At 42.6% G+C, this 144,179-nt stretch overlaps 6 protein-coding genes and 2 long non-coding RNA genes across 18 annotated transcripts in view; 3 read left to right on the top strand and 5 right to left on the bottom strand.

Annotated features, from left to right (window-relative positions):
- Window positions 1-18,030, bottom strand: part of LOC126999986 (RNA-binding protein 24-like) — a 101,942-nt gene extending 83,912 nt beyond the window's left edge. Inside the window, exon 1 of one of the 2 annotated variants that reach the window (XM_050863335.1) lies at window positions 17,610-18,030. In XM_050863335.1, coding sequence (XP_050719292.1) covers window positions 17,610-17,858 — 249 coding nt within the window. In that variant the 5' untranslated portion in view covers window positions 17,859-18,030. The remainder of the gene's footprint in view (window positions 1-17,609) is intronic. The other variant, XM_050863336.1, reaches the window with a different exon arrangement.
- LOC126999987 (uncharacterized) lies at window positions 1,798-5,990 on the bottom strand. Its single transcript, XR_007753682.1, has 2 exons — window positions 2,868-5,990; window positions 1,798-2,757 (listed from the first exon to the last, which is right to left on the bottom strand). It is a non-coding gene; the product is annotated as an uncharacterized LOC126999987 (long non-coding RNA).
- Window positions 18,031-34,726: 16,696 nt separating the features above from the next.
- Window positions 34,727-53,645, top strand: LOC126999982 (ero1-like protein). 2 transcript variants are annotated; one of them, XM_050863322.1, is made up of 13 exons: window positions 34,727-35,045; window positions 36,641-36,760; window positions 37,480-37,563; window positions 42,396-42,523; window positions 43,478-43,672; window positions 45,298-45,344; window positions 45,656-45,673; window positions 49,332-49,424; window positions 49,875-50,012; window positions 50,435-50,552; window positions 50,959-51,112; window positions 51,689-51,837; window positions 52,715-53,645. In XM_050863322.1, exons 1-13 carry the CDS (start codon window positions 34,899-34,901, stop codon window positions 52,767-52,769), a joined length of 1,446 nt encoding a protein of 481 aa, XP_050719279.1. In that variant the 5' UTR covers window positions 34,727-34,898; the 3' UTR covers window positions 52,770-53,645. The 2 variants fall into 2 exon arrangements, with proteins under 2 accessions (XP_050719279.1, XP_050719280.1); XM_050863323.1 differs by lacking the exon at window positions 45,656-45,673.
- LOC126999984 (WD repeat-containing protein 89-like) lies at window positions 49,339-66,750 on the bottom strand. 4 transcript variants are annotated; one of them, XR_007753681.1, is made up of 3 exons: window positions 66,328-66,750; window positions 49,848-50,061; window positions 49,339-49,460 (listed from the first exon to the last, which is right to left on the bottom strand). XR_007753681.1 is itself a non-coding variant. In XM_050863330.1 (2 exons), the coding sequence occupies exon 2, from the start codon at window positions 59,100-59,102 to the stop codon at window positions 57,999-58,001; it is 1,104 nt and encodes a 367-aa protein (XP_050719287.1). In that variant the 5' UTR covers window positions 59,103-59,153; window positions 66,328-66,489; the 3' UTR covers window positions 57,131-57,998. The 4 variants fall into 4 exon arrangements, 3 of the variants coding, with proteins under 3 accessions (XP_050719287.1, XP_050719289.1, XP_050719288.1); XM_050863330.1 differs by lacking the exons at window positions 49,339-49,460; window positions 49,848-50,061 and adding an exon at window positions 57,131-59,153 and having other exon boundaries at window positions 66,328-66,489; XM_050863332.1 differs by lacking the exons at window positions 49,339-49,460; window positions 49,848-50,061; window positions 66,328-66,750 and adding exons at window positions 57,131-59,153; window positions 66,147-66,168.
- A 15-nt stretch (window positions 66,751-66,765) lies between these two features.
- LOC126999985 (zinc finger protein 468-like) lies at window positions 66,766-69,661 on the top strand. Of its 2 annotated transcripts, none has more exons than XM_050863333.1 (2): window positions 66,766-66,853; window positions 67,718-69,661. In XM_050863333.1, the coding sequence occupies exon 2, from the start codon at window positions 67,828-67,830 to the stop codon at window positions 68,833-68,835; it is 1,008 nt and encodes a 335-aa protein (XP_050719290.1). In that variant the 5' UTR covers window positions 66,766-66,853; window positions 67,718-67,827; the 3' UTR covers window positions 68,836-69,661. The 2 variants fall into 2 exon arrangements, with proteins under 2 accessions (XP_050719290.1, XP_050719291.1); XM_050863334.1 differs by having other exon boundaries at window positions 66,767-66,828.
- A 5,303-nt stretch (window positions 69,662-74,964) lies between these two features.
- Window positions 74,965-76,087, bottom strand: LOC126999988 (uncharacterized). The gene is made up of 2 exons (XR_007753683.1): window positions 76,029-76,087; window positions 74,965-75,523 (listed from the first exon to the last, which is right to left on the bottom strand). It is a non-coding gene; the product is annotated as an uncharacterized LOC126999988 (long non-coding RNA).
- A 6,093-nt stretch (window positions 76,088-82,180) lies between these two features.
- Window positions 82,181-93,789, top strand: LOC126999983 (transcription initiation factor TFIID subunit 7-like). Of its 5 annotated transcripts, XM_050863327.1 has the most exons (12): window positions 82,187-82,405; window positions 85,528-85,684; window positions 85,969-86,127; window positions 86,594-86,674; window positions 86,832-86,996; window positions 87,420-87,567; window positions 88,981-89,105; window positions 89,898-90,048; window positions 91,775-91,870; window positions 92,269-92,438; window positions 92,621-92,668; window positions 93,060-93,789. In XM_050863327.1, exons 2-11 carry the CDS (start codon window positions 85,595-85,597, stop codon window positions 92,651-92,653), a joined length of 1,218 nt encoding a protein of 405 aa, XP_050719284.1. In that variant the 5' UTR covers window positions 82,187-82,405; window positions 85,528-85,594; the 3' UTR covers window positions 92,654-92,668; window positions 93,060-93,789. The 5 variants fall into 5 exon arrangements, with proteins under 5 accessions (XP_050719285.1, XP_050719284.1, XP_050719281.1 ...); XM_050863328.1 differs by having other exon boundaries at window positions 82,181-82,405; window positions 85,981-86,127; window positions 92,621-93,789; XM_050863324.1 differs by having other exon boundaries at window positions 82,188-82,405; window positions 92,621-93,789.
- Window positions 93,790-98,019: 4,230 nt separating this feature from the next.
- LOC126999981 (nuclear receptor subfamily 4 group A member 1-like) lies at window positions 98,020-143,657 on the bottom strand. The gene is made up of 4 exons (XM_050863321.1): window positions 143,410-143,657; window positions 107,822-107,904; window positions 102,017-102,822; window positions 98,020-100,875 (listed from the first exon to the last, which is right to left on the bottom strand). Exons 3-4 carry the CDS (start codon window positions 102,808-102,810, stop codon window positions 99,432-99,434), a joined length of 2,238 nt encoding a protein of 745 aa, XP_050719278.1. The 5' UTR covers window positions 102,811-102,822; window positions 107,822-107,904; window positions 143,410-143,657; the 3' UTR covers window positions 98,020-99,431.
- Between the last annotated feature and the right edge of the window lie 522 nt (window positions 143,658-144,179).

The raw sequence follows: 144,179 nt of genomic DNA, 5'->3' as shown, positions 1-144,179 counted from the left end.
CTCCTAAATATACCCCGCGCCGCCTCCTCGCTGGGCTAACGAGGGACACTTTGGTCTCCCCGCAACAAAATGGCGACTAAGCAAACATGGCGACCGGCGCGCACACACACACACGTCACCTCTCTCTCTCTCTCTCTTCAATGAGCTGCGTGTTGACGGAGGAGAGAGAGAGAGAGAATCGTTTGGGGATGTTGAAAATCATTTGGATGGAAGGGGAAAGGAAGAGGGGGAAGAAGAATGAATAAAGGAGGAAGAGAGAAAAATATGATAAAAGTGGAAAAGAGAAGAGTTGATGTTGGAGAGAAGAGGAGGAAAACACTGAGGGGAGGAAAGCGATGGGAGGAAACGGATTAGAAAAGGACAAAAGGGGTGAAATAGATAAAAAGGGGGAGGCAGGAATAAGATGATGACAGAGGGAGAGAAATAGACAAGGCAGAAGAGATAAAAAGAAAAGGGATGCTGAAGAGAGGGAGAGAAAACAAGAATGATAAGACAAACGCAGATAATGTAATGTTTGGGTGAAGAAAATGAGAATGTTTGAAGGAAGAGGAGAGAAGGGAATGAATGTTTGAGAGACGAGAAAAGAAATGATTTAAGGAGGAGAGAAAAGAGATGAGGAAAGGGAAAGAAGGGAAAAAACAATGATGTGGAAACGAAAAAAGAAATGGAAGGGATGAGATAAGAGACTGGGGAGAGAGAGACGGGGAAGAGAAGGTGAGGAGAGATGAGAGAGAGAAGAAAAAAAAGTGGTGAGGAAAAAAAAAATAAAAACGAAAAATAAACGAAAACAAAGAAAAGGGTGAGGAAGCAAGGGAAGGAAAACGATAATGAAGAAGATAAAGATGAATCAGAGAGAGAGAGAGAGAGAGAGAGAGAGAGAGAGAGAGAGAGAGAGGAAACAGATCGACCAGACCGTTTTGGGCCTGCGTCAGGAGGAAAGGGGCGGGGACACGACGGGAAAGAGAGAGAGAGAGAGAGAGAGAGAGAGAGAGAGAGAGAGAGAGAGAGAGGGGGGGGGGAGGATATACAGTAGGGAGGACGCGGAGGAAAATGGAGGAAACAGGACTGGAGGAGGAGTAGATAGATGAGGAGGAGGAGGAGGAGGAGGAGGAGATGAATATGGTGAGGATGATGTCGGAAGGGATGGAGAGGAAAAAAAAAAAAAAGAGGGAAAAACATAGCCATGATAATAAGATAAAGAGAAGGGTGAAGGGAGGGAAGGAGGGATGCACAGGAAATCAAGAAAAGGAAAATAAGAAAGTAAAGAAAGTAGAAAACCAGGAAATAAAGAAGGGAAGGATAAGAGAGAGGGAAAGAGGCCGGAGGTGAGTTGAAGTTGCTGTGTGTGTGTGTATGTGTGTGTGTGTGTGTCCCAAGCACCCGCATGGCGTGATAAGATAAATACACAAACAGTATGTAGTGAGGTCTCTCTCTCTCTCTCTCTCTCTCTCTCTCTCTCTCTCTCTCCCACCTCCCTCCCTCACACCCACCCACACACACACACACACACACACACACACCCACACACACACACACACACACACACAGATATGCATACAGGAGGCAGGGTTTGTGTACTTAGCGTTCTGGTCAATTACAGGTGGGCGTGTATGGCCCTCCAGAACACGCAGGTGACCTCTGGGGATTAGAATGGGACGAATAGGCCTTAGTGTGTGTCTTTACTTTCGGCCTCTGCTTGTATCGGGAACTGGAGGTATGTGGGACCGTCTGACTCACTCGTTATATATGTGACTAAACTGATTGACTGAATGAATGGACTGTTGATTGGATGAACTGTTACATCGATCTTGTTTGTTTACTTCGATTTTTTTTTTTTTCAGATAGTTCAAGGGCGTGAAAAAAAAATTAATGAAAATGCGTCTGTTTGAGTCTTCGGATGTGTATGGCTCATGAAAGTTTGACTCATTCATTCTCTAACTGACTATCTGAATGAATAAGTGAATGACTGTATGAATGATGATTTGAGTCGTGATTTGTTTACTCTGTGGTGTTGATTGTTTTGGAGACTGGGTATATGTCTGATTCACTTCGTCTTCTTCTTCTTCTCTTCATGATCTACCAAACCTAACTCATTCCCTACTCTTTCCTTCTACTTCTCCTCTTCTTCTTTTCATCCTCTACCAAACCTAACTCCTTCCCTACTCTTTCCTTCTCTTCTGCTTCTATTCATCTTCTACGAAACCTCCTTACTTCCCTAGTCTTTCCTTCTCTTCTGCTTCTATTCATCCTCTACCAAACCTCCTTAATTCCCTACTCTTTCCTTCTACTTCTCTTCTTCTATTCATCTTCTACCAAACCTCCTTACTTCCAAACTCTTTCCTTCGCTTCTGCTTCTATTCATCCTCTACCAAACCTCCTTACTTCCCTACTTTCCTTCTACTTCTCCTCTTCTTCTTTTCATCCTCTACCAAACCTAACTCCTTCCCTACTCTTTCCTTCTCTTCTGCTTCTATCCATCCTCTACCAAACCTCCTTAATTCCCTACTCTTTCCTTCTACTTCTCTTCTTCTTTTCATCCTCTACCAAACCTACTTACTTCCCTACTTTTTCCTTCTATTTCTCTTATTTTTTCATCCTCTACCAAACCTAACCCCTTCCATCCTTACTCTTTCCTTCTACTTCTTCTTCTTTTCATCCTCTACCAAACCTACTTACTTCCCTACTTTTTCCTTCTATTTCTCTTATTTTTTCATCCTCTACCAAACCTAACCCCTTCCATCCTTACTCTTTCCTTCTCTTCTTCTTCTTTTCATCTTCTACGAAACCTAGGTCCTTCCCTACTCTTTCCTTCGTCTTCTTCTTTTCATCCTCTACCAAACCTCCTTCCTTATACTTTTTCCTTCTACTTTTCTTCTTCTTTTCATCCTCTACCAAGCCTCCTTCCTTATACTCTTTCCTTCTCTTCTTCTTCTTTTCATCTTCTACGAAACCTAAGTCCTTCCCTATACTCTTTCCTGCGTCTTCGTCTTCTTTTCTTCTTCTCTTCATCCTCTACCAAACCTCCCTCCTACCCTACACTTTCCTCCTTCTTCTTCTCATCTTCATAATCTACCCTTCGTTTTTTTCTTCCCATCTTCTCTTCATTATCTACCGAACCTTCCTTCTTCCCTACTCTCCCTTTACTGCTTCCCATCTTCTCTTTATGATTCTCTAACAGGGCCACTAATTAGGTAAGTCAATAAATGGTATAGTAACCCTCTTTGATGCTCGTTCATTAGTCCAGTGGCTGCTTAACGAGTTCTCTAAATAAGTAACTTCCACGCCACCAAGGAGTAAGAGTTGGATTAATACTGCACACGATAGACGATTGACTCCCCGACCCTGTATGAGTGCTTTATGTAAATGGTGTGTCTCTCTTATGTAAGAGTTGTGGTATTGGTTTTCTCTCTCTCTCTCTCTCTCTCTCTCTCTCCCCCACCACCACGTAAACTTGACTATTCCTCTCTTTTTATGTTGTTATGTGAGAAAAGAACATCCTCCTCCTCCTCCTCCTCCTCTTCTTTCATTTCCTCCTACCTTTCTTGTCCTCCTCCTCCTCCTCTTCCTTTCACTTTCCAAACACATACTTCTTATACTTCTCCGTTTTCTTCCCTTCACACACACACACACACACACACACACACACACACACACACACACGGGAAATTCCATTGTACTACACATCCTCTTATCTTACAAGCCTTGACCCTTTCCTTCCTGCGTTACTGGAGGCAAGAATTATATAAACACACACACACACACACACACACACACACACACACACACACACACACACACACACCTATACATATCATTATACCCAGCAACAGTCATACTAAGAGGTAAGTTCTCTCTCTCTCTCTCTCTCTCTCTCTCTCTCTCTTCCATATCGGCACATTTTTAACTCCGTCCAGCCTAACTAAAGAGAATTAAAGAGAAAGAGTAAAAGAGAAGGAAAAAAGATAATCTACCACTATACAAATAATAAAAAAAAGGTGTGTGGAGTAGTATACGTTAAGCTAACATCATTTTCTGTTATTCTTTGCTTTGAACTGTATCGTTTGGTATTATGTTAGCTTTATAATAGTCTCCTCTGTATTAGTATGTTTTCTTCGTTTTCGAGTTGGAGTTGGTTGTAATTTTGTTAAGTAATAGAGAACGCACTTTTTATTCCGATTATTACTGTCATTTTTTTCTAGATCTTCATCGGTAAATGCTTACGTTATTTTAAGCATGCATTTTTTTTATTAATCGCGTTTATCTATACTCTCTCTCTCTCTCTCTCTCTCTCTCTCTCTCTCTCTCTTACTTACGAGGTGAATGCTTCAATTAGGTCCGTATTCTCAGACGCTTCCGCCTCTCAAATCAACTATTTCCAAGGCCGGGAGAGAAATTAATCAGGTTTTCTTGAGCGCTTATTTAGGTGCATGGTACAGAAGAAGGGTCAAACTACCACCAGGGCCATAAGAGTACCCATGGAAATACCCAAAATCCCCATGAAAGCCTTGTCTAGTGCGTGTGCTTGGGAGTCGAAAAGAAAAAGAAAGAAATGTTGAAGAAAATGAGGCAATGTTTTCCTCCCCTTCCTGCCCGACTGCCTCCTGCCTGCCTGCCATGCTTGACTTCACTGTTTTTACGTCCCCGCCACGCCCCGCTTCCTCCCCGCTACCTGCGTCGCCAAGGAAGGTATATTCTGTGGTTCTTAATTATGGTGAATTTTCTGTCGCTGGCGGAGGGGGTACATTCACGTGTCTCTCAAGTGGCAGGCTATACGTATATGCGTCGCTAACAGGGTACATTTATGGGTGTCTTAAATAGATATGTTTTGCGTGTAACTGGGTACGTGTGTGTGTGTCTTAAGTGGCTATATGTTGTGTCTGTATCAGGGTGTACGAGTGTGTCTTCGAAGTAGCTGTAGTTAACGTGTCTAAGTGGGAACGTTTGTGTGTCTTAAGTGGCTATATGTTGTGTCTGTATCAGGATGTACGAGTGTGTCTTCGAAGTAGTTGTAGTTAACGTGTCTAAGTGGGAACGTTTGTGTGTCTTAAGTGGCTATATGTTGTGTCTGTATCAGGATGTAGTACGTGTGTGTCTTCGAAGTACCAATAGTTAACGTGTCTAAAAGTGGACGTTTGTGTGTCTTAAGTGGCTATATTTGCTAAAAGGGTACATTTATGGGTGTCTTGAATGGATATGCTTTGCTTATAACTGTGTACGTATGTGTGTGTGTGTGTGTTATGAAGCTACATATTTGTTTTGTGTCTTCGAAGTAGCTATAGTTAACGTGCCTAAAAGAGGACGTCAGTGTGTCTAAAGTGGCTATATTCGCGTCGCTAACAGGGTACATTCGTGTCTTCAGAGTGGCTGTCTTCCGCGGATCCAATGGAGGTAACTACTGGTGGTTCTTTAGGGAGCGTAACTTGGTCGACTCTGTTTCATTTACTTGCTAACAAGGGCCATATTTTAACGCTTCTTCAGGGGTGCATCTTCTGTCTAAAAAGGATACATGTGCTGTTTTCTACGGTACAAGTGAGTCTTATAGAGGGTACAATATGCGCCGGATTAAGGGGATTATACTAACTGTCCAACGAGGGTTACATTTTGCGTCTGTTGGTCGTATATTCTATTTTTCTTGTCTACATCTCGGTGACATCCAAGGCGGTGCACCATCAAAGCACTTCGGGATTTATAGATGCACGTAGACTAAACATTTTTACTTCCCATTTTTCATGTCTTTTTCCATCCTCCTCCTCAGATCATCATCTTTCTCCTCCTCTTCCTCTTACTAATCATTTGCTTTCTTCTCTTCCTCGTAATCATCATCGCCTTTCTCTCATCTTCCTCTTCCTAATCATTATCTTCTTTTTCCTCTTACTCCTCTTCCTAATCATCTTTCTCCTTCTCTTCCTCCTCCTCCTCCTCCTTCCTTATCGCCTTTTTACAATAGCTACAAGTATCTTTTCAATCATTAGGCCTTGACAAGAGAGAGAGAGAGAGAGAGAGAGAGAGAGAGAGAGAGAGAGAGAGAGAGAGAGAGAGAGAGAGAGAGAGAGAGAGAGAGAGAGAGAGAGAGAGAGAGAGAGAGAGAGAGAGAGAGAGAGAGAGAGAGTTTTTTTCTTTCTACACAGGCCATTTGTCAAGTAGATAAGGCGGCCGATGTGATTTGTTGATGTGTTAATTGAATGTTTTGGAGCTGAGGCCTCGTGTGTGTGTGTGTGTGTGTGTGTGTGTGTTCAATGGTTAGTGTTAAGCGAACAAAAGACTCTAATAATACTTTTCATTATGTTGAGAGAGAGAGAGAGAGAGAGAGAGAGAGAGAGAGAGAGAGAGAGAGAGAGAGAGAGAGAGAGAGAGAGAGAGCACGCCCATGAAAGTGACGACATAAAGAAGTAAACATAGAAGAGGAACCTTAAGGGACAGTCTGGGGAGGGGGAGGGGCAGGAGGAGGAGGAGGAAGATAATGGAAGGTTCATGTCCAGCAGCAACATTGATGTCCTACAATACTCTCTCTCTCTCTATCTCTCTCTCTCTCTCCCTAATAAGTAAAGGTAGTGAAAGGTGTAGAATTTGCACCTGGATATTCTGGGCACGCTGGGAGAGAGAGAGAGAGAGAGAGAGAGAGAGAGAGAGAGAGAGAGAGAGAGAGAGAGAGAGAGAGAGAGAGAGAGAGAGAGAGAGAAAGGAGACATTGATATCACGAGACAGACAGAGACAAACAGACAGACAGACAAACACAAACACACACATGAACAAGCAGAGATAGAGAAACAGATAAACACCAAACAGACAGACAGACAGATATACCTAACCTAACCTATACAGAGCGAGACAAAGGGACAGATAGACAGGCCGACAAAGAAACAGACATACAAAGGATACTCAGAAAACACAGAACGAACTAAAGAATGAAGATTATGAAGAGAAGGGAGAGTAAGAACAAAGAGAGGGAGGAGGAGAAGGAAAGGGAGGAGGAGAAGGAGAGGGAGGGAGAGGACAGAAAGAGGGAGTGAGATAAAGGATGATATGGGAAGGGAAGACTGTGGGAGAGGAAGAGATGGGAAGAAATGGATAAGAAGGGAAGAATGAGAATCAGAACGAAGAGAAAATATAGAATGAATTATACTAAGAAGAAGGAAGAGAAGAGATGATGAAGACAAGGAAGAGAAAAGGTGAAGAAATCAGGAGACAAAAACAGAGATGAAGAGGAGAAAGCAAACAAGAGGGGGAGGATAAGGAAATGAAATAAAGGAGAAAGAAGAGGAAATGAAAATGAGAAATAAAAAGTAGGTGGTGAAGAGTCAAAAGAGGAAAATAAGGGAGAAAGAAAGTAAGACGAAGAGGAAAAGGAGAAAGAAAGAAAGAAGGGAAGAATGAAGAGAAAAAAAGGGAAACGAGATGAAGAAGAGAAGAAGAAAGAGAAGAAACGAGAAAGAAGAGCAAGACGCGAAACAAAGGAAGAGATGGGAAAAAAAAGAGATGATGAGAAAGAGAAGGAAGAGAAGAAGAGACGAGAGAGGAGGAGATGCGAGATAAAAAAAGAATGAAGCAAGGTGATGGAGGGAAGGTGAGTGCTGAGGGACAGGTGAGAGGCCAGGTGAGGTAAGAGGGGAGAAGGGGGGAGAGGGGGGAGGGGGAGGGGCAGGTGTTCGGCAACCAACACGTGGAGGCAGGTGTGGGGAGGCAAGGCAAACCCCGTTACCTGGACCTCTCTCTCTCTCTCTCTCTCTCTCCTTCTGTATTTTTCTAATTTGTTTTCCCTGAGATTATATCGAATGAAATCTCTCTCTCTCTCTCTCTCTCTCTCTCTCTCTCTCTCTCTCTCTCTCTCTCTCTCTCTAAAGGACACACCTAGATGAGTTATGTGCTTTGCTCTGTCCCCATTTGGAGGTGTCGTCTCTCTCTCTCTCTCTCTCTCTCTCTCTCTCTCTCTCTCTCTCTCAGCGGAAGCAATTATATAGTAGCCATAACCTACTATTACTACTACTACTACTACTGCTAATAATAATAATAATAATAATAATAATAATAATAATAATAATAATAATAATAATAATAATAATAATAAGCCCTTTAAACCCTCACCTTTTTCCCTTCACCCGCGCCACCGGAAGTTAGGCTGTCACAGAGGGGAGAGGGGAGAGGAGGGGAGGAGACACGGAAGGAGGAAGAGACAGAAGGAGGAAGGAGGAGGAGGGAGAGAGAGGACAGGATGCAGCAAGAGGGGAAAGGAATGGTCTTGGTAAGGAGGGGAAAAAAAGGAGAATGAAAGTAAGAGAAAAAAAAAGTATAGAGGAAAAAAATGTGTATAAGAAGATGGGAATGGACGGAAAGAAGTCTAACTAAAAAAAAAAAAAGGAAGGGGGATAAGTAGTACAAGAAAAAGCAAATCTCAAAGAAAAAAATATATAAAGAAGGAAAATTATAAAGCAATGCATGAAGGAGAAAAAGACGGGAAAAGGGAAAACAATGCAGGAAAACAGGGAAAATTAAGGGAAAGGAAAGGGAGAGAGGAGGAAGCAAAGGAAAAAGGAAGGAAAAACGATGTGTGAAGGGAAAAGGGGGGAAAATGAGGAAATATAAAAAAAGGGAAAAAAAGGCAGAGTAAGGTAAGGAGGAAAGTAACATGTACGAGACGGTGAAGAAATGGAACAAAAAAAGGGAGGAGAGAGAGAGAGAGAGCATGGATGAAGTAAGGTATAAGAAAAAGGAGAACAAGGTACGGAAAGATGAGGTATGAAGAAGAAAACCAATAAAATAGTTAAGAAAAATAAATAAAAAAAGAGGGTGAGGTTGTGAAGATGAGGGATGCTGTATGTGAGAGATGGAAGATGAAGAACTGAAATACTGGAGATGATAGTGAATAAAGACAGACAGACAGACAGAGAGACAGAAAGAAAGACGAAGAAGAGACTAGACAGGAAGAGAGAGGGAGAGAGAAGATAGGTTTGAATATAGTAATGTTGCAAGGCGAAGAAATAATAAGTAAGAGAAGAAGAAGAGAATATCCACAATAAATAACAACACGGTAACAGAGAGAAAAAAAAGAGGAAGAGAGAAAAAGAAGAAGAGGAGGAGATGAATGATGCTGAAAGATGAAAGAAAAAAAAATACCGTGGAAGAGAGAATGTAAGAGGAAAAAAACTACACATCAACTGGCAACACACACACACACACACACACACACACACACACACACACACACACACACACACACGTTATCGCTTATCTGTCCCTCGGTGTACACGTCATTTCCGCACATCCTTGCTCTCACCACACTACCGAGAGAGAGAGAGAGAGAGAGAGAGAGAGAGAGAGAGAGAGAGAGAGAGAGAGAGAGAGAGAGAGAGAGAGATTGCATGCGTCTAGTATGTGAAATGAGGTCATATGAGGAAAGTAGGGGACACACACACACACACACACACACACACACACACACACACACACACACACACACACATAGTCCCTCATGTAAGTACGGTCACCCTGGAGAGAGAGAGAGAGAGAGAGAGAGAGAGAGAGAGAGAGAGAGAGAGAGAGAGAGAGAGAGAGACAGGCCTATCCCTCTCCCTCCCTCTTTCTCTTCGTCACTCCCCTCCCTCCCTCCTTCCGGCTATATATATCTTCCCTCCTCCTTCCTCTCCTTCCTACTTCCTTCACCCTTCCTATACGGTCCTTCACATCATCCTTCTTCCCTTCCTTCCTTCCTTTCCACTTCCTCTTTATTTTATTCCTTCAGTCCTTATTTCCTTCATTCCTCAGATTCCACATTTTACACTCTCTCTCTCTCTCTCTCTCTCTTATACAGCGGGGGTAATAGAACAATAACGTTATATAACAATGCTGCTGCTCTCTCTCTCTCTCTCTCTCTGATATGGATGAAAACAATGACTGGGATATCTATGACCAACAAACAAACAAACAAACGTAAGTCTGCGGAAACAATAACAAAAACAAAATATAAACTACTAAACGTTGACATTTGTAGTTTCTTATACATTATTCTTTTTTATCTTATTTATATTATTTTGTTTTGTTTTTATAAGTTTAAAAGCAGTCCCCCGTATGTGTGTGTGTGTGTGTGTGTGTGTGTGTGTGTGTGTGTGTGTGTGTGTGTGTGTGTTCCTAGGATTAAAGAAATCAGGGCAGGACGCAGGAAGAGGAAGAGGAAGAGGAGGAGGAGGAGGAGGAGGAGGAGGAGGCTTGTTTGCTGTTCTTAATGTGTTTCTAAAAGCGTCTTCTGAAAAAAAATCTTGAAAGTATCTCCTTAAAATGTGTCCTTAAAAAAAATGTGCTTAAAAATGTGTTCTAAATATTATGTTCTTAAAGGGTTCTTAAAGTGTATTGATAAGTGTCTTCTAAAGGGTGGTCTTCAAAGCTGTTTTCTACATTCTCTTTTACAACTAAACATGGTCATAACTATTTCCTCCTCTTTCATATTTTCCTCCTCTTCTCATTTTCCCCAACACTGACTATCACCTGTCTGTCTGGGGTCGTACAACACTTACACATAAAGCTGACGTGTAAATAAATATATGGACGAGATAAGTGGGGGAGGACGAGACAAATGAGAGGGGAAAAAAAGAGGTGGAGGGGTAACACTAGCTAAATAATTGGTTCTTTTTTAATGTCAATGTAAACAGCTCAAGAGTCATGAATAAAACAGAAAAAACAAAAGCCTGCACCAGCCAAAGGAGTAAAGAAAGAGGCCAAAAGAGAGATCAGTGAATTAGGCTGAGGTGGCGTCTTGATGCTGTATATATCTGAGTTTTCCTGAGACACTTCCTTCATCTCCTTTTCCTACGCTTCCCCCTTTCCTACCTTTTTTCCCTCTCCCTTCCACCTTCTTTTATTTTCCTCTGTTATGTCTGAGTTTTCCTGAGACATTTACTTCATCTCCTTTTCCTACGCTTTCCCCTTTCCTACCTTTTTTCCCTCTCCCTTCCACCTTCTTTTATTTTCCTCTGTTATGTCTGAGTTTTCCTGAGACACTTCATCTCCTTTTACTACGCTTCCCCCATTCCTACCTTTTTTCCCTCTCCCTTCCACCTTCTTTTGTTTTCCTCTGTTATGTCAGAGTTTTCCTGAGACACTTCCTTCATCCCCTTTTACTACGCTTCCTCATTTTCTTACTCCCTACCTTTCTTCCCATTCCCTTCCACCTTCTTTCTTCTTTTATTTTCCTCTGTTATGTCTGAGTTTTCCTGAGACACTTCCTTCATCTCCTTTTACTACGCTTCCCCATTCTTCCATATATACTCATTTTCTTATTCCCTACCTTTCTTCCCTCTCCCTTCCACCTTCTTTCTTTTATTTTCCTCTGTTATGTCTAAGTTTTCCTGAGACACTTCCTCTCCTTTTCCTACGCTTCCTCATTCCTACATACTCATTTTCTTTTATATTCCTTAACTTTCTTCCCTCTCCCTTCTACCTCCTTTTAATTTCCTCTACCTCCGCTTTTCCCTCCACCACATGTTTTTTTTTCCTCATTATTATTTGGTCATGTGGAAGAGCTGATGAAAATGAGGAGTCGATGGAGAAAAGGAAAAAAAATAAGAGATGAGGAGGAAGAGAGATTTAAATGGTGTTGACAAAGGAAAACGTCTCTCTCTCTCTCTCTCTCTCTCTCTCTCTGCCATCACACCCCGTACATAAATAAACAAAACAATGGTACACACATAGCGTCACACACCCCGCCCCCCTCCCCCATAACCCTCCACCCCATACCCCCTCCCATGCAACCCCCAACCTCTCCTCCCTTTCCCTCCCTCTCCTTTCACCTTCTCCACTTTACCTCCCTTCCTTCACCGCCCCCCCCCCCCACCACACACAAGTTTCTTTACACCGACCCTTAACTCTATTTGTCTTTACTATTCCCCTTTTCCTCCTTTTTTTCCCTTTCCCTTCTATTTTCCTCTCTTCCCTTGCTTCCTTCTTTTATCTTCCATCTCTATACACCGTCCCTTATCTTGTGCTCCTCTTCGCCTCCCCTCTTTCTTTCTTTTTTCCTCTTCCTCTTTCTTTCTTCCCTTTACTTCCTCTTCCCTTAATCTTTCCTCTCTTACCTTCCTTCACCTCAACATCCTCTTATCCCTCCCCTAATCTCTATTTCCTCCTTTCCTCTTTACCTCCCTTCTTTCCTTCTTCCCTCTTCTTTCTTCCCTCTATCTTTATCTCCTCCCTTACCTTCTTAACACCCCAAAAAACTGTCCTTACCTCCCCATGCTCCTGTTTATCTCCCCTCTTCCTTCCTCCCTTCTCCCCTCGACCTCTTCCTCCTCCCTAACACTCCCCTCTTACCTATATCCCTTAATTCCCTTTATCTTCTCCCTTACCCTTTTCTTTGTACCTCCCCTTCTCCTGCACTTCACTCCCCCCCCCCCCCCCACATTCCCGTACCTTGAAATACCTTACCCTTCCACTCTCCCCCTCTCCCCGTTTCCCCCCTCACCTGTATCCCTCCTCCTCCTCCCTTGTGTTCTTCCCCCTGCACCTTACACCTGGCGGATTGTCCCCTCCCCTACCTTCCTCCCCTCTCCCCACCCCTCTCACCCCCCTCCCCCTCCCCTCCCCTGATGTTGCATATGTCTCTGCAACACCGCCACCACCACCATCACCATCACTACCTGTCATAAACACCCATGCAGGATATTGTCGAGATCACCACCACCATTACTACACATCACCGCCACCCACTTATTCTTTTAATCTCCAGAAACACTTGTGTCTAACCTCCCCTACCCTCTCTCTCTCTCTCTCTCTCTCTCTCTCTCTCTCTCTCTCTCTCATGAAGAAAACAGAGGAAAAGGAGGAAGAAAGAATGGAACGGGAATGGAAGGGAGAATGTTCGAGGGGAAGGGGGGGAGGGGGAGAGAGGGGGGGAGATAAGGAATGAGAGAAAGGAATAGTGAGAAAGGGTGAGAGGAAGATAACGAGAACGAGAAAGAGGAGAAATAGAAAAGGGAAATAGAAGAAATAAAGGAAAAGGTAAGGGCAGAAGGAATACGGAAGAGAAACAAAGAAAAGCAGAATTAATAAAGCAGATCAATGAAGAAGAAAACGAGAAGAAAGAATTATATAAAAGATAGATGAAGAAGCAAGGAGGGGTAGGGATGAAGGAGGAGGAGGAGGGGGAGGTGGGATGAAGGAGGAGGAGGGGGAGGGGAAGGAGGAGGAGGAGGAGGAGGAATGGAAAAAGAAAGCAAAAGGATAGGAACTACGAATCAAACAAAGGAACAACAAGAGAAAGGAGGAAGGAGAAGGAAGGAGGAGGAAGGGAAGTAAGGGGAAATGAAGTAGTGAGGAAGGAAAAGCGGAGATAGAAGAAAATAAAAGAAGAAAATGGGAGGGAGAGGGAAGAAAGGTAGGGAGTAAGAAAATGAGTATGCACGGAGAAGGAGAAGGGGGAATAGGTGTCAAACGAAAGAATAAAGAAGAGCGAGAGCAAAGGAGAGAAATGAAAGGAGGGAAGGAAGACGGGAACAAGAGGGAGAGGGAGGGAAGGAAGGAGGCAGGGAGAGGGAGGGAAGGAAGGAGGGAGGGAGAGGGCCAAATAAAATAAAATAAAAGGTAAGGAAAAGACGAAAAAGAGGCGTAAGAGAAAAGGGCGGAACAGGTGAGGGGAGTAAGAGGAAACGAAGGAGAAGTAGAGGACAAATGGAGGAAGAGACGGAACAAAGACGAAGAAGGAAGAAGAGGAGGAAGAGGAGTAAAAAGCAAGGGAAGGAGTAGGTATGAGAGGGAGAAGGAAGAAGGGGAGAGGAGGAGGTTAAAGCATTAGAGGGGAGGGAGGAAGAGAAGGGAGGGAGGAGAGAAGGTAGGAAGCAAGAGTAAATGAAGGAAGTAGGGAAGAGGAGGAGGAGAAATACGAAGCAAGGGAAGCAGAAGGAAGAGAGGAGGAAGAGGAGGAGGAGGCAAGGGAGGAAGGAAGAGAGGAAATGAAAGAGGGAAGAGAAGGAGGTGGAGGACGTAGTTTGAAGGGAAGGAAAGAGGAAAGAAGAAGAAAGCAAGGGAAGAAGGGAGGAAAGGAAGACGTAAAAAATAATAAAAAAAAAAGAAAAAGAAAGAACTGAGGCAAAGCATAGGAGGGTAAGGGAAGGAGTAGGTATGAAGGAAGGAGAGAGGAAGAGGGAGAGGGAGGAAGAAAGCAAGGGAGAAGGGAGAGAAGGAAGAAGAGACGTAAGAAAGAAAAAACTGAGAAGGGGCATAGGAGGGGGACGGAAAGGAAGGAAGTAGTAGGTATGAAGGAAGAATGGAGGAAGCGGCAGCGGGAGGAAGAAAACAAGGGAGAAGGGAGAGAAGGAGGAAAAAAAGACGTAAGAGAGATAGAAAGAACTGAGAAGAAGCAGCATGGGAGGGGGATGGAAGGGAGGGAAGGAGTAGGTATGAAGGAAGGAGAGGAAGAAAGCAAGGGAGAAGGGAGAGAAGGAAGAAGACGTAGAGAAGCAATAAAGCAGAGAAGGAAAGAACGGAGACGAAGTAGGGGGGGGGTGGGAGAAGGTGGAAGGGAAGGAGGTATGAAGGAGGAAGGAGTGCAAGGAAGAGATAGAGGAAGGAAGAAAGCAAGGGAGAAGGGAGAGAAAGAAGACGAAGGAAGAAGGAAAGAACTGAGAAGCATAGGAGAGGGAGGGAAGGAAAGGAGGTAGGTATGAAGGAAGGCCAGAGGAAGAGGTAGAGGGAGGTTGAGGGAGGTAAAGGGAGGTAGGGAGGCAGGGAGGGCATGAGGGCGACAGGGTGCTTTGCCTCGGAGCACCAGCGGGACAAAAATAGTGGTATTAGTCCCAACGTGGCTCACTGCCATCTGAACGCCCCCCCCCCCCCTCCACCCCACCCCCAATGCTCCTCCTTCTCCTCTTCTTCCTACTCCTCCTTCTTCATTCGTCGCTGATTCACTTCTTTCTTTCAATTCTTGCTTTCGTATTTCTGCTTCTCCTTCTCCTCCTCCTTCTTTTCTTGCTTATTTTCTTATTCCTATCTTTCACTTATTTTCAAGCTGATTTTCCTTCTGCTCCTTCTAATCCTCCTGTTATTACTTCCATTTCGTTTTCTCTCCTTTTATTCCTATTGCCCTTCGCTTGTTTCTTCAACCTCCTCCTCCTCCTTCCTCCCCTTCACTTCTTCCTACCTCCGTTCCCCTGCTCTCTCTCTCTCTCTCTCTCTCCTACTTCCTTCATTCTATCTTCTTTAATCTTCTTCCACTTCTCCCTTATTACCTCTTCCTCTTGCCCTATATCCTCTTTCTCTTTCACAAAACCGCAACTCACCCAAATCACCCATCCCTCTTCCTTCTCTCCTCCTCTTCCTCCTCCTCATCTCCAAGAAACACTTCCCGAAAAAAAAAAAACATTAAAAACGGCAGACTTATAAAAAAGAAGGTATTTCCATCTTCCTCCTCCTCCTCCTCTTCATGCTTCTCCTCCTCCGCCTACCCACACAACATTTCCCTTCCTAACCTCTCTCCTTCCTCCTCCCTTCCTCTCGTCTTCTTCCTATTTCTTCCTATTCCACCAGTCACTCCTCTGTCCTTTCTTTCCTCTTCTTTTTTTTTCTTCCCTTGCTTATTTTTTTCTCGCTTCTTCCTCCTTTCCTCCACTTCTTCGTTCCTTCATTCCCAATCTTAATTTATTTTCCCTTCTAATCTCCACCTTAACATTATTTTTCTAACTCCTTCCTCCACTTTTTTTTTTTTTTGCATATTCCATCATTCCCTTCCCGTTCCTTCTTCACTATTATCAGTCTCTTCTCCGTCTTCCCTTCCTTTCATTAACCTTGTCTAAGTCCTCCCTTCCTTTCTTTACGTTCTCCCCCTTCCTTCCCTTCACCCAGCTTTCCTTCCCAACTTTTTTCTTTCACTTCACCTTGCATTCGCTTCTCCCTTCCACCTCTTTTCATTATGGTCTCCCTTTTTACCCTACCTGCAGCCTTCGTAATCATTATCAACACCATACACCTGAGATATTGTGAGGGGGGGGGGGGGAAATGGATGGGTGTGTGTGGGGGGTGGGGGGGGGGGAAATGGATGTGTGTGTGTGTGTGTGTGTGTGTGTGTGTGTGTGTGTGTGTGTGTGTGTGTGTGTGTGTGTGTGTGTGTCGAAAACTGCAAGATAGACGTGTGACTAAATGACACACTAACAAATAATGAGTGTAGTGAGTGAGTGCGTTTGAGTGAGTGTGCGTGCTTGAGTGCGTGAATAAGTAAATGAGTAACGAGAACAGTGAGTGTAAAGGAGGGAGGAGGGAAAAAAAAGTGCGTGACAAAAGTGCGCGAGAGTGAATGTAAATAAGTAAATGAAAGAATGCAAAACGAGGTGAGTGTTAAGGTGTGTGTGAATGAGTGAGTGAGGGACTGTGAGTGCGTGGGTGAGTAAATGAGCGATGAAAATTAGTTCCAGTGAGTGTGAGTGATATAGATGACGAGAATGTGAGAAAGTGAGTGTGGCTACTTCAGAGAGAGAGAGAGAGAGAGATGAGAATGTGAGAAAGCGAGTGTGGCTACTTCAGAGAGAGAGAGAGAGAGAGAGAGAGAGAGAGAGAGAGAGAAGGTGAGTGAATGATAGTATACAAGACATGAACGTGAGAAACAGAGTGAGTGAGTGAACATGACAAGACGTGACGTGACCAGCGTGCGTGAGGCCAATGCATGAGTGAGTGATTGACGGAGGGGAAAAAGTTGTGACGAGGGAAGGTAAATGAGAAAAAACAACGAAAAAAAAAAACAACTTCGTATGTGAGCAAGTGTTCGGCGCGTGATCCCCACTACCTCAGCTGCTCCATCCCCCCCCCCCCCTCTCTCTCTCTCACGCCGTCCCTCCTCCCCTTCTCACTCTTTCTCCCATTTCTTATTCCTTCTCCTCCTCCTCCTCCTCCCTTTCTCCCTCTTCCCTCTTCGCCCTCCGTAAGAAAAAGTCTACACACACACACACACACACACACACACGAGGCAATGTAAAATTCATCTTCTACTTTTGTTTGACTACGGAGAGAGAGAGAGAGAGAGAGAGAGAGAGAGAGAGAGAGAGAGTGTGTGTGTGTGTGTGTGTGTGTGTGTTGGGAGGGAGCACAGACAGATTGATATCACCCTTTCCCTCCCTCTAAAACAATTCACACCTTATCATCAATATCCTACAACACGCAGAGAGAGAGAGAGAGAGAGAGAGAGAGAGAGAGAGAGAGAGAGAGCGGCACACGCTGGTCTGAGGGAGCATACACACAACAGCGGGATGGATGAGTTTGTGATAACTGGTGGAGTCGAGATAGCGAGTCCCGGCGAGGCGACACGCTCAGAGAGAGAGAGAGAGAGACTTGGACCACCAGACCAAAATAAAACGTGGTGTCGCGATCTGCAACACGTCCAGCGCAGCTCAAACAATAATATAACGTGACACATGCCTGCCTCAGCTATCACTCCTGTCGCTTTACGAACATTGATTGCCTTACAACCTCAACCGCCGAAGAGTGGAGCTAAACTAACATTACTAATATTTCAAAATCCCTACGGTGGAGGCAGAGGAGGAGAAGTAATAGGAAAGTATGCTGCAGTAATCATTATGTAAATACCGGTAGTATCCACTGAATAAGCTACAGTGACGAGTGCGTGTGTAAGGTATACTTACAAACCCGTAGCCTCGACTCTTGCCGGTCTGTCTGTCCGTGATGACCACCGCCTCCTCGATCTCGCCGTACACTTCGAAGTGCTCGCGGAGAGACTTGTCGGTGGTGTGGTAGGGCAGGCCGCCGACGAAGATCTTGGTGAAGGTGGTGTCCTTCTGGTTTATGCCTTGCGCCTCTAACGCTTGGTGGTGCATAGATTGCGTGGTGATGCCAGAAGGCATGGAAGCGGGTAGCGCGCCGGGCATGAGCATGATGGCGATGGTTGTGGTGGGGATGATGGTGGAGGTGGTAGTGGTGGTGAGCGAGTGTGTGAGGAAGAGAAGGAACAGAGACGAGGACGGAGGCAGCGGCTATCAACGCTCACGACCACGGTTCACGGTAGACTGACTGACCTGCTGGTGGTGGTGGTGGTGCGGCTGGCCGCTCACGCACCCCATCCCCCCGCCCCCGCCCCTCACCCATCCTCCTCGCCCTCCCTCCCATTTGGCACTCTGAGTTGCCAAGGCGAACACTTCCCTACCTTATTTAACTTTAATATATCAATGCCTGAAGGACTAACATCGCACCCACAGCACACCAAGAAACAGCCACATCGAATACCACCTGTAATACCCGTAACAGATTGTAAAACTTGTATAAGGTAAAGAGACGAATCGGCATCGCTGCAACAGGCACGCGCTAGGGTTGGGACGCATGCGCGTTGGGTAACATTAGCCACGTGGGTCGCCAGCAGCAGCAGCAGCAGCAATAGGGGGGGGAACAGGAGGGATGAATTTAGGGAAGTCTTCGTGGTGGGGAGGGGGGAGAGGTAGGGGATGCTTCCCTGCCGAAAGCACATGCAAAAACACAAATATCCACTCAGAACAGCTGCAACTTTTTTTTTTCATATCCTACACACACACACACACACACCATGTCGCTCCTCTACGTCAACATACACGTGTCACCCTCGCCAAACACAACCACAATTTTCAACAAACACAGGAGAGAGAGAGAGAGAGAGAGAGAGAGAGAGAGAGAGAGAGAGAGATGCAGCATGCACAACGTTTCCTTCAAGGTGACTTTTCCCTCAAGGAGTCTAGAATCCTTGGCTTCTTCCCTCTTCCCATACTCTACCGATGCACACGAGCGGAACGCATTTCTTACTTCATCTAAACAATACTTATAATCCAACACTAATATACTCCTGGAGATAACGGAGATGCTTGGTGGAGATAAGAGAAGATAACGGCTGTGGTGTTGATGGTGTGTGACTGTATCAAGTGGTAATAGGAGGAGTTCTTGGTAATGGTGATTGTGTGAGGTAGCAACAGGTTTGGCAATGCCCGAAGTAGTAGTTAGTGATTAGTAAGGTCAGGTAACGAGGACAGTAATAGGGGGATTGTTAGAGGAGCAGAAGTGTGCTTAGTATTAGCGATGACAAAAGTGGTGATAGTTGTAACGATAGTAGTAGTAATAGTAGTAGTAGTAGTAGTAATGATAACAAGAGTGGTAATATGGATGATGGTGAAGGAGGCAGTAGTAGTAGTAGGTGGTGGTGATGGCAGTGGTGGTGGTGGTGGTGGTGGTAGCATGTTACATACGTGGTAAGTGGAGGTACAGGTGTAAGCCTCACCTGCCACCCTCCTGCCGCCGCTGCTCTCCTCACCTCACCTGCCCAGCCACCACCACCACCACCACCGCCTCCACTTCCATCGCCACCACCTGCCGCCGCCGCTGCCGCCACTACCACCACCACTGCTTGTCCTTGGTGCCGACAATATGAAATGCAAGAAAGAAACCTTAAGGAGACGCTGTCCGTGCTGATAATATCTTCTGTACCCTTACTATTGCTATTGTTATTGTTATTGTTGTTGTTGGTGGTGGTGGTGATCGTGGTGGTGGAAGTGACTGTGGTGTTGGTTGCGGTGGTGGCATTATCTTTGATGTTGTTGTTGCTATTGGCATCATTATTTGTTTTATCATTATTATCTCTATAACCATAGTCAGCATTGTTTCATTCCTCTTTCTTACCTCATGAGGAAAAGGAAAAGGCAAGAGCATTAGCAAAGATACGCGTTGCTTTGTTGCTCATCTCCGTCTCATTGCCCCTTGAGCCTGCGGTGGGTAAGAAACCAATCACACACACACTGCAGGGCCAATGTAATTTCCGGGTTGACACAGGTATAGCTACCCATTAACTGACCATGGCACAAAAGGGAGGATGAATAGCTGTGGGCTGGGCGATGACTCCTCCGGTTCGGGATCAAACCCGGACCCATATGCTAACAACTGCATTACGAAGACGGACTTTAAAATCTTCAAATATATAAAACCAACAACCAAGGGAGACAAGACTGACTACACAGCATCCACGTTCCCCTCATTTCCACACTGTATTCATTGTTTGTTCAGCGGTTGAGGGAGAATGGCCATCAGTCAGCGTGCCTCGCCAACACTCGCTGGTGGACTGGATCGGAGACATGCAGGTGGGAGCTGCGGCTACTACACGGCGGAGGCTACTTCCTCGCAGGTGTCGGGGATCCAGTTTTCGTCGGCGGCTGCATGGCGTGACAAATGACAGCCGTGGCGCATGATACCTAGGCCGGGGCTTGCCTGGACTGAAGACCCGCCCGAACCAAGACATCTCAGCCACCCAAGCCAGGATAGCAGTTTTTATAGAATGCTTGTGGCTAATTAATGAGTTTGCACCTTTTGTTCTAGTTATTGCTAGTTTTTTACCGACTCATCGTTGTTGTTGTTGTTGTTGTTGTTGTTGTTGTTGCTACTACTACTCTACTGTCGTTGTTTCTGGTTTCGTTATTATCGTGGTTGTTATAATTATCATTATTATCATGATCATTATTTTTTATCATTATCATCACTACCTTATCATTATTACTACCATAATATAATAATAATAATAATAATAATAATAATAATAATAATAATAATAATAATAATAATAATAATAATAATAATAATAATGATGATGATAATAGTAGTCGTGAAAATAATAATATTAATAATAACAATGATAATAATAATAATAATAATAATAATAATAATAATAATAATAATAATAATAATAATAATAATAATAATAATAATAATAATAATAATAATAATAATAATAATAATAATAACAGCAAAGTAAAAGAAGAAGAAAGAAGAAGAAGAAGAGGAGGAAGAAGAAGAAGAAGAAGAAGAAGAAGAAAAGGCAAAAGATGATGAAATGAAAAGAAGAAGAAGAAGATGACGATGATGAGGATGATGATAATGATGATGATGATGATGAAGAGGAGGAGTAGGAACAACAACAACAACAGTCAGACAGCACGAGTATTTCCGCACGGTGGCCAGCCATGTGACTTGGAAGCACGGAGGCAGGGATGGGCACGAGGGAGGGAGTGGGTGAGGAGAGAGTGACTGTCCGCCCCCGCCTCTTCTTCTTCCTCCTCCTCCTCCTCCTCCTTCTGCGAATCTTGAGTAAACCCAAACAAGAATCACCCAGCGTTGTTACCTCGCCATCTCACCAAAATAGTATAGACACGAGAAAAAAATTACTGGTGCCTCGTGCAGGACGCACACATAACTTACAACCAGATCTCTCAGTGCCAGTGGTAGCAATAAGTCGCCCAGGGCATTGAGTGTGTCACCAGATAGCATTGGTCTAGTATAGAATCGAATTTTCCGAAGGACACTTCCTCTCTTCAGTTTCACACATCTCAGTATAGGGATGTAAAATGCAATAAGAGATGTGAAGCCTATATAAAAGGTATGCTTCAGCCTCACTCGCATCATACGCTCATCAACTTGAGTAACCTCCTGTATATATAATTGGGTAGAAATGCTACTCCCCAGTGACAGGTGCTACCATTGTTCATGCCAGAGTATAGGTGTTGTTCCCGTATACTACTATAATAGCACCACTGTCAGACCTTCTTATATTTCAGAGAGCCCCATGGCACTAAATACATATTCAGTCTTTTGTGTTTATTCAGTAATCCTCCAAGAGGCGCAGGATGTTCCAGGTACCCACACACCGAGCCCTCCGAAGGTTTACTCACAGGTCTGGTTCCACGGGTCCCACGTCTGCAACCCCTCGGCCGCTTCCCTAAACAAATAGAGGGGCTAATGGATCCATCTCTATTTAGGATGCAAGAGTCGCGGAGGTTTTGCCCTGCATCCGTCAGAGGCGTCAGGCTCTCCCGATGAGAATGTACTAACGAGGGAGCCCGCCGCGTGGTCAGTCCCAGGATCAAAGGACACTTTGATCCTAGTCAGTCCCTTCAACAAAGCCGGGTTGAGGTCGTGACAAGAGCCTCGACCCTGGCGTCTACCATGAATTTTGTGTAGTGCGGGGTTAATGTTTGAGGAGAGGGGTTGCAGTCTCCACCCCAACCAATCCAAATCGAGGATTGAGCTGACTGCTATATAGCTGTAGGCGGGGACACAATCCATGCATGAGAGAACAGAATCCCCGGGCTCCCTAAACCCGAGATCATGACCTTCGATAATGGCAGTCATCGTGACTTTTGATAGCGACAGATACCGTAACATTCGACAGTGGCAGAGGCACCTGACTTTAGACAGTAGCTGAGGTAAATAAATAAGTAAATAAATAAATCAACGGTAGCAGATATCATGACTTTTGAGAGTGATATAAAACGTAGCTTCGGGCAACTTCGGCCATTCTGACTTTTCGACAAAAACCGAACATAGCTTTCCTCCTTTTTTATACTACATTTATATACTTTATCCCTTTGACTAGTTATTGCGTTATATAAAAAAAAATAGAAAAAATATACATACAAAATTTTATATATAACGATTTTTGCAGAGTAAATGAAGATAGACAGGAGATAATGGCCATCGCAAAGAATACAAATTCTCAAAGGCCATTCTATTCAGACAAGGCAAATAACAGCGAGCGTGCTAAGGATAGGCATTAACACCTCGGCCTCAGGAGGGTTGTGACACGAGTTCGGTGGAGGAGGCGGAGGAGGAGGGAGGCGAGGGAGGAGGTAATAATAGCTTTATGACTTAGTGGTTAATGAAGCCTAAAAGAAGAAGAGGAGGAGGAGGAGGAGGAGGAAAAAGAAGAAGAAGAAGAAGAAGAAGAACAACAACAACAACAACAACAACAACAACAACAACAACAACAACAACAACAACAACAACAACAACAACAACAACAACAACAACAACAACAACAACAACAACAACAACAACAACAACAACAACAACAACAACAACAACAACAACAACAAGAGCTAAAGAAGAAGAAATGAAGAATAAGAAGAAAGAAAAAGAAGATGATCAAGAAAGCAAAAGAACAAGAAAAACAAAACAAAATACTAAACCATTAACAACAACAAACAATTCACAACCACCAGCACCACCACCACCACCAACAACAACAACAAAAGCAAAGCAGCACAAGACAAGAAAAAAAAAAAAAAGGCGGGGACTCCGGTAAAAGGGATCAGCTGTCAAGAAAGGAGGATGAGGAGGAGTACTGACAGGGTAGGAGGTGGATGGGCGGGCGCCTCCAAGGTGAGCAGCCACGCAGGTGTGACACGCTCCGCTTACCACCACCTGAGAGAGGGAGAGAGAGGGGGTGGGGGGCAAAGGATGTATTTACAGTTTTGTCTTTGTATAGGCGGAGGAATTTAATGAGGTGATATGATTACAAGGATATTCGAACTGCCCTGTGTGGTTGGTGGTTGAGGAAAGAGATGACGAAGAGGAAGAGGGAATGGAAAGAAGAAGAAGAAGAAGAAGAAGAAGAAGAAGAAGAGAGAAAGAGAGAGAGAGAGAGAGAGGACGAAAAATTGTGATTGAAGAACAGAAATAATAATAATAATAATAATAATAATAATAATAATAATAATAATAATAATAATAATAATAATAATAATAATAATAATAATAATAATAATAATAACAACAACAACAACAACAACAACAACAACAACAACAACAACAACAACAACAACAACAACAACAACAACAACAACAACAACAACAACAACAACAACAACAACAACAACAACAACAACAACAACAACAACAACAACAACAACAACAATAATAATAATAATAATAATAATAATAATAATAATAATAATAATAATAATAATAATAATAATAATAATAATAATAATAATAATAATAATAATAATAATAATAATAATAATAATAATAATAATAATAATAATAATAATAATAATAATAATAATAATAATAATAATAATAATAATAATAATAATAATAATAATAATGATAATATAATATTCGTCTCATCAGCTCTCCTCCTCTTACTGACAGCCTTCCACCTCTTAAATTCCGCCGCCATGTTGCTTCTCTTTTTATCTTCTATCGATATTTTCACGCTGACTGCTCTTCTAAACTTGCTAACTGCATGCCTCCCCCCTCCCGCGGCGCCGCTGCACACAACTTTCTAATCATGCTCATCCCTATACTGTTCAAACCCCTTATGCAAGAGTTAACCAGCATCTCCATTATTTCATCCCCTTCACTGGTAAACTCTGGAACAATCTTCCTTCGTCTGTATTTCCTCCTGCCTATGACTTGACCTCTTTCAAGAAGAGTGTATCAAGACACCTCTCCACCCGAAATTGACCTCTCATTTGGCTACTCTTTACTTTTTACTTTTGTGGGAGCGGCGAGTAGCGGGCTTTTTTTTTATCATTTTGTTGCCCTTGAGCCGCATCCTTTGATGTAAAAAAATATAAAAATAAAATAAAAATAACAACAATCTATCGTCGACTGTGAAACCAACACACACACACACGCACACACGTTCAGCCTTCCAATTTTTCATCTGTTTATTGAGAGGAGGGAGACAAAGGCGACACATGCGGCGGACCAACACTCGAGTACTCAGCGGTGACTCCTAAACACGCCCTTGCACCTGTCCGCATACCTCCCCGCATCATAACAAACGCTCTCTCTCTCTCTCTCTCTCTCTGACAACCATTTCCATCACTAATCACTATAGTTCCCTTCCCCTTCCGTGGCCCTTACGTAGACTATCACATCCTCACTCACACACTCATTCTATTGCTTTTTCTCGCATCCTCACTCACACTCTCATCCTACCTTTTTTTTCTAGAACTTTACGAGAGAAACTGCAAACAGACAACATAAAGCGTCTCAAAATATCTCAAAATAACTAGTTTCGTCCCTGCAGATGCTGACAGCGAGGAATGGCAAAGTGGCACTCTTATGAAGGGCGGGAGGACAGGGGGGAGGAGGTGATGTGAGCCAAGGATAATATTATGTAGCTAACCACCCAAATATGACAAGGCTTTCGTAAGATTTCTGAGCATTTTCATTGACACTTTTATGATCCTGGTGGTAGTTTAACCCTTCTTCTGTACCCTGAACCTAAAAATACACTCATTAGAATCCGATTTATCTCCTTTTCAGCCCTTGGAAATAGTTTATGTGAGAGGCGGAAGCGTCTGAAAATACCGGCCACTCCTCGGTGTGAGCAGCGTCCGGGGACTACAGAGGTGACGCCTGACAGCCGCGCCAAAACAATATCGTACATTCGGTAAATCACAGTATATATTCACCTGTCCTTTACTGACCTTGGCACGCTCTCTCGTACGGGAGAGATTCATCCATTCGACTCCCTACTCCCCACGTAAATGTAATTATATCTAACATTCCTACTGGGTCTCTAACTCCCCCCCTCGACCATACCATATGAAGTATTTCGGTTTTCTTGGTGATTTTCGTCCATAAATAGAGCTTCAAGACAATATCTGTTAGACCACGAAATCCATTAGTGGTTTAAAATACCAGAACCTCGGCTCACTCTCTGGCGTCCCTCTCTCCGAAAAGCATACGTATATCGTCTCAAATAATCAAATAAACTAGCTTGACTTCATCTAAGCCAATTTAACCAGCCGATAACCAAAATAAACCAAAGAGTTAGTACCCCATCATCCCAAAATGGTATCCCGACCTCAGCCCAGCCCCCAATCCGCTCTCCAATACGCACAAGGCAGTATTGTCATCATGGTGGGTCTTAAGGTAGCCCTGCCACGTGTGACATGTCATCATAAGGTCATTGTAACTTGTTTAAATTTGAATGTGATAAGGGTGGTTTACAGACGTCACAAAATGTTGATGAGCAAACATAGTAAACGTCAAAATATTCGAGTTCTGTGGATCACCCTTGACGAATTATATTTTATGTAATTTTATTTTCAATTTATTATCAATAGGTATACCTACATGTAATACGCATGCGAGTCCTCTCTTATTATTTTAGTTAGCCTCAATAACTTTATTTTCTACAAACTCATGTCTGAAGAAAATACTACTGTGGGTAACTTAGGTAATACTGAATACACCACTGTTGAGACCTTGGTTCGAAGTTGACTTGAATGGTTTGAATTGGAAAAAGAAACACAACTAATGACCGTGTGCTGGGTGAGGAGACGCGTCTCCGACAAGCCCTGCGGAGCGCAGCGGAGCGGGGTCTGAAACCTCATCAACGGTAACGGTAACAACGGTAACGGTATTTCGCTGCCCATAAAGTCACGCCGTTCCGAACTCCACCACGTCCCCATCCTCGGCACGGCCGCACCACGTCACGCACTCCACCAGGCTACGCCAAAATTCAGACACGCCAGTCCTCGCCGACAGACTGACCAACACCCTCTTTCCCACACAGGCCCATGGTCCCTCGGAAATGCCAGAATTTTTCTCTTTTATTCACTCCCACACGACCACCGCGTGTAACGAAACACACGAGAAATTAATCCAGACAAGGAAAGGTTTGCCGGCGCCGGGGATCGAACCCGCGACCAGCGTAACGGGAGAGCAACTCCTTTACCAGTCGGTCAAAGAAGTACCCCACTGGGTAACGGGAGGCTCGCCCATCAGGCAAGTCAGCATTACACATTTCCCATTCCCATTTCGATTAATTTCTGTGTTGAGTTTCCATTTTCTATGAACTTCGGAGAGCATGGGCCATCACTCTACCTGTTACCCTCTCGGGGTGACACAACAGAACCACAGGAGAGGATGCCCACCGCTTTTGCCACCAGTGAAATGCCCGAATTGTTTCTCTTTACAACATTCCCACACGGCCTCTGCGTGTAACGAAACACACTGAGAAATTAATCCAGACAAGGAAAGGTTTGCCGGCGCCGGGGATCGAACCCGCGACCAGCGTAACGGGAGAGCCACTCTTTCACCAGTCGGCCAAAGAGGTACCTCACTGGCAACTGGGTTATGGGAGGCTGGGCCATCAGGCAAGTCAGCATTACACCTCCGCGGAGGGGCAAAATCTTTAAACAACAGCAGGCTACGCCCTCTGCATCACTCCCCTTCAGGTTCACGGGAAGGACAAGTGAATTATGCACGGATTAGCAGAGCAGACGAGACATTAGGAGGTATCAGCAATGGGGGACCTCTCCAAGGTGAATTTTGGATAGGGACAGCACTGTATAACTACGGTCCTCAGCGTGAAGGGGAAGGAAATGTAATATATATATATATATATATATATATATATATATATATATATATATATATATATATATATATATATATATATATATATATATATATATATATATATACTTATACCTTCCCTTCACTTTAACTTCTTTTCTGAACATTTCCTTTAATTGGCAGCATTTTTCTCCGTAATTCATTTTACTTACCCATTTTCTCTCTCTCTCTCTCTCTCTCTCTCTCTCTCTCTCTCTCTCTCTCTCTCTCTCTCTCTCTCTCTCTCTCTCTCTCTCTCTCTTTCCTAATCCATATCCACCATGTTCAGTATCCTTCCTTCTCACCATTAAATTTTATCTTTACGGCAATACCTCCTTTCCTCCCTATACTCTACGTGACATATCTTGAGTTTCTACCTTTTCTGTATACTAAGCAAATCCTCCAACGTCATCATTCCATATATATACCTAAACACCTGTGTCTCGGCCCTTCTGACAGGTGTGCCGATTGAGGGGGGAGGGAGGCGGAAGGGTATTCATGTAAAGCCCAGATCGGGGTGTGCCGAGGTGTATGGGTTGGAAGGAGGAGTGATTGGAAGGAGTAGGTGTAAAGAAGATTTCAGATTCACATTTCATTTACTCCAGAAAAGGTGGGGGAGCTACAAAGAAAGGGGTAGGGGCAAGATGCAGACACGGAAATATAAAATAAAAAAAGTATTAGAAGAAAAGGAACGGCGTGAGAGGGAGGGTTGGATATGGGGAATGGATCGGGGAGTTATGTATGAGAGAGAGAGAGAGAGAGAGAGAGAGAGAGAGAGAGAGAGAGAGAGAGAGAGAGAGAGAGAGAGAGAGAGTAATCTATTTATCTCCTTTTTCTCAGCCTTAGTATACTACCATGAGATCCAATACACCTGGGTGTACTGCCAGCATGGGAGGAGGAAGAGGAGGAGGAGGAAGAACAACAACAACAACAACAAGGACAAGAACAAGAATAAAGCAAAAACAGGAACAAGAACAAGAAAAGGAAGAAAGTAGAGAAAAAAAAAGAGAAAAAAATACAAAAAAACGAAAAAGGAGAAAAAAGCGAAAGGGCAGCAACAAAAATAAGAACATGACTAAGAACAAGAACAAAAACAAGGAAAACAAAAAAAATAAGAGGAGAACACAAAACTAAGTGATTTGAGGATAATAGAAAAAAAAAACATCCTCGAAGTGATACAAGCGAGGCGATCTCTCTCTCTCTCTCTCTCTCTCTCTCTCTCTCTCTCTCTCTCATCGTAAAAGAGGCAGAGGCGGACAACCGTGCGTAAGGGGAGAAAGAGGAAGACGAGGCAGTTTCTCTCTCTCTCTCTCTCTCTCTCTCTCTCTCTCTCTCTCTCTCTCTCAAAGCGAGGTATTCGTCTAAGGAACAATCTTCCTTCAGAAGTAATAAGTGTGGAAACCATTATCTTTAAAAATCGCAAGAACCGTGTTTTGTTGCGTCAGGAGTGAACTAAACATACGCACCAAGGTAGGCTACTTTGATATCCTCTGCAAGTATTGAAGTGCCCGAGCGGGTAGACTCGTAATGAGCCAATAGGTTTGCTGTTATCCGTCTTTCCATGTTTCTATGTTTTCCTCCTCCCTACACCTCCCTCCCTTCAGCACATCCATGAGACCTTCACCACCTGTGTGTAAGGTTTAGGAAGAGGCCCAGAAGGAAAAGGAAGAAAAAAAAAAAGAAAAAAAAAAGGAAGGGACGAACAGGAGGAAGAAATTAATGAGTGATATAATTAATGAAGGTGTGTGTTGGGGGGGGGGGGAGTAAGTATATGTGTGTGCGTTTGTAACTAGTAATTGTAGTATATATAGCTTGAGCTGGCACCAGGTGGAAGTGCCTAATGAGCTGGGCGGGCAGGTGTGGGGCGTGAGGTGCGGGCCGGCAGGTGTTGACGGCAAGTGAGGGATATAATGAGTCAGGACGACGCACCTGTAGGCTACCAAACTTACGTGTGCACCAGTTACCTGTAATCTATTTCTTTAGGGCAACGGAGACGCATAACAAGAATAAGAGACTAAGAATATGAGACTGAATAAGAGAAAGGTCCCTTGAACTATTTCTCCGGTAGAGGGAATCGAGGGAGATTTAAAAAAAAAAAAAGGATCATTAATTTATTCTTCAAATATGTTTTAGTTCTTTCGTGCATGTGTTTATAATGTTACTGAATAACTAATCATGAATGTATGTTAAACTTTACTACTACTACTACTACTACCGTTCTCCCCAAAGTCATGTGTGAGTGTGTTAGCGTCACTACTACAACTACTACTACTACTACAACAGAACCCACTAAAATCATCACCCTTATCACCCCCACCACTTTCCCTCATCACCAATGCCATATCGCCAGTGTCACACACACACACACACACACACACACACACAGCTGTTAAGGACGTACAACCTTTTTTGTTTTGTTAGTGTGTTGTGTGTGTGTGTTTGTGTGTTATCTCTTATCGGATAAAGAAATGCAGTGTTAAGGGAATCATTTTTCTGTCTAGTGTATAAAGTCACTTTCATTTGAGCCTTTGTCTACCTGAAGGGGCGGGAGAGAGAGAGAGAGAGAGAGAGAGAGAGAGAGAGAGAGAGAGAGAGAGAGAGAGAGAGAGAGAGAGAGAGAGAGAGAGAGAGAGAGAGAGAGAGAGAGAGAGAGAGAGAGAGAGAGCGGTAAATATATAATATATTTTAAAGAGAGAGAGAGAGAGAGAGAGAGAGAGAGAGAGAGAGAGAGAGAGAGAGAGAGAGAGAGAGAGAGAGAGAGAGCAGGAAAAATGTAATATAGTTGCATTCCATCTGAGTCAATCTTCCTTAATTCCGGCACGTCTCTGCCTCACCCCAGTATACTGTAACACTGAGGAGAGAGAGGAGAGAGAGGGTATTAGTATGGCCAAGGGTATTAAACCTCGACTTGTTTATCAACCCTTCCAGAAACCCGAGACATCCAATTCGAGTTACTTCCTTCTTCATTTTTTGTATATGTTGTTATTCACCATCCTACTTTCCTTTTTCTTTCTTTCTTCTTCTTCTTCTTTTTCTTCTCCTTCTTCTTCTTCTTCTTCTTTTTCTTCTTCTGTTTCTTTCTTCTTTCTCCTCCTCATTACTCCTCTTCTTTTCTTTTATTCTTCTTGTTTACCTGCAACAATAAACTATCCATCCATCCATCTTGTTTGCTTCTTCTTCTTATTATTATTATTATTATTATTATTATTATTATTATTATTCATTTTCTGTGTGTGTGTGTGTGTGTGTGTGTGTGTGTGTGAGCTATGGTGAGTTCCTCCAAGGTCATAACTCACAAGTTCTCCTAGTGTTTGAAAGCTTTGTCTATGCTTTTTATTCATTTAGGAAAGTTACCTGCGAGAGAGTGAGAGAGAGAGTATTGGCACACTTGTGGAAGAGATAAGAGATGCAGTTTTTCGCATTATTAACCAGATGCTTCCAATTAGAGATATGCACTCAAAGGTAGTACGATGATATGTGTGTGTGTGTGTGTGTGTGTGTGTGTGTGTTAGGGTTACAAGCACACGTGACATTTAACACATCACTTTTCACTTTCCATATAACAGTCAACGTATGATCTCTCTCTCTCTCTCTCTCTCTCTCTCTCTCTCTCTCTCTCATACTGTCTTCTATTTAATAATCTTCACTACGACAATCCCGCCAGCTTTCACACAGTCATGTCTCCCCAACCCCTTCACGCCCTCCCTTCTTTGTTGTTAAGCCGAGGCGAGTCTTTCTATTATCAGTTATGCGTTATCAGTGTTTCCTGTCTGCTTCGTTATTACTGTGGTGTCTGGGTATATGTGACGGTTGAGAGTGAGAAAGCCAGAGAGAGAGAGAGAGAGAGAGAGAGAGAGAGAGAGAGAGAGAGAGAGAGAGAGAGAGAGAGAGTTGGTGGTGGTGGGCTGTGTTGGGATGTTTATTTTTTTATGAGGCAAAAAAGGAAGAAAAAGAGACTGTTGGTATGGAAACAGTGTACTGCCAAACGCTGTGAAGTTTTCTATAATATATATATATATATATATATATATATATATATATATATATATATATATATATATATATATATATATACATATATATATATATATATATATATATATATATATATATATATATATATATATATATATATATATATATATATATATATATATATATATATATATATATATATATATATATATATATATATATATATATATATATATATATATATATATATATATATATTTTTTTTTTTTTTTTAGTATCGAGTCGTCTGTGGAATCGAACTGAATCATTCTTTTTTGCCATCGTCTGTTTTTTTTTTTATATATATATAGGAACAGGATATTGAGGGCAGTTCTTATATGTATTTTATAAACTTTTGGGTCTTATAAGGTAGCACGTCTCCTGTAAAATGAAATAAAGAATATTAATGATACCACTAATAATAATAATAATAATAATAATAATAATAATAATAATAATAATAATAATAATAATAACAACAATAATAATAACTATTTACGGTAATGTACGCCCGTTCCTTCACTATCCTTTCCTTCTTTTCATTACCCAACAACCAAACGTAAATAGGTATGTGTAAAGTTTCATCAAGCGTCCTTTTATTATCTACCGGAAGACTGCACTTGACAATGACATGAGAGTACTTATTATAACATCGTATTAAAGAGAAGAGACCAGTTTCCGAGCGCTCTTATGAATATGAGTAAAGTTTCATATAGAATGTCAACACGTTTTTCATCAGTAGTGAGACGGGGATGAGCAACAGGGCCACGCGCAGCCATAACGTATGCCTCCGACTGCACCTTTATCATCAGAGTGGCCATGGCTTAAGTATTTCGGCGAACCGGGAGAGGGTGACGTGTGTTGTTTGTTGGTTTTACTAAAGATGATTTTTTTTTACAGGAAAGTAAGCAGCTCAAAGGCATACAAAACAGTGTAGATAAAAAAAAAGCCCGCTAAACGCTGCTCCTAAAAAAGATAAAAATAAAGACTGGCCAAAAGAGAGGTCAGGTGGAGAGGTGTCTTGATACTCTCCTCTGGCCGATCGCTGGTGATGACGGAACAGGATGGAACACACTTTAAACATCAAACAGGAAATGTGGAGAAAGTAGGGAGAGGCCTTTGTTCTGCAGTGGACAGGTAATAACTAATGATGATGATGATATAATGGCGTTCGGAGTGATGGCTGTACGTGGTGGTGTGGATGAGAGATGATGATGACTATAGAATGGGGTAGAGGAAGAGAATAAGGTCAATATATCGTGAAGAGAAGATCGAGAGGAGAGCAAAGAAGCATGAAGGGGTAAGAGATGATGATGACTATAGAAAGGGGTGGAATAAGAGAATAAGGTCAATATATAGTAAAGAGAAGATCGACGGGAGAGCAAAGAAGCATGAAATCACTAAATGCGTTGTTGAGGAGTTAAAGGACAAGAGGGGGAAGCAGCGGATGTCCTTGGTTTTAAACTTTCCCACTTGTATACAGTCCTACTCTCTCTCTCTCTCTCTCTCTCTCTCTCTCTCCATATTTATCTATATATGTAGGCCTACACATTCATCTACCTGCCTCTTCATCTCCTCTTGCTATTTGTCTTGCTATTTTATGTTATGTTATTTATGTTTGACCTCAATCCTATCAAGTTTCAATCAAGTAAAACACACACAAGTATACAACATGGTCTCCAGGTATGCACGCAGTAAACAGACATACAGATACACAAATGCATACATACGTACAGACAGACAGACACAAACAGACAGAGACAAACAGACAAAGACAGACACTCAGGCATGCTAACAAACACCTCTTTCCATTGTTTACCTTCCCTCTTACGACGCGTATTTTTTGTGTTTTTTTAATTTTTTTTAATCTCTGCTCCTAAGCCTTTCAGCTGCCTCTTTTATCTCGTAGACCGACAAACAGACAGACAGGCATACAGACAGACAGACAAACAGACAATTATAAATATAAAAAAGGATGGACTTCCCTTCTTCTTCTTCGATTTACCCCCTAGAAAGGGGGAGCCATGCGGATGTAGGTATTCACCACCATATTTCCAGTGGACGTGACACACACACACACACACACACACACGCGCACACACACACACCGTTACCAGGTACTTTCCACCATATAAAAGATCATATTCAACGTCATGGTGGAAACAATACCGCCTGTTTCCCCGCGAGTTTGTGTATACGTGTGTCGTGCGGCCGCCGCCCAGTGTGGCTACGTGCACGGGAGCATGTTGGCACGCTCCCAACCACCTCGCTGGAAGCACACACACACACACACACATACACACACACACACACTCAACCACACATTCGTTTTCGTATCTCGAAATAAGCCGACCTGTGTAGGGGATATATTTTATCTGATTTCGCGCTGAAACTTTACATTTCAAAAACAAACACGCACACATGCGGGGTTATTATTCCATTCGCAGAATGAGTTATATATATATATATATATATATATATATATATATATATATATATATCTATATATATATATATATATATATATATATATATATATATTATATTCTCTTTATCTAGCTCTCAAAGCGGATTCAGATGTTTATTCTGTACTATTAGGATTTGTTACCATATGTTCTGTGTTATACTCATTGTCATCGCTCAACAGGTTACAGCATCACGCCTCAACGTACCATTACACTTAATTTTCGTAAACTCAGATCAATATGTAATATTCTAAATACTTCACTGAGTGGAGGAAACAGATACAACTACCGTACAAGTAATTTCACATTATGGAAAACCAGATTAGGGGATTATTGAGGAGAGGATAACCTACTAATTTCGAGACACTGACTGCTTATTTCTGGACAAAAATTAATATGTTTTTTTTATTTATTTATTCTATTATGGAGATAGTATTTTGTCCGCGTACTGGACCACCCCCTTCGCCGCCCTGTTCCGTCCCGCGCTGCGCATTTCCGCTGCCCCACACCGCATGCTGAATAAAACCTAACCTAGCTTGACCTAACGTAACCTACCTAACAGGTGGGGGGGGGGGCTTCGCCCCCCTCTACCCCCTTAATGGGGGGCCTCGCCCCCACGACCCCCCTAAAGAGAGGACTCCCACACGATCCCCTAACGGGAAAGCTTTGCCCCCCTCGACCCCCCTTTTATTTTCCGGGTAATTTCACTGCACTGTATTCAGGGACCTAAAACCAGTCCATATAATATATTGTAAGTATTAACTTCTTAAAAAGATGGCTACCTTCTCATCAACATTATCCCCAGATTATACTAACATGTAAAAAATACTCAAAGCAATTACTCACCCTCAGCATGAAGTGTTAAATGACGATGATGCAATTGAAATTGGCGGGGGCGTGCGGCAGCCATGCTAAAGACACGTCAGGATAACACTGGTCGGCGTGTGATCCTCCGCCGGCTATATAACACACCCCAGTCGACACACATAGCCTATTTTACACCATATCAAACCATAATAGCTGATACAGTCCAAGTTTTGTCGTTGTTGCATTAGATGACATGTAAATGGGAATAATGGATGAAGAGTAACTACTTTATTTTTCGTAGTGGTGTTTACAATGGGCGGTGCCGCGGCCCAGCTGACGCAAGACACCCGTCAGGCAGCCGCTCGCCCGGCACACACAGTGACACACCTCGCCGGGCAACACTGGCGTCCACACCACTCACATCGTCGTCCTCTCTGGGGCTTCACGTCACTAGCAAGGTCCACGAGTCCACGTAACGCCACAAAGATGACCAGGAGTGCCTCAGCCGGGGTGTCCGTGGTGGTGGCGGTGGCGGTGGGCGTGTTACTGTTACAGCCGTGCCGGGCATTCTTCGGTAGCACGACGCCCCAGCCCATGACGGACCCTGCAGCCGGGGAGAGGTGTTTTTGCCAGGTGGGTGCACACGTCCGGCTCGCGATGGTGCTGACATAACCTCACCCTCATAATCAAGCTGTCATTTTTTGGTGATTTCCAGATTTTTCGCTTCGCCAGTTTTTCATTGTGATTCACTTTTCTGGTATATTTGCCTTTCATTCATGGTGTGTGTGTGTGTGTGTGTGTGTTCTAAAACTGCTTTGACATTTCGGATAATATTCACGAAAGCATAGCCTCATCTGGCGGCAGTCCAGCCGGTGTTGCGATAAATACCTCCTCGCAGAAATAAGTCGCATATACATGGGGTGGGGGGGGGTATGTAAAGTTCAGTTGGAGTAGTTTGAATATGCTCCCCCACCCAAAACCCTCGATTTCCCACAGGTGTCCAAGTTGAACCTCTGCGACCTATTTTGCGGCTGCGGCGGAGGGTCTACAAAAGGCATTGAAAAGTCAATCATTTAGTGATTTTCGGAGAAAAATACAATCTCCATGATAAACAGCATCATATTTTGTCCAGAAATAAGCAGTCAGTATCTCAAATTTGTAGGCTACACTTTCGTGAATATTCCCCGACATTTCTGCCTATATCATTTCCAAAAAGAAGAAAAGTGACACTGGCAGTTTGTTTATGAAGGTGACATAATGTAACACTGTGATGGTGTTCCTCCAGGCTTCTCTTGTACTTGGTAGAGTGACAGGCAATGTGAAAAACAGCTGCAGCAGAAACATAGCTTGCAGAGAGAAATTCAAGCTGTCTACATTTTTTTCTTATACTCCACTTTATTGTTTACTTGGTCAGTTTTGACCCCAACAAATGACAGACATCAGATAAACAGTTTCACCCAATGAAGACAATTCACAGGCCGTCAACTGGCCAAGCCTTACAGGACAGTAAGTTGGGTTATCTCACCTCACGGGCTTCCCCACCCTTGATTCCATGAGGTGCAGGCAGCTTGAAGCCACACTCTACTCATGCACCAGCCTTAAAATTTACCTAAGTAATCACATAACTGGAAGTTGCATTATATTCAGCATGTCAGGGAATACAATTTTATGTGTAGTTAATTTTCAAATTTGTGCAGCTTGCCCTAAAGGCAGTCACTCATTTTTCTTCTTTTTTTGCCACCAGATTTTATACTTTCATCTGGATAATTTACATGATTCATATTTTACACACTGAGTATTTTTTTCTTACACTAATTTAAATACATCAGCAGTTTTGTAGGTGTATACCTAGTTATGGAAATGAGAGAAAGCCTGTTATATTACCAGAATAAAGTGCAAATTATTTTCTCTATTTCCACAATAATAGAAATTTACGATAACCAGGCTGCAGGTAATCATTAATATTTATCTAAACTGTTTATTGAATAATTTATCTGTGTCATGATCATAATTCATCGTGAGTATTGCATCCACAGATCATGTGTATATTTAGCTAAATATGGGTACAGTGAGGGACAAAAGTTGTGCCATAGGGATCACAGGATTGCCCCACTAAGGTCAGACAGATTGTATATAGCTTTTTTAAAAAAAATATGGGATTGTATGTTTCACCGTAAAAAGTCTATTTTCCTAGTGTATTAAGGTTAATACAGTTATTTTACCCTCAGCTTAAAGGTGCCGTAGATGATTGCCCTTGCTCTGTGGAGACCATTGACAGTTTCAACAACTTCAAGATTTACCCACGACTTAACAGCCTCCTGGAGCAAAATTTCTTCAGGTACTGGAAGGTGAGTTACATGAGCTGGTCATTTACTGCAGTACAGTGAATGAATGACATTTTTCTCAGTAAATATAAGACTTCCCACATTTTTGCAAGTTTCATAACTAAATAGGCCTAATGCATTTCTCACAGAATCTGTGGTGGTTGAATTTTCACTGTGATTGTAAACCCTGAAGTTTTATGACGGTGGTGTATTATTAGAGGTTTAGTGGTTCTTTTTTAATGTATTAGGATAAAGAGAACTGGTATATTTTTCTGATTGGTAATTCTCTCACCTTTGCAACAATGTTATCCTTCCTTATGATTGGTAATTCTCTCACCTTTGCAACAATATTATCCTTCCTTATGATTGGTAATTCTCTCACCTTTGCAACAATGTTATCCTTCCTTATGATTGGTAATTCTCTCACCTTTGCAACAATATTATCCTTCCTTATGATTGGTAATTCTCTCACCTTTGCAACAATGTTATCCTTCCTTATGATTGGTAATTCTCTCACCTTTGCAACAACGTAATCCTTCCCTATGACTTAACCATAGCTGAGAAGCCTATGGTCACCCCTTTCTAAGGATATAAACCTGCCATATGGGTCTTCCTTGATTTTCCCTTAAAAATATATATGCCGTGTGCATCTTCTCAACTGGTCTCTTTTGCACCCTGTGCTAAAGATTTCCCATCTGAAACTTCTACTATAATTTAATATTTTTTATCATCTACACCTACAGGTGAACCTGCTGAAGAAGTGTCCATTCTGGGAGGATGACAGCAAGTGTGCCATCCGTTATTGCAGTGTTCAGCCTTGCACGGATGTGAGTATCCTTCTTGGTCATTGGTTAAAATTGTCCATTCTTGCTTCCTTAAGGTTTTAAGTGTGTTTCTTTGTGGTATCAGTATGTCTGTGTTTTCAATTCAGCAAGTGTGAAATAGTTAATGTGTGGGAAGAGCTAAATGATTATATTCAGGTTTAAAATAGAATATTAAGGGTAGGTATAATTGTAGTGGTAGAAAAGTTGGGTGTGAATGGAGTTAATATACATTATACTTAATGGATGTGTGTTGATGTTCCATTCCAACATCTATTTTTGGTGTAAAATTACCCACAGGTACACATGTAGGATAGTTGCAAGGAAAAAGCAAGGAAGTATGATAGATTATATAGCAGAAAATTGAAGAATTAGAAAAAAGTGTTAGCAATGCAAAAGGTGCAAAGGTAGTGTTCCAGGTCTGATCATTATAACATTTCAGCAAATATTGAGTCAGGAAGTATACAGGAGTTTTATGGGTTGGCGGTATGGCTGGAGGAGAGTGCTGAGCTAAGTGTGAGGCTTCAGAGAAAGGATTATGGGGACAAATATGAAAGGAAGGTTAGTGAAGCAGTGAGGGGAGTTAGGGGCACACTGAAGGAAGATGTAGGACCAAAAAATAATGTGGTTTTAGGTATTTAAGGAAATATGGCCGTATATATAGTAACATGAGATGTTGGGTATAAATGAAGTCCTAATAAGAATAGAGGAAGTGCATGATGGATGCAGTGAATAATTAAAGAAGACAATGCAAGAAATTGATCCAGACAAATGTACTGAAAGGAAGAGAAAAAGAAAAGTGAAAGGGAATTATAAGATGAATACCAGACAAGTTAAGAAGTTGTATTAATTTTTGGTCTGAAACTGAGTAGGACAAGAAAACAAGTTGGTTTTGTGAATCGGTGAAATAAGAAAATTTAGAAATAACAGGAAATGGGAGTGCAGTAAGGAGTGATTGCATGCACATATGAGTGAAAATACAAGGGGAAGATGGAGAAAGTATTTTGAGCAGCTAATGAATGGACAAGAGTTGGGGAAACCGTTTTGACATCTTTGGAAATGGAAGTAGGTAGGAGCCATACACAAAGACAGGGTATAAAGAGAGAAAAGATAAGGTGAGCAGTAGAGAGCCTGAAATGGTATGTGTCCCCCTATTGTCATTCAGTTGCTGCCTAACCCTGACAGAACTTCCTGCTCTGTTTTTGTTTAGTACTGTATGTATATTGGAAAAAATGCTTGCTGAACATCTTTCCATCTTTTTAGCTTATGTGGTTTTCCTCTTAAATAAATAAAGGGAAGTTGGTAAATTTATTATTTTAACATAACTTTTGTTTTTCTGATTTTCACATAGTACATAGAGTCGTACTATGTTTCTTGTTTAAAACTGGGTTTTCACTTTGTTTCTCGTTGTATGTGTGTGGTCTTTCAGTAACTTCAATAATAATTGTGTTTTAGTCGTAGTTACTTAAATATGTAAACCTTGTGTTTAATTTATTTGTGGTATTGTTTTCCTTTCAGTTATTTTTTATTTATCTTAATCATGATTAATTTACACATTATTACTGCATTTGTCTTTTATAGCAAGAAGAATTTTCATCATCCAAGAACAGTGCAATCCCTCACACGTTGGCCTATACCTTCTCAAGATTGATAGAAAGCTTTGTTGAAGGTGCAAAGTCATGTGAGAAGGTTATACTGTGCTGAGTGCTGCAGCCTCCTATTTTATTGTATTTAATTTTGTGTTGTCACTCAGTCATCATTTAGATTCTGCATGAGTTAGGTGCTGTCATGTGAGTGTAGGTGTGTGTTGTGTGTGTGTGTCTGAGACAGATATGATGTGTTGGCCAGCAGTTTGTAGTCCATCTGAATTCAAAATTAAATTGCATTCTGGTTAGAAGTAATGTTTTGGTCACTGAGCTCTTGATAATTAACTGATGGAAATGTTATTGAGAATGGTGATGTTTGGGTCACTAATTTAATATTTGTGTCAACAAAATTTGTTATTGGAAGTGTCATAAGTCTGAGACACATTTAAAAAGTTCCTTCACTTTCATATTACAGCACCTTTGCTACTCATGCTAGAATCTATGAAGTTTGTAGGCACTCAAAAGACAATTATGCTTAATCACAAATTGTTCAGGAAGCACCTTTTGTTTTGTCATCACAACCCTGCATGTGAAGTGGTGCTTTTGTGTTTGTCTCTGCATATGATTCTGCGTTTCATTTATCTTTTTTGCGTGATTTGTTCTTCCTGCACCATTTTATTTGTTTATGCTTTGGTGAGAAGACTGCAGCTGTGCTCTAAAAGCTATTGTCTTCCATTTAGTACATGATTAATTAAAACCAGTATCTAGAGCAGCACAGACAACTTATTAGGATGAATCATAATACCTGATCAATTCCAAGGCACTCAAATACCACTGATTTTGTTGTGATGATTGGAATGAAATTGGTGAGACTAATCGAACATGGCTTTCATCCTCTTTCACTGACCAACCTGGTGAACAAGCCTACAACTTTGCTCTCCTCAATGATCTAGAGCAGTTGGTCCAGCACCCTACACGTATTCCCGACCGTCTTGGAGACAGGCTCAACATACTAGACCTCTTCCTTACCTCTAACCCTTCTGCTTACTCTGTCAAACTGTTTTCTCCGTTGGGCTCTTCCAATCACAACCTTATTTCTGTATCCTGTCCTATCACTCCTGTACATCCTCTGAACCCACTGAAAAGGCGATGCTTCTGGCATTTTGCTTCAGCTTGGTGGGACGACCTGAGGATGTACTTTTCAGATTTCCCGTGGAATGATTACTGCTTCCAGGAGAGAGACCCCTCTGTGTGTGCCCAGCACATCACAGGTGATTGTCTCTGGAATGGAGGCACACATTCCACGGACTTTCTCTACTCCTCATGCTAAAAAAGCCTGGGTTTAATCACGCTTGTTCTCGTGCTATCAAAGATAGAGAGGCAGCTCACAAAAGGTACCAGAGCCTTCGCACTCCTGCTAACCATGATCTTTATATTTCTGCCCGGAATCATCCCAAATCTATTCTTCGGCTTACCAAAACCTCTTTCAATAATAGAAAATGTCAAAACCTTGCTTTTCCTAATTCTTCCCATGTCTTCTGGCACCTAGCCAAAAACATTTCCAATTTCACTTCTTCCTCTTTCCCTCCTCTCCTTAACCCTGACGGCAGCTCCGCCGTCTCATCTATCTCTGAGGCTGAACTCTTCTCTCAAACTTTCTTCAAAAACTCCACTCTGGACGATTCTGGGCATGTTCCTCCTTCACATCTCCCCTCTGACTGCTTTATGCCTGTTATTAAGATTCTTAAAAACGATGTTTTCTATGCCTTCTCTGGCCTCAACTCACAGAAGGCTTATGGACCTGATGGAGTGCCTCCTATTGTTCTTAAAAACTATGCTTCCGTGCTGACACCCTGCATGGTCAAACTCTTTCGTCTCTGCCTATCAACATCTAACTTTCCTTCCTGCTGGAAGTACGCCTTCATACAGCCTGTGCCTAAGAAGGGTGACCGTTCCAATCCCTCAAACTACTGCCCTATAGCTTTACTTTCCTGTCTATCTAAAGCTTTTGAATCATTCCTTAACTGGAAGATTCAAAAGCATCTTTCCACTTCTGACCTTCTATCTGATCACCAGTATGGGTTCCGAAAGGGGCGTTCTACTGGCGATCTTCTTGCTCTCTTAACTGACTCTTGGTCATCCTCTCTTAGCCGTTTTGGTAAAACTTTCTCAGTTGTGCTAGACATATCGAAAGCTTTCGATAAAGTCTAGCACAAGTCTTTGCTTTCTAAACTCCCCTCTTTCGGATTCTATCCTTCTCTCTGTTCCTTTATCTCCAGTTTCCTTTCCGGCCGTTCTATCTCTGCAGTGGTAGACGGTCACTGTTCTTCCCCTAAACCTATTAACAGTGGTGTTCCACAGGGCTCTTTTCTATCACCCACTCTCTTCCTGTTATTCATCAGTGATATTCTTTCTGTAACAAACTGTCGTATCCACTCATATGCTGATGACTCCACTCTGCATTATTCAAGTTCTTTCAACAGAAGAACCTTTCAACAGGAATTACAAGACTCCAGATTGGAGGCTGCAGAACACTTAATATCAGACCATGCTATCATTTCCGATTGGGGTAAAAGGAACCTTGTATCCTTCAATGCCTTAAAAACCCAATTTCTCCATCTATCAATTCGACACAATCTTCCAAACACCTATCCCCTATTCTTCGACAAAACTCAGCTGTCACCTTCAACACTAAATATCCTCGGTCTATCCTTAGCTCAAAATCTCAACTGGAAACCACATCTCTCTTACTAAATCAGCTTCCTCGAGTTTGGGCATTCTGTATTGTCTCTGCCAGTTCTTCTCTCCCGCGGCCCCGCTACACACGACTTTCTACTCATGCTCATCCCTATACTGTCCAAACCCCTTATGCAAGAGTTAACCAGCATCTTCACTCTTTCATCCCCTTCACTGGTAAACTCTGGAACAGTCTTCCTTTGTCTGTATTTCCCTCTGCCTTTGACGACATTTTTCAAGAAGAGTGTATCAAGACACTTCTCCATCCGAAATTGACCCCTCTTTTGGCCACTCATTACTTATCACTATATGAGAGCAACAGTTAGCAGATTTTTTTTTTTTTTTTTTTTTTTTTTTTTTTTTTTTTACATCATCTTTTTGTTGCCCTTGAGTTGCTCTCTGTGCTGTAAAAAAAAAAAATGTTTAGCTGGAGCCAATCTCAGGTAGTTTCATTCCTCTAAACCTTGTTGAATATCTTTTCACTTGTATTTACCCAAACTTGCCATAATGTGACAGGTACCTGAGGGCCTAAAGGGAAGAGCTGCAGACCCTAATATCAACAAAGCCAAGAAGTTGAAGGAATCTCTTGGCAGTGGAGGTTGTGATGAGGAGAATGACCTTGGCTTCCTCAACACCACCCTCAGGTAAGAAGGAACAGATACAAAATCTGTAATATGCATGAATCCATGGTGTCAACTTCCCACTATTATGGTTGTCCTACCATATATAAATATTAGTTTTTCGTAACACTTTGGCACAGTACATGAGGAGCCAACAATAGAAAAGTCTGTATATTTGTAATGGCCCTAAGATGTTCATAAAGACTCCAAAAGACCTTAAGCCACAGGGATCCCTTTGGCCCGACATTAGAGCGATGGTCGCAGGTTCACTCCTTGGCATCAGAAATTTATTTCCCCCTTTTTGAACTAGATCAATTTCTCATGGTTTCAAGTCAGTAAGATAATGTGTTATTTAGTGAGATTTAAGATGGGAAGTGTCCCTCATCACATTGGTGGCTAGCAGTGGATCCATTCCTGTGATGTATTTCCCATTGAAAGGGCAGGAAATCAGATAGCACACATCTTGAGGATTCTGGTCTCACTACCATAGAAAATGTAATGATTTGAAGAGTGACTAGAAAAATTGAAGCACAAAAAAATTGATCTAAGCAAGAGAAGGGAAGCCATGTCAGGAATGCCCTTGAGATATTGATAAATACTCCAAACAGCCTTAAGCTATGAGGCATTCCTTTGACTCGATGCTAGAGTGTACTGTTAAAAGATTCGGATCTCTAAATTCTATTATATTATGAGAGGTAATAAGAAATAACATGTGTGACACAGTATAGGAGGTTAAGATTAGTATGGTCCTATGGCCTTTTTTGGAATATTGGGATACTGATAGTGATGATGCAAGTTTATTATAATTTTTGCAGTAAGAGTCTTAGCCATTTATCAGTACTATTTACTTGTTTAATAAAATGTCCAAAATGCTGAGTTATGATTTGGGAAAATAAAGATTGCTGCTCATTCTTTTTTTTATTGAATACTAAAAAAAATGTATTCTGTCACTCATCTAGATATATTTTCTGATCACAGCAAAGAGTCCCTGGATGGCTTTCAGAAGTGGGCCATCCATGACAGTGCTCAGGACAGCTTTTGCTACTTAGATGATGACAAGCCTGAGAACAGTGAGTACGTGGATCTGCTGCTAAACCCAGAACGCTACACAGGCTATGCTGGACCCTCGGCACACCGCATCTGGAGGTCAATATATCAGGAGAACTGTTTCAAGTGAGTGACGAAAAGGAAGGTAGCGCATTTTCTTCCTCTATCCTTTTGTCTCTCGAGATCCATAGTAAGAATATAAGGGAATTTTACTAAAAAAAAAACGTTTCCAGTGATTGACAGTTAGAAACGTTTTAAGCTGAATGTCTCTTCCCTCCTTTTTTATGAAATGGGGTATGCAGATATTTTTCTTCCATCTGTATTTTTTCTGCTTTAGCGACTGGAGCTCCACCCTCCAGCATGACTGTTCCAAGTGAGTTGGTGAGTGTGTAATGAACCAGAATGGGGGTCAAGTAAGTTAGTGTGTGCTTTAAACTAAAACAAAATGAGTGCGTATTTTTATCTAAATGGAGAAATTCTTTTATGAGTGCATTTTTTCCAATATTGGTGAATACTCCCTGCATGGATGAGGGTGTGTATTAAACATGATTATAACTTTCAGTGTTCAGTGTGTGATAACATTTTTTCAGATCAGAAAGTAGGTGCATTTTCCCCCTAAATGGCAGATGTTTTAAGACACTCTGTAAGTTAGGGACTTGGTTTAGTTTTCATTTAAAATGCTAAAACTGAGTTCATTGGTATATAAATTACAAAATATAAGTTTAATTTTGACCAAACGGCAGATAAGTTTTGAGTATATATTTGAATTATTTGTCTGTATCTGTCTATAGTTGCTGTGGAGTGTTCCATTTAAAATGAGTGTCCTTTGTAGTAGTCTCCATCTCTCCTAGTCTGTGTACTTCATCCTTACAAGACCCATTTCCCTCTCTCTCTCTTTCCTCATGCATTCCTTAACTCTTATCAGTTCATCCAACACACTGTAATACCTGACAATCAAGCAGCTTCTTAACATTTTTTTCTCACTCTTGAATCACCTCTACATCACCTCAGCACTTAACACCATGTGCTCGTTCCACACTGCAATACCTATTTACAATCTAACTTGTATTTTCCTTCAGTTTTCAACCAAAGTCCTCTGCTACTCACAATTCTTTTGTCATGTAATTTTAAACTGTTACTTTGTCTCTCATCTTTCTTCTCCTTTATCTTGTTCCTCTTGAATTAGTCTTTCATGCAACTTTCTCATTCTTTACATCATTCTTGATGTCATTTACTGTGCTGTTCACACTTCATAGGTAGGATCCAGTCCTGCTGTCACAGTCATCAAGACTTTTCAGTAATTATTGTGGGTGTGTGCTTTCTGTCTGTCTGTCTCTCTCTCCCTCTTACCCAAATTAAATTGGATATAATGTTCACAATAACTTCATTAAATGTTGTGTTGAATACCTTTACATGGTGAAAAAAATAGTGTTTAAAAATGCATAAATGTATATGCATAAGGCACTTATTTTCATTTCAATTTGAAACTGCTTCTCATTGACAACTACGTTTTCAGCATGCAAAGTGTTGGGCATAGCAGATAACTCTGAGAGAGCACTGTAAATTATCACCTTGGGATAAATAAGTGCTGTTAAGGAGGGACATAGTACTTTTAAATTCTTCCCTCTCATGAGGCAAAATATATTCATGAATGGAAATACAGTACATAGTTAGCAAAAAATATGTTGGATGACGGCAGACCACCGGCATGCAAATAATCAACACTGATATATATTTCAACCCATTTGCAGGCCATCCAGGACACTGGGGCCGTATGTCGACTTCAGCAACATTGGAGGTGAGTAACTGTTTTGGGCTTGTGATTAGGGTCTGAGGCATGTCATTTGATAATTCAAAGCTAATATTCAGATCAGTTTCTGTACTCTTAAATTCTAACGTGTTGTTATGAAAAAGGCTGCCATTTCAATGCTGCGATAATGCTCCTTGGGTGTTATATACCTTAACTTCAATTTTACAATACATGGCTGGCTTTTACCTTTTTTTAGTGAGTTAGCAGTGTTGCTTCCTAATTCTAAGTATGCAGCTTGTGCTTTGTAAGATTTTTTACTCACCCATGATTTTCCTTCCTCCCCTTTTTCATAAGCACAGCTGATGAGTTCGTAAAGGGTAAGTCTGTTTACAGTAGGTGGTGGTGTGCTTTGGTGGAGGAATCCTAGGCTGCAAATGATATGCTCCTGTAGTGATAGTTCTGTATGAAAATTTCTTTTTATTCCTGCTAAATTTGATTCATTCATGCCTGAAATAAATCTACAATAAATGTGAAATTTGTTGCATGGTGTAAATTTACAAAATATGTAGCCTATTATTAAATCAAAGTGATAAAAAAATTCCTCTGCCAAGATCTAGGTCTTGCATGATTCATCTGCCACTTATCAAATCATCCGTTTTATTCTTTCATTATTTGTCGCATGAGCCACCATGAAGATAGTGCTGGTATTGTAACATGTTATTGTTTACCATTACTGTTACGAGGAATGATGCAGCTAAAACTCGCTCTCATAGCTGTCACTCAACATATTAGCGTATAATCAAGAAAAAAATCTTCACCTTTGTAGTGCGAGTTTGTATCAAGACTTAGGATGCAATAGTAAAACTATGTGCTTTTATAATTGTGATGGATTTGTTGATATCATACATAAATACATTGTATGTATTGCAGATCACTGCTTGCTTGAAGGCTCTCAAGAATACCAGTCACACAAAATTACAGTACCCTCTCAAGTTTCGCGCTTGCTTCATTCCGAAGGTATAGCGCTAAACTCGAGGATCGCGAAACTCGAGGTATTGAAATACATGAAAAAGCACTTATTGGTTCCGGCCCGTGGAAAAAAAATACTTTTTCTTTCGACTTGACTCCCTTGTTATCACAATTTTTTTCGACTTTACTCTCTTGTTATCTCAAAATACGTACCTTGGTAATAGGCAGAAAATGGGAAGTGAGAAGAGGTCGTTCTGAAGCCACAGTTGAAGGCAGCTGCCTTACAATGCCTGGCAGTTCTGAATACACGCTTGTGATCCATGTGGTGTACTCTGCTAATGTAAGGGTGGTTGCTTGCGGTCACCTGTGGTACAGTTGGACAAACCTATAGCTTCTGGTAGTTTTCTGTGTGTTATGGTATAATCTGCTAACTCTTTCTGTTATATATCATCACATCACTAACATCATGATTGACTTCAATGCCTATTGAATGTAAACTGCCGCCGCAGTCGCAAAATAGCTCGCAGAGAGGTTCAACTTTGCTGACTGCTTCCATATTTCCCTCACCACTCACAAAGACCACAAGCGGACAAAAAAGAACAAATCCAGGCAAATTAACACTTTTAATGCTGTGTATTCCCACAGCGCACATGCGTGGTGGACAGCAGAATGACTAATTTCAGCGGGAAGATATTTTTTGCAACACCAGCCAGTGTATAGTGGACCTTCTTCTTCAGTTGACCTGTAATGCTTTGTATAACTTCTTAGGTCCTCCTTCTCCACATTTTTATACTTCACAACATGCACTTAGGGCCGCTTTCAAAGTCATTTTGTTTGTGTTGATCGTTACCAATGGCGGCAATCGTCGCTCTAGTATTTCCACGTGAAACTGGCCGATGGGTAGTGATGTGATGTGATGGTGTCGGAGATATTGCCTTTACAACAGCACCTCGTGGCGGCTGCAGGGTTAGCCTCGCCCCGCACCTTACCACACACCCTCAACACTTGTCGCTTTCTCTGCAGCCACCACTACCCCATAGGCCAATTTCACGTGGAAAACTATAGCGTCGATCGCCGCCATTGGTAACAATGAAAACAAACAGTGACTGTGAAAGCGGCCCTTATTTATTTCACAGTGCACACTTATACACTTCACCCTGAACTTAGATGTTTTTCTGTTCTTTTCTTTCCCTGATTTTGGTTTTCTATGCCCTTTTGCTATTTTCCACTGTTACATTTCACCGTCGCTGCCATGCATTACAGGTCAAAAGAAGAAGAAGAGGAAAACATCACTGGGAGATCTACAGTTTTCATAGACTCGAGAAAAATATTTTTTGGACTGTGGTTCCACAGCCCGGGGTGTTCTCTTATCCTGTTAATCAAGTAGTAAGCAAAGCAGCTCTGCCAGTCCATTTTATGAGTCTTGGTGGGCCATCTTCCACTGCTCCTCACTCCTCAGCCACTGCCGACGTCTGTTTGTTTGCATACAGCCGTGAGGTACCCACGTACCCATGCTCATACTCACAACCGTTTTCCATTGATACGGACAACCAACAACTCGCTCCTGGTTGGGCATACGGGCAACCGTGGTTGCCCATAGCCCCAATGGTTAGACACCGCCTTTTAAGGCAGCACGCATGACGCCGACGGTAGGTAGACATGACCCGAACATGTCAATGGAGCGCGAAACTCATGGCGGTAATGCGCGAAACTCATGATGGTAAGAATTTAGGACTAAGCGCCAAACTCAAGGATCACGAAACTCGGATACAGGTAATTCTCGATTTACGCGAGTATTAATTGTCCTTGAGGACGTCGCGTAAATCAAAAACAATGTAAATCAAACAAGAGGTAGGTTTCTATCGAAAAATAAATATTCACCTCATTCAGTGGAGAGAGAGAGAGAGAGAGAGTATCCATTTCACCGAGATATCCACTCGGGCACTCAGTCTCAGCCTCACTTGTGTGAGGAAGAAATGAGGGACATCATGAGCGACTGGCTTGTATTGGTACCGGTACCGAGCAGTCTGGTACCGGTACCATACTGAATAGCTGGTACCGTTAGTACCGGTACTGGTACCTGCCCACCCCTATTGTTGAGTAGCGTGGCAGCGTGGGTACTGTATTGTTGTTCAAGTGGCGCGCAGGATGAACTGAGTTCAGCTGTGTGGCCTCAGCACCGTGTGAGTCCAGTTGCGTGAGACATCTGGTGGCCACTCCATAAAATATCGCGTATAAGTGAAAAAAACTTGTAAATTAAACATTTATTTGGATTTTGGACCCCGCGTTATTTAAAAAATACGTAAACCAACCTCGCGTAAATCGAGTTACTTGTAGCGCGAAACTCAAGAGGGTACTGTAATCTGAAATTTTTCAGTGATAATATTTAGATGCAGTTTACTATGGTGCACTGCTATTTTTGTGTTTGTTGAGTATCAAAAATCTCACTAGACTGGCCTTTTCTTCATTTTCAAGTAAATATGCTGTTGTATAGTCCTGACTAGCAGCATACCCACAACTCTTCACATATAAGCCTAAAATTCACTACGAATATCCCCATGAAAACAAGCCAAAAAATTGGTTCATGGTAAAATGTGACTTTGCAAGACATTCATGTTGTATGTGCAGCTCATAAGGCTTCTTGGCTACATTGTACTCTATCATTAGATGTATATCTTATGCTTCAACTATGTCTGCATAATTTCACAGTTTCTCCTAGCTTGTTCAACATTTTAGCCTGTTTCTCTGGTCAATGTTGGGAAAGTGACAATTACTGTACTTATGATTTTGATACATGATGTTGGTGATTCTGTCCAAATGGCATATAAGTGGTAAGTGGAATTATGGTCGGGTGTTTAACTTTACTCCAAAATAAATAAACTTAAGACACCATAAAAAAATTACAGTCATTTGAGGAGATATTCATGGTAGCACTGATATGTTTTTATCATGATTGTACTGATTCTCTGACAATGCAAAGATAGAGCTCGAGGTAACCAGCCACCTGACCTAAGGCAAATTTCTGGAGCTTCTGGAACATGAGTAACAAAGCATTCTGCTTTTCAGATCTGTGCCTGGAGAAGCGGGCATTTTACCGTGCTGTCTCTGGCCTGCACAGTAGTATCAACATACATCTGTGTGCCCGCTACCTTCTCTCAGGTGTGTATGGAGCTTTTGTTTTCACACATTTCCATACTAAAAGAGAAAACAGGAACTGATTAAAGAATGTAGTTATGGCATCACAAAGAAAAATAAGTTTTAGGCCCAAGAGATATTTTGTCCCATAAGGCAAATAGTATGACCTATGTAGCAAAAACATGAATAAAAATATTAGTACAAATGTGTCCATGAGTGAGGGATATGAACTGTGTATTGGCTATGTATAGGAAAGGCAACATGCTAAAAACTAAATGTCACTAACAAGGATAGCATTTCTTAAAGATAAAAAAAAGTTGTGAAAAATATTTTAATGACAAAAATACATGCGAAAGGAAAATATGAATAAGTATAGGTGAAGGATATTACACTCTAATACAACTTTTTAGAAGAGGCTGTGATGATCCATTTTACCTCATATCTTACCCAAACCATCCACTCATCTTCCTGCAGATAGCAATGGGTTTGAAGTTTCTGCTGAAGGAGTCTGGGGACACAATGTGGATGAATTCCATCGCAGGTTTGACCCAGAGTTGACAGGTGGAGAGGGACCCAAGCGCCTCAAGAACCTCTACTTTCTCTACACTCTTGGTGATTACTAAAACCTTTTCATTCAAGTTTTTGTCTTCCTTTTAATTTTCTGAAACAAACAAGTATTTTGGTCATGCATAATTATTGTTGACTTATGGTTGATTTATGATTTTGTCCAAGAACTTATTGACCATAGTCCCATGTGTCTTGGTTAACCCAGTAGCAGTGACGGCCAAATTTTTGGCTTTACCCTGTAGCAGCGACGGGCCAAATTTGTGCCATGATATAAACCCCCCAAAATAGATGATACATAAACTGATCACACATGCATTGATATATATTATGAAATGGTTTGTGTGAGTGATGATTTTTTCTCATTTTTCTCGCTTAGAGGGACCATTAAGAAACATGATTCACACTGCTACCGGGTTAATCTCAAACTTGATCACTGATATCTATTTTCTATTTCCATTCTCCTGAAGAGCTGAGAGCCCTTGCTAAAGCAGCACCTTATCTGGAGAGCCAAGAATTCTTCACCGGAAATGAGGAAGAGGACAGAGATGTCAAAAAGGCTGTCATGGATCTCCTCTCTGTTACAAAGTATGTTGTCCTATCATCAACATAATTGTCCCAAGTAATATCACCATCACCCTAATGTTAACCAACCTTTTTGCCATGTTTGATTGCACACACACACACACACACACACCTGTTTGAGTGACTTAAAAAAGTATAGTTATCCACGTAGAAGTGTTAACACTTGGAATAGCTTGCGGGAAGAGGTGGTGGAGGTGAACAGTGTCCAACAAATGAAGGAAAGGCTGAATGAATGTTGATATGGAGACGGGACTATTAGAGCTTAGCTCGGACCCGGTAAACTACAAATAGATCAATACACACACACACACACACTCAGATAACACACTTTTCCCAAAATGCATCCAACTACAAGTACAAAACTAAGATTTATTGGTACAAGCCACCAGAATAACATTGCCCTTTCCAGGAACTTCCCCAACCACTTTGATGAGAGCTCCATGTTCACGGGGGGAAAACAGGCAGCCAAGCTGAAGGAGGAATTTCGAGAGCACTTCCGTAACATCAGTCGAATCATGGACTGTGTTGGGTGTGACAAGTGTCGGCTATGGGGCAAGCTACAGGTACTGAAAGAATGCTTGCAAGTGTGTGTGCATTGTGTGTGAAGGCAGAGGAACAAAATTCATATGTATTTTGCAGAATTTAAGAAATCCTACCATACTGAGACATATTGGTACCAAAGATTCATTATGCACAAGACATTGCACTCCTTGAGTGTAACATAGTTCATCTGCATACACTAAAAGACTAGGCTTTACCTATACACTTTATCAGCATGTGTACTCATATCTAATGTATAAGCTTCTTTTGAAAAAGCGTAGATTTCAGATGAAGAAAGCTAGAGAGCTGATAACCAATAGACTGAGATAATAATAATATTAATGATAATAATATAATAATAAATGAGAGAATGAATGTTTAAATCAGGGAAGTACACCCTTTAGACCCAAAGACCACTTCACCTTAGAATATAAAGTGCAATCATCCTAAGTTGCTCTGAATGTTCTGGATAATTGTCTTGTTTTGCACAACCTTAATAGATTTCTATCTTACAAAATTACAGGTGAGGCTGTCAAGTTTTTTTTTTTTTTTTTTTTTTTTTTTTACTAATTCCGTAATTTTGCATTTTTTTCTTTCAGATCACTGGCTTAGGCACAGCTTTAAAAATCCTCTTCTCAGGCAACTTTGATCACCCTGTGGACCAACAGCTCAACTTGTCAGCTGTGAGGCAAACAAACTTCCAGCTATCAAGAGAAGAAATTGTGGCACTTTTCAATGCATTTGGAAGGTATGGATCCTTTTCCTTCTATTGTACTATGAAGTAGTGTTTCAGAAGGGGAAAGTAATGTCCGCACCAGATCATTTGCCATCTGACTATTTATTAAAAACATGAGTAGGTAAAAAAGAAAAATAATAATAATGATATTTATGAGTCTTATGAAGGTCTGTAATGCAGTTAGTATAAAGGCAAAAGACTTGTATGTCTGAAGGAGTTATTTTGAGTGATTTTAGTACTATCTATTAGCATGGAATGTGCAGCTCAGAGGATGTCTTGAAGAATTGCTGTATGGTCCCTCCATGTATTGATTGGCAACTTCATTTTATTCAGTATTGACAGCCATATGGTAGAATGCTTTGGCAAAAATTAAGTAGGGGCATGCGGTATAGCTGCACATGGCCTCTGTGCTCATTTCCGCCACACTGAGCCTGAGCTTTGAGCCTGTAGTGGGTAAGAACCCATTACCCCTGGACACATGACAAGTGGAACAATTGGGTTACCACAGCTTACCTTTGCTGGGTACCTATTTATCTACCCATTTGAAAGGGAGGATGGGGTGCACACTGACTGCCCAGGCTGGGATTAAAACCATTGCTTGCGGATTTGTAGGTAGACGTGTTAACCACAACACCATGGAAGCACTAAAATATATAGGGAGTTCAAATATAGACATGTGACCTGACTAGAATAGAAAACAATTTTGAAAGGCAAACTGTTGTTGGTTGTGCTGCTGATTTGGTTTAGAATCAGTTTTAAGGAGAAAGGCAAGTCTATCCTTAAATCTTTAAAGTCTTTCTGACAGCTGAGTGTACTGGTTAGCTTGTCACATATTCTTTCCTTTGTTGATATGTTTGTTCTCACATCAGCTCTTATCAACTCCTTACAGGTTAAGCCGCAGCATTCTGGAGTTGGAGAACTTCCGAAAGAAGAGTCATAGATAATGAAGGAAAGAGGTGCCTGAAGTGGAACTCATTCTGTGATATTTTTGTACATACTTGTTCTGGGTTAAAAGTAACAGAAGTTGATTCACCTTTACCATCACCTGCTTTTGGGGGAAGTTGATGTCTTGAGTGTACCTTATAGCTGCAATGTGCAATGAGGGAAGGTTTGTATTAGGAAGCACGCACATGTTGGCACTTCAAGAATTTTCCCAACCAGAAAGAGAGGCTACCTGCTAAATTCCACTGGGTGGCAGTACAAGGGGTTATTTATTATTTATTGTGCTGTAGGTTGTTATGAAGTATATTTTAAGATTTATTAGTCCTTCTCAAAAAATAGTTAACACATGATACATGAGCTAAGGAAATAATTCTGCAGTGTTTTTCAATTGCATTTTGCTGCATTTTATCTAAAAATACATTTAAATAATCTATATTCTGCAGCATAATTTATATGATGCGCATTCTATTGTTTTTTTGTAACATGGGAGAATAGTTCATTCATGTTCATTGTTTCCTTTAGTTTACATTTAATGCTCAGGCATCAGGTTTTATATGCTTTTACATCATTTTATCCTATATGTAATAACATATTCATGCTTTTGTTAAAAAGTGTAGACATACAAGATTTTGTATGAGATAATGATTACTCAAGCACTTAGTTATTGATAATGTGTAGCTGCTGATTTCTCATGTAACAATAATGGATTTTTTTTTTTTTTCCTTTATTATAATTGCACATTAGTATGACCTTTTCATAAATCTAGATACTACATAGTACTTGTAATTTTGGGCTGCAACATTTATGACCTACAAGTGTACCATGAGGGAAAGCAGAGTATCTTATCTTCCCCATTGAAATCAACACACAGTCTTCAACCAGTTCACAAGTACTGAAGCTGAATAGGCTTATTTAGCTGCTGATTTGCTCACATATTGATTATACTCCCAGCTACATGACCTTTTATTATATTCAAGAGTGGAATTTGATTTTTCTGAGCCTCCCTTCTTGGTGGGTGCATCTGGAACTTTGGGTCTTTGCATTCACTTAAATGCTTCTGCAAACTTCCTCCAAGAGGATGGTCACAAAGGAAGCTGATATTCATTCCTATTCACATTATCTTTGAATCATGTGAAATCTCATTTTCCTTTCAATTCATTCTCCTACGTGCTCTTTACAGAACTTTCTCATTCACATAATTTTTAATTCACTGACTTGTTTACTACTTTTTCTCTTATGTATGCTCTAAAATTTTATACAGGTTGCATCCTTCACCTTCAAGAGTTGACACACATCTTCCACATGTACGCTTCTTGCTGATTTACCATGCACCATTCATATATACAGAGGTGGGCACCCGCTAATTTTTTGTCAGTCTGCAGTTCGCAACTCCGCTAACTTTGTTGGGCATTCCACTAATGGGTAATCCGCATATTTTCCGGCTTTGCCGGTCCGCTATTGCAAATCAGCTAATGCTAACGCTAATGAATTTTTTTTGTCCACTCATGAAATCCGTAACAGTCCGCTAACCATTTACAAATACTGCAAGGAATACGTCTTTAAGACTCGGCGAGTTAATATAAACTGCCTCCCACGCAGGCTGCCGGGACAGGCCGGCTGCACAGCAGACAGTTCTAGAATATTCCCACCCACGCAGCCTGGACAGCCTGCCAGCTGCGCATCAGACAGATCTAGAATAGGGTGGCCAGATTTCTGGAAGTGAAATCCGGGACGCTTTAATAAAAAACATTTTCCGGGACAGTGCATGAAATCCAGGACATTTCTGGGATGAACCATTAAAATCTGGGACTGTCCCGGAAAATCCAAGACGTCTGGCCACCCTAATCTAGAAGATCCTCCACAGTTTCGAGAATATTCTTGAATTTCCCGGAAATTTCATTGTTGGTGTTTTTTTAAAGTTTGTGGTAGCGGACTATAATTTTGGCATTCCACTGACTGCAAATCCATTAATTTTTCAAATTTTCTGCTAACGCTATTCTGCAAATTTTTGGTTAGTCCGCTATTAGTGGATTAGCTTTTAGCGGACTTAAATTGCGGAATGCCCACCTTTGCATTCATAGTCATACCTCAACATCCACAGATTTAACATTCATGTTTTTAAATATCCATGGGGTAGTCTGTGGATATTAACAATTCAAAGATTCAAGTATATATATATATATATATATATATATATATATATATATATATATATATATATATATATATATATATATATATATATATATATATATATATATATATAATATATATATATTATATATAATGTAATGAACTTCATACCTAAAACAGAGTATATATATATATATATATATATATATATATATATATATATATATATATATATATATATATATATATATATATATATAGATATATACTCTGTTTTAGGTATGAAGTTCATTACATGATATATTAGGCTTTCAACTTCAGCATTGAAAGTCCCTTGGTGAGGCATAAATCATGGTTATCTTTGTGCCCTTTTCAGGTCAGCAGGAATATAGGAGCTAATGTGAAAAATAGTCCCTGCCATTTCTGTATAGTTTCATCTATAGTCCAACACAAATATGAAGGTCATTTGGGTGAGACCTGAACCTCTTCACAGCGCTGCCGCATCACCCCAATACGTAACTCTCTCTCTCTCATTATGTCAGCTATGTACCATTTGAAATTGTGTATCAAATATTGTATACATTAAATAAGCTTTGGCAGCTCTATGGCCAAGGGACCACCCAATTAAACTTCATAGCTGAGTCTGACTCTCACCATCACCATTTCAGTAGAAGCTTATTTGTTCACACATGCATAGATAAGTGAAGTTTTGTTTTTCTGCTGGACAGCTGGAATAAGATTTTTTTTATTGCTGTGTTCTTGAAAGACTGAGTAATAACTTCTCGCTTATCATTGTACTGACTGAGTAATAACTTCTCGCTTATCACTGTACTGTTGCACTTTGCCTGTCTCACTATTTCACTCACCTCACATTTTGACTGTGCTACTTTGATGCTGTGCAAGAATTTTCTGAATAATGTGTAACTTTCTGCAGATGGAAAACTATATAGTGTATGGGTTTACATGGGTAAGTAATATTGCATACTATTTGACATATTTGAAATGGAAATTTAAGTTCAGATACACCAAAAACAATTTGTAATACAGGATGTATATATTACAGCCTATTCTGTATTTTTATCAAGCCTAAGCACCAAATTAAATACTAAATCATGAACTGTCTTGATACCAACATGTGAATTGGCATTACTTGAAATTATTCTTCATTACAGAACTTGGGCATAGATGCATGGTCACCAAAAAATAAAATAAAATAAAACAAATATAAGATTCCATGTACACCAACTTAATGAATTTTCAAGCCATTTTGGCTGCTTCATCACACCAGAATATACCACTGTCTGCCTTTCCTAACCATCTTTATCATCACTAAACATTGTGAATTATGTCCTTGCTTAAAGTTGGGATGATTTCTAACCCCTTTATCCAAAGCATATAGTGAAGTCCTGTCAATACTGACACCTGTGATTAATGGTTATATGGGTAAGAATGACATGTAGTGGTCTCTAGGTGGAAGGACTTACCTATGTTTGTTATCAGTTTCCAGTTAGTGCTACACTAATGACCAATACTAGCACTAACTGGAGTATAATTCATCACCTGTGTCATTCCAGATAATACTGTGCACAAATAAATCTGCCTCATGATTATTACAAAATAAACTTAACTGTGTCTGTCTGGAGCCGTGGTTCACATAGGCAGTTGCTGCTGAGGATCCTGCAGCTGCTTTTCAAATTATGAGTCTCTCCTTGGTCCATATAGTAAGGTAAATGGGTTAAATAACTTACTGCAGGCTTTTCAATAGAGCAGTATTTTTCACTGACAAATGTGTGTCCAGTTTGTTAATGAAAAGATAAGTTTGTACTTTGGAAAAAAGTTAAGTAAAAAAAAAAGAAAAAAAAAAAGCAGATATATCCTTCCATATCCACAACAGATAGTGGTCTTCTTGGTGATGTGACTTTGAGAAGGAGGTTATGTGCAGTAATTACCAGGCAGCGGATGGTGCTTTCACCATGGCCTTGCTATTTCTTTTGTCGACACATTTTTGGCCTTCTAAGCCATTTCAGAGACACTGAGTTTGGTAGGAGCCATATGGGTGCATTGGTGTAAAAACTGCTGTACCAACAAACTAACAATAAAAAGTAAAGAGTAGAGGAATGCCTTGAGAGAGAGAGAGACTGCAATAAGACATTACCTAATTAACTAAGTAAAATTTGTTCCATGTTAAAGTGATCAAATAAGTTTAGCTTTTTTTCAGCACCAATAAGGCTTACACAACACCATGTGATTAGGCAACAATTGGAATGTGTAAATGTGTGTGTGTGTGTGTGTGTGTGTGTGTGTGGTAGGCATATCCTAAAGGTCAGGAAACAACCAATAAAACATCTTAGTAAAATTGGTAAAGATCAGGATATTTTTTTCAAAATATGGCATTTGAAAAAGGGTGTGCCTTCAACACTAGCAAGTATGGTACCCTATCTTGAAATAAGTGTTATTGTTTCTTGGAGCATAGTTACTCAATCTTTAGAATCTTGAAATTCTAAAGTAGCTGCATAAAGGCATAAAAAAAAATCATATGCATATCTTTTATGCAAATATATTTTTTGTGTAAGAGGGAATTGTTGGTGAATATTAATAAGAATTTTTACTCTTTCCTCAGAACAGTTTGATACATGAACATTGAGTAAGAATAATAGACAGGAGTTTAGGTAGTAAACTGAATAATATGACTGGCACTGAACAAACACCAGGCTCTCAGTTCCTCTTTCAGCACACCTCATCTTTTAATAAGTTTTAGTTAAATTTTCCTCTTCTTGAAATCTACTTTGTTAAATTATATCAAACTTACCCTTTACAAGATTTAAATTCATGCAAATTGATAAAATATGTCAATCTCATTTAGGTAACTGGATGCACCCTGCCCTTAAATCAACATCCTATTATATTAAGTTTAAGAAAATATTTTTTATGCATGTACCACTATTCCTAAACCAATAAAGTAGATTAATACATAAATCATTTGTATCAGTTTTCAGTAAACCTTAACATTCTTCGGATATTTCAACTTATCATACAGCTTTGTGTTCGGTATGATAATTTTCAATTTAATGCATGATAAATTAAAGGCACTACAGAGGCTAGTATGGTTTACTTCTATGTTGCTTTTTCTTTTTAGTCACACGTTCCTTTCCAGCAGATGTTTGTGCTTCAGGCCTCCACAGACTCACCACTCCACACTCCCCTCCTGTATAAAAACTGTCTGTCGGTGGCTGGTACAGAACACTTCGTGTCATAAGCAGCGGCTGTCTAGCCACAAAGGTACCATGAGGCCTCAGCTGCCCAGAACTGAGGTCAAGTCTCAGGGTTTGCAGACAGTCACTCTCAGATTCAGTGTGGAAGCCAGCTATTACAATTGGGTCATCACTATCAATGAATGTAGTCACAGACACAACATAGCTTTCATCTGCTTCTTGGCACTTCATGGCATTTGCAACTTCCTCCCTGGTGAAGCTATGCAGAGGTGCTGCTTCTCGAATGTCCCAATACTGTAAGGTTTCAAGATCTGTAGTTGCAGCAAGTCTCTCATACTTACCCCCATGACTCAACCAACACAATTTTCCTGCAGCAACTTCAGCATTCAGACAGTAGGTAAAAGCATCACTTTCAGAGTTTTGTGAAATGTCAAACACATTGAGTAATCCATCAGTTGAAGATGTAGCAAGCATATCATCCTGCTGAGGGTTAAAGACGACTTGGGTGATATCATCATTGGCTGACTCGAAGTAGCTACCGAGGACCTCCTTTCCACGGATGTCCCAGAACAGTATAAAAGCTCCTTCCTCCACCAGTTCAGTACCCCCACAGAGAATTCTTTCATTCATAGATATATCAAAACAGGTGATAGGTTTAGTCACTTCTGAAGCTTCAGTTTTCCCCACCAATTCTTTCTCACAATGGCTGGACCTCAAGTCCCACAGTTTTATGGAACCATCAAGACTGCTTGTCCAGAGGATGTTGCTGTCACTTCGGGAGAACCTTGTGCCAGTGATGGGCTCAGAGTGTGGCTCCAGGGTCAGGGTTTTGGTCAGGGTTTCTGTCTCCATCAATGTTACCAACTTATCAGAAGAAGAAACTGCCAAGGTTTTCCATTCATGAGATGGGGCAAGTTCAAGGCAGTATTCTTCCTTGGCCACATGAAGGCTAGTCACTGCCTTATACTCCTTAATGTAAGAATCATTCATTTTCAGTCTGGTAGATTTGCAAAGTTTCACAATAAATTACTTCCTTTTCTCCTGAAAATGAAAAAGAAAATACACATGTATATATATCATTGCTGCTAAATTTATATCACTGCAAAGAAAAAGTAATATGTATAAAGTGTTTAGTTATAAAGGTTTCATAATTGATGGTGGAGAAATTCAGTTTCATTTTTACCATGATTATTATAATACATGTGTCCCTTACTGTATAGGTAATAGTTTTTTGTGATGCTTTAATTATATTTAGATTTTAATATTATTTTATATGTATTAGCCTAATTTCCACCTATAAATTCCCACAAAAATATATATATATATATATATATATATATATATATATATATATATATATATATATCTATATATATATATATATATATATATATATATATATATATATATATATATATATATATATATATATACACACATACACACAGTGGTACCTCGTGATTCAAACGCCTTTCAATTCAAACACATTTATCAAACAAATTTTGTCCAATTCGAATGTGCGTCACAATTCAAACACAAACAAACGGCTGCAGACGAAGCCACCAGTGTAGCCAGGTCGGTGAATGTGATACTGTGGACTCCAGCCTCAAAAAACGCCAACCCGCGACTGCCATTTTTTCCCGCACACTCCCTTGAAAAATAGCCCAATTGTGCGGGAAAAACATGGACCTGGCAACGCTGGAAGCCACTCTTGTCGGTGATGCTTGCGCTCCCTTGCTTTGAACGCCACTCTTTGTTGTTCTTTGATATTTTTTGCATCTTTTCTTAAAATTAACCCTCATTATGGCTCCTAAGAAAGTGAAAAGTGACAGTGCAAGTGGTGGTAGGAAGCTTAAGCATTATAGTATGGAAATGAAGAAGAGAATAATACAAAAACATGAGAGTGGAGCTCGTGTTTCTGATCTGGCCTTACAGTACAGAATGGCCAAGTCCACGATCTGTACACTTCTAAAGGAAATATTTAGTTGACAATATATATCTGGTTGACAATATTTGAGTGATCTGGCCACAGGGCACAACATAAACCCATAAAAATGTTAAAAAAATATGAGGATTTTGGGGCCTGGAACAGATTAATTTTTTCTACATTAATTTCAATGGGATAAATTGCTTCCTAATTCGAACATTCTCAATTCGAACAGCCCAAATGAACCAATTAAGTTTGAATCACGAGGTACCACTGTGTGTGTGTGTGTGTGTGTGTGTATATATATATATATATATATATATATATATATATATATATATATATATATATATATATATATATATATATATATATATATATATATATATGCAGTGTACCCTCAATAAATCAGACTAAATGGGGTGGAGACTTCCTCTGAAATAGCCAAAAATACGAAGTTTATAAACTTGTGCAAACCAAGCATACCTGTTCCAGGGTTAACCAGTGATTCTAATTAATTCTTGCATAAAAGATCAAGACATCACAGGGGAGCTGTGCATACTCAAGCAAAGCTGTTCTCAAGTTTACCAGTCAGCATGCAGAGGTGTGGAGGTGAGGGAGAAAGTGACATGGTGTCCTTGATCGCTGATGTCAAAAAGCAACATCACATGCTCTAGGATTTATACAATTCATTGCTATTATTCTGAAAAGTGATACATTCATAACACCATAGTCTTATCTAATGTATATAAAATATTCAATACACAATTTTAAATAGAAAATAGCTAGCGTATGAGATAAGTATTGGGGGTGATGCAGCAGCATTGTGGAGAGGAACAGGCACCACCCAAATGGACTTCATATTTAATCTGTCTATGGGAAGATCAATGGTTAACAGATTAATTCATAACTTTAAAGATGGAGGATACTTTTCGGTAAATATGGAGAATCACTACGCGCCTCCAATATTGCTCCCACAGCATACTAGCCTTTCCAAGCTATCACATACTGTTGTGTTACTCTAGTTTTACTGGCGCATCAAATATATACAGCGTCTAGAAGTGATGATAATGAATAACAGATAATATTCCTGTCCCCTTAAACAAAATTAAAACACCTGATAGTGGGGAGGTTTATGAAGACCAGGGAAATTGTGGGGTAAAAGCAGCTATTGCAATGATGCTGTCTGCCTGAAATGAAGCGTTTCTGTGCTCTACTTACAGCGAAAATATATATTTTGTAAATAAAGCCACCAATATGGCTACCAAGTGGGGCAGCGCCATTCTGATGGCAATTGCGCATGCTCTAAAGATGCAGGTAACCCATCTCTTGCTATAAGGGATCCAGTGTTAAAGGAAAATCGAGTACAGGTAGCTCTCAATTTACGCGAGTATTGGGTCCTTGAAGAGGTCTCATCAATCAAAAACAATGTAAATCAAACAAGAGGTAGGTTTCTGTCAAAAAATAAATATTCACTTCATTCAGTGGAGAGAGAGAGAGAGAGAGAGAGAGAGAGAGAGAGAGAGAGAGAGTATCCATATCACCGAGATACCCACTTAGGCACTCAGTCTCAGCCTCGCTCGTCTGAGAAAGAAATGAGGGACACCACGAGCGACTGGCTAGTATTGGTACCGGTACCGAGCTGTCTGGGACCGGTACCATACCTATAGCTGGTACCGTTAGTACCGGTACTGGTACTGGTACCTGCCCACCCCTATTGTTGAGTAGCGTGGCAGCGTGGGTACTGTATTGTTGTTCAAGAGTCTGGACCCCGTGTTATAAAAAACGCGTAAAACAAACTCGCATAAATCAAGTTACCTGTATTAAATGTAAGAGATTCCGGAGTCCAAGTAGTTGGTTTGAGAGGCTTTTATGTTGGTTTCATAAGTGAGACGAGTATAATAGGCGTCGCGGTCAGCTCTTTCTTGGCTTGCCCCTGCCGAGGGGCAAGCCTCTCTAGTATTTGGAGGAGAAATGGCGGATGGACATGGCAACATTCCATCTAGCAAAGGTAAGGGGGGTCCACCCCCCCCCCTTGGTTAGCGCGGGGGTAGAAGGGGGCGAAGCCCCCCCGTTAGCAGGTCGTAAAGTTTGGTTGGAGTACTAGTTTAAATATGCTCCCCCACCCAAATGCCCCAACTTCCCGAGGGTCCCCCAAGATCGTTGGGGGAAGGGGATTAATTCGTCTTTTTCTTTACTTTTAAGTACTTCCACCTTCATATTATGGTTAAGGGACATGTATTTAATCCCTTAACCATAATATGGAGGCGTAATATCGTATTCTGAAGGAGGTGTAATATCGTATTCTGGAGGCACGGAGTGATTCTCTACAATTACCTACTTGTTATAAAAAATTAACCTTGCCACTTTCTGCAAGTAAATCTTCTCTTTAAGCCCTCCCCACTTTTGTTGATGGAGGCTGAAGTCCTACCATAATGTTTAGAATAAGGAGATCTAGAGGTTGGTATATGAACCTGCATTCTGCTATGTTTTCTGGATCTGGATCTGGATTTATGATGCGCAGGGCACCTTTCAGGTGCATAACACGCATATTTGTGTTGGCTGTTGGGAGTACTGTTCGTTTCCATTGAGTATAAGAAGTTTACTCGTGTTAAATTCCAGTCCACATGCAAGTGAGTGAGTAGTCGTGGCCGTGATCGGATGTGTTGCGTCTGGCTCCGTGTGGAAAGTGTTGTGTCGACATGGCTGGCAAAGCCAAGGCCCCGTTGGATTTGTGTTACATTTGTAAGGCTTTCACAAGCGAGAAATGGATTGGATGCTGTTTGTGCCCTAAGTGGTGTCATGTGAAGTGTGCTCATTTGTCTGAAATTAAGCAGGAAAATATACTTAAAATTAATTGGATGTGCAACCCATGCCTCCATAAAGCATCTCTGGCTACCAAAATTGTGGAAAAAATGGATGAATTCAAGCAAGATTTATCTAAGGAAATATCTGTGGTTAAGGATGAAGTTGAATCAAGGGCTGTGAAGGTGCAGGTGGAGCTGGGATCAGTTGTTGACACGCTTAAACGTACTGAGCATGCTGAATCTAGCTGGGCTGAGGTGGCAGAGGCAAAAAGGTCAAGAAAAATCTCTTAGTTGTAAAAGCTTCTACACAGGAAAAGAAGGCAACAGACATGAAGGATGAAGTCTCCCAGGCATTGAATGGTATTCAAATAACTGATTCAAGATTTACAAATAGACGTAATATTGTCATGAACTTTGATAATGAGAACACAAGGGACGAGGCTGCTCAAAAACTGGAGTCTGTTGAGCAAATTAATACCAAGAGTGTTGGAAAGATGACACCAAAGATCATGATATGCAATGTGCATAAGAAGGAGACCAAGGAAAAAATAAAGGGGACCATCTTAGACCGCAATGAGTTCTTACATGCCATTGGGGGTGTTGAGGATAAGATTGAGCTGGTTTTTAGCTAGCCTGCGGCTGGCGGCACAATGCACTACATTTTGAGGTGTGACCCAACTGTAAGAGAGCTGATTCACAAGAATCACAACAAACTAAAATTAGAATAGGGAATATACACAGTGAGAGACAGATACCATGCAATTATATGCTATCATTGTCAGAGATATGGCCATCTTGAGGCCAACTGTACTGCTAAGACCAATGGAGATGCCCCAAATTGTTTCAGATGCGCTGGCAATCATAAATCACAGGAGTGCTGAGAAGAAATGCATAAATTGTGTGAGGTACAAGAAGCTTGAAATCAACCACTCAGTGAATGACCAGTGTTGTGTAGTTCTCCAGACTGAAATTGAGAGAATTCGTAACATAACTGATCCTGGCTATTAATTAGTGTCTGTACTCAAAGAAAAATTGTGTGTGATGAATGTTCAGTGTGCTGGAAATAATTGTTGAATATTTAATTGTGATAGTATAATGAAAATAGCAGACATGAACACTGAACTAATTGTTATATGTGGTATTATTCGTGAAAGAAATTAAGACACTCACTCACTCACTCACTACAATGTTTGAGAATAAGTGCATCGAAGACTATTATTGAGGCAAACGTTGAAATTGTTGACGGCCCTCGTAGAGCGCTGCATCAGCGGCGGAGCAGGGCCTGAAACCTCATCAACGATAAACGGTAAACGATAAGTGTGGGTAATGGGTGGGACTTCATAACTGCATAATTATATACATTCACCAATAACTTTTAATTAAGTAAGGTAAAGGTAAAGTTGGGGGCAAACGATATAGCTGCGCATGGCCTCAGTGCTCATTTCCGTCACACTTGTCCTTGAACCCGTGGTGGGTATAAATTCGTGAACAATTTTGTTTCACCCAACCAACAATTTTCGGTATTATTTTAGTGTTTGCCCATACTCACCCCTCGCAACCAAAATTGGCTAGGGGGCCATTGAGACATGAAATGCGTCGCAAATGCATAGTTTTTGAGTTATGAGGGGTTGAAAAATACCCTAGATGTAGGGAAATTCCTTGCAATTACTTAGATGTAGGGAAATTTCGTACATTCCGGGTTTTTTTTACAACGTACGGAAACCACGCAAGGTAATTATTGAAAATCACTCCACACCTCGAAAATACGATATTACGCCTCCATATTGTACTTAATGGCATATTAGACGTACGGACGATGTGTTTACATGGCAACGCCATTGCAATATGAGCAGCGTTGCCAACGATCCGGTTAGCAATGATACGCTAGGTGAGACCAGGTCCACCACGCATGTTTTTTTTTTTTTTTTTTTTTGTTGAACACGCACCTTTACCTAATACTATTTCCGACGGTACGCTTGGTTAGCGATGGTACGCTTAGTTAGCCATTAGCCCACGCATGTGAGACCAGGTCCACCACGCGTGGTTATTATTTTTTTAGAACACGCACCTTTACCTAATACTATTACTGATGGTATGCTTGGTTAGCGATGGTACGCTTAGTTAGCCATTAGCCCACGCATGTGAGACCAGGTCCACCACGCGTGGTTATTTTTTTTTTTAGAACACGCACCTTTACCTAATACTATTACCGATGGTACGCTTGGTTAGCGATGGTACGCTTTGTTAGCCATTAGCCCACGCATGTGAGACCAGGTCCATCACGCGTGGTTATTTTTTTTTAGAACACGCACCTTTACCTAATACTATTACCGATGGTACGCTTGGTTAGCGATGGTACGCTTAGTTAGCCATTAGTCCACGCATGTGAGACCAGGTCGTGAAGTTCGGTTGGAGTAGTTTAAACATGCTCCCCCACCCAAACACCCCGAGTTCATGCAGGTCCCCCAAGATCGTTGGGGGAAGGGGATTAATTCAGCTTCTTTACTTTTAAGCACTTTATTTTTTTTTACTATGATATATGGAGGCGTATTATCGTATTCTGGAGGCGCAGAGTCAATATCCACAATCACCTTGTATACTGGGAATACGAGCCCGTGAAGCAGATTCAAAATCCGGTCAGTTAAGATTCACGTGTTTGAATAACTCAGGCAAGAGGTTTGAGAGCCTGCACTTCCTGCACAAGCCGCAGTACTGTTAAAGGCGCGGTGTTGGATGGATCCCGGCTAGCCGGTGGTTTTACTTGTGTCAGTGATAAACAATGAAGATACACTGTGTTTGGTGCCACGGACTCTACTTGGAGGACAGAAACTTTGCGATGAGGTGACAACCTACTAGAGAGAGAGGGCATGAGTGTGGTGGAGATGTTTATGTGAGCACAGATGGCCACCGGTGCCACGCCAGATGATGAGGTGAGCATCGTTTGGTAGGTTCACTATGCTTCTCTCCCAAAACAAGCTTGGGGATCCACTGAGTGCGTGGTTTTCGCATGGGAAACACTAAATTCGTCGCAAACACTTATTTTAGTGGTGGTGGGAGGAAAAATCCCTAAATTTAGGGAATTTCCCTAGATCTAGGGAGTTTTCATCCCCCCCCACTAAAAAAAATACGCGAATGCGACGGATTTCGTGTCCCCTACCCAAAACCCCGCATTCCCACCAGGTCCCCAGGCTTGTATGGGGGGGAGGGGGGAGTATGGGCAAACACTAGAATTTTACCCGATTTTCTTACGTGGTTCATGTTTTTGTGGTAATAATTGTAGTGTATAGCATGATTTTGTACCCATTTGAGTTGTCGGTCGGGAGTCTTGCCTTTGTAACGGCACTCCCTGATGAAGCTTTTCTGGGTCTGTGGTCTGTCTTTCGCGACCAGAGCTTCCGGGCCGGGATCCGAACCCGTGCCCGTGGATTCGTAGCTAGGTAGGCACGCTAAACCACTTCACCACGGTGGAACAGGGCCTTACCTTTTCCTGTGACACTGAGTAGTTCTTCTTCTTCGTGGGTGTTTTATGGGGCTAGTTAGGCTGTGGGCCCGAATCTCAAGCTGGACTCGTGGGGCACTCAGGCGGGCACATGTTTGGCTGTTGGCTTTTGACTTTTTAACGGCGCCTCTTGAACAATGTTTGCCACCTACGAAGAAGTCTTATTTACTTATTTATTATTGTAAACTGATTTCGTATGCAAACATTTACCAGTATTGTGGCGTAAAGGATAATTTATAGTAAAAAAAATGCAGCTCTACATGTATTAAGCGTTCGTATATCGCGCAATGAATACTGTTGTGAGATAATACCAGCTTTGTGGTAAGGGTTCAGCAGGTACTTGCAGGATTAATTATTATGTTTGAGACTGCAAATGGTAACGTGTGGCCGCAGGTCAGCAGGTTGCAGGCGAGCTTGGTCGCGGGGAGTAAGCGACGCAAACACGGCGCCGCTCAGGCTGTCACTCACTCACGTTTTCGGCAGGTAAAGGTCGAGATAGCTTCTCCAGGTAAGGGAATGGTTTAATGAAGAGTGTATGAGGACGTGATTGAAGGAGAGAGTGTCAGGGAGGGCAGAGTGGATCAATAGAGTAGATGATCAATGGAGAAAGAGAGTTGGTAGGTGAGGGACTGAAAGTTTTGACAAGGAGTGTCAGATCAGGGAAAGTTGGAGATGCTTATGCACTGGCCACCTTCTCGAAGACATTTACCACTTGGGAACAGGATGTCAGAAATATAGATAGACAACTAGAAATGGGTTTGGTTATTCATAAATCAATGAAAATAATAACTATGTTAATCACTTGTAATTTAGAGGGTTTAAAACCTACCAAACTGGCAAATGAGAATTTGGATTGTCATTAAAATTTTAACAGTGGTTGTCATTTAATTTTATTTGATACAATTAGTCAGTCAAATTGGCAAGTGGCCATTATTTAATTTCACCCTGGCAAATGATATTTTAGTTCATCCACTGAACAAACTATTGGCTATCTGGTCATGATGAACATGGGGTAGCTGGGGAGAGCTCTTGTGGTTAGAGGCCATCACATTTTTCTGAAGTGCTCGCCTCTGACTAGAACTAAGTGAAGTCAGTATATTATCAGATTGTACTATCATTCAAGTATAATTAAAAATGCAAAAGAAAATTATTACTCTTTCAAAGTGGCAAAATATTAGTTTACCTTTACCATTATTGCATAAAAAATTGATGTAGCTAAAGATAATAAAAATAAATAAATACTGAAGTAGTAACTAAGGTAATCTTTCAAAAAGGCAAGAATATACAAAATAATCTTACAGTTATGTGTTTAGCTGTATACTTATGATTTATATCACTAGTCAAAAGTGTAACCACCTAAATCTTATTTCAGATTTCTCATTATTTTTTTTTATAAAAGCAAAGGGATCAGAAAAGGTGCCACCAATCTTTCATGCGTGTGCCGTCCAGCAGGAATTATACAGAGCCATATAAACAGTCATCATGAATGTGAATTTGTTTTGGGAACATAATGTGAAGTGTGAGTTCTGTGATACATCTTTTGATAATCAAGACACACTGAAACAGCATTTAAGACTTCATTCCCGAAGAAAGCCTTACAAGTGTGATGACTGTGGTGCAAAGTTTTCCTACAACAGTACCCTTGAGTGGCACAAAAAAAGTCATAGTGGGGAAATGCCATTTAAGTGTGATGAGTGTGGTGCACAATTTATCCAGGATAGCATGCTAGTGTGGCACAAAAGGAAACACAAAGTTGGAGAAACTTCCCAGAATTCTTCATTAGTTGTGAATGTGACAAATCTCCACCCACAGCAGGGGATACACAGTCTTCCAACTATATTCAGTTTGCCAAACTTAGTAAACACTGTTAACTCTACTCCTGCAAGTGTAATGACGACATGTTCAGGAGGAGTGGCAACAACAATAGAAGCACCAACTCCTTTCCAAATGGATAGCATAAATAATCCAATATCAGTGGGGTCAATCATTCAGCCAGTGACCACACAGCCTGAAGCACTACCTAACTTGATAACTGGTAAAAGAAAACCAGAGATGGAAGAAGGGACATTCCGATGTGACATTTGTGGTACTGTGTTATATCATTGCTCTGATCTAAAAGCCCACATGCATAATAAGCACAATATGGGTGAAAACAACCCTTTTCATATACTCGCCAAGCAGCAACAAGCTAATGGGCAGTTTATGCCTCGAAAGAAAATCATAATGGAAAAACTTTACAAGTGTGACCTTTGTGGTGCTGGCTTTAACACAGAGGGCCATCTGAAAACTCACCGACTGAAGCACATCGTGGAAAGGCCGTATAAGTGCGAAAAATGTGGCCTAACTTATTCAGATCAATCAATGTTGGAGTCCCATGAGCGCAGACATCAGGCTGAAAGGCCATACAAGTGTGATAGGTGTGGTGCAGCATTTTTCAGGGAAAGTCACCTTCAAAGACATATCAAAAGACACACAGGAGAGTTTATTTGATGAACCTGTAATTTCTATGACTGCAGTCTTTATACTGTAGGCATTCCATGCTGTTTTTTTTTTTTTTTTTTTTTTTTATAATGAGGAATGCCATTGATAGTGGTAAGATGTATGACTGACATCAGTATTTTCTTGTTATCTGGGAGGCTTTTCACTGAATGAGTTTCCAAGGGAACAGCTGAGGAAAGTAAATATTGTGACTTGAATGTTGTAGTATGATTATTGGCTGAAAAGTTGTGAAAAATGGAGACTTGTTTCATTACCATAAGCCATACTTATTATTGTATATTTTTATATATGAATGATAGAAACCTACAATGAAAATTATGCTAAATTTGAAATGCTATACTATTTATATTGAGAGTGTGTGTTTGTGTGTGTGTGTGTGTGTTTATTTAATTGTCATCTACAGGGCCTTAGCTGTGCTTCAGTGACTTGTGTGTGTGTGTGTGTGTATTTACCTATTTGTAGTCTACCGGGCCCAAGCTAAGCTCTAAAAGTCCCGTCTCCATATCTACATTCATCCAGCCTTTCCTTCATTTGTTGGACACTGTTCGCTTCCACCACCTCTTCCCGCAACTTGTTCCATGTGTGTGTGTGTGTGTGTGTGTGTGTGTGTGTGTGTGTGTGTGTGTTGACCTAGTTGTATATAGTAATATAGTACCTACTTGTGATATACAGGAAATGGTACCATAATTCAGGAAAGGACTTTGCCTCAAAGCTACAATTTGTGAATAAGACGAAATGTCATACTTATAACAAACTTGTATTGTTTAGTGGCCAGCGAAGATGTTCTTAATTACTTAAAATATATGATTATTGTATATTAAGGATCTGTTATTTTACTATATGCATATTTTTTTTTATACATTCGGCTTTATACATTTAGGCTTTTTTGATGGGGCTAGCTGTTGGCTGCCCTCACCCCATTAGTGGCAATGGCAAGTGTTTTACGCTGCTGACATTTGTGCTTCATTATATATATATATATATATCTATATATATATATATATATATATATATATATATATATATATATATATATATGTATTCCCTTTTTTATGAAAGGGGGGGGGGTATAATAGTATAGTATTTGGCGGGCAGTTTGGCTGCTTTTGCCCGGGGGCGAGATTCTCAAACCCCTTACGTGATCGTAAGCCACACTTACGTCCACATAGCGCCTGCACCGCAATTCTCGAAGTGCTACATCATCGTAAGTTACTAAGTTACGATACATAAGTTATGTGAGGGTCGGGTCACGGGTGCTGTCGTAAACCTTACAATGTCTCCCTGATTTGCATGAAATGCATTTCAATTAGTGTTTCCCAACGTGAAAATAGCAAGAACATGTGTTAAAAAAGTAATTTTATTTATTAAAGTGAGCAATCAACAGCAGAGGCATTTGTTTAACATCGCCAGACAGCTGCCACTCAACGTTGCCAGATTTTATACTCTGCCTCTCATGTTTGCCGATTTCCGACCCAAATAACTGCCTTCATATATAGTTATCGTTTAAATGGTAAATTATACGGTGCTGCCACTGCTTCCCGTGGAGAAATGATTGTGCTCCGAGAAGCCTATAGTCTTCCCAAAATGTCGAGTCCGTTCTGGTGGGGCGCCGAACGGGAATTTCCCTGATGATGCGTTGTCAGATGTACTAGCAACAATTATTGTCTTATTGTTAGATTACTTCTAAATGAAACTTCATAGTAGTGCATTTATATAAAATTCTAATAAGGATGTATAGAGGGCTTTGAATATTGTTCTAGTGGAATGATAACAATGACTTTGTATAAATACCACAAAATGTGGCACTCTGTTCTCCAATGTTGCCATTTTTGAGGATGGGTCAAGGGTACATTGACCGCGCTAATCCGCAGGTAAACAAGAGGTCGATTCTCATGATAACCCGACACACACACACACGCATAGGTATACGCACACACACACACACACACACACACACACACACACACACACACACACACACACACACACACACACACACACACACACACACACACACACACACACAGAGAGAGAGAGAGAGAGAGAGAGAGAGAGAGAGAGAGAGAGAGAAATAGTAGATATCACAATAAGAAAAACATAATAATGCCAGAGATTCCTGTTTCACAAAATCGACAAGCACACACACACACACACACACACACTGGCAGAGAGAGAGAGAGAGGGAGAGGGAGGGAGGCAATAAATCGCACTTCCTTGTTAAGCCTTTAATTGTTGCTTGTACTTCTGGCAGGGCCGCATCAGGGAAATTCCCTTTTGGTGCCCCACCAGAACGGACTCGACATTTTGGAAAGACTATAGACAAAGTGAGAGAACGGTGACAGATGAAAAATGTTTGATTCGTCATTCAGTGATGTGTGAAGCATCAAACTCAGAGTATTACAGGGGGAGTTGGCCGTGTGTCACTCTGAATATTTTATTGCACATATGAATATGTATCCCGTTACCTCCCTATTTTTGAAAAAAAGGCCTCTTATTTGCATTACATTGTATGTTTTCACGTGTATAGTTTACTTTGATCTGCTCCGAGGGGGCACTGGGTAGTCTTATTTAATGAGTAGGCTATGTAGAAACTCGTCGAGGCAGTCAGTGGGTTGACTCAGTGTCAGGTTATCGTACTCAGAGCCTCGTAGTTACCGGTTTCTGAGCCATAGCTATTGCCAAAAACACCAATATAATTAACCATTTTAACGGTAACTATATATGAAGGCAGTTATTGGGGTCGAGGAGGCAGTTTTGGGGCCGGAAATCGGCAAACATAGGAGGCTGAGTACGATAATCTGGCAGCGTTGGGGTTGAGAGGGAGCAAGGATTATAGTATAATATCAGGGGCAGATCCAGAAAATCGATTTTGGGGGAGGCCCCAATGGAAAAAATTTCATAAGTTAGCGACAGCCTCAAAAGAGTAAAGACCAATGGATAGTGATGGCAGTTCTTTGCTTAAAATCCGCAGCTCCCGAGCAATCAACGTATATGTGACAAATGATTTTTTTCTTGTATATATATATATATATATATATATATATATATATATATATATATATATATATATATATATATATATATATATATATATATATATGAAGTGCAATCAATATTTAAGCTGGCAAGCAATAACAAGAAATTGTACATCCGACCAGTGAAAAGGCAGATTTGAACAGGTAGAAATCATCACCATACGAACATTCGAAGAAAACTTAACGTTTATTTCGATATGTAAGCAGCAAGGGTGATCATAATACAGGTCATATATAAATTACAAATCTAACCTTTACAAAAAAAAGTTAATATGTAAAATTAGACACAGCTGAAGATAAAAAGGAATTCTTATAGGGCTTCTTTTACATGGGATTGAGGTAACATATTTGAAAAGATTGGCTGACCTAAAGAAATATATTACAAATTCCCGAGTATTCAACAAGTGCCTCACCAAGCAAAGAGTAGTCGGCGGTTTTTTTCGCCGAATTTGCCTATCACTCTCGACTGAAATGGGGATATCATAGTGGACACAGAGGAGGGCAACACAGTTCAGGCGCTCTTGGCCGACGGTACTCCTCAGATAGGTTTTCAGCCTTTTCAATGCTAAGAAAGACCTCTCGGCTTCCGCGTTGGAGACTGGAAGCGTCAACAGAGTTTTCAAGAGAATGGCGAAACTGGGGAACATGCTGGTGCTGGCGTGTGCCTGGGCTTCTTTGGTAGTTTGGAAGACCGGAACAGATAATGCACAGCGCTCCGCTTCTGCCTTCACGAGTGTCACGGTGGAATTCTCAAACTATCTCTTCCCCATTCCCGCGAGGAAACAAGGCTTCGTAGACCAAACGGTATTTTCAGTGACGAGGAGTGTCCTTGATGCAGCGCGCGATGCGGCGAGCGGGAAAAAAATGAACTAATTTCCTCTCTTGACGAAGAGGAGGTGAAGGTCCGCTCTTCGCTAATATCTTCGCACATTTAATGCTTTATTACAACATTTTTCTATGTTGCTGTATTATTAATTGGGTATAAGAACAATTTAAGTTTTCTAGGCCTTATGTAAAAAGTCATACAATGCGAGAAGCAATATTTTTCTGTTTATTCAAGACTTCACGGTTCCTATGATAATTTAAGCCAACACTGGCCCACTCCTCTCAACCAGGACGCCCCGCCCTTTCGTCTCAGCTATTCACAACAGCTCTCTTTTTTTAGCGTTTGTAGGGCGGGCACTTCGAACCATCAGCATGAATTAAGATTGCTGGGATGAATTTTAAAGTGACGGACTAACAGGCTTTGGCCTCCGGGCGCTTGTTTGACAAGTCTGTATGAATATGTGGTGCTATCTGGTACTCCGTGCTGGGCTTCCCACAGCCAATCTCCAAACTCGTGACGTCACCTATGGGTGGAGCTTAGCAAAGCTCAGCAATATAGATGATACCATTTTCCACCCACTGATAGGAGCTCTAAGGCTATTTGAAATATATTTACATGGGAGAAATAACGAAGGGAGAAAGAGATGTCTCATGGAACAGGAGGAAAATAAAGAAAATAAAAAGTTTATTCTAACGAGGTCTCCTAAGCTCCACCCACAGGTAACGGGATGAGATGGAAGCGAAGCAAACATAGCCACGGGTACCAACCAATTAAATGCATCAATGTAAAATTTCTGCTATATATATAATGTATATCACTGTATCAAGAACTGTTTACATAAATATTAGTCACCCTATATAATCCATTTTAAAAATGTACCTAAATTACATTAAGGTTTCGGTTTTCAACGTTTGTTTGATTTGCAGTAGTACCAACACTACACGGAAACATTGTTTCGAAGGGGGAAAAGATTTAGGGACTGGGCATACCCTTCAACGGAAACACACTCTCTAAGCGACGCTTCGACGAAGGGGGAAGAGCTTCACTGAGAATATGGCGGTCAGTGATTCGATGTCAAGCTCGTAGAGCTTCGCCGCTTGAAGCACAGCCGTAACATCCGTTTCGGAGCCTTTGAGGAGTTACTTGAGCTGAAGTGCGACAAGCACTGAGTCGTCGCTGAACCGACTCTTCAGTTCAGCCAAGACGTGGTCCACGAATGGAATGTACACCGCCCGGCGGTAGTAGGTACTCCTCAGCATTCTCGCACGGAACATTTGATCGCTGGGCCTGTCGTCCATGGAGTCGTGACAAAGGGATGGTGTCATGCGATGACCCCATTGTCGACCAAAAGCTCTTCCGCTTTCATGAACATGTCGTGCAATGATTCTCCGCATCTGCTCTGAACTTGGCAAAAATGGTATCGACGCCACGAATCGTGGCATAGGCTGACACCAGCAGGTCGCCATCTTTTCTATGAAGAATTCGGCTCGGCTTGAGAGTATGCGCCAATATACACTCCACTACAACCAGTCCAACGAGAAAGCGGGGAACACGTATGGCGATGAGGAGCCCAGCGGTGGCGTTAAGTTCTTCCTCGAGAAAAACAGCGATGACAGGCAGAAGCTCAACGAAAACCAGCACTGCGTCATGCCTCTCAATCCATGCACCTGGTGGGGCACAAGGGAACAAGCTTTTCGCGCTTGGCCGAGGGAAGCTTGACAACCTCTGTGAAGCGGAGAGAGCGCATATTCGAAGAATGAACAAAGTTGTACACCTCGGTTAGTGTTTGAAGAGCGATCTTCACTTCCTTGACGGCACACGCCTTCGTCAGTACTAGATTCTGCCGGCGGTTAAAGCAGTGGATTGGCTTGGCTAGGGTGTAGGGTAGGTTCTGGACGAACCGTACAGTTTTTTTTATTTTTTTATTCATAAAAAAATTTTTTTAGTGAATTAACCTAAATTTGAAGTGATCACTATAAAGTACAATCATTGCGCCATATTCTCTCGTAAGCACAGTTTTTTCACCACAATATAAGTTGGCGAAATGAAGCTTTAAAAATAATATCTCGAAGTGTACGGATCGTCCACAGGTATGGACGATCCGTACACGTATATGAGGCCTCAAACAAAAAAATTGTAAAAAATAGACAATTAAATAAATTTGTAATTTGCCACCAGATTCCGTTAAAATAGACCCCAATGTTGATTTTAAATGATTTGCAACATAAAAAGATAAATATGTTGAAATAAAGAATGCGATTAATTTTAATCTTCCTTTATTACACAAAAAGTTGAGAAAAAATATGGTTACATTATCTTCTTTGCCTTAAAAAGCTTACAAGGCTTAAAACAAACAAAAATGCCTACTTGATATTATATGAAAGAAGAGAGTAGGGAAACCTGATGAAACGCTGGAGCCAATTTTCGTTTGCCAGTTGTGTGGCATGCCAGTTTGCAGGGATATTGGAGCACTTGCAAGCCACAGCATACTCATATGCAAGTCGGCGAAATTCCTTGCGAGTCATCCCATAGAACAGTCTTGCCACATGTATGGCATATTTGCACAGCATTTCCTCCTGATTCTTGTTGAAAATCTTGTTAAAATTTTCTTGGGGAATTACAAAGGTGTGCCCATCAGATTTGGCTTTGCTCCTTGTGAAGGCATCCTGCAGAGTCATAACCTTGACACCAAACTCCCGAGCTGCCCTCCGTATGCTGGTGTTGTGCTCAATCCTGTAGTTGAATGCCAGTTCGAGGTTGGTCCGGTCTGTCTCCCGGAGGTTCTTGGGAATGAACTTGCGTGGCATCCTGGCTCAATCTGAAATAAATAACATAAATAAAGGTCACAAGGCATATATCTATACTATACATTATTATATTCAAGTGTGTCCTTCACCATTCTTGAACTGGACACAACAACAAAACAATTACAATGAAAACGATATTTAGATAAGCAACAGAATCTTTAAATTTCATATGAGATACCTTATGCTATCCTAGACTATATTGCTGTAGCCTATCTGTCAATTTTCAAATAAAGTTCAACACACAAACAGCATAAATATCTTTGTTTACATGTGGAGACTCCGTACACTTAAAAGCCAAGCTGTACGAAACATCCACAGGCAGCCATTAAAATGAAAACAAACTTTACCGACACACGTGGTGTACTACATCACTAAAACCTCGTCATATCATCACATATAGTCATATTTAGGTGTACAATACCTAACCTTCACACTCCTAGCATATTCATAAGCACCACAAACCATAATTTAGAGGCAAAATATTACATCAGGAATGCGAAAAACCGAAAAACTCACCTCATTCATGCGCTGTTGGTTGCCGCGCTCAAATGGAGGGACGGAGCTGTGTGACTCCGTTTTCTCTTTCACTCTTTAGAGTTTAGACGTTAACTAGCTTAAAATAATATATGTGGTCTTGAGAGCTTTTGTACGGTACATCCATATGTACGGTTCGTCCAGAACCTACCCTACTTCTTCATGAGTACTGCGGCACACCGACCATCAGGATCCACCGGGAAGAAGCCTACCGGCGCTATAGGCCAAGACGTAAAAAAAAGAAAAAAAGAAAAAAAAATCCTTTTGAATTTTCCCATCATGGCACTTGCTCCATCGAAACCAAGTCCCCTGCACTTGGCCATGTCCAATCCGAGGTCTTCAGCGGTGCACTAAAGGAGCCAGGCTAAACCTTTACCGGTGAGGTCATGGGCGTGCACATAGGCTAGGAAGTCTTCCCTTATTTTCTCTTCGAAGTGCCGAATTATGATAGTGGCCTGCACTAAAATTCACTTTCTGCTTGCATGTGAGGAATGAGGTCACAAAGATTTTTTCCTAGGCCTTTAAATCTTGCTCTATAATATCCAATATACGATTCCGTAACTTAAATACTGAAAATAAATAAAGAAAATCCTGAGTTCTCCAGAAATGCAACAGAAAGATACCAGTTTTCGTTTTGACTCACAGAAAGTGGACATTTTAGCAGATGGGGGGGTCGTCCGACACCCCCGGCCCCTTCCCCCCCTGGGTACGGCGTACTACGGCCCTGTACGAGTATATAGATTGTTAGATGAGTGCGGGGCCCATAAGAGCGCGGGACCCTGGGCACGTGCCCGTTGTGCCCTGGCCCTGCAGAAGAGTGAAAAATTATATCAGACACCGAAAAAAAATAAATCTTGCCTGCGCATCCCGTCTACCTCCGCATAATAAACCCCAAGGAACCTATAGAGAAGGAGTTTTTTTTAAAGTTTGGAGGACGACGTCCAGAGCTATCTAGCGACGGCCGGCTTCGCTCCCCAGCTCTCTAGCTTTTTAGGGGTATCTTAAATATATTTTATGTTTTCTCAGTTCATAGGTATTTCAAATATTTTAGTTATCCTAATATTTTTTGGGGGGGGCCCGGGCCATCTGGCTCCCCACCCCCGTATCCACGCCTGCATTTGCCTACAGCCGACGACACATTCCGTATTATAGTTGCAACACATTATAAGTGGGTCAGTTCTGTACCCAATATCCGCATACACGAGATTTTCTGGGGGAGGCGGAGATTTTTGGGGGGTCCCGGGCCCCCTGGGACCCTCCCCTGTATAATATATATATATATATATATATATATATATATATATATATATATATATATATATATATATATATATATATATATATTATAGTATAGAATCCTTGAGAGGGAGGATGACTCATCGCCGTGGCGGGGCGTGAGGTTGGCTCGTGATTGGCTGGCTCACCTCAAGAAGCGACTAATTCGCTGGCGACTCTGATGACGTCACGTTTCAGCTCCCCGAGTCTTCCACCAATCAGATGCGGCCTGCAGGGCTGCGATGTCATTTGTGAATTACTTTGGAGGTATTATGTTATAATACCTCCATGTGAATTACCATCGCTACGTCATCGTAAGGGCCACATAAGATACGACAACGTAGGCTTAGTCAACGTAACCTTCGAGAATCTCGCGCCGGGACGATATGGCTGCGCTCGGCTCGTCGGGCTTCGGACAACCCCGAGCAGAGCAAGAATTATATACTGTAGTATAATTATAATCCTTGGAGCAGAGTGACCTGTTACGGGCTCATGCCGCTTCTTCTTCACTTGAAAATTAAAACTTGGACTGGATGGGAGATATGGATCACCAAAAAGGTAGTCCATGGAAAGTGAGAATTCTAGGAGAGAGCATGGTTGATTAGAATGGTAAGAACTAGTGTGTATGTACGTAGAATCAAGGGATATCGCTGGAATGACTAACCGTCGACTACTCCATGAGACTGCTTCGACATGCATGTATTACCTGCGTAGTGGCCAAGGGGACGCCCATCGTGGGTTGAGAAAGTCGATGCATCCTGCCGTGAGGTACTCAGGATGGGAAGGGACATACATGGAGGACTCTCGGACTTGGCGTCGTAGTATAGGGGTATAGGCAAAGGTGGGCACGATAACAGAAAACCTTATTCCCGATACCCGATAACTGATAATGGAAAACCTTATCGGTGATAACTGATATTCGTTAACTGGAGACACAAATATAGGCGATAACCGATACCTGATACCCGATATAAATCCACAATTTCGATACTAGCTACCGATAAATCCGATAGGCGAAAACGATACTATATTGATATTTCAAATAAAAAAACATAGATAAATTCAAATTTTCATCATCTATATTTTCCAAAACTTACAAAACCTGAAAACCACACGTTGACTCGTACATATGGACGATAACACTAGAAACGCCTGAACCGGTGTCTTGTTATTTGGCGTTCCCACCTTCAAAAGCTGGAGCTTTTGTTTACAAACACTGGTCTCTCGTGAATTGGCCCATCTCTACTTATTCAGTTATTCTTACTTATTACCATTAACACTTTAACAGACACTTCAGTAATGAAGCACTGGGCGGTGGCCGAAGTGGTAGCATACTGGGCCCACATTCACCGCGTGATGGACGACGCAGGTTCGAATCCACACGCTACCACTCGGATTTTTCAGTCACCGCCGAGTGGCTTAAAACTACCCACATGCTGTCCTGAGGACCACCCATCAACCCGGACTCTAGAGGAAGCCGTCCAAGCGAATCAAGAACGAGTTCCGGGGGGCAGCATGAGCCAATGCAAGATGGCGCCACTATAAACACTCGCCTGCGCCAGAACGGGCTGGGCCGACCATCAGGCCCCACCTGGAAGAAGCCTTGGGCCGACCATCAGGCCCCACCAGGAAGATGCCTACCGGCGCAACAGGCAGCAACGTAAAAAAAAAAAAATAATAAAAAAAAAAAACTCACTCCGTCACTCGAGTCACTGAGAGGCCACGCGTCACGCCGTCATGTGATAACACAAGCCGCTGGTTTCTGTTTGCGCTCTTTACAACGAGATCACATATATCAGGCAGTGAATAATAATTTTTTGGACAAAGTTAAATGATTTTTCTCTCTGATATATTGGTTTTTGAGTCTAACAAAAAAAAATAACCTAGTATTTTAATGTTTTGATCTAAGTATGAAATATCTTCAACGAACATATTTCAGATTTAACAGGGACATAGGCAAAAATTGGTTTACTAACAGGGTGGTGGATGAGTGGAATAGGCTTGGCAGTCATGTGGTGAGTGCCAATACAATTGTCACATTCAAAAATAGACTAGATAAATTCATGGACAGCGATATTAGGTGGGGTTAGATACACGGGAGCTTAGGGTCAAAGGAGCTGCCTCGTACAGGCCTACCGGCCTCTTGCAGACTCCTGCGTTCTTATGTTCTTATGTAACCCCAGTTTTTTTCATTCTTCTTCTTCTTCTTCTTCTTTGACCTGGGTCCTCCTTCTTTCGTTCCGCTTTTCTTCTTTTCACTTCTACACACTTTTCTTTTCAGTATACATCACTTTCTTTCATCATGAAACTTAGGTTTTCTGTCCTTTTCTTTTCCAGATTTATTTGCCTATGTGCTTTGCTATTTTCCACTAGTACACTTTTCACTCCACTTTTACTGTTCAGATCTTTTTTTCCAAACACATGTCAAGAAAATTTTTGTGTGAGGTATTAATTTCACTGCTTCCTCCTTACTGCCATATAGTCCTAACACGGTGCCTCCGTCTTCCTCCTCCATTCTGCTATGCCTCCTCTATCCCAATAATTTCCACTACTGAAGCCAATAGCCTTTGCCTCTCCTCCTCATACCTGTCACAGGCCACTATCAGGTGCTCTATTGTTTCCTTTTCCCCTATACACAAGCTACAGTTTTGGTCCTGCTCGTCTCTGCTTCTCCCCTTTACTTCTAGAGTTCCAGACCCCAGTCTCCCGTTACCAATTTTCTCTTTCAGGCTTTTGTTTTCTCTTGTACCATTTTAAAGTCGACTTTTCTGCTGCTCCTGCTTGCCATTTTTCCAGGCCATTGGTGGCAATGCATTTCTTGATGTCCTTAACCCTCATTCTGTTCCACTCATTTTCAAGATTTTCTCTCCTCTTCCATCTAGCTATTTCTTTTTTCCATGAGGATGTTGTTCTGTCCTCTGTTATCACCTTTTTTACCCATCTTTCTTCACTTAGTCCTTCGATTTTCTTCATAAATCCCATCTTGCCCTTTATAATTCTCTCCTTAAATGTACTCCATCCCATTTCTCCCCTTAAGGCCTCTACTGCTGTGCATCTAGGAGCACCCAGTCCCCATCTGCCCATGGTGTTCTGCACCTTTTCTAATCTTGCCAGGTCACCTTCCCTGTACTCTGTTATTTCTGATTTATTAATAGTCCTGCTGCCTGCGTTCATGATCATGCCCACCATCCTCCTGGCTTTTCCTTCGTTTATTTTCCTTTGTTCTCTCCTCCTACTCCTTCTTTGCTGACTTCCAATCCCAAGTATGTGTACTTCTCCCCTCTATTATGATGTTTCCCAGGACCCACTGGCTATTGGCATTGTTGTTAAATTCTATGGCCTTACATTTCCTGGCACTGAATTTCATCTTCCACTCCTCCCATACTCGTTGGTAATCCTCAGTAGCTCCTCCATATCTGCCTTGTTTTCTGCCATGAGTACAATGTCATCTGCATAAGCTAAGCACCCAAGTTTTCTGTCTCCTACTCCTACTCCTTTTTCTGACTTTCTGATTTTCACCAGGAGTTCTTCTACATAAAAGTTAAACAATGTTGGTGACATCACACATCCCTGTCTCACTCCAACATTGTTCTCCATCCAGTCCGTGGTGGTGTCTCCCAAAGTGAATTTTACCATATTTTCATTGTACATCTCCTTTATCACCTCTACCACTTTGCTATCTATTCCAATGTGCTTTAACAATTTCATTAGCTTGCTTCTGTCCACTGTGTCATATGCCTTTTCAATATCTATAAATATCAGGTACAGCTCTTTTCCTTGCTTCTTATTTCTGTTTATTATTTCTTTAAGAACCAACACATTTTCCAGCCCTCCTCTTCCTTCTCTGAATCCACTCTGTTCTTCTCCCCACGCCTTGGATTCCTCTGCCCACATTTTCAGCTTTTCATTCAAGATTTTTCCAAATATCTTTGCCATGATGTTCATGACTGAAATGGGCCTATAATTTTCTATTTCCTCCTTAGGTTTCCCTCCTCCTTTGTGAATCAGTGTTACTCTGCTTCTTTTCCAGTCTTGTGGGATCACACCCTCCTCCAGTATTATTTGGAACATTTCATGCAGGATATGTTTGAGTCTTTCTCCTCCATATTTTATAAATTCACCGAGCACTCCATCCGCTCCGCCTGCTTTTCCATTCTTTATACCTTTTAGTGCTTTTTCCACATCCTTCAGTTCAATTGTAACACCTCCCATTTCTTTTTTGTCACTGTATATTGTTGGATCTCCCGTTTGGTCTTCCTCAGTGTTGGTCTGCACTATGCCCCTCCAGTATCCCTCTATTGCCGTTCTTATCTCTTCATCATTGCTGGTTTCTTTTCCCTCTATCCTCAGCTTCACTTCCTGGTTCGTTTCTCTACCTCTCAGGTTCCTCCGCAGTCTTTTCCATCCCTCTTTCTCTCTTTCTCTTGGAGGCATCTTGTTTAGTTTCTGAGCCTGCTCCTCCTCCCATATTGCTATCTTCTTACTCATCAGTATCAACCGGGCGCCCAGGCCACGCATGCGCAGTAGGGAGGAGACATTGTTTTTCTGAGAGGCGGAAAAAAGTAGCAATTATCGCTGGTTTGGTTACAAAAGAAACGAAGATACCGATATTTTTATAAATAAGTAGCGGATGGCCGATAACCCGATTTTGTTATCAGCGATAAAGTATCGCGATAACTTATCGCGATGACGCCCAGCTATATGGGTATAGGCCTTCGGGTAGGCGAGGCGACACGTCTCCCAGCGTATGCCCCCATTGATTGATCGATTGAACTAGGATACGAGTGGGAGAGAGTGAACTAAAGTAGACTGAAGATGAGTAAGTAGCTTGAAAGTGTTGAGAGTGAGGGCCCGAGGAGTAGTGCCTACTTATCCCTTCTCTTCAGAAGCTGTGTGAGTGTCGAGACCAAGGCCAGTCCGTAGTTAGCAACGACGAAGGGGATATATATAGTGTAGAAGGGAATACAGAGCCAAAAGAGAACTCACATCTACAATAAGACGAAGGATTCTGGAGCCGTTATAAAGGCTGTTGTCTGAGAAACGGAGTGAACACCCGCGAACTAGACCAAGACGAGCCACATCTGGTGAGTAGGGTTGTTGATGTTCCGTTTTCGGGTCATATCTTCATCCCCCACAGCCTAGCTAGCCCCATAAAACACCCAAGAAGAAGGAGAAGAAGAATATATGTGCTTGAAAACTGATTTATGTTTCTAGAGATGAGTAGCCATCGCGCCACACACTGAGCCCAAGATTACAGGGAAGTTGTGAAACCGTGAGTAGTAATATATGTGAAAGCCGCTCTCTGTGTGCTGGAAACAATCTCGAATATGCAGTCAGGTAAGATTATTATTTTTTTTACGGTAAAGGAAGCAGCTCAAGGGCAAAAACAAAAAAAAATGGAATTTCAGAAAAAGCCCGCTAATCACTGCCCCTAAATAGTAATAGATGCACAAATCTGGGTGTATTGTACATACTAGCTAATAATATGCAGGCCAACTGTGTGGTATCTGACACAGGTATTACTTAAAATCAACAAAGAAGGACCTCACTTTGTTGTATAGAAAGTATAATTTTTAAGCAAGCATATATGAATTTCCTGAGTCAAGACCTATAGTAACTATTTGGGGTTTTGTTAGGTTAGGTTGGGTTAAGTTTAGGATACCTTCAAACACATGATAGCCAGCAACTTATGGTACAAATCAACAAAAAAGGACCACTCTGTTGTATAGAAAGTCTCATTAGTAAAGAAGCATATATAAATTTTCTGGGTAAAGACCTATAGTGACTGTTTGAAGTTTTGTGTAAAACTACAGAACAACTACTACTCCCTGTTCACCACTCTAGCCCCCCTTCCCCCCAAAACAAGCCTGGGGAACTGGGGTTTTGGGGGGGGAAGGCAAAAACACTGAAAAATGGGCTTCCAAAGTTTCCCTTTAAAAAATCCTTTAAATAAGGGAAATTACCTTATCTCGAAAGTAAGGAAAGTCCCTAACGTATACTCTTGTAATCTATTATAAAATAACCTAGCAGCAGCTGCAGTCGATCTTTTGATGAGTGTTGGGTGTGTCATTGGATGGTAAGTGTAGTGGAACCTCCCCACAACCGCTGCCCAAATCAGTCCCACACTGTGTAATTTCTGACGGCCCACACCTAATATACCCCAACCAAACTTTACATAACCTAACCTCTAACAGGGGAGCTTCACCCCCCTCCTAACCAGGGAGAGCTGCGCCCCCCCTGGACTCCCCTCCCCCCACATTGTAACCTCCTAGGGAAAAAGGCCCTAGAAGTAGAGCAACTCTAGTGAAACAAGTTTCATTTACAATGGATGAAAATAATCATGCAATAATCACCGAGAGGGGAGGTGGGACCCTACAATCAACAACTACATATGGTACAATACTGATAGTTAACCCGTCCACTTCTGCTAAGTTAATGCTAGATCATTGTTACCGAGTACTTTGGGGTGCAAAATAAAACCGATTTGTGACAGCTGTCATTTTACTAAAATTTTGAGTTGCGCACGGTGAACAATATCCAGTTTCTTTTCTGAGACGTGCTTGTCACAGCTTAATGTGACCATGAGGCACCAAGCACACCTCATGTCACATGCCCATGTCACTGTTCGAATATGGTGGTATTGAAGGGTCACAAGGACTTGGTTTTGGGTTATTTGACGCTGCAATGTGGCACGAGGTGCCTCATGGGTAAATCAAAGTGAAACGTGTCACAAGACAAACATCTGGTATAGAAGTGGATAGTAACCGGTCCTTTTGTCAAACTACATGCATACCATTAAAGAGGTTAAATACTCCGTTAACACATACTGAGAGGTAAAGTAAAATTATATTTTGAGGAGACTAGAGAAGACTAGAGTGTCAGTCTCTCCGTCCATCATGGCGGCTAGAGGAAAACTGAGCTTCAGGAAGCCGCCTACACGTTAGCCGTGATACACACCCGCATAGTGCCATTATTTGCTGTAATATAGAGAAGAAAATAACAGAACTCTTAAAGACCGTTTTATGTCCGAAATCGTAATGATCCATGTGTGTTCTGGATATTACTGACTTAGGAACTAGTTTCTGTGGTGTAGTGTAAGGCAGCTATGAGGCTCAGTCTGATTAGGAAGCCCTCGTGAAACAACACTGGACTTAGAAACTTTCAAGGCATCCCCACACATTCAAGCCGTTGACGCAGTAATTTGGTATGAATCGGTAACTAAAACCTTAACAAATGTGATGCAAATAAAGTATCCTATGCACTCAACATGCTATTTTTTCGGTATATTAGAAGCAGTAGTTAGCTAGATTAACCGGGTGTTGTTAGCTTAGGTTAGGTTAAGTTCAGGGTATCTTTAAACACATGATTGCCTGCACTTTACAATATAAATCAACAAAGAATGACCTCACTTTGTTGTATAGAAAGTCTCATTAGTAAGGAAGCATATATGAAGTTTCTGGGTCAAGACTTATAGTAACTGTTCAGGGTTTTGTTAGGTTAGGTTAGGTTAAGTTTAGGGTATCTTTAATCATATGATTGCCGGCACCTTATGGTACAAATCAACAAAGAATGACCTCACTTTGTTGTATAGAAAGTCTCATTAGTAAGAAGCATATATGAATTTTCTGAGTCAAGACCTATAGTGACTGGGGTTTTGTTAGGTTAGGTTAAGTTTAGGGTATCTTCAAACACATGATTACCAGTACCTTATGGTATAAATCAACTAAGAATGACCTCACTTTGTTGTATAGAAAGTCTCAGTCTCATTAGTAAGGGAACATATATGAATTTTCTGAGTCAAGGCCTTTAGGGCTAATGACTGGGGTTTTGTTTGGTTAGGTTAGGTTAAGTTTAGGGTATATACAAACACATGATAGCCAGCACCTTATGGCATAAATCAACAAAGAATGACCTCACTTTGTTGTATAGAAAGTCTCATTAGTAAGGAAGCATATATGAATTTTCTGAGTCAAGACCTATAGTTACTGTTTGGGTTTTTGTTAGGTTAAGTTTAGGGTATATTCAAACACAGGATAGCCAGCACCTTGTGGTATAAATCAACAAAGAATGACCTCACTTAGTTGTATAGAAAGTCTCATTAGTAAGGAAGTATATATAAGTTTTCTGAGTCAAAGTACAAAGTAGTGACAAGCAACAGAAATGCTGTTAAGATATTTAATGTTTTCTGTTTTGTTTTGTTTTCCAGGGAGAAACTTGTCCAGCGATTCAGGTGTATTTTTTTCCTGTAGTCTTGGTTCTCAGAGTTCTCAAAGATGAACAGAAACATTAAAGGGCGGATGGCCCGGCCACCTGGGTCACAAGGAGCTGAACTTGAAAATCAGTTTATTCTGAGGCTTCCAGCAGTAAGTGATCCTTATAATCATCATTGTTGGGTATCCTAATCATTGCAAAAGCTCCAAAAATTTATTTGTTTGGTTGTGACCAAGACATTCCCTTAGCAATAGGGGATGTCTTACATCCCATCAGATGTTCACATAATCCTATATTATATAATAATGGGAGAAAAATTGCTTATCATTAGAGTTTGTCTTGTTTTATTTCCATGAAAATTAACTAGAAATGCTTTCAAGTTTGAATATTACCTCGTCTATTCTGCCGTAAGTGGACATCGTCAGTGCACAAATAGGGCTCATTGCAGGCCCAGGCTGCTTCCCTGCGTGAGGCCATCAGACATGGCCACACTAACATCAAGGACCGCCTAGCCATTCAGCTTGACTTCACCAACGACAAGGATGACATGAGGAATGGTGTAATCACAATTGACACCATCATGTACAAAGCAAGGGTAAAGCATCTTTTAAGTCATCTGCTACTTTTTAGTCTGTATTTATATCTTAATAATTTTGTCCTTTAGAATCACCAGTATTGGTTTAAGGCTCCCCCCTCCCTCCCCCCACACCCCTTTTTTTTTCCAAATGGGTGTTTATCAATCTTTATCTTTGAAAACGTAATCATTTTCAGTAATCACATGTGTTAGATTTACCTACTTACACAAATCTGAAGAACTGCAAGACAATAGAAAGGTATGTTAAATTGTGAAAATAAAGGGAACTTACTCACATCATGTATTTCAAAGACCAAGTTGAAGTTTGTTTGATTTATATATTTCCACCATTCAGAAATATTTCAGCACTAAATAAGTTGTAAAAAATGCCAATATAGAAAAGAAAATGGAAACACTGGCAACTGTTTAGCCTCTGTGTGTAGAAGACATTCCAACATTTCTTGATATAGGGATACTTAATTTTCAGCTGATGGACTACCCCACAATAATGGAAACATGGAAGAGCATTGATGGTAAGAATTTCTACAAGACAGCGGATGTTTGCCAGGTAAGATGGTTGGAAAGGAAATTAAACATTTGACTATTCTTTCTTTTAACCAAGGAAAAGAAGATGGTTTTGATGCAGATGCCTGTTTGTAGTCATGAATCAAAATCAAGTCCTAAATTATAATATGTCAATAGTATCAGCTTATTTTTATTTCCAGATGTTGATGGTTAGGGAGGAAGAAGATCCCCCTGAGGAAGAAGACTCTAAAAAGAAGAGGCGAGACCCCAACAAAGTAGACAAAAAATACCTGTGGCCACATGGTTACACCCCACCACTCAAAAATGTCCGTAAACGACGTTTTAGGAAAACACTGAGAAAAAAGGTATATATTTTCGTACTTTCTCTTTTCTATATATGAACATTTTAGTAGGTGATTCTCAAGTATTTTAATGATTCTCCACCTTCCCTTAAACTACATCAGTTTTTTTGTGTAAATTTCAAAATTTCAGAAATTTAGGGTAGTACCTTGTATTTAATCACATAACTTGAATTACTTTTTTATTTATTTATGGGAATGTTGGGGCTGTCATATTTTATTTTGGACACTACTTTTGAGGTGTTCTGAAAAAATTATAAAACACGGTATTCCTCCAAACTCTGCTCTTTTATTGGTATACATTATTTGGTTCCTAGGCAAGTGTGAGCTCAAGGTATGTGTCTAGACATCTTGAATTTCAGTTGCTGTCATCTTTTTGTTATGCACACATTAGTAAGGTTACTTACACACATTTTTAACACTTTTTAGAACCTGGATTTACCAGAAATAGAAAAAGAAGTGAAACGTTTGTTGAGAACCGATAATGAAGCTACTTCTATTCGATGGGAAGTAATTAGAGAAGAAGATGAGAAAAAGAATAATGCTGATACAAATATATCATCCTCAAACCTTGATGGTAAGCAGATGGTTCTTCTCTGTTTGTAAACATACTTGCCTGGATAGTTTTTAAAGATATTTCTTGTACAGTAAATCCTTAGTATTATGAACCTAATCTTAAGGGGACTTGCAGATATTCTGTCTCCAGATTTTGCTGATTAAGCAACCATTGCACTGAGTAAGTGTTAACTTATTGTAGAACTTTTACCTTTATGAGAAGCTGGGGGGCAGTATAACATCGTATTTCGTATAATTAATTAAGGAGTTTTTGGTAAAAATATAAAAGAGGGTATGATGATTCATTGCATTTCTTCTAAAACAGAGTTAAAATTTTAAAAAATAATGGCAATCCAGTTTTCCACATCCATTCTTTTATAAAAATGGACTGTATTGGCTATCCGGCAGCGAATCGGAGACAAGTGCTGTTTTGGCTTTACTCAGTTCCTCTTTTCTATTTCGGGAAAAATTAATACTGGCTGTCGTTTGAAGCCAAATGTCCAAACGTGGTACCTGCTGGTTGAAAAAAAAAATGTATTTACCCTTTGCTGGTAAGGTTTTAAGGTTTGTGTCTGTGTGTGGTGTGTGTGACCACTGAAGGGCGAATGTGCTGCGGGCCGCAGTCTCCTGAGTGGCCCAAACAGCCAAAACACAGCTAGGAGGTTTCGTATTTTTTCGCCCAGGGCTTTATTTTGCTCTCCAGCAGCTTAAGAATAATTTAACTTGCTGTTAAATAATTGTTAGTAGCTATTTTGACTTCTGGTCCGAGTTAAGTCAAAACAGTACTTGTCTCCGAGTCGCCACCGGATAGCCAATACAGTCCATTTCATCACCACCACCAGCATGAAGGAGGTTATGTTTTAGGTGCTGTTTTTCTGTGTTTTTAGCAGGATTATGCACACTATTAATTATTCTCTCATAAAGCTTGGCCAAAGAAAAAAACATTATATTTTGGGAACTCAATAAAAACTGATAATGACTGAATAAAGAATGAAAAAAAAAAAATTGATTGGGTGACTTAGGGTGGCCATTTCGAAAACTCATAAGTGCTTTGAAGGTAGAAAATGTGTGCCTCCAAGGGGTATTGAAAGCTGTTTGGAGGGTGGTCCTCCTAGACCATGAATGCTTCCACAGGAGGGTTTGGGAGGAGGTTCAGCTCATGATGAATCTTAGTCTCATTTTAGCATGTATTCCTCTTCACAAATGGACAGTTTATAGACAGCAGATTCAGTCTGGTAAATCTGAAATCTGCAGAAACTTGGTACTTAGATAGAGGTTAACTTTAGAAAGCTACAGCTGACATGCAGGACAAACCCTTGGAAATCAAGACATAGTGGTTTCCCACAGTCATCTTGTCATACATAATGCTCATTGTATTATATTTCAGTACTTTTCAACACCTGCAGTATGAATAATGCACATTTTGTTGTCTCAGAGCAACTCTTTGGAGGTGCTCTTAGCTCCTCAGATGACGAAGTTGGACCAACTATCAACATCATGGATGAAGATGATGATTCACGCCTCTCTGTGGATGACAGCAGGTTTTCAGAATCGTACCTGGTAAGTGGTCGTTGTTAGTATGAGAGCTGGTACTCTGTTTTATATTATTATTATTTTATTTTATTTATTTATTTATTTATTTTTTACATATACAGAAAGCTATTCTTATTGCTTCTTTCAGGATTTACCATAAATTCTGTATGCATCTAAAGTGGTGTAATTAGGGTGACCACCTGTCCCTTAAAATACAGAATCGTTCCGTATTGGAGAATGAAATGGTGTGTTTCGTTTTGAACCAATACGGAATGCCATTTGTTCTGTATTTGTCTGTCTGAATGGGCAAGCAGATAAAATTCAGCATTTTAAAGCTGTAGTAATGGCCTTTTTCAGTCAATCTAAAGCAACAGGCCATAAAATTATGTTTGTTAAGGGTCGTCCTGAAAACATGTAGTAGGCCTACAGTACGCAACCCCCCTTCTTCCTGCCTCCACAAGCAGCAAGCAACGGCTGTCAAGGCAGGGCAGGCTACAGAAATTTTAGGGTTGCCACCTGTCCCTTAAAATACAGATTTGTTCCGCATTGGAGAGTGAGATGTTCCATATTTTTCTGATCTCAAGGTGGCAACCCTAGGTGTAATGCTCAGAATAATAAGCATAGCAAAAGTCATTGTGGCTTGCTTGGGGTTCAGGTAAACAAAAGCTCAGTTCTCAGGGTTTTGAAGAAACGAGAGAAGAACCATCACTTTATTTTATGAATCCCCACTGATTATGGCACTGAAATATATTTCCCCCTCACTTAATTTTAATAATCATTGGCAGTTTATCTAAAGATGCCTAAAAATATTCTAAACAGCAAAATGAAGCTGGCAACAGTCCACCCTGCAAGCCGGGAGGGAGTGGTTCTGGAGTGCCACAGGTGACGGACTTCTCAGGGATGTTCCAGAAGGAGGGTGACGGTGCCTCCTCCAAGCCCCAGATGCCCTCCCCGTCCAAGGCCAGCAAAGGTAAGTATCTTGTCACACCCAAGTTGAAAAGTTCTTTTTTTTTTCTTTTTTTTTTCTTCTTGTTTTTGCATATTTTTGTACTTGTCTTTTCTGCACAAACAAGGCAACATAAAAACAAATTTAGAAAATAAGGTAAGCACTAAAAAAAATGCATGAGTTTAAGCGCCTGGTATTTGGTATTTATTTCCAGTTTAATAATTATACTATTCTGAAAAGTAACTGATTAAATATTTAAGAATGGGGTGCCCAAAGGGGTGCATGAAGTTCTGTTGCAGAGTGGTGGCTGCTGCTGAAGTTTAGCTCTAACATCTATTGACCTGAACGCTGTTATTGTTCAGCAACAGGAAACTACAAAAAATGGCTTATTTATTGTTATATTTTAAACTAATGAATGCCATTAAAAATGTAAATTATCATGTGACCCAAATTTCCATAACTGTTTCTGCAGTAGTTCTTTTGTTGTTCTTGGAATCATTAGTAATGTGTGAGAATATAGTGGTCTGTTTCACTGGGAAGTCTTTCTTCCTCTGACTATCTGTACTTTTTTGTTTCCTAAAGTTGGAAGTGGGAGAGACAATAGCAGTTTATTCTTTCTCTCTTTCTCTTGTACGTTTGTGTTTTCCATGAAGGTAATCTAATGCTGTACCATTTTCATAATAATTGAAAAAAGAAATCCATGTCCTGGAGTTGAAATGTTTAAATCTTTTGACTTACTCTTGACTTTATCATAATAATATTTATTCAAAGGTATCTTCCCTGTCAACGTAGCTATGGAATGTCTTTGCAGTTTTCTAAAGGTGGAGTGAAATATAATTGAATAATTATGTTTGTAACCAATATTAAAACTTTTCTAGAAATAGTATTCTATATGTGAGGTGCCGCGTGCAATAATGGGGTAAGCGCCAGTTTTTAAAATCCTTAGAAATCACAGTTGAAGTTTTTGCAACTTCAAATTGCAATTTTTTTGTTGGTTTTAAAGCTAGAATCATAATTTTGATACCAAAATGAAGCTTATGTAAAGAAAAAACTGCCCATGTAATGTACAAAGCGCAAAAAGAAAAAAAAGAAAAAAAAAACACCCTGGGTTTTGAAAAAAGAAAATCCACCAGAAGTATTGTTTTTACTTGTATTGTGATTTACTGGGATTTAGAGCAGTTGGAAGTCAGAAGATAATGCAAATTGTTGTAATTAATGTAGCTAGTCATGTTCACTCAGAAAGAACTAGTTAAAAATTGTCACTAGTCAATTATAAAAAGTACAACAAACAAAAGTACATTAAGTCAGCTATTGAATATCAAACAAAGTTAGAAATTGTACAAAAAATTAATTAGATCAGCTAGACATGGCAACTGCGTCACTTCCTCCCAGAGCCCGCTGGGGACTTACACCATTACTCCACGCCAGCATGCCCACCCTACCTCGCGCGGACCATACGTTTGAGCGAGATATGTTTTCCTGAGACTTTTTACCTTATTTCCAGTGTTGATTTGGGGTAAATGACTTGCTCAGATAAAAGAGGAAGGGTCAGAATAGTAGTATATGATCATAACTCCAAACCCACGTGGTTGGCGCTTACCCTAATATTGCACGCAGCGCCTCATATTTACATTTGCTTTACTAAGTTTGAAAAATATGTTGCTATGTATATTATTAATCATTTTTCTTTACATGATTGATGGTGACTCTCTTGCATATCATATCATTTATAAATAACTCTAACTCATAGGCAAGTCTGGGCGTTCCTCTTCCAAAAAGGGCAGCTCCTCAGGTGGTGGCCATGGCAGGTCATCAGAGGACGGTGGACACTCCTCCGACAGTACCAGTAAGCTCTCCTTCAGTTCTTCTTATTTTAAGTCATCCCACACAGTGTACCATCATTGGCTCCACTTATTGCTAGTTGTGCAGTTAAGTACATGAATTTATGTTGCTGATTCTTCTACTTTGTATTTTAATTACATTTATTCTCTTAGCTTTCTCTTACATAATACATCATGTATTTTACTTTTAATTCTCTTTCAGTCATAACACATCTTTTATAAGTTTATCTTTTCTTTGATATATATTCCTCAAGTGCCTGTTATTTTAGCTTCCTGAATGTTATCGCATTCTGTGTTTCTTCATTCCATTCCATTTAATTTAAAAGACTTATAAACTGAACCAGCATGATGTTTATCAGTTAATGATTTATATTTCTGAATTTTAAGATTGACTTCCTTTCAGGTAAACTGTATGCACGCATATCAATGTTGGAAAATGAGCTGACACTTCTGACACAACAACGTGCTGCACAGGAAGCAGAGATAGCAAACATTGAAAACCTTGCACTCAAACAGCGTTTCCTCAGTAAGCTGGCTGACATAGAAACACACATCAGGGAGAAAGAAGATGAGGTAAATCTTGCATGGTATCACCAGCTGTTAAATAGCACTAGTTAGCTTTCTATAAACCATAAAAGATTGACATATTAGCACCAGAATAAAAAAATCAATAAAACATGCTTAAGGCTGAAGTAGATAATCATCAAAGTGTGCTGTATTGCTGCTGGCTATTATATGGGAACTGTTCTTTGCAGATCGAAGAAATACGTCATCAGCTGCAGGAGTAAAGGCTTTATTCTCAGGTAATATTTTTTTTTCTTATCTACAGTAGGCTCTCGCCAATAATGATTTCCAAAAATAATGTTTTCTAACTAAGTTTCTACACTAAAGTTTGGATTCTGTCAAATAGCAGATTTTTTGTGCTGGAAGGAACCGTCTGGGCGCATCTTGGATAGTGTTTGTTTGTCGCCATCTTGATGATTTAGTAGTTAGACTTCCACCTATTTCATTAGATTTAGTATCACTATCCCTTGATCTCATACTCCAATATATATTTTACACTACTTCTCTATTTTCATGTTCTTCATAAGCCTCAGAGCAAAATAGAAACACGATTTTTATCACTATTATTATTATTATTTTTATTTTTTTCTATTATACCTATTGGGTGTCCCATGGTCTGCAACATCTTAGGTCAGAGCCTCTCCCGAGATTACCACCTGGGAACATACTACCCAGCAATGTGGTCAAAGTAGCAGCAAATGTAACAATGTTGTGACTGCTTGGCTACTGATACTGCACTGTACATCGCTTTCCAGGAATACATCCTCGTTGTATATTGAGGTTAGCTTAAGCTCTGCTCATTGTTAATTCTCAGCAGTTTTAGACAAAAATAAATAATTATCAACACCTAACTTTGTCCAGTTACATAAATAGAATGGAGGAAATACATTATTATAGAGCAAATTTTCATGCAGGACCTATATGTGGTGTCCTAAGCATCAAACTTAGACCCAGTTTTGGGACAGTCAAAAATTTTGATAAAACTTGTTGATTCAACCAGCATAACAATAATGTTTACTTGACAGAACCCCTTGCCCAAAAATATTATTATTTATTACTTATCAGTATGTCATAATATAGTTTTTCAGTGATGTTAATAAGGCAGTCATAATGAAAGTTTTGAGATGAGGTACAAAACACACGTTGATAATCCAGTACCCTGTCATATTTATAAACCTGTCTTTAAGATGACTATTGGAGTCCTAAAAAAGACAGGTTGGTTAAGGTCAGGTATGAGGTGGCCAGTGTGTGTGTTTGTGACTCATTCTGAACTTCTTTTGAGTATCAGGCAACAGGTGTGAGACTTTATGAACTTATCTTGGTAAAAAAAATCACTTTATTTATTAAACATTAAAAAATACCTAAGTATGTTTCATTATAGTAAAATCTCCAAAAGAACATTTTCCTTTTCATGCAGGAATTGAGAAAATAAGAATCCATTGACCACAATTTAAAGGCATCTTGTTTTCTTGTACATTGTATCAATTCTATTTTGAGTGTAAACATGGTCAGTCTCATTATAACTGAAGGTCAGTTTAGAGTGCTTCATGTGCTCTAGGACTGTATAGGATTGTAGAATGTACTCTAAACACTTCATAACTTTTTTTTATAAACAGAACTTAGTGACTGACCATGAGAAGCTGAGCATGTATGTATGAGGAGATCTCAAAATTATAAAAAGTTACTCTGTGGGAAGAGCATCAAAGGTTAAATGCTTGTTTGATAAGATACTGCACAATATAGAAGAGTTGATTCCAAAACTAGAAGTCTGAAAGAAACAGAGGAAAGGGGTTACACTGAAATGAGGGTACATGAAGGAAGATTGAAGAAGCTGTTTCAAAAATGTTTCAGGTAAGCATTGTCACACAGGTAGATGTTAGTTAAGAATATAGTGAGGTAAAGGGTCACTTGGGTTGCAACAAATCAAGGATGTTTTGTTGCTACAGAGAAACAGTGTCTCTTGCTTGTATAACTTTATTGTACATAAATTAATGAACTGCTAATTAATTAATATACTTCAGTGACAACATTTGAGCAAATTATATAATATTTGCCACAGACATGAATAAGATGATGCAGCTCTACTCATACCTTTTCTACTTAAGCTCTTTTAAATAGTTTTAATCTATTTCCCTTGAGCAATGATTCCAGGCTGAATATCTTCTCTGAAAAGATATCTTGATTAAAGACATGAAAATTTATACATATTAGTGCACTCTAAATTAAATGATAATGAAAAAGTTGCCAAATCTTGCCATACCACAACCTAACTTTACAATTTTTAAATTATTCTGAAGTAACATCGTATACATTTTAATCATAATGCTGTCTGGGAAGAACTCTAAAATCCTATTTTTACTGTGCATTGTGATTTTTTTTCCCATATAATTAGATGATTTTGTAGGGACAAAAATAGCCTATATGATTTCATATATAGGATCACTTAAATATTTATCTACATGTCAGCAAGTCATTGCATGCAGTGAGTTCTTTAGTGCTGTAGAGTCCAGTCACTAACCATCACAACCATTTCTTCACTGATGCCAATTAGAAACACTCGCTAGCTACTTACCCCATGAACTTTAGTGAGTTGACCAACAACAGTGCCTTATCTGAATAACATTTATCAACAGTTCTGCATAACATATTTACAATTCCACATCTTACTCAGATATGGTGACTAGTATGGTACAGAAATTAGTACACAATTTAATCTCCACAAATTTTTCATCAAAATAAGAAAATCAATAAGAATGGAACTTTCCCAGAATTTTTCCTCCTTTATGTGTGTTTAAATTTGAGAGAAAGAAATTTTACCACCATGTTACTGATTTGTTCAGTGTTCATAGTCTGATATGGTGATATTTAATAGGCATATATTTTTTTTAATTTTTAGACTTAAGTACTCAGGAAGTGGCAGTTTCATTATTCACCATCTGTGGTGCAATCAGTCTCATTTGTTCCAAATATAAAGTTGAGGATTGGGAATGGGAGCCTCACCCTCACCTGACTCTGAACAAGGTCATAGTTTCAGAATTGGTTTCCTTTTCTGTCTAGGGTTTGATATGTCTAGACAGGCTTGGGTGGGTATGTGGAATGTCAGTTGATAGTGTGTATTTTTTTTTTGGGGGTGAGTGGTGGAATAACCTATTTCACAGACTGTCTTTTTCTTGTCATTTCAGCCTGCGTCCATTTTCCCTACCTAGGTAGGCATGGACAAGGGTGTGACTTTTTTTTTTAATTACAAGGGCAGTAATATAGGGGGGCATATAAATTTACTGAAGACTGAAGTGAAATATGGCTTCTTAGCAAAGTGAAACCCCAAAAAGAATATTCCAGCAACCCATTTCCAACCATTATTTGACCACAGCAAAAGAAAATATTAAGTTACCACATATATTATCTGTGGCCAGCGGTCACAGGAAATTATTTAATAGAAAATAGTTACCAATAGATGCATTAACCCCTAAAGGATGAGTGACCCACCAGCAGAAATAGTGGTGGGTTCCGTAAAAGGACAAGTGTCCCACATGCGGACACCTCCGTTTTCCTGTATTTCCCTTGTTTCCTCCTGAACTTTGCTACTAATAGTCCTGCATCTGAAATAAACTTATCGACAACCTTAAGCTGAAATACACACAAAAATAAGCCTAACAGCTCAGTCACAGGGTTAGTTGTGATGGGTAAGGGATGTGCAGCCCCTCCCTCTCCAGAGCCATCCTCATTTACTGGGACTTGTTCTCATAGGGCAGCTCCCTCTCCAGAGCCATCCACTTCTACTGGGGATTGTCCCCGTAGGGCGGCTAAGAGAGAACCATCAACATGATTATCACGTGCTGGCTGGTTAGGCCAGGGTGAAGGTCATTGTGGGTCTGTGACATGCCCTCATGTGTGAGAGGAACCCTGACCCCACACGACCCTCCCTTCACTCCCAACCTCAAAATCAGGTGCTCAAAGCTGTGGAAAGTTGTGAAGCCACTATAGTACACATCTACACGTGTGTGCACAACCCACCAAAATATTGCTCCGTGTCAGGAGGTTATCTCAATTTGATTTTTACATCAAATTTTACATTTTTATGTTTGTCTCTTTCATATATACAACTTATGTTCTATAAAAAAAATTGTCCAGGTTATTGGAAAATTACTTATTTTCGGTTTTCTATAATTTTCTGGCTAATTGTTGAAATAATTTATATATGTTTATGCCATTAGAACTGGCTTGAAAGTCTGTAAAACTTTTACTGAATGATTTTAACAAGAAATGTGCTTGAAAACTGCTTTTTTGGGTCCTGCGAGGCATCCACTGTATTTTTTTGCATCCCTAAGGGGTTAAAGCCTTTATAACAATCCTTTATACATTCAAATTGAAATTAAGCCCTTCCAAACATTCTCATGCTAAATTACTGGTTCATATGTTGCCCCATTTAAAGGTTATATGACTATCTGATTTAGAAACCAGCAAATTCATGTTTGGTAATTATATGAATAGTGAGACACACTATTACCCATAAAATGACGATCAGATTATTATTTAAAAATAAGAATATTGATGGCTTTCTGTTAAATAGTAAGAGGTTACTTTAATTCATGAATCTAAGTCTTGACTTGTGGTCTGGATACACCTCTACACTTAGTGCTGGATATCCCATGTAGGCATTCTAGGCTGGTGCCCGAGGGTGGCAGGCTGATTAGGGCAACAACTGAAGGACTCCTTGAATCCCCAAAACATCTCCTGACTTCAAAATTTGTAAATTTTTATTATAAATGCCTTTTTTGTTTGTTTGTTTGTGTTTTCATATGAACAAAGTAGATTTGAGAAGAACATGAGGAGGGGGCGACCAAATTTCTTTAACCCAAGAGTGGTATGCGCTCTAAATCCAACCCTGTTTGCACTGACATTGAAAGCAACACTTTTATATCAGTGACACTATCTGTTTCCACCTTATCGGTCAAATTTACCAAATGTCTCCCAAGTTTTCAAAGCACTGATCAGAAAAATAATATTTGATTCATGTTTCAATACAGTTAGCAGTTTAAAATTTTGATGAACATTAGTATGTAAAATCTTTGAAGAATTGTCGGATCCTGTCTGTGTGGGCCCTCAGACATCGAGAGTTAAAGAAAAGAATAGACCACACCTTTGTACAGTAAGAATTTGATTGCATATTTCTCCCCTTTTAACCTCCTTTTCATAGGAGTCAATGAAATTACCGTATTTGCCAGCGGATAGGATGCATTTTCCCCGTAAAAAAAGGATATAAAAATTACCCTGCATCTCATGCACGTGTATTACAGATCAAAGACTGAGCACCTGAGGTACGATGTGCTAAGATATGGGTCAAATGAGCATCAGTCATACACTAAACACACAAACTGTTGGTAGTAGTGCTTGGCTAATTAGGTTAATGTTGTGTAGTTATTTACTGAGCAAATCAGCAAAATTGATAAACAGTAACTTTTCCTGCCCAGTTTTTCAGCTAACATAATGCCATCTTTACCTAATGGATAATGACCTATCACTATAAAATAATGATGGCAAGGCTAAGACCAAGGCTGTTAGGTAAATATCCACTCCATGTAAAAAAGCCACATGGATGATCTGGTCAGAGGTAGAGTCTGGCATGGCTGCAACATTAAAGTTAAGCTACAGGTTGTACAGAATGCCAAAGAACATGGTAACAGAGCAGCTGTGGTAATCTGCTCAGCCACCAACTGAGAAAATGGTGATTTTGTACTTCATTCTAGAACATACTGTGTTTACATGCACCAAATCATATGTTTTCCTCTACAAAACTCCTTTGAGATCACTTCAACTAAATTTGTAGTAAAAAATAAAAAAATAAAAAATAAAAAATAAATAAATAAATAAATCCTGCAAAATATCCTTGTAAAACAGGGTGTGTTGAATGCGGAGGTGCGTCCTAAACGCCGACAATTATGGTTCATTATTCAGAGAGTAAGCTCTTGTCGCCCAGACTACTTTGCAGGGCTTTGTCCCAGGTATAATTCTTACTAAGACTGAAGAGTCACAGAGTTTAAGCACCAATGACCCAGCTAATGTACCTACCAATACCTACTGGGTATAAGAATTTGTAGTGGTAGCTACCTTGTATTATAACAATTTGAAGTGGTATGCTAGATGCTGTTTCAACTATATGTAACCAAGAAGCTCACATCAGAAAATAAGTATTCACTAAGAAAACTATTTAAAACTCTGTTATATTTCTTCTATTTCAACAAGGTACAAGTAACAAAGGAATAGTGCCCCAGTTGACTTTGTACATACGAGCATTTTTGTGTAACATTGTGTGGGGAAGGATTTGGTAACTTTTAGGCCACTTGTATCAACATAACCACACTGTCTCCTTCAATAACCATAGGTGCATGTTGTCTTTCATCTCTTGATAAGTGAACAATGCAACATTTCATGACAAATTCTGTACATACAAATACATTCTAATGTGTATATTTTAGTCAGAACTAGAGGCGATCACCATGAAAATGTGAAAATGACAACACTGAAAATCTTCACCAAGCAATTGCAGCAGATTGTACATGTAAGAAGAGTGATAACAAGAGAAACAAGAGCAAAATTATATTAATCTAAAATTGAGAAGATTGTCTGAAAATCATCAAAATATTTTGATTAATATAGAGACAGCTGAATTTTGATATTTAGATATATTACATGATCGTGACAAATATAAAAATTAACACACAAAGCTTATCTCTTTTAAAAGTACGTTAGGCATGTCTTAGATATGAAATTTACTTTTGAACTTCAAGATTCTAAAATAAAGATCTTTATAGGTTTTACCTAAAATTTATCAATTTGTTTAAAAGAATATAAAAACACAAGTTCCTCTATAAATAAATAAATAAAAAATATTTGAGATGTTACATAGTAACTTTCATTCTAAATATGGTACACTATATTATAAAAAAAAAAATCTGTTGTACATATATGGCAGTGAAATGATTATTCCTGATGATGTCACTGCTATGATGATAACTTCTGTGCCAAACTGGAGAGTAAGTGGGGTGACAGGGTTCGCTTAAGTGACTGGACATATTCAACATTGTCAGAACAGGAAATGTGTTGCAATACATCACACAGAACTTCAACGACTCTTCTTTTATCCACTGAACTATATTCATTTAAATCCCTACAACCATGACTTGGCACAATCAACATTTGTTTGTTAGAACTGCCCTCTGAAGTTTCCATTCTCTCTGAATCGTCATACAAAATGCTTCTTTTCAAGGCTCTGTAATCCACTGGTTTGTCTTGCTGCTCTGTCACATCGCTTATTTGTGCCGGAGGCAACCTGTGTTTACGTATAATCCTGTCTATTTGTTCCATGGGGTTGGTGATGATCATGTCAGTTCTGGGATCTCGACCAAACATCTGATTGGTCAAGGGATGATAAAACTGATCACCACGCAGGACGGTACTTGGCTTCACATGCTTTCCTCTACTACCTGGAGAACTTTGTTGCCACAGTGGCTGGCTCTGTTCTGTTGGTGTTAGGACTGAAGAAAACTCAGGAAGCAGTTTTTGAAAAATCATTGGGAACATTTCACTTAATCCTGATATTTGGCTTTTTGCTGAGGAATGTGTAGAGATCTGTTGATGATTTATAGTGGGCTTAATATCTACCTTGCTGTGGAATTCTAGGATCTCTTTCACATCTGCAAGGCCCACCAGAAGTTTTGGAAAAGTAACCTTAACCCCAGATTCTCCCTCCTTTGCCTGCAAATAATTACGGAGGTAACCCAAGTACTTCAGTTGTATGTCCTGAATCTTTCCAGGGTCTTGAAATTGAGGGTCATCAGGTTGGAAGAAGGCAACCAAACTTATGAGAGAAAGGATGATTTCATCTTTTACCTCTCTTGCATACTTATTATAAAATTTCATAATTGCCTCAAAGGCCTCTGGTATGACAGTAAATTTTTTAAGTGTTTCTAAAGATATTGGTGGAATCTTAAGTGCTTCCTTATTACATTCAGCAGGCCACCTCTGTCTTTCACTATCATACATGTATGCTCCGTGGAGATATATGGACATACCAATACCATTTTTCAAAAGAAGAGATTGGTCAATTTTACACACTGTCTGAAACTCGTCCACCTTGTAAAAGAACATGCCAAGCTTTTTACAAATACAGACAAAGAGGTTAGCAAGGGCCTCTACACTGTCACCATGGCAATCATCTGGGTAGGGAATAGACATGAAGATGTTTTCCTGAAGAGCAGCAAGGTTTTTCAATATATCAGCTTCCTGAGGATCAAGTGACCTAGGGAGATCCCCATACATCTTGTCTTTTATCTTTTCTTCCTGGACATGACGCTGCTTAGCCAGCCTGTTCTTCCACAACACCATGCGGTCTGTTTCTGACATCACCCAGCTGATCTCCATCCCATTCTCCTGACTCTTCTTAAACCTGAAATAAAGAAACCATGAGAACTTTGGATAATATTGAAGTTACTGTCTCAGGTATTTTCTGTGAATTATCATGCAATCAAATGTTCAAGTTCTAAATCTGGCTTCCAAACTAACATAAGAAATAATTGTGATGGAAAAAATAACAGCAAAAGGTATTTAGGTTCAAGTTTTAACTCATTTCACTTCACACTGAAAGAAATATCCAGTTTAGGTTAACACATATTTTGTCTAAATTTTGAGAGGATTTGAGACTAAATGACTGCATAATTCATGTGAATTTTTCTTTACGAATTTTGTAAAAAATAATTGCAGTACATCTGTTACACTACAGCACAGCTATACTGCTTGTCTTTCATAGCAACATTTCTACATTTCTTGTTGCATATTTATGCAAATAATTAGACAATAAGTAAGAGGAAGATTTTTCAGCAATAAGCTTGGGCAATCTTATCATGAAACAAACCTGCCAGCTTTAGGAAGTAAGTTGAGTTAGTCGTCCACTGGACATCTTTATCGATAATTTGTAACATTAGTATTTTCTTTGTAATATCTTACAAAAAGTACTTCCTAGTATTACTGTCAATTTTGGAATCGTAAGAAATAATTTTGGGTGTCAGCATACCTATACATATTTATTTTTCTTATTTTTCTTTCCTTAATTATGATGGCAGAGCCTAATATAACAAAAATATCCATTTTGCATGTCTTGACATGATATGTATTTTTGAGAAATTACCTTAATCTCCACCACCACCATTATAATCATTACCAGTGACCCCTGGGTGACCAGGATAATATCCTCTCAGGGTTTCTGTGTCCCTGCCCATGAGTGGCAGCCAGCCTAATCCCTGATCTGGATTGGTTGGAGTATGGTCTGCAACCTATCCCTGCAAAACTTAAATAAATAGAGGCTGGGGTTGAGGCTCTGGTCACAACTCCACCCTGGTTTTGTTGGGGGGACTTGATCATTCAGGGGTCACCTTCAGTGCATTTACATCATGCAAGTCTTCTGCCTTTAATGGATGTAGAGCAAAGCCTATGGGACCCTTGCATCCTGAAGGAAGGATGGCCTCCTAGCCCCTCGTTTTATTTTGGGGACAGCCAAGTTGGCTGTGTGTGTATGTATGTATACTACTCACCTGCAGTACTGACATCCTTTGCGGTTGGTCTTGGAGATTGGACAGTTTTCATTCTCGGGACACTGGAAGGTCTTGTAAGCACCACTCTGCACGGAGCGGCGGAAGAAGGCTTTGCAGGAGTCACATGCCATCCCCCCAAAGTGCATGCTCCTGGCAGCATCCCCACACACGCCACATCGTTTATCTTCTTTGGCTTTTTCCTTCGCCTCTTTTCTTTGTCGCTTTTGACACCTCTTTTGCTCCTCTGTCACCATATAGGGCTCTGGGCTTGTTTTCTGTATGGAAAGGTTGTCACTGTTGCTACTGGTTGGGGAGTACCCTTGGCTGCTGAGGGAGTCACAGCACATGGACCTCTCATCCTGCTCAGACCTCACTGTGTCCGGTACGTTCACAAACTCGGACTCTCCAGCATCAAAGTTCAGCATGGCCACGGTCTGAGGAGGCGGGGGGTGCACCTCGGGCTCTGAACGCTCGTAGGGTGGCACGTAGCCCCGCTTGCTGGGTTGTCCTCCCCAGTAATGAGGGTCTATAGTCCTCTGGTCATTACTCATGCACAAACTGTCACTCCACCAATCCAGCGAGTCTCTGTCACGTTCTGCTAGCTTGGCCTCGACGTGCTGGCTCTTGAATGGTGGCGGCCCCCCTAGGCCGTCATTGGTTGGATAGAGGGAGCTGCCCACTGTGGAATGAGCATCATACCAGTATGTTGTTGAGGGGAATGAGGGAAGACTCAGGCCATCCATTGTTTTACTTCCAGGCTGGTGGTTGGACTGGTAGAACCCGTCCTTTGACATGCTACCTCACATCTGTGAACAAATCCAATGAAAAGCATTAGACAAAGTGCAACTTCTGCCACAGTCCAAATTTTCAATGAAATATGAATGACTACAATATAAATATACAGCTATATTAATCATGAAGAGCCAGGATACATGGTCATGATCTAAATCCTGTACTAGTGTATTTTATTTAAAATCTGTATTGTTTTAGTAAAATTATACTCAAAATGTTCACCAACATTACAAAAAAATTAAAATAACACTACATGATAGATAAAGAAAAGAGTACTGCTATTGCTGACATTGTTATTGAAGTGACAGTTAGGCAACACATGCCCGAAGTAGTAAATCAACTAAAAAGTTGAAGCACCAGCGGCATAAATACATGTGGTGAGGTTCTGCTGAACTTTCACATTTCATTGTTATGTCACATATGATGTTATCACCCAGGCCTCAGCAGCCCAGCTCACGGTACAGAAAGCTGACCAGCTTTAGTATTCTTTATACATAAAACAGGGGCACATTATGAAAAAAAAAAGCTACTGGCACATTCAGCCTTAATATTATCTATATTATTACGAACTGGAGTATGTGCAATGGAATGACAACCTTCCAGTATAAATTAGGGCTTGCCACAAATGCACTCGTTCATATACCCAGTGCTTTTCATGGGAGAAAAATCACAATGAACATAATTTACTTTTCATAAAGGGTAATCCATTACATGGATCAAATATGCTGTTTCTTGCATGCCTTTTGCCTTACTGGGTGTTCAGGCGTCTTACGATTCGTGCTTGAAACTATAAAGTGGTAAAACCTACACTGCATAGTGCTGCATCAAGCAAAATGAAGAAAAGTACGAGAGATCCTACATGACCGGTTGATTTTACACACACACACACACACACTCCCCCCCCCCCCCCTCCCCCCTAAACCCCCGTGGTGATCCGTTGTGTAGTGGTTAGCGCTCTCGGCTCAACCAACAGAACCCGAGCATGGATCCCCGGGTTCCATTCCCGGGCGAGGTGGAGACGGATGGGCAGTTAGTCTCCTTTCATTCGTGAACCTGCCCGCCTATCAATAAATGGGGACGGGGTGTCAGTCTGGGGTTGTGTTGTGGGTGGGTGGGTGTGGTGCGTGGGTGTTATGTCATGTTCCAGCCATACCTAAAGATCCCTCACTGCCGCTCTACGCTGTCGGTTGACGATCGCGAGTCCAGCACGTGGCCGGACCATGGTGAATGACGCAGGACCTGGGCGGTGCCGGGGGGGCTACTCGGGGGCAAGGTTGGGCCAACTGTCCAGCCCCGTCCCGAACCGCAACGCTGCCCCACCTCTACCCTTTCTGTCCTCCCGCTCGCCCCGCCCTACTCTGCCCTGACCTAACCCGCCCTCTCCGCTCTGTAACGCCCCAACCTATTAGACACCGCCCAGCTCTGCTCTCCACCCGCCCCGCCGCGCCTTGTTTTTCTCCACCCCACCCCACCCGTGTGTGTGTGTGTGTGTGTGTGTGTGTGTGTGCTAATGCTTGTGAATGGATAAATAAGTGAATCCGTAAGTGAACGTAAGTGACTATAAAATCATTGAGTGTAGGCGTAAGAATTAGTGTTCAGTCTTAGGTTAATACTATGCACAGTTCGCTGCTGAACAGACAAACCGAGGCAGACATACATCAAACTTCATCTTCATTCGTATAATCATGCTGACAGTGACTTTTTTATTTATTTGTCCTCACGGCTGAAATACCAATCTCGCTAACGCGGCTAGTAAAGATGTTTCATATGTGGCTGAGTCTAAAATTTTGATGGATGGGTGCGCGTGGCGGCCCTGACCAACCACCACACCAGTCAATTTTTGTTACTACACACACACACACACACACACACACACATTATATTATAAAACTAGTCCCTCTATGTAAAACAGCTAGGCCGACTCTAGGCGACTCTCCAGATTGCAATAAAAATGGAATATATTACCGGAAAAAGTAGTGCACATAATTTTAAGCCAATATCATTCGGTTTTAAAGAGAATATGATGAAATAGGTTTAACGGACAGGACACAACGAAAGTAACTCAGCCATTTAATGAACGCACGCACACATATTGTTTTATAGAACTTCACCTTCCACAACGTACAGCCTCATGCGTGTCCTAATCGCAACACTGAATCACATTATATCACCATAGCTCCACGATTCTCATAACATCTTTCTCCACCTCCCATGTTCACCACCATCACCACCACCACACCTCTGTCACCACCACCCCTTCCCCATCACCACCATCACATCTTCCACATCACCATCACCATCATCACCCCCTTCCCCATCACCACCATCACATCTTCCCCATCACCACCACCACCACCCCTTCTCCATCACCACCATCACATCTTCCCCATCACCACCACCACCACCCCTTCCCCATCACCATCACATCTTCCCCATCACCACCACCACCACCACCACCACCACCACCCCTTTCCCATCCCCAGACCACACCTTCCCCATCACAACACCACACCTTCCCCATCACAACACCAAACCTTCACCATCACCACACCACCCCTTCCCAATCACCACAACCACACGCCCCCGCCGTGCTACTTCCTGCCCCAGCCTTACCTTCAGGACAAAAGTTTCTCCACCAGACATATACCGTATACAAACCCCGCCCACCACACCACAGCCACTGTACAAGGCCTGGTTTCTCTCTCTCTCTCTCTCTCTCTCTCTCTCTCTCTCTCTCTCTCTCTCTCTCTCTCTCTCTCTCAGGCAGGCTCGAAAAGCGTATACCTGTCAAGTATCTTAATTATCACGCTGTTCTTGAGTGGTGGACCTGTTGTGTAATCTTGCCGCTCATCTTTTACAGAGCTAGACGGAAGCTCTTTTTATCTAATGGCTTTTAGTTACGTGCTACTTCCTGCCCCACCCTTACCTTCAGGACAAAAGAGTTTCTCCACCAGACATATACTGTATACAAACCCCGTCTCAACATATTTGTACTTATCAATTTTTGAAAGTAAGGTACGAGAATCCCTCTGTGGTCTCGCGGAGACGGAGCATAAAAGTTCATGCCAAGCAGTGCCAGCGAGTGGTATGTAGGGTGACGCCCCACTTGTGGACGTGATAGTATTTATGAAACATGACGCATGACTATTATTGGACAAAAAGGTCACGTCATCCACCTCGGTCACCACGCCACCCACATACGGTCTGGAGTAATCACATCATCCTCCACGCCCACGTCACCCTCGCCCTCTGTACCGCATCCCCCACGCATGATGACTCCCCCTCCCCATCACCCCTTCGACCAACGAGAGCAAAAGCCATGTAAGGAGGGAAAGTGAAGGTTGAGGCTGGACACCGCCCAATGACATAATCTTTCTGAACACTTAAATTTTTCCCTTTTTCCCCTGGCATCAAATCTGGCATTCGCATTTACTATAAAGGGAGAAAATAGGAGGACAGAACAAAGAAGGGTCACAGGGTACAGGGAGCAGCACAGGGAACACGAGCGTAGTGTATGGCACTGTGGAGAGTAATACTACCATCAACCGAAGGAATGAGGGGGAGGGGCTTCCTGGGGAGGAGGTTGTTGCAAGGGGGTGGAGGCCCACAGGGTGGAAAGGGAGGGAGAATATTGGTTATCACGGATGAGCGGCCCCAAGCCGACGGGTGGTGGTGTGGCAGGCGGCCACCCAGACACATCACACGAGGGTCCGCTGGGTTGCTAGGCTGGCCCCCGCACCGCTCCCGGCCTGCCACCTCGGCCCAGTCCCTTCCCACCAGGCCAACCCAGCCTGCACCGTTTCGTCACCATTACAGCTATCATAATTATAAATCAGGGGTGCATTGTCTTCGCACATGAGACATCGCGATATCAACCTCCGCAACCTGTGCGAGTTCGAGGGAGTGTGTAATGGGCCCTCTGTTGGCCGTGGACACTGATCTGCTTCTCGACATCTTACATTTCCAAAGATAACTGAATTACGAGGACTTCGTTTATCTCTGAAAATACCTTTACCATTTACGTCCAACATAACACTGAAATTGTATTCTGAACCACGTGCTTGAGGGGCGTGGCTGTGCCTGATATGGAGGTTAAACAAGTGAAGTGTTGGCGCTATCCTCAGACGATGAATCGCACTGGTTAGGTCCCATCTGGATTATGTAGATAAAGTAAGTTTCCCTTACTACTGAACGGACACAAATCTAAAGATATGTGCAGTGAAAAATTACAAAAAATGTTCACAGGCTTTGAAACTCCATACACAAGCCAACACACACACACACCACTGTAGTGCAGTGGTTAGCGAGCTCCCCTCACAATTGAGAGGCCCCGGGTTTGATTCCCGGGTGAAGACGGATTGGCAGTGAATGGGTACCGGGAGTCAGTCGGGGGTCGTCTGGCTTCCCGGGTGTGTGGGTGTATGGTTTCAGCCGTACCCAGAGATTCGTCACTTCTGAGCTCCAAGTTAAATCGGGAAGGGTACTGGCTGGCGATCGGAAGTCTATCGCATGGTCAGACCATGGTGGACTATCCATACAAATATGGATTAGGTCTTTAAACTAGATGGCGCTGCCGTTAGCGTTGTTAATTAAGTGTGGCTGACCCTAATGAATGTAGCATGCAGATATATGTCGCTCCCTCGTCCTGGTGATTTATTACACGGCCATTGGGTAAAGGAACATAATTAAGAGACCACACAGTTTGCGAATGTCGTGAAGCTGCCCTGAGAATCGTTTGTAAAGGCAAAGGTTTGCAGGGTCCCGCGGCGGGGGGTGCATACCTGTCATCGCCCTGCCGTGACACACCTCGGCATGTTTCTGAGTCAGAACACCGTCCTTGCTCCTGCGTGCTGGAGAGACTGACAAAACTTCAGCGCGCTGCGTCCATAGTCACTAAGTATTATCTAGCCTGTCACTTGGGCCCTATCGTCAGTGGCACAGTCCACAGTCACGTTTCTTAGCAGCCAGGATTAGCCTCGAATACAAGTGACGTATTTCTGTGTACGCACATACCTGAGAGTGAAGATGTAGAAGGGTGAGTGTCCGTCGCCGCCGCTGGGCCGTTCACTCCTCACGGGACTCACACCGACTGCACTCTGTGGGAGAATGGATGAATAGTTGATTAGAATCGCAGAACTATACTCCTTGCCCTTAAGGTAGTAACATCCTCTTCAAAGAAGCAAAGTAAGCGTAAAAACAAATTTATGGTCTTGTGGTCGGGAAGGGCAAGCTGCCTCTGCGGAAAAGTGGAACGAAAACCGGTATTCATTAGGGAGCAAAACCACTAGTATGCTTTGCTTTCACGGTCACTACGAATGCCCACCTGCTGCAAAAACTCAGAAGCAGTCTACGATGATAAGAAAAAAGACAAAAAGTATACATACTCTTTTCATGGTCCCTATCTGCCTCAGGGGGGTGAAGCATCATATCACACTGATCAGTAAAGGAAGTATACACTGGCTCTATGATTAAGAAAAGTCCTTCTGTGATCGGGAGGGGAGAAATACCCATTATGTAACAGTAATAAAAAAAATTGCACTCAAGAAAATCCAAGAATCAGGGACTATGGAAAAAATGTGATGATCGGAGCGACGAGATGAAGAGTGTGCACGGACTGATGTTCCCTGGCCGGGCGATCTGGACGGAGAGACAATCACTGCACTAACGGGGAAAATAGTTCGAAAAGATGATACTCTGCTTCATGATTTAGAGTTCACGAGTGGCAATATCAGCATGAGTGTCTGTACCACTCCGTAATAGCGGGGAAATTATAGTGTTCATAAGATAACAAAGGAATCAGGGTCTTTGAGAAGGATATATTGCTTTCATGACCGGTGTGAAAGGTTGTGAGGATGCACGGGAGGCAAGGTCAGCCGGAGTGTCCGTACCCTTGCTCGTTTAGCCACGGGTGAGGCAAGTCGTCGCGCAGGGTGATAAGTACAGGGTCGCAGCGCACCTGCAGGCGACCTGCACCAACAAAAAGAAATGTCAGTCAGAGGCGAGTGAGTCAAGGGAGCCGCGAGGCCACCACCGCCAACGTCACACTCGCCCTAGCCCACGGCCCAAGGCAACCGCTGGTTGCATGTTATATTTGTTACAATTATCCTTCATCCTTTTCTTATTTCACTTTTTGGGGTACTCGTGAACTGAGAAGTTTATAGCAGTACTGCCAATCCACGATCTTCTATACGTATTTGTACTTATCCCCGCCTTCACCAGTTGAGTGGGATGGTGAAGGTTCAACAGCGATGAAGTCAAACGCCCACTCACACGGAGCAGACATAAGAAAAAGTGCAGGGCTGCGCGACCCTGGCCTGGCGTCCCTGCAAGCGGCAGGAGGAGGCGCCCTGGAATGGGAAGTGGCGGGAAGTTAGGGTTCACTGCTCTCAGAATCCACACTTTTCAGTTTGACCTATCACACACATACACACACACGCACACACACACACGTTCATTTCTACTTAATGAACAACGATACCCTAAGTCCTCGGGGTGGGTGACGGAGGCTGTTACGTGTTCCTCTTTAATGAGACATTGCCACAGTGACTGAATAACTGCCGCAGCAGAAGGGGGTGCACGGGTGACGGCCCTGGTCCTAGCAGCCCCTCGGTACCCTTGTTCGTGTTCTTGGTGGCTGTGGCGATAATGGTGTCAAGGACAATAATTCTGCTCCTCTTTCAAGGTGAGTTGCCCTGACACCTAAGCGTAACAAGACAGACTGACGACGCTCCTGCCCCGCGTGCTTGATACAGACGCCCCCGACCCCTGCCACGGTGCCCTCAGTCAGCAAAGACGAGTATGAAGTGTTTGGATGCTGGCAATAAGGCCAAAAGCAGCGCGGCGGCCTCCCCTGCAAGACAGTGAAAGGTGTGGCGGGTGCCAGATGTACGAGGATCGCACAGGCGAGACGAAAAGTAGAGTGCTAGAGTCTGCAGGAGTCGACGGTGGCCTTCCCGACCCCCGGCAACACGCACTTTCTTCCGTGAGGTCAACCAAGCTTGGCAACCGCGCTGCTGTTACTACAAGGCAACTGGCGGCTAGACGCATCCCTCCCCCTGCCGGACGGATGAGTCCGCTCCCCCTGACACCTGCTTACGTGAGACAAGGCTGCCAAGCAAAACGCTGGCGCGAAGCAGACAAGCACAAGTCTGGTGGGCACAGGAGCTGTGGGCCTACTATGACCACGAAGACAAATACCTTTTCCTCCAATGCTGCCACCATGTTCCTTGATAATACCTCCTGTGATTGCCATGATTACATTCAGAGGAGCCAAAGAGGTGGACGTCTCCTGCACTCCTAGCCCCGCCCCTCCGGGGGGAGCAGCGGTAGGTGCCTCACATCACCAAGGTAGATGAGTCAGCCTGTTTCCGCCAGACCCCCCTCCCTGTGGCCCCACACAAGGCTTTGTCACGCCGCCACCCACACTGGGTACACACAGGCGGGAGACACTATACACCGCCGCCGCTGCCTCCAGCACACCACCGTCACACATGCACTCTTAAATGGCTGGGTGCAAACTGTGTTACGACGGTTGAATGGAAGAGGAGGATAAATCATGAGTAAAATAATAATAGTAATAATAATAATACAATATAATAATAATAATAATAATAATAATAATAATAATAATAATAATAATAAAAAAACTTAAAACAATACCATGCATACAAAGTAGGTGTGTGGCAGGTGACAACCCGCACGTGCAATCCAACGTCCCAGCAGCAGCAGCACCCGCCTGCACCGCTCTTTCACAACTAATGCTCCTAGAGTAAACTTAACACAACAGCCTCAGCTTTCGTCACTGAGTGAGTTCCAACTGGCATGCCCCTATTCCTGTGTGACCGCCCACACGCCTATGTTCCAGTGGCTCTACCATAGCCCAGCAGGCCAGCGTGCTGGCGAAAATAAACCAACCAACCAACACGCTTATGTAGCAACTTAAACATTTTAGCGTACAGACGCGTGTCTCCCCTCACTTCGTCCTCTTCTCACGCCCGGGGAAATTCCCACTCGGTTGATGCCTTCATACCATGGAGGTATTAAGGGTGGAGAGGCCCACAGCGCCGAGCGCGCTGTACTGGTGAGTGAAGCCAGTTTTCGTAGTCTCAGCTGTCAAATCGGCCGCCATATTGTTCAAGCCGTGAGGTACGAATACGAGGGTGTAGCGCGCCTAACATGGAGGGCGCTTGCCCTTAGAGTACCACATTCGTGGAGTGGCTGCTGCTTGTGCTACACTGGACAAAATTACTCCCATTCTTATACCTGACACAGTCTGTGAATCAGCTTCGTAATTTATTACTGTAAATATACTGTAACAGGTAAGAAAGTACTGTACATGATATCCAAGAAGCGCGGTAATGTAGTCATGATCACCAAGAAATGCGGTGAGGACAATTCATCACCAAGATGTGCGGTCTCCTTTGCAAATACAAGTTAGAAATTTGTAAGCGGCAAGCATGTACTGCCAGTCTGCCACACGAACCCTCGTGAAATGTCACACGCGGACACGTGGTCTGGCCGGCCGCTCATGAATGTACATCAATGTGGCCACTCCTCTCCGGCTTGAACAATATGGCCGACTGACAGTTTAGTGGCTTCAAACCGCGAGACTCCAAGCCCCCCCCCCCTGCTTCATACACCAAACCAAGGCTTTGCACCTAACTGCATTCTTTCTTGTTCTAATTTAAAGAGATTTTGTGGCATCTATATCAACCAAATCCATGTCTCCAACTAAACATGAATCCCTCATAAATCATGAGCAAGAAGATCCACGAGGAGTCACTGGCTAATTGGTCGTTCTGTTAATGTTCCTCCCGGCTTGGGCGGAGCTATGACTCACTTTTCGTCAGTTCGTTTGGCACCATAGCAGTGGCAAGTTTGGTGAACGCGTGAGTTAACAGCAGACCACCTTATTAATGAAGCCTTACGACCTTGCCATCCATTCTTTGTGCTGGTGGCCAGAGTCCTTGTGGACAATACTGAGCGAATGTAAATCTAGGTCTTGTGGATGACATTCATAAGTATTAATTTATAAAACACTCGTCTGCGCCAGAACGGGCTGGGCCGACCATCAGGCCCCACCGGGAAGAAGCCTTGGACCGACCATCAGGCCCCACCGGGAAGAAGCCTTGGACCGACCATCAGGATCCACCGGGAAGAAGCCTACCGGCGCAATAGGCCAAGACGTAAAAAAAAAAAATAAATAAATAAAAAAAAAAAAAATATATATATATATATATATATATATATATATATATTGGAGTCCGTCTAGTTTACCTGAGCGGTAACAAAATTATAAACGCATCTTCAAATGCTTTAAATTAGTATAAATCGTATAGATTGATGGAACTCGCATAAAGTACGTTTGGTATAACTTAGTGGCGTGAACAAGTTACTCGGGTGGTCTGGCTCTCCGCCCCTCCCCGGCCCGGCAGGAGTGGTGGCTGCCGGTGCGTCGTGGGGCCCCTCCCCGCCGTGGGCTCGGCTGCCGCCTCTGTTCGAGGCGCGGCAGAGCTGGTGGGTCCGCTGGGAGGTAATGGTGCTGCAGAAGCACGTGGTTGGCGCCATGCCACTACACACTCACGCTCCTTTCTTTTTACAACATCTATATAAACAAACAAGTCTACTTTTTCCACAAAGAAATCACAAGTATAATCAACTGAACGCCATGGCTCGTACTAGTGTTTCGTAAATCGATATAATGAACAAAAGATTGTGAAAAAATGTGGCAACATCGCATCTCGTCTCTACAGCCACACCGACCTTCAAATAGTGAGCGACTAAAGGGGATGACGACACTTTACAGGCAGGGGTGCACCTCCATGGAAACTGGAAGTGGATAGTGTTAGCACTGCGCACACAGCCCCCGTCCGTCACCACACCCACTCCAAGGCGTCGTGCAGCGCCCCCACCCCTCCCCAGCCCAGCGCGGTGGGACTTCGCAGAGAGAAAAGCATCTTGTTCGGATGCACCACGAGTACTAGGGTTGGATGACACCGCTTTTTCCTTCCCGTCCACCTCGGCCCCCCCACCGCTGGCTCGGCTCGGCACCTCAACGGCAGGAGCACTACCAGGTGGCGGCACTCGGTAACGCGCAATAAGCTGGGCCGGGAAACCTTAGGGGCCCTCCACCCTGCACGCGATATGACCATCCAGTGACGAATCGAGTCTGGAAATGTCATCCTCTGAACCTCGGACAGAGATGACCCCAGCATTTACTTGTAATTTTGTTTACAGCGAATGATTTCTTTGTTTTCTCGATCTCCTAACAAATTTTATGCTACCTTTCATGTTCCACTTATTTTTAACCACGCGCACTTAGCATCCAATGTCTCGGGGGAATCGAGATAAATGCGAAGAGCAGAAAAAGTATGGCGAAAGAAGGTACTACATCTTTCGGGGGAAGCGAAGCGAAGTGTGTAGGAATAGGAGAGGTAAAAAAAAAAGTACGCAAGAGTGTTGAATATCAGAGGGATGGAGGCAGCGGCCAAGTGAATTACTAAAGCCAAACGCTGAAATATGTGGAAGAAAACCAGCATGGCAACCAAATCGATTTTGAAATAGAAAAAAAAATCCGGAGGAAGGGAAGGAAAAGGTCAGGGAAGGGGGAGAAACGAGAAAGGACAAGACCGCGAAAATAAAAGTAGAGGCATACCGCGGCGTAAAAATGAACAGAGGTAGAATGGGATGTAACATTCAAAATGATGGAAATGGTTAGGCCGTCGTGTACAATGGCTGTGGACGACGAAACGGTGCGAGATGTGAAAATGGAACGAGACCGAACGCGGGGAGGAAGCGGCGCGGCGAAGGGAAAGGACTAAAAACTATCCAGAATCATCCACACGACCCCCTGGATCCCTCCACTTCTTACGAAACAGACAAGATGTGGAGGTGGAGAGAGGGGCGGGCAGGACTAAAGGACCACGCGGTAGAAGTAGGGAGGCACGGGAGGGACACTGCTGGGAGGCGTGAGGTGTAGCAAAACGAAATACGATCTTAAAGTTATGCAGAAATCATAGCGCAAAGGAGGGCCACATGAACTGACGTAATCCCATTCCGCGGGTAGAGTAAGGTTTCGTTCAGTGGGTGGTGGGCGTGCACGCGTGTCGGGGGCCTGAGAGGGGGCGTTGAGGGAGAGGCTGGGAGAGGAGGGCCGCCGCAGCGCCGCCACACCTGAGCACCTAGGAGTGTTCCCAGGCTCGAGTTGCTCTCATGCGTACCCGACTTGGTGAAGTAGCCGCCGGCAGAGCAGCGAGGCCGAGCCAGAGCGTGCATCGGGACACTAAAGGGAAGTAACGCCGATAGAAGGGAGCGTACAACGGTGACACTCAACAGCAATGCAACACCGAATTCTTATTACGACTTTTTACAACCGCGGGAATATCAAAGAATAAACGAGGAGCAAAAGGCAATTCGACAAGTCTTTAAGAGAAATATTGAGAAAAAGCAGTAGTCGTAATTGGAGTATGTACCCGATCTGATTAAAAAAAAAAAAAAGAAAAAAAAATTCAAGGAAATTTTCCTCACCAGCTTCTAGTAGATTTTACTTTAAACGATAGTGTGTGTAGTCCCTGGAGTAGTCCAGCAGCTAACAATGATGAAACTAATTTATTGTGGCTTTTGTGTAAGACTTGACAACCAAATGTTTACTTTGTCCTGTTCCTGTGTCACTGTTTGCATAGAGGCGGTCCAGCGGGCGGGAGAGCTGGGTGAGGCCTTCCGAGGAATGATTTAGCTACTTCTGAACGTTTACTATATATCTTTTTTTTTATTTAGCGAGAGGAAGTGCGTTATACAATAATATTAGAGACATGAGAACAGCTAAAAGACCACCTCTTCGTGGAAAAAAAATCACCTATTCAAACTGCTAAGCGTGCCTAGAAAATTTACTTGTCGCTGGTAAGTCTTCGTAGTTTGAACAATGAGATAATGTTGTGTTACGTCTTCCATATGCGAAGAAGATTCATAGACAGCAACACACAAGCCATGGACACACACACACACACACACACACACACACCACGAATAGTTCTGTCCGTCACTCACTGAGACGTTTATAAATATTTTCAAACAGTTCGAAATAGAACCAACGGCATACCCCCTTTACCCTGACCCTTTTCCTTTGGTTATCATTTCGATAAACTATCCAGAATGAAATAAAAGAAAGACAGAAACAATTAGAGAAGAAGGTAAAAATACGTAAGACGAAGAGAGACAAATGTAGGCGAACTAATAGAAATAAATATTGATAGAGCGAAGGCGTGCCTGTTTACGGTGGCGATAAGGGTCACTCCGGGGAGAGGGGTGCTAAAAGTACTCACGGTAATAGACCAAGGTTCGTATTGTTAAACGTAATGGCACCTAACCCTATTTGAAAACCTCTCGTAGAAGTTGCTGAGGTTTTCATGGACTGTTTCGTGATCCGAGAAATAGCCTTACACGACATCCATACACCATGGACGGCAAAAATCACCTATGAAAATTTTAACAGTGAATAATTCAATGAAAACTTCACTGAAATTAGGAAAGAAGCTGCGATCGAAGCAGGAGATAAAAGAGAAAAGAAAATTAAACAATCACATCAAGCTCTTCAGAAACTACACTACTAATGGAGAAGTGCAGAAACATGAAAGTAAAATCTGCCAGACAAAATGAAACAGTAGAACTTAAAAATAAATAAATAAATAAATAAATAAGGTAAAGCAAGAAGAGGGAGAAAGTTTAACTTGGTGAAAATCAACGCTGCGCGAATCCAGGTTCATTGTAAAAACAGTTAATAGGGAACTCGGTATTAGGTAAAAACAGATGCAACCCATGAGAAAAACGAGCGGCGAACTCACGTACAAGAGGAATAAAATAATGCAGGTTGTGGAGGCGCTTTACGGCGAACTCTATAATTCAAGACAATCTGCCCCAGAGTGAAGTAGAATTCATATTACGGAAATTCCGACAAGAACGAAAAAAAGAACGAAAAAAAGAAATACTGAAAACAACTAAAAGAGGGGAAGCTCTTGGAGATGATGATGGCTTAAGTGCGAATCTTGTAAAGGACGCCGGAGAAAATGCCGAAGCGAAACTTTTTACACCGTCTCAAGAAAGGAAACCTTCCGAAAAGCTGGAAAAATTCAGCCATAATCTTAATGTATAACAAAGGAGACCTAACGGATCTAATATATCGTTCCATCAGCTTATTGTCGGTTATCTACAAAATAATCACAAATAATTTCAGACACATTACATTACTAGCTCAGGGAACAATGTGGTTTTCGAAGTGGGTTCTCAGCCATGAGTCGCATCCCGGTGACAGAGAAAACAAATGAGTACAGACAGAACACCCTTTTGTTTGGCTTTCATTGACTACGAGGTCTTCGACTTAGTGAAAAATGCAGAAGCGCTGAATGATACTAACAACTAGGCATAGAGGAGATCTACTGAATAATTCTCGGAGACATTATACAAAGGTGGAACAGCGACTATTAGACCGAATATATACCGGAAAAGTTCCATTAAAAAAGAGGTAGACAGGGCGATGTCACTTCACCTAAATAGTTTACAGCATGTTTATACCTTCTAGAAGCTTAGCAAGAGGAATAAGATAATTTAAGTAAGAGTCTCAGTAGTCTTCGATTTCCAGATGATAGTATTGTTTTTAGCAAGACTAGCGGCGAGCTGCAGCATGTAACAGAAAAAAAAACTAAACAGGGAAACGTTACTAATAAGGCTGAAGAATGATAAGAAACAAATGATTATGCTCAAATCAAACAAATAGTCATCTAAGAGGAAGTTCCATATATTAATTTCAATACTTAGGATGACTGCATGATACAAAATCCCTCACTAGAACCGGAAGTAAAAGGTGTATGAGACTGGACTGGGGTGCTTCCAGAAAACAAGGCAACGCATGAAGTTTTTTTTTTTTACCGCTGGGCTTAATCAAGGCGAAGGGTTTTCAATCGGTGCGTCATCTCCGTCGTGACATAAGGATGAGAGACACGGACGTTGACCAAGTCTCTGGAAAGTAAATTGTGAAGTGACGAAAAAGGAATGGCGAGGTCAATGCATAAGAAAATCTTCAAGTGGATAAGAAGATAGCTAAAGATAGAGGCAATTAAAATCAAGACGCGACAATGGCCAGGACACTTGTATAGGAAAGAGGCCAGGACAACAGAATGCTAAACAAAAAGTGTGATGAAACTGATATGAAATGTTAACATGGAAACTTGAAACTAGAGGCACAGAAAAGAAACAAATGGAAAGGCACATGTTCTGAAGTGGAAAAATAAAGGTTGATGATCATACATACATATAGATGGACAGATAAAGATGGATGAATGGAAGACAAATATAAAAAAAGGTATCTAGATTTCCACAAATAGCTAAATAGGTATAGACTGGGAGGCAAAATATATCTTAACGCATTTCCCAAGAGAAGAAAAACAGGATGAGTGGATGGAAGGTATACATGGAAAAATGGTGGATGGATGGAAAAAAGGTATCGAGATATCCACAAAGAGCTAAATAAGTGTAGACTGATGGCAAAATATATCTGAGCGTATTTCCGAGGCCAAGGCGTGTGTCGCGTCCGAGCGGCGGTGCACTGTCCCGCGCATCGCCGAGGGTCGCTGGAAAAGTCTTCTGCCAAGTGCCGCCCACGTAGGCAGGTCAGGCGGCGCCCGCACGCCCACCACCACCTGGCCGGCCCCTCGGCAAACTGTACCCTGCCATGAGGCCCTGCTGGTGGTTCCCGTACCCAGGTCGAGGCCCCTCACCCAGAAACAGGAATATCCTCCCCCCTTTCCCCCTTCTTTCACCTTCGCCCCCCCCTGCGGCGCGCCCCCTCATCCCTGCTCCCCTTCCTCCTTCTCTTTCCCCACAGGCAGCTGCACTCCCCACCGCCAGCAGCAGCAGCACCACCACCACTACCACCTCAACCACAGCGAAGAACTTGCTGCACATTTCGGTGTCTTGTAACGTCTTTTGATTATACCTTATACTACACGTAACGTCCCTTCTTTATGGCTGGCGATTGCGTTTTAGTGTGTGTGTGTGTGTGTGTGTGTGTGTGTGTGTGTGTGTGTGTGTAATACAGATAGTACCGGAAAAGACTAATGTATGCGCAAGATAAAACGTTGTCAAGTGACGGTCGAATGGCGGCGTGGCGGGGCAATGGAGGACTCGCACCGTCAAGACTCTTTCCCACCGACAACCGAACTCACCTATACTGAGCCTCAGCCTCGCGAAGCTTCCTAAATGTTTACTCTCTCTCTCTCTCTCTCTCTCTCTCTCTCTCTAATAACTCTTATCCGTTTCTCTCTGCCCCGAGTCACAATTGAGAAAATATAACCAAGAAAGATGTGCCTCCGCATCACAACGCATAATCGCAACTGACGCAGTATAGCGACAAGAACATCTCGAACAAAAACCTCGTCTTACTCTTATATAACGAGTGCATATATTATACTCACACTACTTCTACTACTATTGCTGTTTACTACTACTACTACTACTACTACTACTACTACTTGCGACGTTCTATTACCGTTGCTAGTGATACAGGGATACATGGCGTAATCCGCGCCTACGTGACGAAACTGAAGCTCGACAATCTTTTTATCTTATTTTCGAATCGCCCCTAGCGACAGCGGCCTCCAAAGTTCTGCGTAATTTCGTTGGGCCCCGCCGCGCCCGAGCTCCCCTGTTTTCTAAATATTCCAAGAGGCCAGGCTCCCTTTCCCGCTGTTTCACCTCACCCTCTCACTCCTGCTCCACAGTGGGTGTCATGGTGGTGGGTGTGGAGGGGAGGGCGGGGCCGTAGAGGGTGGATGAGGGGGACTTTTGTGTCAGTGGTGGGGACCAACACACTCCGGCTTCGTGTGCTCAAAGCGACCATGTTGATCCGCTGCGCTGCCACAGCCTCGCGTGGAAGGAAGGGGACGGCAGGGGAGGGAGGCGAGGCCGGGACAACGGGATTGGAAGTAAGGGACAGGGGAGAAGGATACGAGGAGAAAGGGTAAAAGGAGAGGGACGGTCGGCCAAGAGAGAAAGAGGAGGGAGACGTAAAGGAGGTCGACGAAAAGGAGTACTAGAGAAGAAGGAAGCTACGCTGCTGGTCTTACATAGACCTGTCTGGATGCACACCACTCTTACTCAACCCCCGAGGCCTCTCGACTCCCCTACAGGGCCCCACACCAACGCCCACCATCAACACACCGCACTCTGATTTACAACGGAGATAGCAGCCGGCTATGACAGGCCATAAGGGGTTTCCGAGTATCCCAGCTGAACATTGTGAGGGAAGGAACACGATGTGAATGTACAACAGCCCTGAGGCTCCCTCTACATCAAGGCTGAAGTAAACATTTTTCACAGTTCAACAGCCCTCCATATGGCGTAACTCTTGGGTCACACTGTCGCACCCCCCCCCCCCCCTCCCACGGCCCCTGGCTGTCGCTGATCAAAATTACACTGCGCACCACTGTCCTCCATCTGATGGGAAAGTAATTTATGTCCTAAATCCCCAGCTGCCTCCATAAAGCAAATAACATTGCCGCTGCTATGGGTTGTTGTCAGAGGGTCGTGCAGGAGGAAGAGAACGTGAAAAACACGAGGGAGAGACGACTGATCACCCCGACCCTTGCCAGGCCCAGCGTCACTCTTGTGGACGTGAGGACAGACAAAGGATAAACTGAAATGCGAGAACCTCTCGTCTCACTTAAGTTTGTATGAAGATAAACGGAAAACTACTGCCCCGCTCGTATTACTATTATCACTGTCTGGCAGCAAGATAACAGGGTAATAATTATATATATATATATATATATATATATATATATATATATATATATATATATATATATATATATATATATATATATAAAACACAGGAACGCATTACTTGGCCTGGTGGATCAAGAGCCACGCAAGTCAATCTTGAGTGGCATCGGTACTGACATAGCACCGTACAGGGAGACGGAAAAAAGAGCAAGAACACTGCAGTAGCATGTAATTGAGTGGCTTCGCCGAGGGCCGTGTCCCTGCGGTTTTGCGGAGCGGGGAGTTCAGTCTGCACACCGCGGCGAGGTCCTGTACTACTCAAAATTTGCTGTGGCGTAATTACACACCGGGCGCTCCTGCAGATTTTCACCCGGGGCGTCGCCGTGAGGTGTGCTGCGGCGTGGTGGCCCGGCGTGCAGGTGTGGGGTACAACCACCTACAGCTGCCTCCTCCACCTCAACACCAGATTGGTTGGCCAACAGCAGGAGCCATCATTCCCAACACGCAGAGTTATTGTTACATAAAAATATACAACACCTGCGATGCGATGTATGAGAGAGAGAGAGAGAGAGAGAGAGAGAGAGAGAGAGATGGCGTGGTTCCTCCCTTCCCCACTCCACTACTTTAAGCTCACTGCATTATTCACATGTTTGTCACCGGGCCTCGCCCGTCCATGATACAGCTCACAACGGTGGTGGTGGTGGCAGAGGTGGTGGCGGTGCAGGGAGGGAGGGAGGGAGAGGAAGGGTAGCGGTGACTGGAACCTCTTATTTTACTCCGAGGTGATAATTATATATTGCTGCCATGTTGTTGTCTCTGCTTTCACCGCGTTTTGCCTGTTCCCTCTCGCCTCTCGTATCTGTGCTACACCTTGGTAATGGCTCCGCTGCTACTCTCACAAGTTATTGCTGCCATTACTGTGCTGGCGGGACGAACGTTGTTTGTACTGCAGCTGCCGCCTGTCTGTACCGTCCCTGCTGTTGCTATCACCGCATAGGAGTGGGAGGAGGAGAGGGGCGATAATAACTCAGTGTTTCTGCCCGCGCAGGATATTAAGAATATCCTGAGTGGAGGCACCCGTGTCAGGGCTTAATGCCGAGATGCGAGGAAACAGAAGCTGGCGTGGCGCAGGGGGAAGAGAGGAGGCTGGAGAGGTGTTCGTGAGAGTGTGCGGGAGTCGGTGCAGGAGCGAGGAGGAGGCGGAAGGGGGAGCCTATTATCTGACTTGCTAACAAGACTCGACTCTCGGTCCCGACCTTCTACGGAGCGTGATGAGGAAGGATCAATGTTCGCTGCGATGTACGTACAACTGCTGATGCTGCTACTGTTACTGCTACTGCTACTACTACTACTACTACTACTACTACTATTACTTCTACAACTACTACTTCTACTACTACTACGACTACGACTTAGCGTGCCGTTTGAGGAGAAAAGCCCTTAATCTATTTTCTCAACTTTTATTCTCTCTCTCTCTCTCTCTCTCTCTCTCTCTCTCTCTCTCTCTCTCTCTGACACCGTAATCCCCTTTCATTCCTCCCTATGTCAGTGCGTGCGCGCGTGTATGAAAGTGTGTGTGTGTGTGTGTGTGTGTGTGTGTGTGTGTCGTCACCACCACCACCACTACCAGCAGCGGCGGCGTGGTAGTGGCGTGGCGTGGTGGTGTGTGGCGTGGAAAGACTGAGGGGGCCCCGGGGGAGAAGGAAGGGCAGGGGGGCAGGAGGGGGGCGGGGGGCACGGAAGGTAAGCAGCGGCGTGGCAGTGGTGTGGTGGTCTCCATGGTGATCCCAGTCAGAAGTAGTGCCTTGGTGTGTGTGTGTGTGTGTGTGTGTGTGTGTGTGTGACTCCCCCCCACTCCCCAAGACACGCGTGACGAATACGGCGTTCCATCGTGTCGGCCACCTAAATTGCTAGCTACGCACCTCCTCCACCCTCCTCCTTCCATCACCTCCTGGCACACTGGTCTTCTTCCTCATCCTACACTTCCTTCTCCTAACACTCCCCAATCTCCCCCCCCCACTTATTTTTTTCTTCTTCGTATCTTATGGATCTCTCTCTCTCTCTCTCTCTCTCTCTCTCTCTCTCTCTCTCTCTCTCTCTCTCTCTCTCTCTCTCTCTCTCTCTCTCTCTCTCTCTCTCTCTCTCTGCGCAGGTACCCCTCCATTTATAATATACAGTGTAGTCGTGTTATAATATAGTGTAATCGTGTTATCACAACACTACACCTTCAGGAGCCACTCGGTGTAGCCATAGGAAGCTCGCCCCTTCCTTACGCAATAAATCTGCTGGTGAAGGATCGCCAGACTAACCTATTCTCTCTTTCAAAGTTGTTGGAATGATTATTCGCTGTCACTGGAGATGCACAAAAATCTCGTTGATTTGGCATGATAGTAAGTAATTTTGTTTTAATTTTACTTAATTTTGAGAATATTATATTTCCTAACACGTCTTGGTGGCACGCAAACTGTATTATTTTAATATTTCGTATTGGGTTGTTGAGAGTAAGCTTCCGTCTCCAGCTGGCGGTGTAATATAATACATTCACTCCGAGACCGACCCGATCACCGCCTCCTTCGGGCTGCCGTCCAGTGACTGAGGCGATGATTCAACGTCTTTTTTGATTTCGTTAAGATTAAGGACAGACAGCCTTGTATGGACCCTTGTGTGTGGTGTGTGTGTGTGTGTGTGTGTGTGTGTGTTCGTGTTCGTGTGTGTGTGTGTGTGTGTGTGTGTGTGTGTGTGTGTGTGTGTTTTTTATATATATATATATATATATATATATATATATATATATATATATATATATATATATATATATATATATATATATATATAATGTGTGTGTGTGTGTGTGTGTGTGTGTGTGCGTATGGAAACACACACACACACACACACACACACACACACACACACACACACACACACAGGCTGAAGAAGGAATTAACTAACTAAATAACGCGGCCTGGCCTCCTTCCCTTTACACACGTAAACTACATTATACAAACGCCCCTCAACACCTTATTAAGATGATCACACGTAATACGTAGCCACTTCACCTTCAGCCTTTCTGCCGCCCCTCAAGAGAACATCAGGAAGGAAAGAGCCGTCACACGTTATTAGATGATATCATCATAAAATCTTCAAACGCTAACTTCATAAATTGGTCTTCGTGAAGCCGCGCGCCACTGAGCTTCTCCTTCGTCAGGGTTAAGCATGTGCCACCGTTATTAGGCCTCCCGCGTCGCCGTGCCTGGCCGAAAGCTTCACAAATTACGCTATTCAACCTAATAAGCACCTTGAGCCGCGCAGCCACACCGACACCACCAATCTGTGACGTTATTATAAGACCCTCACAAGACGCTCGCGGGAATGATACGGCCGAAGAAAACCGAGAGGAAAGAAAAAGAAGACAAATTACAGAGGGGGAAAAGAGCGGTCTGAAGCAAAGGTCATTCCGTTCTTTTTATATATACATTTCAACTTTACTTTTGGTTCTGGTTACTATGTCTGTTTTTTACGTACTTAATGTGATTCTTCTTTATTTAGACTACACTGCTCTCGGGAAATACGTTACTATATATACATACCTTGATGTTTTGTTATAATACTGAGAAGAAAAAGCGACTTACTCAGAAAGATTGCCCGACAACTTCTAATTCGCCCTTCACCTCCATGTTTCACCTTTCTTCAAATACCCTGTCACCTCCTCCTCCTCCCTTCCCCCTCCACTTCCTCAACCAGCACCGCCAGCACGCCCCCCCGCCACACCCTCCCCCGCACACCGCCACCTCCCTGTCCTCCGTCAAGCGTTGAAAATCAATGGGTGTGAGGCGTCAGGAGGTCCGCAGAGCCACAAACATCAACACGTTGGATTGCGCTACAGCAGACGCGCTTACGCCAGCCCTTGCGACGCCGCCAACGCCCTCGCCCGCGCCTCCCTCAGGACAAGACGCGACGCAGCCAACAGTAACAACGAAACAGCATAGCGATTGTGATAGATGTTTAAGATATTACAGCATTGTTTTCTAATCATTTTTAGTAGCGGTGGTAGTGGTAGTGATTGTAGTGTTGTTGTTGTTGTTGGTAGTAGTAGTAGTAGTAGTAGTAGTAGTAGTAGTAGTAGTAGTAGTAGTAGTAGAAGTAGTAGTAGTAGTATATGCTAAGACCTCTGAATTATTGATACGTTAATATTTTTTTTTTTTTTTTTCTTCATAATTTATCATGTTTTTCATAATTAATCCTCCTCCCATGTGCGTAGTCCCCGGTCAGTAAACACCAATTAGCGGTAAGTGAGTGCCCACAACTGTTCTGAGTCGATGCAATGCGCTGGTCTTTAACGTCGAATATGTACGACTTCAAATCAGCCATATTATGAGATACGCAAATTTTTCATACGTCTGGGAAATTATGTATAGAAGAGTAAATCTGTATATTAAGTGTGTGTGTGTGTGTGTGTGTGTGTGTGTGTGTGTGTGTGTGTGTGTGTGTGTAATATATCTTTACTTCAGATCTGGAGTACCGTACTTAAAATCATCTAAACTTGCAAGACGAATAAATGTTTGATAGGGCAGATATAGTATGTTACGTGCATCTGCGTATATTACAAATGCGTATGTATGTCGGATATATTTTGCGTATACTTCGAATGTGTAGTATGCGTACAATTCAAAAACACTATTCAAAACCAGCTTAATTAACCGGAATATGCATAAGGTGTTTTGTAAGACAGATATAGTATGCACGTCTATGTTCTTACGACTCTTATGTCTACGCGTATATCCATATCTGTCAAACGCCAAGATATTTACATCGAACCCTCGCGCCGTCGACACCCGCAGTCCCAGCACGAGTCCCCGCGCGTCCCCCCGAGTTAGGGCCGGGCGGAGGGGTAGCCGGCCGTGAGTGGCGGGTCAGTGGAGGGGAAGTGTTTGAGGCACCTCCGTGTTCACTCAAGCGCCTCACCTGCCACATCAATGTTAGTGCCTGCCGCCGACACCACCCCTGCCACCACCACTATCATCACCACTCACCACCACCACCATCATCCTCAACACCATCACCCCACCACTTCATCACTGCCATCTTACATCATCATCTACAGCACCACCACCATCATCATCACCATCACCACCTCCACTTATATTATCTAGAGCCCCACCACCACCATCATCACCAACACTATCATCACCTCCACTCACCACCCTATCATCTACACCACCACCACCCTCAACATCACCCCCACCACCAATCCATTTTCACTACTACTTCCACCCGCAACACCCCTACCATCACCACCATCACTACAAAACAACCCATCTTCATCCTCACCACCACTACCACCACCACCACCACCACCACCATCCTCTGCCAAACGGGGATAAACGGGATCTTCCTTTTATATCCTGACTTTTTGTTTTCTAGACTGAAGAATAGGCACTCAGGTCGTGGGGGGATCCGTATACCTGCACAGTGTAACATTTGTACATTATCTGTTTTCACACGACGATCTTTCTCTTCTGAAGTGGTATTTTACGCTAATTTTTCTTATTTTTACATCATCAGCAGTAGCCCGTGTAGGTTTAATCAGCGTGTAGGTTTAATCAGCGTTTAGGTTTAATCAGCTGCAATGCATACGCCTCTCCCAAACGTTTCCATTTGTCTAACGTTTCCATTCGTCAACGTTTCCATTCCTCAACGTTTCCATTCGTCAACGTTTCCATCCGTCAGTCTTGTGCCTCTAGTTTTCAGTCTCAATTTACCGTCCTATATATGTACATAGTAATTTCATAACGCCATCTAATGAACAGCCTTCCCCATAGCTATATTTACATAGGCTATTAGTCATTATATCACTGTCAATATTTCTGTTATCATATCACCTAGTTATATGCCCCAATCATTGCTATTTCTTGATTTCAGTTGCTTGTATTGCATTCTACTTTTGTTTGTTCTCTTATTAATTTCCCGTTTTTCTCATCCTTCATAGTGATTCTTAGCATTACTATTTCCACCTGTTATCATTTCACCTAGTTATGCCCGATCATTGCCATTTCTTCCTTTCAGCTGCTTACTTTTGTTTGTTCTCTTATTAATTTCCCGTTTTTTCATCCCCCGTAGTGATTCTAAGCATTAATCTCCGTTCCACTTTGAACACTTCTCAGTTTCATTTCCAGACTTGTTAATGTGCGTTTCTGATCCATGTCGAAACCAACAACGCGCTGATTAAACCTTTCGCTTTAATTATAACGGTTCAATCTCATCGTTTTTGTTACCTTGCTTTCCGAAGGCACTCCAGCCCAGTTGTTTACATCTTATAATTTCCGTTTCGCCAACATAATTGATTGGTCTGCATCAGTTGTCCTAAGAATATGCATGTTCATTAACTGTTTCTAAAGCTTCCTCTTCGGTGATTATTTGTGATGTGAGCAAGATCGTTCAGTATATTTGTCTTTTTATAATTCATGTTCAGTTTAATCATATAATTTTCCTGTCATCCGTCATCTGCTGCAGCTCGCCACTAGACTTAAAAATAATATCTTTGAATCGAAAATTAAGTAATCATTCCCAGTTTATATTCCCTTATTTTTCATATATTTATCATAAGCATAGAAATAACTTTGGATATAATAATAATGGTATCATCCTGTCTAACTTATATTTGTTGAAACTTTTCCTGTATCTTAATGAAATGTAACAGTCGCTTTTCCATCTTCGTACACGTCTGCTAGAATTCTACATAAGACTTCCCTTCATCCACTTGTCGAACCGCATTCAGCACCGCTAAAGTTTCTCCCGAGTCGAATGCCTTCTCGTAGTCAGTGAGTGCCGAACCAGATTTTCTGTACTCATTTGTTTTCTCTAATAAACCGGTTTACAGTTTGGATGTGATCCACTTAGAAAGTAGTTTGTTCTATGGGAGAGTTTTTATGCAACGTAGTCTACATGTGTAAGGGGGGCCGGCATGGGACGCGAGAGACAGTTGCATCATTATAATTACGACACGACCTCCACGTGGCATTCGGAATTGAGGCTTACCTGTCAAAGTTGTTATTAATTATTGATAACCTAGGATGAGAAGGGAAGGGTAGGGAGTTAAGACATAGGGAGAGAAGGCGCCTGTGTGTGTGTGTGTGTGTGTGTGTGTGTGTGTGTGTGTGTGTGTGTGTGAGAGAGAGAGAGAGAGAGAGAGAGAGAGAGAGAGAGAGAGAGAGAGAGAGAGAGAGAGAGAGAGAGAGAGAGAGAGATGGGGGGAAGGTAGGGATAGGGAACTAGGAAAAATCAGCCAAAATAACCTTGTAGTGATAACACCCACCTGTCCGGTCTTATGGACGAGAGAGAGAGAGAGAGAGAGAGAGAGAGAGAGAGAGAGAGAGAGAGAGAGAGAGAGAGAGAGAGAGAGAGAGAGAGATTAACATACATTAACATAATAATCTTAGACCACGTAGACAATTAGGTACATTCTGCCCTTAATACTAGACACAATGGAGGACGAGAGAGAGAGAGAGAGAGAGAGAGAGAGAGAGAGAGAGAGAGAGAGAGAGAGAGAGAGGGAGGGCGGGAGAGGGAGAGGGCGAGGCGCGTAACGCACACTGGCGGTCAAGGTGGTTCACGAACACGTTCATCATGTTACTCCCGCGCCACCGTGCTCCTACCACCTCACTCCACTCCCTCACCTGTGGCCACCGCGTCATCACCGGGGACTTATTCATCGGAAGCCCACCTGTGCTAACACTACTTCTACTCTACTACCCTACTACTATTTCTGTCTAATCTAGGGGCTGGTATTGTCAGATGCTCCCACCCTTCACACCAACTATTTCCAAAGGCCAAAAAGGAGGTTAATCGAATTCTAATGAGTGTTCTTTTAGGTTCATGGTACAGAAGAAGGCTCAGACTACCACCAGGGTCATAAAAGTACCCCTGGAAATGACCTAAACTCCCACGAAAGACTAGTAAATTACGTGTTCTTGGGCGCAGAAATGTTTATAAATATGGCCCTTGTGTTCTCTACCAGCGGTGCCAGATTGTCGTCCTCAGCCTATTACATTTACCAGTTTCCGACCCAAAAAACTGTCTCCTCCACCCCCAATAGCTAGATTCATCAACAGTTACCGTCAAAATGGTTAATTACTGGTGTGTTTCTATTTTTTCGCATTAGTTGTGGGGCCGGAAACTGAAAGATACGATGCTTGGAGTATGATGATCTGGCAACGCTGTTCTCTACACAAGCTACCAAGACTTTACTCCCTAACCTCTATAATATCTCTTACGTGCTCCTCTGCTACTCCTTTCTACTCTATGGGCTCGTTCACTGCATATGCTACCACCACTCAACCCCCTCCTTCCTATACATCCAAAGCCCAACTGTACTACTCTCTGGTCTATGGACTTGGCTTGTTCATTGCATAAGCTGCCACTACTTCACTCCTCATATATCTCGTACTCACCGTGAAATGTTAAATCGGAATTGTGCAAGTCTTACGGACATAATAGGGCCAGTTTCACAGTTCCCCATGATCGGTTAGTAAGCTCCCAAACCAATACCAGAGCCTTCGAAATTTCCTTGTATAGTGTCTGGTGTTTATATTTAAGTTCACAAATTTGATGAAACTATACTAGAAAAGTCTTGTGTATTTAGTGTGGCATCGAAGACCTCCCCATTTTGGATTGTATGGGATTCTAGAGTTTGGTTCAGGCTGTTACGAAGACACTGTGTTGGACTGTGAAATCGGCTCATATTCTTAAACATTTCGGCGCCCAAGCTTTCGTAGTTGTGGGCGTTTCCATTAGGGGCAGTTTTATGACTGGTATGACGAAGCCACTGTACCATCAACGTGAAGAAAAATGATAAGAACGTGATTAATCTTTTTCTCAGCCTTTGGGAATAGCAACTGTTGATGTGAGAGGTAGAAGAGTTTGAAAATATCGACCTTACTTCTATAAACTGTCCACTTGGTTAGGTTTGTACTTATACTTTCACTAATATACTACACCTAACCTCCCCACTTACCCAAATTACACTTCCCTTCACTCTCCTATCACTCATATATATCGACACACCTGGAATTATTTGCTGGATAATTTGTACGTGCTACTACTCCTGTCCATCCCATAGGTTTATTCTGTTACATACGCTGCCATCACCATACCTCACCACCCCTTCCGCACATCGCACACCTCATTCCACTCCTTTACCTGTAGCCGCTGCGTCATCACCTTGGAATTAATCATTGTCAGTCCACCAGTGCTACTTTTGAGTTACTTATGTATATATGCTAGACCTACAACACGTTTTTACCTTTCACCTGTCTATTTCACACCTCTTTCAATGTCTCTCCCACTTTTGATTATCATTTTCACCATTGGGTTATTCATAGGAAGTCCGCCTGACCTATACTGCCCACTGAGTTAGTCCGGTATACCTGTGCTGTCCCCCACAACAATTACCTTCCACCCAACTATTTCACACCTATCTGAATTCCTCCCTCTTTTTTGTATTCATTTGAAGTCCACCTGAGCTACATCTACTACCTGTGCTATCCCTACAACAATTACCTTCCACCCGTCCATTTCACACCTCTTCCAATATCCTCTCTTTTTTTTTTTTTTGTATCGTAATCACCGTGGAATTATTCATTGGGAGTCCAGCCGTGTTAGCTCGATCTAGTGAGTTGGCTGGACACGCACACCACCATCACCATACCTTCCATACAACTCGCACCTCATTCCACCCCGTCACCTGTGGCCAGCGCGTCATACTTGTGGACTCATTCGTTGGAAGCCCACCCGTGATACTTTTACTGCCCCCACGGCGTTGGATATGTATGTAAGCTATCACTACAGCAGATGTTACCTTCCACCCAGCCATATCATAATTCACTCCCCTTCACTGTTACCTATCGCCATGTCCCCGTGGAATTATCAATGGGAAGGCCAGCTGTGTGAGTCCTCCTTTCCAATGGTAGTTCTATACATATAAGTTTGCTACCTCCACCACCATTACACCGGCTACCTCCCTCCCACCTAACTCCACCACTAGTTTAGTTCTACAGGCTTATGCTATTGACACCACATGAACCTTCTATCAACCTTACTCCACTCATAATCCATATAGAAAACATCATCAATAGGTTACTTCTGCACTTTGGTATATTTATCATTACCACACCTCCCTTCCACCTACCTCATTCCACCACGGGTTCAGTTCTACATTATGCTACCTCCACATGCACCTTCCATCCATCAACCTTATACTCCACCATATAACATGACTCTAGCAGTGAGTTACAATGTCCCGCACTTTCCTTTGCCTCCACCTCACGCTTGCTTCTCTTCCCTCCCGCACTCCTCCTTCCCGTTAGCCCCTCGTAACCATTAATTGAAGTGTTACGTATGGGCACTATCCACAGCGGCAGTTCAATACAGGTAGACTAACGGGCAACAAAGGACTTGGACGCTCGATACGCTCTTATGCGGTAGGGTCGTTGGGCATGTTCGCTTCATTCCGGCAGTCAGTTGCAGTTCTTCGTTATCTCATTCAGAGTGTGTGATTGCTTTTTTCTTGTGTTTTTTGCCACGGTACCGACGATGTACTGGAGATGCTGGTCTGTTCCTCCCCTTGGCAGTGTAACGAACGGTATTCATGGAGACTTTTTTTCTCGTATGCAGCTTAAGTACCGTCGTGAATTTTGACAGGAACGGAATACTGGAGATGCTGGTCTGTTCCTCCCCTTGGCAGTGTAACGAACGGTATTCATGGAGACTTTTTTTCTCGTATGCAGCTTAAGTACCGTCGTGAATTTTGACAGGAACGGAATACTGGAAATGCTGGTCTGTTCCTCTCCTTGCTTAGCAGTATATACGCATTTATGGAGACATTGATTATCTTATTCTCGTGTGTTTGGCTAAAGTACCGTCGTGAATCGATGTGGAGGTACGAAATGCTGTCTTGTACTGTTGGTCTGTCTGTTCCTTGCTTGGCTGTTCCCGAATTACCAGTATTACCGATGAGACTTACTGAACAACGTGTCCCTAAAATGAAAACCTTAACACAGTGGCAGACGTTGTTCTCTCCATCTCTCGCATATGAAATTGCTACGCTTGGTTTGAACGGGTTTAGTTGGGCAAATGGGGACAAATGGGAACGAAGAGAAAGGGTATAGGGGGGATGGGGGAAGAATAGTGAACAGCCAGGTGCATGCCCGAGCCTTTTCTCTTCCTGATGGGTATGGGATGTTGGGACATGCACGGCCACACCAAGGTCTCAATCAAGCTAGGGAAGGAGAAAGGAGAGACACCGGGAGGGACCTACATTCTCAAATATTTTGGGGCATACACATAACATTTGATAAGGCTTTCGTATAGAGGTTGTGAGTAATTCCACTGGTAGTTTTATGAGCCTGGCGATAGTTTGACAAGGCTTCTACACCATAAAAGTGAAAAACACTCACGGTAACCCGACTAATCTCCTTTGTGGCCTTTGAAAATATTTGATGTGGGATCCGAAACTGTCTGAGAGTATGGGCCTGGGACAGCACGGAGCGGCATGACTAGCACTCGGCTCCCTCCTTCACCTTGAGAACCTCGATACACATACACGGCTCATAATATCGCGCGGGTGGAGGGAGAGAGGAGGATGGAGGGGAAGGTTAGGCGGGTTATATAAGGGAAGGCGATAAGATTGGACTCGATATACGAAATTGACTGGAGCACTGGCGAACGATATCAGCGGCGGCGTTCGTTTCTTATTCCATCAAATATCTCCTCTCTTTTCCTCGTCCATACAGAATTATTTCACTTTAATAGCAATCTGACCTCTCTCATCCATACCATAAAAAAAATCACGTTGCCGGCAGTCTGACCTTATTTGTTCCCGGTGAAGTTATAGGATTCTCTCTCTCTCTCTCTCTCTCTCTCTCTCTCTCTCTCTCTCTCTCTCTCTCTCTCTCTCTCTCTCTCTCTCGTTTCCATCCCATCCTATTCCCTTTCATGCCCTATCATCCCATTCCCTCCCCTCTCCTTCCCATCCCATATCCCATTCATTCCCTCCTCCCTATCCCATATCATCCCCTCCTCCCTCCTTCCCATCCCATATCCCCTCCATTCCCTCCTCCCTATCCCATATCATCCCCTCCATTCCCTCCCCTCGCCTTCCTATATGCCATCTCATCCTCACTCCTCCCTCTCCTTCCCACCCCCATCTCATCCCTTTCACTCCCTCCCCTCTCCTCCCAAATCTTCTCCTTCACCCACCCACCCTTTCCCCTCCGCTCGCCCCTCACACCTCACTGCTCTCGCTCGTGTCGGCCCACCTGACCCCGCTTCCCCAGGTATTTCCCCAATCAATACCAAACCCGGGCGCTAATACGATCAGTGGCAGCTCAATTCGGGTCCTCTTAATAGCCCCCACCCCCCTCATCAAGAGGTATTTCGTAATTTACTTAAAGGATTAGCTATCACGTCCTACTCATTTTTCTTCTTCTGGAGGTAATTAAACGAAATGCTAAGTCATCGTACATGCCGACTTCACGGGACGCTTACTCACCTAACTCACTCACATCCTCCATGGTGAAATGCCCTTAATTTACCGGCCCGAGAGAGAGAGAGAGAGAGAGAGAGAGAGAGAGAGAGAGAGAGAGAGAGAGAGAGAGAGAGAGAGAGAGAGAGAGAGAGAATGAATAGAGCCACGGGAGACCAGCTGAATCGACCCACGTATACACACAAACCCGCTTCCGTAATCTGTACTGACAAGGAAAGTTAGGTGATACCGCGGATCAGTTTCGTCATTGTTCTCTGTACCCTCTGTAAGGTATGGCGACACAGCACAATCCGCGGCCCGATAGGAAAGCTATAAAAAGGAACGCTGAGAGTGCCCTCCTTAACCAAAAGACAGTTGACCTGTTTCGTACACGTATCCAATTACTTTTTCGCCATATTACTGTTGCCAGGACTCTTGATGCCGCTATACACACACACACACACACACACATAATCACAGACCCTAGCGCCCTCTATACTCTCCTACAACTCATCCCCCTCGCCCTACAATCTGACTCTTGAGCACCTCTCGACGCGGGCCTGACGAGTGGTTCTCTTCTCCTGGCACGACCCACTTTGACCCACCACGAGTCTGGCCACGTGACATCCACCCTTCGCCGAGGAGTGTTGAAGGATACGAGACAGAACTCCGAGGCGGGTGCGGTGGAGGAGGTGGTGGGGCTTAAGGGCTCTCGACTCATGCGCACAGAAGTCCTAGTGTTCTTCCATAATGATATTCAGAAGTTTGATAACTAGGAGGAAGTCTGGAGATGTGACTAACGACTTCACGAGAACTAGTATTGATGAAAGGGTACGAGAAATAACCATGCTATGAAGACTCTTGCACAAGAGCTCCATTGTTCCTCCATAATGACATTCAAAAGTTTGATAACAAGAAGGGAAGTCTGGAGATGTGACTAACGACTCCACGAGAGCTAGTAATGATGAAGGGTTAGCTAGAACATATTACCGTGCTATGAAGACTCGATTTTGGTGTGTACAAGAGTTCCAGTGTTCCTCCATCATGACATTCAGAGGTTCGGTAACAAGGAGAAAGTCTGGAGATGTGACTAACGACTTCACGAGAACTAGTATTGATGAAAGGGTACAAGAAATAACCATGCTATGAAGACTCTTGCACAAGAGCTCCATTGTTCCCCCATAATGACATTCAAAAGTTTGATAACAAGAAGGGAAGTCTGGAGATGTGATTAACGACCCCACGGTAACTAGTTTACAAGGAGGGTTCAGACAAAACGACCCTGCTGTGGAGTCTCATGTTTGGTGTGTATAACAGCTCCAGAAATCCTCCATATAATTACATCAGAAGTTTGGTACCAGGGAGGAAGTCTGGGGATGTTGCTAATGAACCCACGAGAACATAATCTAGTGTTGAGGGAAGGTTAGGAACACAACGGACGATGCCACGAATGAAGGGACGCGGAGGAGTTGATAACTGATAACTATCCGAGTACGTAGATGAGCTGTATGGATTGGTGTGCTTAATTAACTCACATTCCTCTTAAAAACATGTGATGAGGGAAGGGTTTAAGAAGAATAACTGACGGTGTTCCTTATATAAGAGGAAATTAAGGATTGTCAAACTAAATACCCTGTATCCCTGATCGTCGATAAACTCAGTGGACTAGTAACAATTTTTTTTAAATTAAAGATTATCTGGAGATAAAACCAACGTCTCCACGAACCATTAATGACGGTGCTCTGTTTATATGAAGGGACGTAAATAGCCAATGACTTACTTTTGACTCTATACACGTGCGAGCCAATGAGCAACATGATCTATGGTTGTATCCCTTTGTGACTGACATTCTGAAGTGTGTCGAGCGAGAAAGTCGGGGATGAAGGTCACCAACGACTACGTCACCGCTGATATTTTGATTAGGCCACCCACGGGGCGGAAGGGAGTGCTGGCTGCTGTCTCATGCGTGCACCTGTCCAGGGCATGTTTTGGGCCCGCCCTTGTCTCCAGCACACACACACACACACACACACACACACACACACACCGCTCCGTAGCTCAGTAGTTCACACAGACACATAGTGGTTCACATAATAGTTCACACACACACAAAAAAAAAGTTACATTGGATTCTCATCAGCTGCCATTCACTGACTACGAGAAGGCCTTTGACTCGGTAGCAACTGTAGTGGTGCACGATGCAGGGTAAATCTGTTGCAGCACTCTTGAAGTAAGTAATCAATCTGTAGTGTATATCTTCATAGAGATCAAAATATTGCAGCTGAACGGAAGCGAGAATATGAAGTTATCTGGTGTAGTTGGTGTCAATGTAGTGCAGTGTAGTGTTATGTAGTGTAGTTAGTGTAGTGAAGTGTAGTTAGTGTAGTGTAGTGAAGTGTATTGTAGTATAGTGTAATGTATTGTAGTGTAGTGTTATGAAGTGTAGTTAGTGCAGTGTAGTGTGCTGTATACGTGATGGTGTGATCAAGTTCAGCGTGGCGTGGATGGCGTGCGTGCCTGCTCATCACTCCTGAGGTTGAGCCGGGGAGCTGGCAGGACAGGGGGGAGGGAGGGGGCAGGGAGCAGGTTTTTATCGGCGGACACGCAGTACACATAATGAAGAAAATAAATAGTACACCGGTATTTGAATATAAAACTCTTCAGCACGCCCCACTTATCGTTTACTAGCGTTCATCCTCTCTTCCTTTCGCTCGTTCTCTATTATATCTTTCATGAGGAGGAAGATACTTTTTGGGCCAGCTGTACACACGATGAAAAAAGTAAATTCTCCTCCAGCCCACGAAGAAATATGAAAATTATGAAAAAAATGCACGACTTAGTTATATTTGCATTCATACTCTCTTGCGTTCTCTATTATTCCGTTCATGAGGAGGAGGATACTTTTTTAGCCAGCTGTACACAAGATAAAAAAAAAAAATCAACCCCAGCAAATAAAGTAATATGAAAACTAAGAAAAAAAAAACTAAACACTCACTTAAATTTGCATTCTTCTTTACTGAGTTCGTTCGCTCCTTTCTCTATCGTTCACGAGGTTGTACACACGATCAAAACAATAAATCAAAAACAAATGAAAAAGAAAAAAACGCACCACAGTTATATTTGCGGTCATACTCTCTTGCTTTTCCTCGTTCCCTAATCTATCGTTCACGAGGATGCTGGTACATACTTTTTTGGTCAGCGGTACACACTCTATCAGCCTTCAGCGTGTCCGATAGGGCGGCGCGGCGGCGAGGGACACGCGGCTCCGGTGATCAAGGTGTGCTGCTTCATCAGACCGTCCATCAGCCTCACGCTCGCTCGCCTTATTAACGGGTCAGTGAACTCGCCACCTACCAACTCTCTCTCTCTCTCTCTCTCTCTCTCTCTCTCTCTCTCTCTCTGTTGTTGTTGTTGTCGTTGTTGATATTGATGATAATAACGATAATGATATGCTACTGTTGTTGTTACTGTTGCTGTTGTTGATGATGATGATGGCGATAATGATACTGTTGCAATTGCGTGGTTGTTACTTTTATTGTTATTGTTGTTTTTGTGTTGACGATGATGGATACGGTAATGCTAATGCTACTTTTTATTGTTGCTGATGTTGATGATGATTACGATAATGACACTGATACCGTTGTTATTGTTGTTGCTGATGATAATGATAATGACACGCGAGATAAACAGCACCAACCATCAACCAACCGAGACACACACAGTAAACAAAAGCCCACTCGCCGCCCATTATCGTTTCATCACTCGGAAGCGGCGGCCCACGCGACACGATAATTACGGAGGTGGTCGTGGCGGTGGTTAAGTACTCACCTTGATCGCTCAGGTAACATCCCCAACCCAGCCACGTACACGCCAATAAAACGATGAGCGCTGGCTAACTCCCAATGGCTGGTTAATTTTAGAACGCTGCAATGGTGGTGGTGGTGACGGTGACGGTGGTGGTGGTGGTGACGGCGATGCAGTGACAGCCCTTGCACGTGGTCAGATTCCGTACCCAGCAACACTTTTTCAGGTTGGTGATGAATGTGAGTCACTAGTGAACATGAGAGGAGCAGGCAGAAACATATTGGCATGAATGACGATGATAGTGAGAGTAGAGATGCCGATGATAATGATGATAAATGACGATGATGATGATGAGCAGGTAAAAACAAACTGGTGACGACAGAGTTCTGAAATTTAATGCAAGTAAAAATGATGAGAGAGAGAGAGAGAGAGAGAGAGAGAGAGAGAGAGAGAGAGAGAGAGAGAGAGAGAGAGAGAGAGAGAGAGAGAGAGAGAGAGAGAGAGAGAGAGAGAGAGTGCGATGGACAGTATGACCTGTACCCAAGGAATAACGACATATCCTGGAGACGGGAACGAGGTGTGTGTGGGGGGGAGGGGAGTACGAAAAGGCAAGGGACTGTGAGGACGAGAGCACAACACAAATAATTATGAGTATGTGAACGCGCCCGGCGACGGGAGTGTGTGAGTCAACGTGTAGAGAAAGAATCATGAGTGTGAGAAAGTGTGCTGGAAGTAGAGTGTGGGAAGCGAGATGTGAGGTGCACGAAAAGGAAGACGAATGCAACTAGAGAATAGAGTGTGTATAGAAGCGAGTAATGGTACGGCTAATGTGCAAAATAACAAGAAATACTGCTACTAATAACAATAATAAAAGTCGCTGCATACATTAGATAGCAGTAAATTAAAGGAATATACTCACGTTCCAGGTACGCAATAAATCAAACTAAATACAAGACAATGGAAGAATCACGCACATTAAGAAACGTAAATTGAGGAAGTGGAGGAGGAAATAGAGGAGGAGGAGGAGGAGTTCGTAAGGAGGTTCAGTATCTCACACACACACACACACACACACACACACACACACACACACACACACACACACGCTGCTGACCCGAGTTGTCTATAGGAGGGACACTCCAAGCCAAGGAGGGCGAGGCATGCCGTGGCGTGATGCTGCCTTTCCTGCGTCACGGACCTCCTCCCCTCCATTGTTTAGTCACGATCCATACTCCTCCTACCCTCCCTCCCTCCCTCTGTATTCTATCACTCATCTCTCCCTCCCACCCTCCTACTCACTCTCGCAACCCACCACAGGAACCTTCTGCGGCTTCAACATCACGCGAACACACACACACACACACTTGTGCATCCCTTGAGTGGCTTCAGTACCCTTTAGAATGTCACTAATCCAAACTCTCTCTCTCTCTCTCTCTCTCTCTCTCTCTCTCATATGTGAGGCAACCCTCTTCTTTTCCTATTTCCGGGCCTTTTCAACAAAGTAGGTCCCCCTTGCTCCCTCCTCTGTGCGGGGCCTTTTCAGTAAGGGAAGCCCCCCCCCTGGCTACTCTTCCTTCCGAGGTGAGCTCCCTCGTTCCATGCATGCGGGTCCTGAGCGAGGCATGAGTCGTGTGGGCGGCACTATAGAGGCTGCTGCAGCGATATTACCTACACCCGTGTTGACGGTGCTCCCCAGGCTAATCCAGCACACACACACACACACACACACACATGTGTGTGTGTGTGTGTGTGTGTGTGTGTGTGTGTGTCGTACTTAAGACTGCTTGGATCAATAAGGCGCGCGTTCCGTCTCTCCCCTCTCCCCCCCACCCACCCCAAAAAGGGCTCGCCACAGTACTCCCTAACCTGCCTTGTCTTGAGCCGCAGTGTACCGGACGTCGTGTAGCCGCAGCGGCCAGCAGGAGGCGGCGAGGCGGCTGCCAGGGAACCGCAGCCACTTTATTAAAGACTTTCTACTCGTACAGTGTAGCTTTAAGGTGACGTGCACCTGCCGAGTACTGGCTCACCCCGCATGCAGCGCCGGTGTGCCACGTCACCGCCGAGTACCCGCTCACCCCGCCTTTACAAGTGCATGCACGCGTCAGGCACCCACACAAAAGCGTGCGCGCGCTCGCATGGAATCAATAGTCTGTTGTTTCCATTCCGAGCTTCCACCTTGCAGCCTTCCTGTGTATTCCGTACAACTATACGCTTGGATTCGACAAGTGGTCAATACTTTTGCAGTTCCATCCATCCCTTGTACTGCATGTATATGGAAGGCAGGGAGAGAGAACAAGGGCGGTGTCAGCCGGCAAGCCAGCAGCAGTAGGGGGCGGGAGGGACGTATGGCCGGGACGCAGGTGGCAGGCCGAGGGGGTGATCAAGGGCGGTGATTTGTGGAATGAGAAATGGATTGAGGCGGAGTGGGGCGGGAGCAGACAGGACGGAGCAGAACAACAAGGGACGTGACGGAGTTAAACGGAAAGTAATAAATCTTAATGGGGTGAGTGGCGGCGGCGGGGCGTGGGGGAACATGAGCTCTTCCCTCGCCACAAAGGAGTCACTCTGCTTGAATGAAAATCATTTCCTCTCTTATCATTCGTTCTTTGTCTTCTCGTCATTACGCTACACATAAATCTATTCACGTCCATCCTGCGACTACATAACAAGCCGGACAAAAGAAGAATGGTACGCCACTTCAGGTTCATCCGCTTTTCCCTGAAGCCAGAGAGGATCCTGGGGACGAGGGAGGGAGGAGTCACTGAGGACGACTAGTGAACTCTTCCTCTTTTCGGATTCGTCATCGATCTCGCCACACTCTAGCCAAACCTGCCCTCGTGGCCCTGCCAGCTGCAGGAATACGCTAGCTGTTCTTCGGTGAAATGAAATTCAACAATAATTTATGAATTTCCTGCTCTCATCTTCTGAATGGCTTCAATTTCCCAAGGTCCTCGAGCAACTTTGGTCTGTGCTGGGTAAAGTGGCACGCAGCAAGCAAGCGCGGGTGGGTGGATGGGCGGGCTGTTTTGTGTGGGAGTTAAAGTGACTAGGCTGCATGAGGGTCAGTTGGCGGGGTCAACGGGTACACGCTTTCATCCTGACACAGCAGCGTTACCGAGCATCTTACGCGCTTAACCATCGTTACTCAGCGTTCTGCATGGCTCCCCCATGTCACCTAAGCGTCACAGCCACGCCTGGTAACCGAAATACTTCAGTGCTGGAGTAAACACGTACACCTCGTCTTTCTTCGTACATAGCTCTGAGCCAACGTGCGGGGTTCACGTCCTCGCCGCGGTGGTTCCTTCGACAGGTACATTATCCACCATTATATAAAAGAATGCAGCGGCAGGGCGCCAAAGATAGTTGCAGCGTGTTGCGTGAGAGTCTTGGGTTGGGTACGGCCACCGCACTCCGAACTGCCGCCGCGTCTTGCACCACCAATGGCGTACGTGCTGACGCTGCGGTGCTGCGCCTCGCCTCGCCTCTCCGAAGCATTCACGGCCCACACACCTCGACGTCCAACCCGTCACCGATCAACGCACACTCTTTCCCTCCCACCTCGGTACAAATTACGGGAGGGCGAGTAACTGTGTGCCAATACTACCTGGAAAAACAACAACCATTTATTTTGGGACGTGTGGGTTTTTTTTTACGAGTTTGTGGTGGTGACGCCTTTTTTATGATATAGAGTACGATGATGTACGTCGTTTCCCTCTGAGTGGTGCATGTGAGCCTCCACCCCAAGCCAGTCATGATCGGCATTTGTCCCCGCGTGAAAATGAACCTGAGTGGTGGGTTTGTGACCTTCCGAGTCCCCTCCCTTCCTCGCCGGGTATATATAGGCCCCGGGAGCGCTGCCCTCAGTGCCACACCGAGCTGACAGGTGACAGTTTGTGGCCAGCAACTGCCACGCCCCTACTACAGTACACACACACACACACACACACACCGCCTTACCTACTACTGCCAATGTACACTCACTACTACCACTGCACGCCCACCCATAAACCCAACACACTATTGCTAATGTACACCCACCCATCAACCCAGTCCGTTACCATCACCGCACACCCAATTAACCAACCCACTACTGCAAAATTTAATGTGTACACCCACCCCAGGCAATCCACCCAACCATCCTACTCTTGTCATTATACTCTGTAGCTTTCGCCCCTCCCAGTACACCAGCACCTCACACCCTCTCACCCCGTATAGTACCGAGAACGCTCAATACACTCACCAGGGTTACCGAGCCACAGATACTGTCCTACAACACCTATTTACTGTCATATAACTCATTCATGGCTTAATGGACAACCTTCACCAAAATGATACACCCACATCACCAACCAACGCGAGTCACCAGAACCCCTTCCAGTATTTACTCCTCACCATTGTTCCGTCACATCACCACCACACTATACACCCACTCCATCACCCATAGACACGACAGCCACCAAAACCAATACCAATATTCATTCCCAGACAACCGTCACTATGCCCTTTCCAAAATGATGCTATTACTGTCACTCGGCGAATCCCCTCCATGCCCTCACCTCACCTCCGCCATCACCACTGCAGACTCAACCCCACAATGTACCAAGCCCCGAATCCCCCGACACTCCTTATACCCTCAGTGCGGAACGAAACACAAACATTATTACGATGTTGTTTCAGCCTCACTGGGAAGTAACGACGCTTGCATCAGGGAGGAAAAAGCGGTCTGGTATTGTGGGGAAAAGGTCTGTCTGGTGGTGCTGCAGATGCTTTCCGTGGATGCGACCGGCCATCCTTCAGCTGGGAGGAGCGACTGGGGACAAGCATTTTTCATTTCCCCATTTGAAGGAAAACTTGCATCAGGGCCACGGGAGGGCGGGGCGGGGAGGGTTCGTCTGCCTGGGTCCGGTGGCATGCATTCCGATGCATGAAGATTTAACAACCACAAGGAAAAAAATAATAATAGAAAATCACCCACAAAATAGAGACGCCGCACCGATCGGGCGCAGAAGACTCTGGTCCTTCGGGAACTGTTGCAGAGAGAGATATTGTATAAAAAAAAATACAAGACAAACCAAGACTGTAAAATTTTACGACGTTTTTTTGTGTGAGGGCCGCTGGGCTGGGAGGGTCGTAAACTGACTCGCAAACTCTACTGCAGCCCAAGCGGGGACGGGGACGAGGGCGGGGAGACGCAACACATGTTCACACTGTCAGTCACGCGAAGCTCTTCTGCAGCCAAGCTAGAAATGAACCACCATCATTTTACCAGGCAATATATTTTTCTGCATATGGCTTTCTCCTTTTATGTTAATGACGAATACACACACATTTAGATGGAGATAGATGGAGTGATAGATAGAGATAGTAGAGTGTAGATACCTTATGATCGTATCTACGGCGTGCGGTGGAGTGACAGGTTGCCTTGGTGGCCAGCGGCAAGGTGGTGGTGGCGGGGAGCGCGCGGCAAGGCTCCAGGTCATGCTTGCATTTACTAAGTGCGGAGTCTTTTTGCTTCGATGGCAGGTAATTGCATGTGTCGGCACCTGGCACCTCACCTGTCTGAACACCTGCCTTTCCCTTCCCTTCTTTCACAGCTCTCATTTCGAAGTAAGAATCTCGCCACTTTTGAATTCCAGCCCCCTCCCCTCAACGAGCGTCCCACTACCTATATAACCATCATCTCCCCCCTCTCACCCCCTCGCTGAACTCCCGCAATCGCCGCCGTGCAACCCACAATCACCTGTACGCTCCCTCACACTTCTTGAAAACATTCCACTCCCTTTTAGACGTCTCTCCCCCAGACACACACACGCGTCCCTCACTCACCACTCCCCCAGCCCACGCAGCACACACACACCCGTCTGCCAGTCCAAGCTATGGCGTGTATTTGGCGGCAGAATCGTTAACTCGTATACGCGTGAGCAATTTTCCGCAGTCTGGTCCCGCTAACAACCTGGTACACTGAAAGAATGGCCAGGCGCTTCCTTAATCACGAATTTTCACCCTCGACGTGGATATGTTCGAGTGTCACGTTTTGCTGTCGTCACCGCCGGCATGAGGTGTGCTGTGTGCATCGTGCGTGGAGAGGAAAGGAGGAGTGTATAGAGTATAGACAATGATTCCTCCCGATCTTAAATTGCTCCAATGACTTGCACGTCTGCATAAAGCATGACGAGGCAATTTTCGTAATATTTACTTTTTACCTTGGACTCGGCTATTCATAAGGGTATTAAACTTCCTGAACCGGGGAAAACCTGCCACGTTGGTGTGTGCCGTGAAGCGAAAGTTTTGGCTGGATGAAGCATCAGTCATGGGTGCCGCCTTAATCCCCGGGTGCTGCTGGCTGCCTGCCGTCCCGCCGTGCCACCGAGGACATCCCGGCCACTCACCTTGCTTCTCTTCCCCGCCACCTCCTCCTCCTCCTCCTCCCCAGCCCTTCCCGCCCGCCCACTTCCTCCTTACTCGAGGCTCATCCACCACACTTTTCCTCATACATATTAATAATGGTGTAAATCTTTGTTGTCATAGGCTGCAGTGTGTGAGTGGCTCTTTATTTACCCTGGAGTTGGCTGAGCGATGCAGCAGTGGGTTAGACTTTCATTATCTCCACTGTTTTATCAACCTTGAAATGTCTCATCACTTACGCTTCACCACTGTGCCTAACTTTCATATCACTTTGGCGTGTGTAGTAACTCGGAGAAGAAAACAAAACATAATAACGCGCATCAGTGTTGTGGTCGGCCCTATCCCCCTCAGGCCCGCCGTCCCCTAAATCTTACCCTAGACAGCCTTGCTTTCCACTCCCCAAGGCTGTCCAGTCCCCCTAATCACTGCCGCGAGTGACGCAAAAGAACTCTTGCCGAGCCTCATTCCGTATGAACTGTCTTCGCAACTTCCATAAAAGTCACTCCCATCCCACATTATCGTGCTATACATCTTTAGGATGACTTTGCGCACTCCTTATTCCACTGTGGAGTCGCAATACAAAGAAAAAACGGGAGGATTGCGCGCTAATGACTCCCATCCCTTCGCTGTAGTGAGGGAAAACTTTTTTTTTTTCGGCTCGGTTATATGTGCCGCCGTAAATAAGGGTCGAGAATCTCATTAGATCTGGGCCGTGTATTGAGGACGGGAACCTGCAACATCCACACCCTCACTAGGCGGGTTGGCTTCTTGGGCTTCAGTTTCCCTGTCAGACCAGACCAACTGCCACACCTGGTGCAAGAACAGACCTGTTTCCCTACACCACACACTCCCGCCTGCCTCACTACGCCAACCCTTGCCACCCCCGGGACACTTGTATCTATGGGTGTACTGCACACTACCTACACACAACAACACAGAGGGAGAGCGCGCGTAAGTAAACTTTGTTAGGCACACCCTGCCTGAGAAAAAATAAGCTTGGAGCGAATGTTGTGATACCTCCCAGAGCCTTATATCATGTACAGTAGTCTAATACATATATAATATATTTCATACAGGAGCAAAAGTTGCCATATCCACTCACCGATATTGTCCAATTCCTCGCAGCTCACGTCGCCCAAACTGGATGTAGCAATGCCTCCGAGCACTGCCTACAACATGTCCTCTTTCGGCAGCGTGGCCACCAAAATGAATCAGTTTTACACCAAGTACCAGTAAGCTTTAGGGGCTAACATCCTGCACAGCGTCCGTGGTCCCAACACCATGGAGAGTCAACGCGCACTGAGTGGCAGGCAGCGGCTGGCAGCAGCGCGGCGGCGGGGCTGCTGCCTCGGGAAGCTGCCGAGAAAAGTAATAAAATACGTGCTACTTGGCAACTTATCATTCGGTGCCACTACCAATTTTTATTTTATTTAGATATAATGGTTATAAACAAAACAATTAGCTGACAGTGAGGTATTCGCAATCTAAAGAAGAGCATGCCTAGCCCGCGCCTATACCTCCCGGGGTGACAACAAGGGGCCCTTGAGGGTAAAAACGGAGCCCCACACAAACGTACCCAAAAGTTACATAAGAAGGACTACTACATAGGAATACTCGCAAATAGATTCTACGTAATTTTAGCGAAAGAGTTTTACAAAGTTACGGTTCCATGACACCAAGGAACGATTATTCATTTTACTGAGAAAGCACCTTGCTGTAATGCTGCAATTTATGAGAGAGAGAGAGAGAGAGAGAGAGAGAGAGAGAGAGAGAGACGCTCCGAGGTATAGATGTGTGACCACCATACAGTAGTTTTTTGCTAGAAAAGAAGGTTTACGACAAAGCGTAGCACACCATAATGTTTGTGAGCAT

This window comes from Eriocheir sinensis, chromosome 17 (assembly GCF_024679095.1).
Source record: "Eriocheir sinensis breed Jianghai 21 chromosome 17, ASM2467909v1, whole genome shotgun sequence".
Lineage (NCBI taxonomy): Eukaryota > Metazoa > Arthropoda > Malacostraca > Decapoda > Varunidae > Eriocheir > Eriocheir sinensis.
This window is presented reverse-complemented; position numbering and strand designations above follow the sequence as displayed.

Coding starts and splice junctions, on each gene's coding strand:
- LOC126999982 (XM_050863322.1), top strand. CDS start 34,899: ATGACCAGGAGTGCCTCAGCCGGGGTGTCCGTGGTGGTGGCGGTGGCG. Junction 42,524..43,477: donor TTCCTCAACACCACCCTCAG/GTAAGAAGGAAC, acceptor TTCTGATCACAG/CAAAGAGTCCCTGGATGGCT. Junction 43,673..45,297: donor TATCAGGAGAACTGTTTCAA/GTGAGTGACGAA, acceptor ACCCATTTGCAG/GCCATCCAGGACACTGGGGC.
- LOC126999985 (XM_050863333.1), top strand. CDS start 67,828: ATGAATGTGAATTTGTTTTGGGAACATAATGTGAAGTGTGAGTTCTGT.
- LOC126999981 (XM_050863321.1), bottom strand. CDS start 102,810: ATGTCAAAGGACGGGTTCTACCAGTCCAACCACCAGCCTGGAAGTAAA. Junction 100,876..102,016: donor AAAGGATGTCAGTACTGCAG/GTGAGTAGTATA, acceptor TCTTTATTTCAG/GTTTAAGAAGAGTCAGGAGA.
- LOC126999984 (XM_050863330.1), bottom strand. CDS start 59,102: ATGAATGATTCTTACATTAAGGAGTATAAGGCAGTGACTAGCCTTCAT.
- LOC126999983 (XM_050863327.1), top strand. CDS start 85,595: ATGAACAGAAACATTAAAGGGCGGATGGCCCGGCCACCTGGGTCACAA. Junction 85,685..85,968: donor TTATTCTGAGGCTTCCAGCA/GTAAGTGATCCT, acceptor GTGCACAAATAG/GGCTCATTGCAGGCCCAGGC. Junction 86,675..86,831: donor AGACAGCGGATGTTTGCCAG/GTAAGATGGTTG, acceptor TTTTATTTCCAG/ATGTTGATGGTTAGGGAGGA.